At 48.2% G+C, this 132,436-nt stretch overlaps 4 protein-coding genes across 7 annotated transcripts in view; all 4 read right to left on the bottom strand.

Annotated features, from left to right (window-relative positions):
• ZDHHC16 (zinc finger DHHC-type palmitoyltransferase 16) overlaps positions 1 to 2,978 on the bottom strand; it is a 34,255-nt gene extending 31,277 nt beyond the window's left edge. For 2 of the 4 annotated variants that reach the window (XM_040361240.1, XM_040361239.1), the window contains exon 1: positions 2,793 to 2,977. The gene's annotated coding sequence lies outside the window, so the exon portion shown is untranslated. Of the gene's footprint in view, positions 1 to 2,792 lie in introns of all 4 variants that reach the window. The other 2 variants (XM_040361241.1, XM_040361238.1) reach the window with 2 other exon arrangements.
• A 7,943-nt stretch (positions 2,979 to 10,921) lies between these two features.
• Positions 10,922 to 28,722, bottom strand: EXOSC1 (exosome component 1). The gene is made up of 8 exons (XM_040361236.1): positions 28,619 to 28,722; positions 26,438 to 26,553; positions 26,254 to 26,325; positions 25,406 to 25,494; positions 24,739 to 24,772; positions 23,215 to 23,265; positions 19,598 to 19,682; positions 10,922 to 11,487 (listed from the first exon to the last, which is right to left on the bottom strand). The coding sequence occupies exons 1-8, from the start codon at positions 28,644 to 28,646 to the stop codon at positions 11,381 to 11,383; spliced, it is 582 nt and encodes a 193-aa protein (XP_040217170.1). The 5' UTR covers positions 28,647 to 28,722; the 3' UTR covers positions 10,922 to 11,380.
• Positions 28,723 to 34,121: 5,399 nt separating this feature from the next.
• On the bottom strand, positions 34,122 to 61,834 carry PGAM1 (phosphoglycerate mutase 1). The gene is made up of 4 exons (XM_040361235.1): positions 61,622 to 61,834; positions 44,588 to 44,862; positions 39,812 to 39,992; positions 34,122 to 36,568 (listed from the first exon to the last, which is right to left on the bottom strand). Exons 1-4 carry the CDS (start codon positions 61,758 to 61,760, stop codon positions 36,402 to 36,404), a joined length of 762 nt encoding a protein of 253 aa, XP_040217169.1. The 5' UTR covers positions 61,761 to 61,834; the 3' UTR covers positions 34,122 to 36,401.
• A 9,430-nt stretch (positions 61,835 to 71,264) lies between these two features.
• On the bottom strand, positions 71,265 to 115,560 carry LOC120946641 (M-phase inducer phosphatase 1-like). Its single transcript, XM_040361234.1, has 12 exons — positions 115,392 to 115,560; positions 110,073 to 110,176; positions 108,380 to 108,422; positions 103,836 to 103,869; positions 101,598 to 101,672; positions 92,864 to 93,001; positions 91,188 to 91,259; positions 84,398 to 84,460; positions 84,206 to 84,304; positions 77,638 to 77,762; positions 75,340 to 75,451; positions 71,265 to 71,804 (listed from the first exon to the last, which is right to left on the bottom strand). Exons 1-12 carry the CDS (start codon positions 115,538 to 115,540, stop codon positions 71,622 to 71,624), a joined length of 1,197 nt encoding a protein of 398 aa, XP_040217168.1. The 5' UTR covers positions 115,541 to 115,560; the 3' UTR covers positions 71,265 to 71,621.
• Positions 115,561 to 132,436: the final 16,876 nt, after the last annotated feature.

The following is a 132,436-nucleotide window of genomic DNA, read 5'->3' as shown; positions in this document are numbered from 1 at the left end:
TCAGTGTCCCCCCAGAATCACCATAGACATCAGTGTCCTCCCCGGAGTCACCATAGACATCAGTGTCCTCCCCGGGGTCACCATAGACATCAGTGTCCTCCCGGGGTCACCATAGACATCAGTGTCCTCCCGGGGTCACCATAGACATCAGTGTCCTCCCGGGGTCACCATAGACATCAGTGTCCTCCCGGGGTCACCATAGACATCAGTGTCCTCCCCGGGGTCACCATAGACATCAGTGTCCCCCCAGAGTCACCATAGACATCAGTGTCCTCCCCAGAGTCACCATAGACATCAGTGTCCTCCCGGGGTCACCATAGACATCAGTGTCCTCCCCAGAGTCACCATAGACATCAGTGTCCTCCCCAGAGTCACCATAGACATCAGTGTCCCCCCCAGAGTCACCAGTGTCCCCCCCAGAGTCACCATAGACATCAGTGTCCTCCCGGGGTCACCATAGACATCAGTGTCCCCCCAGAGTCACCATAGACATCAGTGTCCCCCCCAGAGTCACCATAGACATCAGTGTCCTCCCCATAGTCACCATAGACATCAGTGTCCCCCCCGGAGTCACCAGTGTCCCCCCAGAGTCACCATAGACATCAGTGTCCTCCCCGGGGTCACCATAGACATCAGTGTCCTCCCCGGGGTCACCATAGACATCAGTGTCCTCCCAGAGTCACCATAGACATCAGTGTCCCCCCAGAGTCACCAATAAGATGTATACAAGGTGGGTCCAGGTTGTAACAATGTATAATATATTCCTGGAATCCAGTCATTAGAGTCCAGAAGATAAGATCTTCCTCCGGAGAGTTTCTTTTCTCTGGTGATCCATTATTAATGATCCGGTGTCCTCTCAGTGCTCTGCGGAAAGTAATCTCCCCCTCCCCCCACCCCCGGGGCTCATTCACATTTTAGTAGTGACTGGGAATTTCAAGGGCAACTCCAAAATAAATAAAAATATAATCCAACAATCACTACACAAGTCATATTGTTTTTATTGGTATTGGCGGCGATCTGCAATTTTTAGCAGGACTGCGACATTGCGGAGGACAAAGTGACACATTTTAGGGACCAACGACAACAAAATGCACTGTCACTGTATAAATGACACTGGCAGAGAAGGGGGTTAACACTAGGGGGGCGATCAAGGGGCTAACTGTGCTCCCTGGGTGTGTTCTAACTGTGTGTGGGGGGGATTGCCTCACTGGGACAACACAGAGATGTGTACTTGGAACAGCAGATCTCCATGTTGTCCCCTGTCAAGGATCCGCCTTCACCTCTATGGACCGGCGGACATTAGCGGTAGAGGCCGACCGGTATATCGGACGATTTTTATCCAAATTAGGCCGATATTTTACATGGCCGCTAGCGGTGCCACGGCTCTGGAGCTAGGCCGAAGCCGCGGCCTTTCCTGATGCTGTGACCGCGGCGGCAATCCGCGGATTGCCGCCGATGTCACAGCATCAGGAAAGACCACGGCTTTCGGCCTAGCTCCAGAGCCGCGGCCATCTTGGTACACCCAGCGCGGCCCTCCTCTCTGTTTACGCCCACAGAGGAGGAGGGGCCCGCGCTCGTGGGACACACACCGCTCTCTGGTGTCTGTAGCAGGGGGGGGGTGTCTATACTGGAGGGAGATCACTGAGAGGACACCGGATCATTAATAATGGGGGGGAGGGGGGAGATCACTGAGAGGACACCGGATCATTAATAATGGGGGGGAGGGGGGAGATCACTGAGAGGACACCGGATCATTAATAATGGATCACCAGAGAAAGGAAACTCTCCGGAGGAAGATCTTCTGTATTCCAGGAATATATTATACATTGTTACAGCCTGAGCCACCGTGTATATCTGTGAAATGGTGACCCGGGGGGGGGGGGGGGGGGGGAACACACTGATCTCTATGGGGACTCCGGGGGGGGGGGGGGGGGGTACACTGATCTCCATGGGGACTCCAGGGGGGGGGCACTGATCTCTATGGGGACTCCAGGGGGGAGGACACTGATCTTTATGGGGACTCCAGGGGGGAGGACACTGATCTCTATGGGGACTCCAGGGGGGGAGGACACTGATCTCTATGGGCACTCCAGGGGGGGAGGACACTGATCTCTATGGGCACTCCGGGGGGGGGGGGGACTGATCTCTATGGGGACTCCGGGGGGGGGGGTGCATTGATCTCTACGGGGACTCCGGGGGGGACACTGATCTCTACGGGGACTCCGGGGGGGGGGGGGGGACAACACTGATCTCTATGGGCACTCCGGGGGGGAGTGCATTGATCTCTACGGGGACTCCGGGGGGGGGGGGTGCACTGATCTCTACGGGGACTCCGGGGGGGGGGGGGGAACACTGATCTCTATGGGGACTCCAGGGGGGGGGTGCACTGATCTCTACGGGGACTCCGGGGGGGGAACACTGATCTCTATGGGGACTCCAGGGGGGGGAGGACACTGATCTCTACGGGGACTCCAGGGGGGGAGGACACTGATCTCTATGGGGACTCCAGGGGGGGGGGACACTGATCTCTACGGGGACTCCGGGGGGACACTGATCTCTATGGGGACTCCGGGGGGGGGGTGCACTGATCTCTATGGGGACTCCGGGGGGGAACACTGATCTCTACGGGGACTCCAGGGGGGGGGACACTGATCTTTATGGGCACTCCGGGGGGGGGGGTGCATTGATCTCTATGGGGACTCCAGGGGGGGGAGGACACTGATCTCTATGGGGACTCCGGGGGGGGGATACACTGATCTCCATGGTGACCCCTCTCCCCTACGTGGTCTCACCTGCCGGTCGGCGTCTCTTAGTGGGCGGTGTTTCGGTCTTCTTTCTCAGGCTCCTCCCCCTTCGTTCTCTCCATCCCGGGAACGCTGATCGCCGAGCTCACCGGATGTCATTCCGCTCAGCCCACATCTGCCAGAGCCATCCCGGCACACCGCGCATGCGATGTACGCGCCACACTTGCTGGGAAAAAATCACTGCGCATGCGCCAACTTCACCTAGCGGCAGAGCCCGATCTCCATCATTGCGCAGGTGCGGAAGGAGGGACCTGTTGTCTTTACGGAGGCTGTGAACGCCAATGAATGGAGCAGCGCAGCGCTTTGTGGGATAGCAAAGGAGGGAAAACAAAAGCTCTATGGTGACCCCAGGAAACACTTGGCTTTATGGTGACCCCAGGGAACTCTTGGCTCTATGGTGACCCCATGAAACACTTGGCTTTATGGTGACCCCATGAAACACCCCAGGAAACACTTGGCTCTATGGTGACCCCAGGAAACACTTGGCTCTATGGTGACCCCAGGAAACACCCCAGGAAACACTTGGCTCTATGGTGACCCCAGGGAACACTTGGCTCTATGGTGACCCCAGGAAACACCCCAGGAAACACTTGGCTCTATGGTGACCCCAGGAAACACTTGGCTGTATGGTGACACCAGGAAACACTTGGCTCTATGGTGACCCCAAGAAACACTTGGCTGTATGGTGACACCAGGAAACACTTGGCTCTATGGTGACCCCAGGAAACACTTGGCTGTATGGTGACACCAGGAAACACTTGGCTCTATGGTGACCCCAGGGAACACTTGGCTCTATGGTGACCCCAGGGAACTCTTGGCTCTATGGTGACCCCATGAAACACTTGGCTTTATGGTGACCCCATGAAACACCCCAGGAAACACTTGGCTCTATGGTGACCCCAGGAAACACTTGGCTGTATGGTGACACCAGGAAACACTTGGCTCTATGGTGACCCCAAGAAACACTTGGCTGTATGGTGACACCAGGAAACACTTGGCTCTATGGTGACACCAGGGAACTCTTGGCTCTATGGTGACCCCATGAAACACCTGGCTCTATGGTGACCCCATGAAACACCCCAGAAAACGCTTGGCTCTATGGTGACCCCAGGGAACACTTGGCTCTATGGTGACCCCAGGAAACACTTGGCTGTATGGTGACACCAGGAAACACTTGGCTCTATGGTGACCCCATGAAACACTTGGCTCTATGGTGACCCCATGAAACACCTGGCTCTATGGTGACCCCATGAAACACCCCAGGAAACACTTGGCTCGTTGGTGACCCCATGAAACACTTGGCTTTATGGTGACCCCAGGAAACACTTAGCTCTATGATGACCCCAGGAAAAACATGGCTCTATGGGGACACCAGGGAACACTTGGCTCTATGGGGACACCAGGGAACACTTGGCTCTATGGTGACCCCAGGGATCACTTGGTTCTATGGGGACCCATGAAACACTTGGCTCTACGGTGACCCCAGGGAACACTTGGCTCCACGGTGACCCCAGGGAACACTTGGCTCTATGGTGAACCCAGGGGACACTTGGCTCTATGGTGACACCAGGAAACACTTGGCTCTATGGCAGTGGTTCTCAACCTTCTAGGGCCGTAACCCCTTGATAAAATTTCACAAGTTGTGGGGACCCCTAACAGTAAAATTATTTTCGTAGCGCGGGTTGTCAGCACCCAAGGCAAGACAAGTAATTTACGCCCCCAACCCACAGACATTTAGCGCTCCCTGAGTCCTTGTAATGGCAACTATAATCGCAGGTAGTGTCACTCAATTTCTCCGGCTTCACTGTGTCTCCAGCTCTGTGGTGTCTCGTAGCAGTGACACCTCTGCCGAAATCAGGAGACAGGGTCTCCTCCAGCCCCTCCCACTTCACATTCCTCACCAGTCAGCTGACCTCTAGACCCCCAGCCATGCCGTAAACTGAATGGGCGCCTGCGAAGAGGCTGAGTGGGCAGCTGCGGGCTCCAGGAACAGCCCAGATGGATGGCCACATGCTCCAGGGATAGCCCTGCTGGGTAGCTCCAAAAATGCTGGGAGAGTGATATGGGCTTCAGGAACAGCCCAGGATTTGGTGACCCCCTGGTAAATCATCATTTGACCCCCGAGGGGGTCCCGACCCCCAGGTTGAGAACCACTGCTCTATGGTGACACCAGGAAACACTTGGCTCAATGGTGACCCCAGGGAACACTTGGCTTTATGGTGACCCCAGGGAACACTTGGCTTTATGGTGAGCCCAGGAAACACTTGGCTGTATGGTGACCCCAGGGAACACTTGGCTTTATGGTGACCCCAGGGAACACTTGGCTTTATGGTGAGCCCAGGAAACACTTGGCTCTATGGTGACCCCAGGGAACACTTGGCTTTATGGTGACCCCAGGGAACACTTGGCTCTATGGTGACCCCAGGGATCACTTGGCTCTATGGTGACCCCAGGGAACACTTGGCTCTATGGTGACCCCAGGGAACACTTGGCTCTAGGGTGACCCCGGGAAACACTTGGCTCTAGGGTGACCCCGGGAAACACTTGGCTCTATGGGGACCCCAGGGAACACTTGGCTCTATGGTGACCCCAGGGATCACTTGGCTCTATGGTGACCCCAGGGAAGACTTGGCTCTATGGTGACCCCAGGAAACACTTGGCTCTATGGTGACACCAGGGAACCCTTGGCTCTATGGTGACCCCAGGGGACACTTGGCTCTATGGTGACACCAGGAAACACTTGGCTCTATGGTGACACCAGGAAATACTTGGCTCTATGGTGACACCAGGAAACACTTGGCTCTATGGTGACACCAGGAAATACTTGGCTCTATGGTGACACCAGGAAACACTTGGCTCTATGGTGACCCCAGGGAACCCTTGGCTCTATGGTGACCCCAGCAAACCCTAGACTAGATGGTGCTTTCAGGGGACCTTGTGATAATTGTTGAGTGAGTCCAAGGAACACTTAGCTTCATGGTGCCTTCAGTGGATAATGGGTTGTGTGGCGACTCTAGGGCACATTGTGCTCTCTGGGGACCCTGGGCCGCATACCGAGTCCAAGGAACACTTGGTATTTATGGTGACCCCAGGGAAATGCTAGACTAGAGGGGCCTCCAGTGGACAATGGGCTGTATGGTACTTCTAGGGGACACTGTGCTCTCTGGTGACTTCAGGGACCCTGGGCTGCATGGTGAATTTAAGGAACACTTGGCTTTATGGTGACCTCAGGAAACACTTGGTTAGATGGAGCCTTCAATAGACAATGGGCTGTATGGTAACTCCAGGGAACACTGTGCTCTATGGGGACCCTGGGCTGCGTGGTATGTTTAGGGAACACCTGGCTCTATGGTGACCCCTGCAAACCCTAGACTAGATGGTGCTTCCAGGGGACCTTGGAATGAATGTTGGAACACTTAGCTTTATGGTGACCCCAGGGATAAACTAGGCTAGATGGTGCCTTCAGTGGACAATGGGTTCTATGGTAACTCTAGGGGACACTGTGTTCTATGGAGACCCCAGGGGACCCTGGGCTGTATGGCGAGTCCAGGAAACACTTGGCTCTATGGTGACCCCAGAAAACCTTAGAATTGATTGTGCTTCAGTGGACGATGGACTGTATGGTAACGCTAGGGCACACAGTGCTTTATGGGGACCCTGGGCCGCATGGTGAGTCCAAGGAACATTTGGCATTTACGGTGACCCCAGAAAACACTAGAATCGAGGGGCCTCCAGTGGACAATGAGCTTTATGGTAACTCTAGGGGACTCTGTGATGACTCCAGGGGACACCTGGCTCTATTGTTACCCCGCAAACCCCAGACTAGAGGGTGCTTTAGTGGAAGATGGGCTGTATGGTAACTCTAGGGCACATTTTGCTCTATGGGGACCCTGGTCTGTATGGTGAGTCCAATGAAGACTTGGCATTTACGGCAACCCCAGGAAACACTTGGTTAGATGGAGCTTTCAGTAGACAATGGCCTGTATGGTAACGTTAGGGCACACTGTGCTCGATAGGGAAACCGCCATGTATGGTTAGTCCAAGGAACACTTAACATTTATGGTGACCCAAGAAAACACTAGACTAGAGGGGCCTCCAGTGGACAATGAGCTTTATGGTAACTCTAGGGGACACTGTGCTCTGTGATGACTACAGGGGACACCTGGCTCTATGGTGACCCAGCAAACCCTAGACTAGATGGTGCTTCCAGGGGACCTGGGCTGCATGGTGAGTCCAGGGAAACACTTGGCTCTATGGGGACCCAGCAAACCCTAGACTAGATGGTGCTTCCAGGGAACCCTGGGCTGCATGGTGAGTTTAAGGAACACTTGGCTCTATGGTGACCCCCAGGAAACATTAAGGTAGATGGGGCCTCCAGTGGACAATTGGCCCTAGGGGACACTGCTCTCTGGTGACTCCAGGGGACCCTGGGCTGCACAGTGAAACACTTATCTTTATGGTGGCCCCCAGGATTTAAACCCTCCCTTCTATTTCTGTATGTGGATGATGACTTTTTTCCTAATGGATATGCAGCAGTCACATGACCCGGCTCTCTCCCAGCCTGTCTGCAGGGAAACATAAGCAGGAGGAGCTTCAAGTCCCGTGTCACATGTTTAAAAAACAAAACAAAAAAAAAACAGCCTTTGGAATACAGAGTAAAAATAAATAAACTGGTTTAAATGGTCATACAAATATATATTTGATATCAAATCTTTATCATTTATTGATAACATGGTGTGGAGTGGATTTCTTATAGTCACAGGCTGCGTCACGCCCCCTTCAACCTGTGTCTTAGCATAAGAGGGAGGTGAAGCCTCCATCAATCTACATGTAATATCCCTCCCCATTATGTTTAGCTGGTCAGTGGGAGGAGGGAGTGGCCTGTCATCGTGTATACGCCCACATGTGTGACTCTATAGTCACATGGGCTTCTCAGATGTGATAGGGAGGAGAAACTCACTGAAAACTGAGCATGTGCAGAGCTGACACCACCGCTCTGCAAAATCCCCAACTGCAGTGGGGACATGGACAGGAGGGGGAGATAGAGAGCAGCGGGATCAACCAGGTTTTTTGCAGAATACAGAAAAGGAATCTCAGTGAGTGAGTATGACCAGCATGGAATACACCACTTATTGATAGCTTTTTATGATGTGGGTTCAGTGACACTTTAACCTCTTCAGCTCTGAAAGTTTTACCACCCCTTCATGACCAGGCCTTTATTTTGTGATACGGCACTGCGTTACTTTAACTGACAATTGTGCGGTCATGCGACACTGTACACAAATAAAATGTTTTTCCATTTTTTTCCCCACAAATAGAGATTTATTTTGGTGGTATTTGATCACCTCTGCGTTTTTTTTGCGCTATAACCACTTCAGCCCCGAACCATTTGGCTGGCCAATGACCGGACCACTTTTTGCGATTCGGCGCTGCGTCGCTTTAACTGACAATTGCGCGGTCGTGCGACGTGGCTCTCAAACAAAATTGGCGTCCTTTTTTTCCCACAAATAGAGATTTCGTTTGGTGGTATTCGGGCTATAGGTCGAAACTTCTGGCACTAGAGCAGCATGATTCTGGCTAAAATGAGAATCACACATTTTTTATTGTTTTTTTTTTTGCTAAGAATAAAGATCACGATTCTCGCGGCGTAATATCTTTCACAATATGAAAAAAAAAAAAAATTAGGCTAACTTTACTGTTTTTTTTTTTATTGTTAATTAAAGTGTATTTTTTTCCAAAAAAAAAATGTTTTAAAGACCGCCGGGCAAATACAGCGTGACAGAAAATATTGCAACAATCGCCATTTTATTCTTTATGGTCTCTGCTAGCTAAAAAAAAAAAAAATATTACATAAACACACACACAAAGGCTCCATTCACACCTAGGCGTTTTAACGCCTGAAGCGCGACGCTACAATACGCCGGAGGGTCGAAATTACATTAGTCTCTATGAAGACTGTTCACATCTCAACGCCGAACGCTGAAACGACGATCGCCTGAAGCTCAAACAAGTCCCGGACCCTTTTTTTCGCGCGTATCGGGTGTATTTGAGCGTTTCCATTTCCCATAGAAAGTAATGGAAACGCTCGATTCAAGCGACTTGCGCGACAACAGGCGTTTCGTCGCTTTAATCAATAGAACTTGTCGCCCATGCAGAAGATTAAAAAAATCTACCAACATAGCAACAAGTGATGAAAAGATGATAATTTTTCCTATTGGCTAAAATAAAAAACGTCGAAGTAAAAAACGTCGCACGACGCTGTATGCAACCGCGCAAATAATCATGAATACGCGCGACAAAACGCTGTAAAAAAACGACCGACGCTCAGGTGTGAATGCAGCCAAACACATGTCTATAAACATTGTAACATTTTGTTCTTAGATCAAAGAAACTTCAGTCTGTAAATGAGGGAAGTTTAACCACTTAAAGACCCTTTTTCTGGCACTTGTTTCTTCCAAAGTTAAAATCTTTTTTTTTTGCGAGAAAATTACTTGGAACCCCCCACACACACACACACACACAATATATATATATTGTGTGTGTGTGTTTGGGGGGTTCCAAGTAATTTTCTCGCAAAAAAACAGATTTTAACTTTGGAAGAAACAAGTGCCAGAAAAAGGTTTAGTCTTTAACCACTTGCCGCCCGCCAATGACATATTGACGTCGGCAAAGTGGTTTCAATATCCTGACTGGACGTCATATGACGTCCTCAGGATATCGGGGCGTGCATCAAGGCGATTGTTGTTGCGGGGTGTCAGTCTGACCCCCCGCAACACCGATCTAGGTAAAGAGTCTCCGACGCAGACTCTTTATCAAGTGATCAGCCGTGTCCAATCACGATGTAAACAGGAAAATCCGGTAAATCGGCTTTTCCTCACTCGCGTCTGTCAGACGTGAGTAGAGGAGAGCCGATCTGCTGCTCCTCTGACAGGGGGGGGGGGGGGGGGTTGTGCTGATCGATTATCAGCACAGCACAGCCCCGCCCCCCCCCCGGAGGATGCCCACACTAGACCACCAGGGATGCAAAACACACACTAGACCACTAGGGATGACAGAAATAATGGATGCCAATCAGTGCCCGCAATGGGCATCACTGATTGGCATCCATTAGTACAACACATACGTTAGGGCCACCTATCAGTGCCCATCTATGCCCATCCGTGCCACCTATCAGTGCCCATCCATGCCGCCTATCAGTGCCACCTCATCGGTGCAGTACCATCAGTGCCCATCAGTGAAGGAGAAAACATACTTATTTACAATGTTTTATACCAGAAACAAAAGAAAATAAGTATTTTTTTCTAAATTTTCGGTATTTTAATTTACAAAAAAAATAAAAAAAAATATCCCAGAGGTGATTAAATACCACTGAAAGAAATCTATATTTGTGGGTACAAAATGATAAAAATGTAGTTTGGGTACAATGTAGCACGACCGCGCAATTGTCATTCAAAGTGGACTTCAGTTCATTCCTTTGATCCAATAATGAAAAGTTACAATGTTTCTAGTTATCCACCAGCTGGCACAATGTTGTAAACATTTTTGTCAGGTGGCCTGTTTTTTTTTTTTTTTTCCTCCCCCCTTCTTGTGACAGCCGAGTGAGCAGAGAACTCTCTACACTTGTTACATGAATGAATCAGGAAACGATTAATCGTGCAGCTCTACCTGGTACCTGGGGAAGAAAGAAGAAAAGGAAAAAAAAAAAGGGAGAAGAGCAGCTCACCACCAATTCTTTCCCCTTGCTGTAAATAACAGACCATCAGACAGACATATGAATGAAATTCTCATTTATTACAGATTTTTATTTGTTTAAAAAAAAAAAAAAAAAAAGGTAAAAACGAGAAAGCAATCTGGGATAGTTATTTTTTCCCAATTTTAAAAATACAGAAAACAAGATTTATAAAACATAAAAAACAAACACTAGAGGCCTAATTGATTAACGATCTGTCTTGTGTCATCCCACAACAACCAATCAGTGCCGACTGTGTATTTAAAAAAAAAAAAAAAACCCCGACAGGTTGTTATGGGGGCCACACAGACCCTTTGATAATTACGGTGCATTTATTTGTCTCTGTGTTGCCCCCATAACAACCTGACTTTTTTTTTTTTTTTATTTATTTTTTGGATGTAAAAACAACTCAACCTAAAAAAAAACTATTTTCGAAGGAGTCACCTGCCAGCCTTTTCAATTCCCCCGCCCCTCAGATGGCAGGACTGACAAATAGCAAGTTTGCTTTCAGTCCCGTATTTCACCCAGATCCAAAAATGTCATATATTGCAGAATACCAATCAGATGTGTGGCGGCTGCATTCGTTTTCTTTCACCCCAGGATCTGGTCTAACACCCCCCCCTGTACTAGGGCGCCCCCACTCCGGATGAAGGAGCACAGCAGCATTGTCCGTCTAAGGGGGGGGGGAGGGAGTGTTAGCAGATTTAAATACACTAACGATTTAAAAGGGATTGAAATAGGGCATGGGGTTAATTTTTTTTTCTTTCTCCCCCTCCCCCCCACATGTACAAACCACACAGTGGTAACGGGTAGGATTGGGTGTGAAGTGGTGACCACACTTTCATTATTAGGTCTGCAGAAACTCGCGCTGCACTCGCGCCACCTTCCGGGGTTCCTTGATGTGCGTTTTGGGGCACTGCATCTCACACCAGCTGATCGGCACCATGGTCGCCCCTGCGGAAGCAAAAAAATAGATTTTTAATACAGCTTACCTGTAAAATCTTTTTCTTGGAGTACATCACGGGACACAGAGCGGCATTCATTACTATATGGGTTATATGGAGTACCTTCAGGTGTAGACACTGGCAATCTCAAACAGGAAATGCCCCTCCCTATATAACCCCCTCCCATAGGAGGAGTACCTCAGTTTTGTAGCAAGCAGTATGCCTCCCAAAATGGTCCTCAAAAAGAGGGGTGGGAGCTCTGTGTCCCGTGATGTACTCCAAGAAAAAGATTTTACAGGTAAGCTGTATTAAAAATCTCTTTTTCTTTATCGTTACATCACGGGACACAGAGCGGCATTCATTACTATATGGGATGTCCCAAAGCAATGCTTACAATGAGGGGAGGGAGAACATCTCCAAGACAAAAGGATTTAATTTAGAGATATACTCAAATCATAATAAATCCAACTTATTTGAGAAAAATAATCTTAAATTTTAAATTTAACTCGAACAAGAGGAGCCCCCGGAATCCGAGGGTCTCAAACTGCAGCCTGCAGCACTGCCTGCCCGAAGGCAGTATCAGTATTCCTTCTTACGTCCAACTTGTAGAATTTTGTAAACGTGTGGACAGAAGACCAGGTTGCCGCCTTGCAAACTTGAGCCATAGAGATCTGGTGGTGTGCTGCCCAGGAGGCGCCCATGGCTCTAGTAGAATGAGCCTTTAATGATACTGGAGGAGGCAACCCTTTCAAGCCGTAGGCCTGAGTGATTAATTGCTTGATCCACCTAGAAATGGTGGACTTTGCAGCTGCCTGCCCCTTCTTGGGCCCATCCGGTAGAATAAACAGCACATCTGTTTTCCGGATCTTCTTTGTAGCTTTAAGATAGGCCTTCATGGCCCTGACGATATCCAAGGTATGCAGCAACCCTTCCTTTCTGGAAGTAGGTTTAGGGAAGAAGGATGGTAATACCAAATCCTGGTTCAAATGAAAACTGGATATGACCTTCGGTAGGAAGGAAGGATGAGGGCGGAGAACGACCCTGTCCTTATGAAAAACAAGATATGGTTCCTTACAGGATAAGGCTGCCAGTTCCGAAACTCTTCTTGCGGAAACTATGGCAACCAAAAATACCAACTTCCTTGTCAGTAGAACCAAAGGAACTTCAGCCAACGGCTCAAACGGTTGTTTCTGTAAACTTGACAGGACAAGATTTAAATCCCACGGACAAAGCGGGGATTTAACTGGAGGTTTAATACGTAAGACCCCTTGAAGGAAGGTCTTAACCAGCGAGTGGGTGGCCAGCGGCCGCTGAAACCACACTGACAGGGCAGAAATCTGTCCTTTGATTGTGCTTAATGCCAATCCTTTATCCACTCCTAGCTGGAGAAAACTTAAAACTCTATCTATGGTGAACCTGCGAGGAAGCCATAGCTTGGACTCGCACCAGCCTATATAGGCCTTCCAGACCCTGTGATAAATCACCCTAGAGACCGGTTTCCTGGCTCTGATTAGGGTAGAGATTACCTTCTGAGACAGACCTCTACCCCTGAGAATCAAGGATTCAGCTTCCAGGCCGTCAAATTTAGATGCCGTAAGGCAGGGTGGAGGATCGGACCTTGCGATAGCAGGTCTGGCCTTAGAGGCAGAGTCCAAGGGTTTCCCACTACCATCCTTAGGATTAGTGAGTACCATGCCCTTCTGGGCCATGCTGGAGCTACCAGGATGACTGGTATGCGCTCCACCCTGATCCTGCGCAGCAGGCGGGGGTAGTAACTGGAGCGGGGGAAACGCATAAAGAAGTTTGAACTGATGCCAAGGGCAAACCAGAGCATCGGTTCCGCAGGCCATCGGATCCCTTGAGCGGGACATGAACCTGTCTAGCTTCTTGTTGAGTCTCGATGCCATGATATCCACGTCCGGCACTCCCCATCTTTGGCAGAGTGCTTGAAAGACTTGTGGATGCAGAGACCATTCCCCCGGCCATAGAGTCTGGCGGCTTAAGAAGTCCGCCTGAAAGTTGTCCACTCCGGGAATGAATATTGCCGATATGCAGGGCACATGAGCCTCTGCCCATAGGAGAATCAAGCTCACTTCTCTCTGAGCGGCCTGACTCCTGGTTCCCCCTTGGTGATTTATGTATGCCACTGCCGTGGCATTGTCTGATTGAATTCTCACCGGGAACCCCTGCAATTTCGACGTCCAAGCCCTGAGGGCTAGTCGAACAGCTCTGAGCTCCAAGATGTTGATGGGTAACAGCTTCTCTGGCTTTGCCCAAATACCTTGGCGAGTGGAACCATCCACAATTGCTCCCCAGCCCGTCAGGCTGGCGTCTGTGGTCACTATCTTCCAAGCTACTGGGCTGAAAGACTTTCCCTTCAGTAGATTCTGAGGGTCTAACCACCAACACAGACTTTGCCGGACTCTTGATGAGAGTGGCAACGGGATATCCAAGGCCTGTGGCCTTCTGCTCCATGCTGACAGGATGGCTGCCTGCAGGATGCGAGTGTGGCTCTGGGCGTATGGTACCGCCTCGAATGTAGCCACCATCTTGCCTAGTAGTCTCATACCTAGGCGAATAGTCGGTTCTTTCTTGCTTAGAACCAGTAGGATTAATTCCTTGATGGCTTTGACCTTCCTCAGAGGTAGGAACACCCTTTGTTGTTCTGTGTCTAATCTCATGCCGAGATATTCCAACTGCCTTGTGGGCTGGAATGCTGACTTTTCTCGATTTAGGACCCAGCCGAACCTCTCGAGGTATTGGACCGTGAGGGCCACTGCTCGCTCCAAGCCGGGAGACGAGTGGTCTATGACTAGGAGGTCGTCCAGGTATGCTAGGATCGTGACCCCTTGGATCCTTAGCTTGGCTAGGATTGGAGCTAGAACCTTCGTGAACACCCGGGGGGCCGTAGCCAACCCGAAGGGAAGCGCCACGAATTGGAAATGACGTGAAGCCACCATAAAGCGTAGATATCTTTGATGTGGCTGATAAATTGGAACATGAAGGTAGGCATCCTTTATGTCTATGGACGCCATGAAGTCGTCCTTTTGGAGTGTGGCAGCTGCTGACCGCACGGATTCCATCCGAAATGAGCGGACCCTTAAGTATGCATTTACCATCTTTAGGTCCAAAATTGGCCTGACATCTCCATTGGGCTTTGGGATGATGAATAGGTTGGAGTAGAAACCCAGTCCCTGTTCCAGGACTGGTACCTCTACTATTACTTCCTGGGAAAGTAGATGATCTAGAGCCGATCTTAATGCGGCTCCTTTCTCCAGATCGTTTGGAATCCTCGACTCCTGGAAATGAGGAGGAGGAAACCTTAGGAACTCTAGCTTGTAGCCTGTGGCCACGGAAGACCGTACCCACTCGTCGGGAATGCTGGCTTCCCAAATCTCCGAAAAGAGTCGCAGCCTTCCCCCCACCTTCGTGGGTGGGGGCGCCCCTTCATAAGGTAGACTTGGGGGCTGGTTTTGCTGGTTTGCGAAACCACTGCCTCTTGCCTCTAACAGCCTGTCCTTGTGATCTGCTGTTGAAGCCGAAGTTTGTTCTTGCAGGAGGCCGTCGATACTGCTTGGCATTAGAGGGCCCCTGTCCAGGGGAGGACTGTCGTTTAAACGCAGGCCCCTGAACCTTCTTCTTAGTTGGCAAGAGAGTACTCTTGCCGCTTGAAATGGTCTGAATGTATTTATCTAGGTCCTCTCCGAAGAGCCGTCCTCCATGGAAGGGGAACCCTACCAGGAGCTTCTTGCATGGGGGCTCAGCCTCCCAGCTTTTTAACCCTAAGAGCCTTCTCATATGGATAAGGGATAACGATAAACGTGACGCTTGCTGGATAGAATCCTTGATTGCGTCTACCGTAAAACATATGGCCTTAGGGACATCCGAAAATTCTTCTGCCTGCTCGGCAGGAATAAGTTCAATCATTTGCTTAAATTGATCCGATAAAGCTTGAGCGACTCCAATCGCAGCCACGGCTGGCTGTACTACTGCCCCTGCAGAAGTGAAGGAGTTCTTAAGTAGTGCTTCCAAGCGCTTATCAACTGGATCTTTGAAAACCTGTATGTTTTCTACAGGGCATGTTAACGATTTGTTAACACATGAGATGGCTGCGTCTACTGCAGGAGAAGCCCATCTCTTGTAAAACTTTTCTTCCATAGGATACAAGACAGAAAATTTCTTAGGTGGTAAGAAAACCTTGTCTGGTTTGTTCCAATCTTGGAACAAGACTCCCTCCAATAGAGGATGGATCGGAAACACAGCACTGCTTTGAGGCGCCCTCAGTGAGCCCAAAGCTGAAACCGTTGATACCTGGAGATCTGGTACAGGCAGGTTGAATGCCTTATGGACCAAGTCCGTCAAGCCTTGAATCCACCAGCTCTCCCACAGGGAGACTGCCCCAGATTCCTCAGTATCCGGATCCTCGATCCCTGAACCTACTTGGTCCTTGTCCAAGAGGTTGTCCAATTCCCCAGAGGAAAGGACCTCCTCTTCCGAGGGTCCGCGCACGGGTGACGGAGATCTATTCCGCTTACTACCCCGCATAGCTGCGGCTATCATTTCTCCCATGCTTCTCCGCATTTCATTTAAAGAGGTGAGTAACACCTCCTCCGTGACCATCTTAGGGTTGGGTTGACTCGCGTCAGCTCCAGTCCCAGATCCCGATGGCCCAAAGGCTCCCAGTGGGGAAAGCAGCGGCATAGCTCTATCCGAGACCTCAGAATCTGTGGGGGAATCCCCACCTTTTGTACCCTCTGACTTGTTCCTTGATGCCATGGTACAATACCGAGGTACACCTGCTACTTATTGGTACCTGGGACTTATAAATAGTTAAATGCCCAGACACCTGTTTGGGGAATAAAAAATGTTTCCTCTACCCCAGATGACACTTTTTTTTTTTTTTTTTTTCAAAGAAAAACTTTTCCTTTTTTTTTTTTTTTTTTTTTTCAATCTAGGCAAGAAAAAACATTCTATCCCCCTGAGTAGTATTGCCAAAGAAAAGACTATGAGATGGAAAAGAAAAAACAGCCTATTCCTAGGCTAAACCACAATCTTCTGAAGACTGTAGTATTCTTTCTAACCACTGTGTGTCCTCAGCGCCCCGTGCTTCACTCCAGTCCTTCCTCCCTCAAGCCAAGTATTTGAATGAGCTGTGGCATCTAAGGAAGGGCCGCCCCTTCCTTAAACCACTGACCCGCCCTTCCCCCCCAGCTAAAACGGCGCCAAATGCGTCTATAACACGTGCACGCGCATCGCGCGCGCGCCCGCCGACGGGGGGGGGTTGGGAGGAAGGGCCTCTCTGTTCCTGCAGCCGCAGGCCTGGAACCCACGAGGAGGTCAGCGTTTTGCCTGCTTTGCAGGCATGAGGAAGAGGACTGGATAGAGCATCGCCTGGAGGCTTGCAGGTAAGCATAGCTCTCTGACACACACATACATTTGTACACAAAAGGCCCCACTCACAGCTTTTCCAACACTACCAGGGAGGTCACTTTTTAAGGGGAATAATAACATATAGAGCCATCCTATCTTCATGATATGTGACTGGTTTGCCAGATGCAATGCATAACTTTTAGGCATGTCCCCTGTGACCTCCCAGAAAAAACTTGCTAAGAGCCAAGTTCCGCAAGTTTTCCCCTTACTTACCTGCTCCATGCCGCAGGACTTTGCAAAGCAAGAGGCCCAATCTTCCCCCATCTCCGTGGGGATGTCTAGACCTTCAGGCCCTGGGAACCTTCTTCTTCCATGAAGGATCCACTGTCCTGGGCCCATACAGCACCCTGGCAAACAGAAAACATTAGGCGCCCAAAGGTTTTCTAAGTTCTGGGCCCAGGGTCCAGCTCTCTTGAAAAGAAAGCATTATGGGCTATACCCCAAGGGTTTGGGGTCCGGTTACTGACCACTTTAGCGCTCAGGCTTTTTTGGACAGAACCGGTAGCTCACCTAATCCCAAGGATGCGGAGGCAAGCTAAACCATGACTAACACCTAAGACACTGGCGTAAAAACTGAGGTACTCCTCCTATGGGAGGGGGTTATATAGGGAGGGGCATTTCCTGTTTGAAGATTGCCAGTGTCTACACCTGAAGGTACTCCATATAACCCATATAGTAATGAATGCCGCTCTGTGTCCCGTGATGTAACGATAAAGAAAAAACACCATTAACCAAATCATCACCGCAGAACAGCCACAGTTCACTACGGAAACCAGTATTGGATCTCTGGGGGGGATCGTGCCAAGCGCTGCTATCCAAGCTCCGGTGATCCGCGGCTCGTGATGCCGCCGGGGGCGGGGAAACTCACCCGGAAGTCACATATATGGGCAACGCAGAGACGCAGCACACCCACTAGACTGATCTCAGAAGGGAGCGAAGAAACGCCCTCAGCCTTGGCTCCTCCCGGGCAACCCCCACCCCCTCCCCCCGACATATTTACAGGTTACGGAGGTCTAGCGCTAGAATTATTACTCTCGCTCCAACGTTCACAGGTGTGGTGCCAATACCGCTTATATATGCGTGTGCACAACCTACGCATGCGTTTGAGTTCTGCGTGTGAGCATGGAGGTGCTTTCAATTTATTTTACCTTTTTTATTTTTACACTGTCCCTTTAATTTTTATTCCCCCCCCCCCTTATTTTACTTTTACACTGTCCCTTTAAAAAAAAAAAATTTCCCCCTTATTTTACTTTTTAAAGTTACACTGTCCCTTTAAAATATTATTTTTTTCCCTGTCCCTTTAATTTTTATTTTCCCCCCCTTATTTTACTTTATTTTTACACTGTCCCTTTAAAAAGTAAAATAAGAGGGAACATTTTTTTTTTTTAAAGGGACAGTGTAAAAATAAAGTAAAATAAGGGGGGGGGGGGGAACAAAAATTAAAGGGACAGTGTAACTTTAAAAAGTAAAATAAGGGGGAACATTTTTTTTTTTTAAAGGGACAGTGTAAAAATAAAGTAAAATAAGGGGGGGGGGGGGAACAAAAATTAAAGGGACAGTGTAACTTTAAAAAGTAAAATAAGGGGGAACATTTTTTTTTTAAAGTTACACTGTCCCTTTAAAATATAATTGTTGTTCCTTTTACTTTTTACACTGTCCCTTTAATTTTTATCCCCCCCCCTTATTTTACTTTATATTTAGTCCCTTTAAAAAAAAAGTTCCCCTTATTTTACTTTATTTTTACACTGTCCCTTTAAAAAAAAAAAAAAAAACCCTTATTTTACTTTTTAAAGTTACACTGTCCCTTTAAAATATTTTTGTTCCCTTTTTTACTCTGTCACTTTAAACAATTTTATTTTTTCCCCTTATTTTACTTTTTAAAGTTACACTGTGCCTTTAAAAAATTTTATTTTTTTCCCCCCTTATTTTACTTTTTATTTTTACACTGTCCCTTTAAATTTTTTATCCCCCTTATTTTACTTTTTATTTTTACACTGTCCCTTTCATTTTTTTTTTTTTTTCTTTCCTTATTTATTTTACTTTTATGGAGAGATCTGGGGGGGGGGGGGGGTCAAAAAGACCCAAAATCTCTTCTTTACCTTTAAAAGATATATATATTTTTTTTTATATAAAATTGACCTTCAAGCTGGATGAGAAGTGATGTCACGGCATCACTCCGGTCCTCCAAGGCCATAGAGGCCACCAAAGAGGATCTGCTCTTTGATCGCCTATGGCAGGGATATGCAATTAGCGGACCTCCAGCTCTTGCAGAACTACAATTCCCATGAGGCACAGCAAGACTCTGACAGCCACAAGCATGACACCCAGAGGCATGATGGGACTTGTAGTTTTGCAACAGCTGGAGGTCCGCTAATTGCATATCCCTGGCCTATGGGAAGCAGCCGGTGTCCTGTCAGAAATGTGCGGGGTATACCAAGATGGCCGCGACAGAACGTCGCCGAGGTTGCATTTTCTGATGGGCAGCGGCTTTCTGATAGAACACCTCCCGCACTGTTGGATCGTTTCTTGGATGAACCGGTAGAAAACGGTAAGCCGAAAGTCTTATACACACACACCATCGGATTTCCATCGGACAAAGGCGTGGAATTTTGTCTGAAGGGCGTTGGCCGTGAACTTGTATTGCCTGGCAGAGGACGTCGGTGAGACGCATCACACAACACAACACATACCTGCTTCACTGTGTGCGACTACAACTCCCAGCTGGTTTTCTGCTGTGCTGAGAAGGTAATTGGACTGAGAATCTCCCAGAGATATCTAGAGAGAGGAAGTCAGGGAGAATCTTTCCTTCAAACAATGAATGAGCAAATCATCGCAATCTCCATTCAATCCAATAGAAAGGCTCCCATATACTGCACTACGGGTCCTTGGCTCCCATATACTGCCCTACGGGTCCTTGGCTCCCGTATACTGCCCTACGGGTCCTTGGCTCCCATATACTGCCCTACGGGTCCTTGGCTCCCATATACTGCACTACGGGTCCTTGGCTCCCATATACTGCACTACGGGTCCTTGGCTCCCATATACTGCACTACGGGTCCTTGGCTCCCATATACTGCACTACGGGTCCTTGGCTCCCATATACTGCACTACGGGTCCTTGGCTCCCATATACTGCACTACGGGTCCTTGGCTCCCATATACTGCACTACGGGTCCTTGGCTCCCATATACTGCACTACGGGTCCTTGGCTCCCATATACTGCACTACGGGTCCTTGGCTCCCATATACTGCACTACGGGTCCTTGGCTCCCATATACTGCACTACGGGTCCTTGGCTCCCGTATACTGCACTACGGGTCCTTGGCTCCCGTATACTGCACTACGGGTCCTGGGCTCCCGTACACTGCACTACGGGTCCTGGGCTCCCGTACACTGCACTACGGGTCCTGGGCTCCCGTACACTGCACTACGGGTCCTGGGCTCCCGTACACTGCACTACGGGTCCTGGGCTCCCGTACACTGCACTACGGGTCCTGGGCTCCCGTACACTGCACTACGGGTCCTTGGCTCCCATATACTGCACTACGGGTCCTTGGCTCCCATATACTGCACTACGGGTCCTTGGCTCCCATATACTGCACTACGGGTCCTTGGCTCCCATATACTGCACTACGGGTCCTCGGCTCCCATATACTGCACTACGGGTCCTGGGCTCCCGTACACTGCACTACGGGTCCTGGGCTCCCGTACACTGCACTACGGGTCCTTGGCTCCCATATACTGCACTACGGGTCCTTGGCTCCCATATACTGCACTACGGGTCCTTGGCTCCCATATACTGCACTACGGGTCCTTGGCTCCCATATACTGCACTACGGGTCCTTGGCTCCCATATACTGCACTACGGGTCCTTGGCTCCCATATACTGCACTACGGGTCCTTGGCTCCCATATACTGCACTACGGGTCCTTGGCTCCCATATACTGCACTACGGGTCCTTGGCTCCCGTATACTGCACTACGGGTCCTTGGCTCCCGTATACTGCACTACGGGTCCTTGGCTCCCGTATACTGCACTACGGGTCCTTGGCTCCCGTATACTGCACTACGGGTCCTTGGCTCCCGTATACTGCACTACGGGTCCTTGGCTCCCGTATACTGCACTACGGGTCCTTGGCTCCCGTATACTGCACTACGGGTCCTTGGCTCCCGTATACTGCACTACGGGTCCTCGGCTCCCGTATACTGCACTACGGGTCCTTGGCTCCCATATATTCCACTACGGGTCCTTGGCTCCCATATACGGCACTACGAGTCCTTGGCTCCCATATACTGCACTACGGGTCCTTGGCTCCCATATACTGCACTACGGGTCCTTGGCTCCCATATACTGCACCACGGGTCCTCGGCTCCCATATACTGCACCACGGGTCCTCGGCTCCCATATACTGCACTACGGGTCCTTGGCTCCCATATACGGCACTACGAGTCCTTGGCTCCCATATACTGCACTACGGGTCCTTGGCTCCCATATACTGCACTACGGGTCCTTGGCTCCCATATACTGCACCACGGGTCCTCGGCTCCCATATACTGCACCACGGGTCCTCGGCTCCCATATACTGCACCACGGGTCCTCGGCTCCCATATACTGCACCACGGGTCCTCGGCTCCCATATACTGCACCACGGGTCCTCGGCTCCCATATACTGCACCACGGGTCCTCGGCTCCCATATACTGCACCACGGGTCCTCGGCTCCCATATAAAAACTGTACTCGTCCCTTCTGCAGTATCCTTGCATTGCACCAGCGATCAGCAGTTTCCAGTGTATATATAAAAATAAAAAATATTAAATTTGAAATGCCTTTTGGGCTTCAGAATTCCCCCTAGCCCCCCCCCCCCTTATTCTTACCCTAGCCCGATCCAATCCAGTGATGTGAGCAAGAGCAGCAGCTCTCTCAGCCGTCTCACTCCTCATTGGGCAGATTGATAGCAGCAGGAGCCATTTGTTCCCGTTGCCATCACTCAAATGCCGTGCTAAGCAAACGCGGCTCAGGAGCGAGTCCGCACGGGTGCCCCCACAATGGAAAGCGGCTTTACATAAGGACACATGCCGAAGAGGAGGAGAGTCGGTGGGGGAGGAGGAGAGTCGGTGGGGGACCCCAAAACGGGGATTGGGGGCTGCTCTGTGCAAAACCCATTAGACAGAGCAGGCAAGTAGTAGTTTGTTATTTTCCCCACAAATAGAGCTTTCTTTTGGTGGTATTTGATCACCTCTGGTTAAAGCATATATATATATATATAACGCTTTAACCACTTAAGGACCCATTCACGCCGATATACGTCGGCAGAATGGCGCGGCTGGGCACATCCACGTACGTGGCTCTTTAAGCCCAGCCGTGGGGTCGCAGGCACGTGCACGCGACCCGGTCCAAAGCACCGCGATCGGTCCCCGGAGCTGAAGAACGGGGAGAGGTGTAGGTAAACACGGCTTCCCCGTTCTTCACTGTGGCGCCGTCATCGATCGTGTGATGCCTTTTATAGGGAAACACGATCAGAGACATCACACCTACAGCCACACCCCCCTACAGTTAGACACACAGATGAGGAGGTCACACTTGACCCCTTCAGCGCCCCCTTGTGGTTAACTCCCAAACTGCAATTGTCATTTTCACAGTAATCAGTGCGTTTTTAATGAATTTTTTGCTGTGAAAATGACAATGGTCCCAAAAATGTGTCAAAAGTGTCCGCCATAATGTCGCAGTCACGAAAAAAAGTAAAAATGCAATAAAGCTATCCCCTTTTTTGTAAACGCTATAGATTTTGCGCAAACCAATCGATAAACGGTTATTGCGATTTTTTTTACCAAAAATATGTAGAAGAATACGTATCGGCCTAAACTGAGGGAAAAAAAAAAAAAAAAAATGTATATATTTTTTGGGGGATATTTATTACAGCAAAAAGTAAAAAATATTGCATTTTTTTCAAAATTGTCGCTCTATTTTTGTTTATAGCGCAAAAACTAAAAACCGCAGAGGTGATCAAATACCACCAAAAGAAAGCTCTATTTGTGGGGGAAAAAAGGACGTCAATTTTGTTTGGGAGCCACGTCGCACGACCGCGCAATTGTCTGTTAAAGCAATGCAGTGCCGAATCGCAAAAACTGGCCGGGTCCTTTAGCTGCCTAAAGGTCCGGGTCTTAAGTGGATAAATGTCACTTTAAAGGGGATTTTGGCCCCTATAAAATGATATCAAAGCGTACTGCGCGGTTTGGCGATTGCAGTCGTATCGCTCGCTGGAAACGGGTTTCTCCATTTATATGACTTCCATCAATAAAAAAGGATACAACTTTTCCCATGACGATATCTCCTGGCCGAAAACATTTGTAAACTTCAACCTGAGGAAACAATGGAAAAAAAAAAAAAAAAGGGTCAATAATCGAACAGTGCGCAAAAAAAAAAAAAAAGAATTTGGATTCAAAGTCGAGTGCCCCGTATTATGTGGGGAGTTCAGAGGTCACGACTAAGTGACAGAGGTAAAAGTCCCATTGTGAGTAACCAACTACACCACTGTGCTGCCCTACATACACCATCTGCATGGAGTTTGCATATTCTCGCTGTGTTTGCAAGGGTTTCCTCCGGGTCCTCTGGTTTCCTCACATGCTCCAAAAAGGACTGCTAATAGGTTAAATAACTTTTCTTAATCAGGGGTGTCAAACGTAATTTAATCGCGGGGGACATCGGCATTATGGCTGCCCTCAAAAGGTCCGGTTATATCTGTAAGATTATGTATCTACTCAGATACATAGGAGTACTCAGAGGTCTGCGGCATGAAGAGTTCAGGTGTATGCAGCATAGAGAGTAAAGGGTTAAGGTGTGCTATGTACAGCGTTCAGGGGTGCGCTGCGTCCAGAGTAAGGATGAGCTCTGGCGTGTTCGCATAGTACACGTGCAGAGCCCGCCAGGAAGTGTGCACGGCGCTGCGCTAATCACAGTCAAGGAGACATTGTCCCGATGCTCGGCTGCAGGGATCGTGAAATGTCTCCCTGGCTGTGATTAGCGCAGCACCGTGCACACTTCCTGGCGGGCTCTGCACGTGTACTATGCGAACACGCCAGAGCTCATCTTTAGTCCAGAGTGCAGTGTTGAGGGGTGCGACATGTACAGCGTGCAGGAGTACTCAGCATAGAGAGTAAAGGGTTAAGTAGTGCGTTACGTGCAGCGTTCCGAGGTGTGCCGGGCGCAGCGCCCAGAGGTGTGCCGCACACAGGGCGCAGCGTCCAGAGGTGTGCCGCGCACAGCGTCCAGAGGTGTGCTGCGCACAGAGCGCAGTAAAGGGTTCAGCCATCTTTCACAGGCTGTCCACATTTCACTTCCCCCCCTCCTTAGCTTTGAACCCTGCCCCCCCAACTCTGAAAACATCTCCCTTCACAACCCTGATCTCTACTCTACAGGTGCCTCTCTCTCTCACTTGCAGGGAGATGATTGGTTAGTATCTGTCTCTGCTATGAGTACATGCCGGGTAGACCTGTGAGAGCCAAGAGGTCCTTTTAAACACGGACAGACAATGGTGAGCGGGGAGCAGAGGGCGAGGGGCGGATGTGGTGGAATGGATGGTTTTCCACCATGTTCCGGCTGGAAAAAAAAAAAAAAAAAAAAAAGAAGAACCCTTGTGTACGAGGGCCACATGGAATGGCCCGGCGTCCACATTCAGTCTGCGAGCCTCGTGTGCCACACACCATAGATTGGAAGCAGCTTGAGGGCAAGGTCGGATATGAATGTACATTATATGTAAAGTGCTGTGTACATTGTTGGCGCCATACAATACCTGTAATAAATACAATGCTTTGAGAAGCACAAACAGCGGTTACCTTGTCTTTTTCTGTTGCTCGGATGTCTTCTTTTCTACAAAATATAAAAAAAACAATTTTTTTTTTTTTTTTTTTTTTATTTATGTCAGGGGGTTGAAAAGGGAAAAAAAAAAAAAAAAAAAAAAAAAAAGAAAAAAAAAGGAGGAAAAAAAAAAAAGAGAAAGTGAAAAAAAATAAAAGGGAAGAAGGAAGAAAGGAAAAAAATAAATAAGGGAAGAAAGAGGGGGGGGGGGGGGGGAAATAAAAAAAAAAAAAAAAAAAAAAAGAAGAAGAAAGAGGGGAACAAAAGGGGAAGAAAGAGGGGAACAAAAGAAGAAGAAAGAGGGGAACAAAAGGGGAAGAAAGAGGGGAACAAAAGGGGAAGAAAGAGGGGAACAAAAGGGGAAGAAAGAGGGGAACAAAAGAAGAAGAAAGAGGGGAACAAAAGAAGAAGAAAGAGGGGAACAAAAGGGGAAGAAAGAGGGGAACAAAAGGGGAAGAAAGAGGGGAAAAAAAGGGGAAGAAAGAGGGGAAAAAAAGGGGAAGAAAGAGGGGAAAAAAAGGGGAAGAAAGAGGGGAAAAAAAGGGAAGAAAGAGGGAAAAAAAGGAAAGAAAGGGGGAAAAAAAAGGGAAAGAAAGAAAGAAAGAAAGAAAGAAAAAAAAGTAAAAGAAAAGAAATGCATCTTACCTGATTGTACCCCTGAATGTGTTCTTCAGAGCTCTGTTGCCAATAAACATGATCTGAACTTTGGCAAATCTTTGGTGTATGCTCACCACCTAGGTGCAAGAGAAACACACTTTAGAGGAATCATAAAACCAAACTGGGGGGGGGGGGGATTCACTGAGTGCCACAGACCCCCCCCCCCCCTTTATAACCCCCTCCACCCCAAGCACAGTAAATGTCAGTACAGGTGTAAAATTCATTTAGCTGCTGTCAGGAACAGGTAGATCGAGGGGCGCTCGATCCGCGGCCCTCCAGCTGTTGTGGAACTACAAGTCTCATCATGCTTGTAACCGTCAGCCCTGCAATGGCTCATGGGACTTGTAGTTCTGCAATGGCTGGAGGACCAAAAGGTTGAGCACCCCATGAGGTAAGATGAATGTGTGGCATGAAGAGGGCAGCACTGAGGCACATCTTGTCCCTAGACCAGTGATGGAGATCCTCGGCACCCCAGGTGTTTTGGAACTACATTTCCCATGATGCTCCTGTACTCTGCAGTGTAGTTGAGCATCATAGGAAATGTAGTTCCAAAACATCCGGGGTGCCGAGGATCTCCATCACTGGTCTAGAACATGTTTACTTCTTACTGCTAATTGGGAAACTGTTGGCTCATTGGTGACCCATTATGGTAAAGCCTGCGTGACCCGTCATATTAAAGGGGTCCGGGTTCTCTGGTAAGAGTCCAACCTATTGTGGGGGCCGATTCTACCGCTTGTAAACCGATTCATGAACTCACATGGACAGCCCACTGCTCAGCGCCCCTCTATAGATATCTGCACTGTATTGTTGGTGTCGCTCTATAGATATCTCCTTACCTTACAGGTCACAATGACGCCCACTTCTGGTAGAAGAAGGGAATCCGTGTCCCTCACCACAGATAACACAGACTGCAGAGGAAGAAGAGAGAGCATGTAAGGGCTAAACCCGGGCGATTGTGTGCAAATCCCAGTAAGAGAAGGAGATTTCCCATTTCCCCCAGTTGATTGGTCGCATACTTACCGTATCCTTGTCACATGACTTCACCACGTAACCAGCGAGCGAGGCGAAGACGTAGCCGTGTTTGCAGTAGGTCCCGTGTCCCGGAGTACAATCCTCCAGACTACACAACCGCTCCCCTACAGAGAGAAGACACACACTGTATGAAGGAGGCTCCGCCCACACAGCCCCTCCCCTACAGAGAGAAGACACACACACTGTATGAAGGAGGCTCCGCCCACACAGCCCCTCCCCTACAGAGAGAAGACACACACTGTATGAAGGAGGCTCCGCCCACACAGCCCCTCCCCACAGAGAGAAGACACACACTGTATGAAGGAGGCTCCGCCCACACAGCCCCTCCCCACAGAGAGAAGACACACACTGTATGAAGGAGGCTCCGCCCACACAGCCCCTCCCCTACAGAGAGAAGAGATACACTGTATGAAGGAGGCTCCGCCCACACAGCCCCTCCCCTACAGAGCGAAGACACACACACTGTATGAAGGAGGCTCCGCCCACACAGCCCCTCCCCTACAGAGAGAAGACACACACTGTATGAAGGAGGCTCCGCCCACACAGCCCCTCCCCACAGAGAGAAGACACACACTGTATGAAGGAGGCTCCGCCCACACAGCCCCTCCCCTACAGAGCGAAGACACACACACTGTATGAAGGAGGCTCCGCCCACACAGCCCCTCCCCTACAGAGAGAAGACACACACTGTATGAAGGAGGCTCCGCCCACACAGCCCCTCCCCTACAGAGAGAAGACACACACTGTATGAAGGAGGCTCCGCCCACACAGCCCCTCCCCTACAGAGAGAAGACACAGGGTATGAAGGAGGCTCCGCCCACACAGCCCCTCCCCTACAGAGAGAAGACACGCACTGTATAAGGGGACTCTGCCCACTTAGTTACCCTGTATGGACCCCCGACCCTGCCCTGGACTCCCCATGGGACCCTTCCCTAGACTCCCCATGGGACCCTTCCCTAGACTCCCCATGGGACCCTTCCCTAGACTCCCCATGGGACCCTTCCCTAGACTCCCCATGGGACCCTTCCCTAGACTCCCCATGGGACCCTTCCCTAGACTCCCCATGGGACCCTTCCCTAGACTCCCCATGGGACCCTCACCCTTCCCTGGACTCCCTACAGGACCCCAAACCCTTTCTATGAGAACCTGACCCTGCCCTGGACTCCCAACAGGACCCCCGACTCCCCCCAGGACCCCGACCCCTGGACTCCCCACGGGCCCCCCGACCCTTCCCTGCCCTCCCTACAGGACCCCGGCCCTGCCCTGGACTCCCCATGGGACCCCAAACTCCCTATGAGACCCCCGACCCTGCCCTAAACTCCCTACGGGACCCCCAACTCCCCACGGGACTCTGGCCCTGCCCTAAACTCCCCCACAGGACCCCAACCCTTCCTACGGGACCCTGACCTCCCCACAGGACCCTGCCCTAAACTCCCTATGGGACCCTTCCCTAGACTCCCCATGGGACCCCCGACGCTTCCCTGGACTCCCCACGGGACTCTGCCCCTGCCTTAAGCTCCCTATGGGACCCCCAACTCCCCACAGGGCCCCGACCCTTCCCTGGACTCCCACGGGACCCCAACCCTTCCTACAAGAACCCGACCCTGGACTCCCCCCAGGACCTCAACCCCTGGACTCCCCACGGGCCCCCAGAACCTTCCTTCCCTACGGTACCCCTGCCCTGGACTCCCCACGGAACCCCCAACTCCCTATGAGACCCCCGACCCTGCCCTAAACTCCCCACGGGACCCTGACCCTTCCCCGCTATCCCTACGGGACCCTGACCTCCCCACAGGACCCTGCCCTAGACTCCCCACGGGACCCCGACCCTTCCCTGGACTCCCCACGGGACCCCGACCCTTCCCTGGACTCCCCACGGGACCCCGACCCTTCCCTGGACTCCCCACGGGATCCCGAACCCCTCCAGGACCCCGACCCCTGGACTCCCTACGGGAACCCGACCCTGCCAACTGCTTCCCTCCGGTTTCTTGTATGGGTGTCAAACTGACAGGAAGTGAGGCAAATTCTCCTCAGCAGGGTCATAAACAGAAATAAAAAACCTGACAAATTTCACATCTTCAACAGTCAGAGTGAGCACCATTTTTCTGGGCTTTCCAGTTCCCCCGGTGCCTCCGTGAGCTCCCCTCCCCCGCCATCTCCACCACTCACCGGGCACACACCACTTCACCGGAGCCATTACTACCACGTGACCGGTAGCACGCTGCTCTCTGTGCTGTGAATGGGCAGCGCGGCGTCACGTGATCCAACCAGCGTCGCTCATCATTGGTTGCTAAGGAAGCGCATGAGCGCGGGGTGTACCAAAATGGCCGTGACGGAACGTCATTTCCGTTACGGAATCTGGCAGGTCGCCTAATCTGATGGTGTTCCATCAGAATTGATAACGGAAGTGACGTTACGTCGCCACCATCTTGCTACACCCCAAACTTCTCCACAGTAACGATACACCGAGAAGCAAAGGGGTGTTGTGTCGGCCATCTTTCATATGGGAAACCTTTCCCTCTTTAGCGCAGTTCTTGTATTATGTAGGTTAGATGGTGATTATGGGCGCATGTGCGGGGACTTCCCGTGTTTAGTAACCAAATTGGTGATCTGATGAGTGTGGAAGGTTTTAAATATTTCACAATTAACTCTTTCAATACCAGGAACTCCCACCCCCTTCCTGCCCAGTTTTCAGCTTTCATCGCTGTCGCACTTTGAATGACAATTACATGGTCATGTAACACTGTACCCAAATGACATTTTTATCATTTTATTCACACAAATAGAGCTCTCTTTTGGTGTGTTTTTTTTTTAACCACTTCAGGCTCGGACCATTTGGCTGACCAAAGACCAGAGCCCTTTTTTTGCGATTCGGCACTGCATCGCTTTAACTGACAATTGCGCGGTCGTGCGACGTGGCTCCCAAACAAAATTGGCGTCCTTTTTTTCCAACAAATAGGACTTTCTTTTGGTGGTATTTGATCACCTCTGCAGTTTTTTTTTTTTTGCGCAATAAACAAAAACAGAGCGACAATATTCCCCCAAACATATACAAAATAATAAAAAAAAAAATCTTCAGTTTAGTCCGATACGTGTTCTTCTACATATTTTTGGTAAAAAAAAAAAAAAAAAAAAATCGCAATAAGCGTTTATTGATTGGTATGCGCAAAAGTTATAGCGTCTACAAAATAGGGGATAGTTTTATGGCATTTTTATTAATATTTTTTTTTTTTTACTAGTAATGGCGGCGATCAGCGATTTTCCTCATGACTGCGACATAATGGTGGACACTTTTGACGCTATTTTGGGACCATTGTCATTTTTTTACAGCGATGGGTGTTATAAAAATGCACCGATTACTGTGAAAATGACACTGGCAGTGAAGGGGGTTAACCACTAGGTGGCGCTAAAGGGGTTAAGTGTGTCCTAGGGAGTGATTCGAACTGTTAGGGGGGCGTGGCTTTCCGTGACACATCACTGATCACTGTTCATCAGCGACAAGTCACTAGGAAGAACGGGGAGCTAGTGGGCCAGATCCACGTACATCGGCGCATATATAGGCCGGCGTAGCGCATCTCATTTACGCTACATCGCCGCAACTTAGAGAGGCAAGTGCTGTATTCACAAAGCACTTGCGTCCTAAGTTACGGCGGCGTAGCGTAAATGTGCCGGCGTAAGCGCGCCTAATTCAAATTGTGAAGAGGTGGGCGTGTTTTATGCTAATGAACCGTGACCCGACTTCATTGACGCTTTTTACGAAAACAGCGCATGCGCCGTCCGTGGATGTATCCCAGTGCGCATGCGTGAAATAACGTCGCAAATAGTCAATGCTATTCGCAAACGATTTACGCAAACAACGGAAAATTCAACGCTGTCCCGACGTCCATACTTACTTACCATTGCGTACGCCTCATATAGCAGGGGTAACTTTACGCCGGAAAAAGCCTTACGCAAACGACGTAAAAAAAAAAATGCGTCGGGCAGACGTGCGTTTGAGAATCGGCGTATCTAGCTAATTTGCATACTCAACGCGGAAATCATCGGAAGCGCCACCTAGCGGCCAGCGTAAATATGCACCTTAGATCCGAAGACGTACGTCAGTCGGATCTAGCCCCCATTCAGGCGTATCTTGTTTTGTGGATACAAAACAAAGATACGACGGCGCATCGTAGAACTTACGCGGCGTATCAATAGATACGCCGCCGTAAGTTCTTTGTGGATCTGGCCCGTTGCGTTTACACCGACATCCAGCTCCATGACCCGATCGCGGGACACCGAGTCTGAGGGGTCCCACGGGCATGGTGACGGAGCTCCCGACAGGGCCGCGAGCGCGCCGGCGGCAAATTAAAAGGGGATGTACCTGTACGCCCATTTGCCTGTCGACGTAAATCTGCATGCGCTGGTCCTTAACTACTTGCCGACCGCCCACCGTCGTTATACGTCATCACTTTGAAGATGAATATCTCGGTAACGGAAGCAGCTGCTGCCACAATCCAGATATTCATCTCTTCAGTGGGCGGTCCGGTACACGATAACGGCGGTCTCCGCGGCAGATTCACCGCGAGATCGCAGTTATCGGTGGCAGGAGAGGGCCCCTCCCGCCGCTCTCCCACGCCCTCCGCCGCTTACCGTAGCCGTCTGTAGCGGCAGAGGAGATCGGGACCGCTCGGCAGCTGTGCGCGGTTGCGAGTGAAGGAAAGCGTCTTAAAGAAACATTTTTTTAAAGCGCCCCGTCCCAACGAGCTTGCGCGTAGAAGCGAACGTATACGCGAGTAGCGCCCGCATATGAAAACGGTGTTCAAACCACACAAGTGAGGTATCGCCGCGATCGTTAGAGCGAGAGCAATAATTCTAGCCCTAGACCTCCTCTGTAGCTCAAAAGATGCAATCTCTAGAATTTTTTAAACATCGCCTATCGAGATTTTTTAAGGGTAAAAGTTTGACGCCATGCCACGAGCGGGCGCAATTTTTAAGCGTGACATGTTGGGTATCATTTTACTCGGCGCAACATTATCTTTCACAATATATAAAAAAATTGGGCCAAATTTATTGTGGTCTTATTTTTTAATTTAAAAAAGTGAATTTTTTTCCAAAAAAAGTGCGCTTGTAAGACCGCTGCGCAAATACGGTGTGACAAAAAGTATTGCAATGACCGCCATTTTATTCTCTAGGGTGTTAGAAAAAAATATATATATAATGTTTGGGGGTTTGAAGTAATTTTCTAGCAAAAAAAAAAAAAATGTTTTAGTCTCGTAAACACCGAATCTGAAAAACAGGCCCGGGGCTAAAGTGGTTAATCACCACTGGGGTTTTATTTTTTGCAAATAAAAAAAAAAAAAAAAAAAAAGGCGGGACAGAAATCGTATTTCGCAATTTATGGGTTTTGCAATTTGTTACGTTACACGGTATTTGCGCAGCGGTTTTTTTCAAACGTAATTTTTTGGTGGGGAAATTTTTTTTTTTTTTTTTATAAATTATAAAAGTTACACCGAGTAAACGGATACCCAACGCCTCACGTCACTTTAAAAATTGCACGCGCCTGCGCAACGGTGACAAAAGATGTAGGTTTTTACTATCCATAGGTGAGGCTTTAAAAAGGTTACGGCTGTAGATTTACACGGCTTGTAATAGCGACCCGGTGGCTGGTCAGCCGCTCCGATTCCTGTTAAAAGAGAGCCGACCGCTGGCTCCAAAAAAACGTGCGACGCTACAAATCATCATCCCGCTACAACCACCGAAAGTCCAGAACGTACCAGCTGGATGGGAAGGGGTTAAAGGCCAATTCCACTTGACTCCATCTGACATTGTGTAAAAGGTTCAACCCGGGGCCCTCCTCAGCCCCCCCCCCCCCCTTACCTCAATCTTGGGGTTCTTCTCCCCCCCCCCCCATAGTACGCTGTATATCACTGCGCGCCGCATCTGCATTAGGGTTGCCCTCAAAGGGCCGGATGTATTTGTAAGTCTGGATGTCAAGACCCCCCCCCCCCACACTCTGTGCTGCTGCCAAGAAGCGGGGGGGGTGGGAAGAGCTGAGAAAGCAGAAAGTGCAAGGTCTGGAGGAGGAACAGAGGAGGGAGTCAGCTGGGGAGGTGGAGACGAGGGGGGGGGGGTTGCTGTGACTTCACAGAGAAAACGCAGGATTTGGTGCGCAAGTTCTGTCCTCCTCTCGGCTGAGACAAGGGAGGGGCAGAAATGAAGGAGATGCTGCAGGAGAGGTGAGAGGGCCACATGAAATGGCCTGGAGGGCCCCGATTTGGCCCACGGGCCTTGCGTTTGACACGCGCTGTACGGGTTCGAATTGCAGAGCCACGCACAGCGGCGCCATCTATTCACACAGATCTGTGAATAGAATCGCCGCAATCCGAATCCACGCGTGTCAAACGTGAGATGTGAACGGCCTGTGAGAAAAAAAAAAAAGCACTATGCATAGCACACCCCTTTACCCTGCTCATCCCTGGACTCTGCACATTTCACACCCCTAAACCCTGCACTCTGTACATAGAACACACCACTCCGTACACAGCACACCCGGGAACTCTGTACATAGCACACTCCTCAACCCTGCACACCGCACACCCCTAAACCCTGCACACGACGCATCCCTGAAGTCTGTTCATAGCACACCCCTGTACCCTGCACTCTGTACACTGCGTATCCCTGGACTCTGCACATGTCACACCCCTAAACCATGCACATAGAACACTCCACTCCGTACACAGCACACCCCGGAACTCTGTAAATAGCACACTCCTCAACGCTGCACTCTACACCGCGCTTCCCTGGACTCTGCACATTGCACACCCCTAAACCCTGCACACGACGCATCCCTGAAGTCTGTTCATAGCACACCCCTAAACACTGTACATAGCACACTCAAGACTGCACTCTGTACACAGCGCATCCCTGGACTTAGTACATTGCACACCCCTGAACCCCGCACTCTGTACACAGAACACTCCTCAACACTGCACTCCGTACACAGTGCATCCCTGCACTCTGTACACTCCTGAACTCTGCACTCTATACATAGCACACTCAACACTGCACTCTGTACACAGCGCATCCTTGGACTCGGTACATTACACACCCCTAAACCCTGCACGTGGTACATCCCTGAACTCTGTTCATAGCACACCCCTAAACCTTGCAGACAGCGCATCCCTGAACTCTGTTCATAGCACACTTCTGAACTCTGCACTTTATACATAGCACACTCAACACTGCATTCTGTACACGGTGCCCCCCCTCCTAAACCCTGCGCATAACACACCCCTAAACCTTGCACTCTGTACACAGCGCATCCCTGGACAGTGCCAATTGGCCCTGTGCTGATCACATGCACTCTTCCCAAGAAAAAAAAAAAACTCTAGCAATACACACCAAACTGAGCATGTGCAGAGTGCCCCCAAGGCTCTGTACTATCAGGAGATGGATTGGGGACAGAGGAAGAAGGGGAGGATTTTTTTTTTTTTTTACACAATGCAGAGCATTCACCCCTTAAGATCCACAGTGAGTATAACAAGCATGCTTTATTGTATACACAGAGCGATTTTACGGGTTTAGTAACACTTTGAACTTCTCTTTTTTTGTAATTTAATATCAAATAAATGTCAAAGTTGCATAAATAAAAGTCCATTCTAGAGGCTGAATAAAAAGAGACACAGAGATCGAAATCATTGCACATCACTCCTTTATTGAAATGATCTTAAATAAAATGGACAAACAAACCGTCATATAACAAGTGCCGGAATAGGGGTTCACTTTACAGGCGGAGCTCCTAATCCTCTATCTAGCAGCAGAGATGGAACAACGCACGTTACACGCGATCAATGCACGTTACACGCGATCAATGCACGTTACACGCGATCAATGCACGTTACACGCGATCAATGCACGTTACGCGCGATCGGTACCGTCGTGTCCTGCAGGAGGGAACTGTGGGAAATTCAGGCCGGGTGGAAATGGCTACAGTGTGACATCGTGTGGCCCCCCCCCCCCCCCCCCCAGGGGCCCCCGATCTCTCTGGAATGTCTCAGTGTCAGAACAGGAAGCTGGTCCTTGGCTCACCTACATTGATAAACTGACCTGCCGGCATTGGCTTATGTACTAACCGTCATACTAGAGCAACGCCCCGCCCACGCGGAGCCGAACTGGAATAGAAGGACTCCGCCAAGGCATCCCTGTGGCCCTCCAGCTTCTGAACGTCTACCGGTGTTGGGGTGCTCAGCGGGGGGACAACACGAGGAGCCAGAGGGCCGAGGCCAGAAGAATTACAGAGATCAGAAACAGGAAAAACCGGAGAACCGGAAGAAAAACTGGAGCTTGGAGGCGATCCGCACAACACTCTGCCTCAGGCACAAGACGTGCGGGGGGGGGGGGGGGGGGGGGGGGCGATTTCAGTGCATGGTGAAGAATGTGATTGGTCCGTGCAAATAAACAACAGCTAACAAAAAATCTACAGCATGTGATTGGGGGAAAGAAAGAAGAAGTGTTAACAAAAAAACAGTGAAATGTATAAAAGGTTTGGTCACACACATGGGGCTCCTAGAGACACATGGGGCCAGTTTACAGACGGCCCCCTAGAGACACCATGGGCCCCCCTAGAGACACATGGGGCCCGTTTACAGACGGCCCCCTAGAGACACCATGGGCCCCCGTTTACAGGAGGAGACACCATGGCCCCCCTAGAGACACCATGGGCCCCCGTTTACAGGAGGAGACACCATGGCCCCCCTAGAGACACCATGGGCCCCCGTTTACAGGAGGAGACACCATGGGCCCCCGTTTACAGGAGGAGACACCATGGGCCCCCGTTTACAGGAGGAGACACCATGGGCCCCCTAGAGACACCATGGGCCCCCGTTTACAGGAGGACACACCATGGGCCCCCTAGAGACACCATGGGTCCCCATATACAGGAGGAGACACCATGGGCCCCCTAGAGACACCATGGGTCCCCGTTTACAGAAGGACACACCATGGGCCCCCTAGAGACACCATGGGTCCCCGTTTACAGGAGGACACACCATGGGCCCCCTAGAGACACCATGGGTCCCCGTTTACAGGAGGACACACCATGGGCCCCCTAGAGACACCATGGGTCCCCTAGAGACACCATGGGCCTCCATATACAGGAGGACACACCATGGGCCCCCTAGAGACACCATGGGCCCCCATATACAGGAGGAGACACCATGGGCCCCCGTTTACAGGAGGAGACACCATGGGCCCCTTAGAGACACCATGGGTCCCCATTTACAGGAGGACACACCATGGGCCCCCTAGAGACACCATGGGCCCCCATTTACAGGAGGAGACACCATGGGCCCCTGTTTACAGGAGGAGACACCATGGGCCCCTGTTTACAGGAGGAGACACCATGGGCCCCCTAGAGACACCATGGGCTCCCATTTACAGGAGACACCATGGGCCCCCTAGAGACACCATGGGCTCCCATTTACAGGAGACACCATGGGCCCCCTAGAGACACCATGGGCCCCCATTTACAGGAGGAGACACATGGGCCCCCGTTTACAGAGACTGCACAAAGGGCAACGAGCACAGTGCAACAACCCCCCCCAATAAAATTCCTGGTAGGTTGCTATGAGTGACTGCACTCTGCACTTCATTACTGCCCTTTAAGCAACCTGAACCTGAACACACTTCTAACCGATTGATCATGATTTGCTGCCATGTGTCAATAACTGACGCGTTTCACGAACATCCTTAAATTACGACACATACTCTAGCTAGTCCTATTAAAAAAACAAAAACAAACGGGGTGAACGGAACGCAGTGGAGAGATGCATTATGGGTAACGAGAACAAGTGAATGGGCGGCTGCCTAGATGCAAGGTTTCCGGTACAGCTGCATTTCGGAATCCCGAGATAAAAAGTAAAAACTAAGGGATGGAAGGCGAGGGTTCTCGGGGGAGGGGGGGGAAGAAACCCCCCTACTTGGCTTTTCCTTGGGCCGCTACGGCCTCCATGGCTTTGCGCACCGTCTCCTCGTCTCCCAGGAACTGCATTGGCTTGATGGGCTTCAGGTTCTTGTCCAACTCGTATACGATGGGGATACCGGTGGGAAGGTTCAGCTCCATGATCTGCTCCTCGGACATATCTGTGGGGGAGGGACACAGGAGGAGGCTTATTGATTATCAATATAAAAACATATTATATATAATCAGCCCTCAAAATTTCACTATTTTGCTCGCATTTTGCGAGTGATATTTAGTCCAGGGCGAGTGAGGAGCGGGGGTGAACCAGGCTGACAGTTTCCAGGCTGAAGCGATCAGCCAGGAAACTGTCAGCCGAAGGACACAGAGAGCGCCAGGGCTGGACTGCCCTGGCACCGCTTTGAGCCGAGGCTGTAGCTCTCTCCTTCTCCCCCTCTTGTATCACACACAGCGGGCATCTTCCGCTGTGTGTCATGGAGCGGGGTTTGCAGCGGCGTTGCTATAGGGATGCGGACCGCACTAGGTGACACCCGCCAGAGGGGTGACACCAGGGGCAAGAGCGGGGCTTCAGTCTCGGGTGTGATAGCCAGTGGGCTACTACAGTGCGTGTCGGCATTTGCCGACATCTCCTGCAGGGTGTCCCGGGTCCCCAGCGCAGCGATCGCGACGGCCGACACTTTAGCAGGTCCCAGCTGTCTGCCTGCATGTTAGCAGTGTCAGAGCGCCGGGAGATCTCCTTCAAGTGTCTGTCGGCATTTGCCGATATCTCCTGCGGGGTGTCCCCGGGTCTCCAGCGCAGTGATGCCTGACACTTTAGCAGCTCCTATCTGTCCCAGCCAGCCACATGTCAGCCGTGTCAGTGCGCCGAGAGATCTCCTTCCCAGGTTCCTCCTCTGCTTTGGCGTGTCTTCTGATGGGACGGGAGGAGGAACCTGGGAAGGAGATCTCCTGGCGCCCTGACACGGCTGACATGTGGCTGGCTGGGACAGATAGGAGCTGCTAAAGTGTCAGGCATCACTGCGCTGGAGACCCGGGGACACCCCGCAGGAGATGTCAGCAAATGCCGACACACACTCAAAGGAGATCTCCCGGCGCTCTGACACTGCTAACATGCAGGCAGCCGGCTGGGACAGATGGGAGCTGGTAAAGTGTCGGCCATCAATCGCTGAGGACCCGGTAACTGATAACCGGTAAGTCTTCTGCTGAGGGTGTCTTGGTTGGGGGAATAAGAGAATTTGGGCAAGAAGAGGGGTTTAATACTGAAAGAGGGGAGATGTGGGGATCATTTGTGCTGAGAGGGGGGGCCTGTGCAGGGAGGGGGAGATGGGGGATGATTTATGCTGAGGGGAAATCTGTGCAGGGAGATGGGGGGGATGATTTGTGCTGAGAGGGGGGATTTGGGGGGTAAAATTTGTAAAACGGAGGGGTTTGGGGGGAATTTATACTGGGACGAGGGATATGGGGGGCATTTTGTACTGAGAAGGGAGATTTGTGCTGAAAGGGGGTATATGAGGGTGATGACTTGTGCTGTTAGGGGGAAATGGAGGGGAAGTAATGTGCTGAGAGGGGGCATTTGTACTGGAAGGGGGCATATGGGGGTGAAGATTTTTTAAGAGGGGGAATATTGGGGGGGATTTTTTGCTGAGAGGGGGGATGAGGGAAGGAGAAAGAGGAATTGTGCTAGGAGGGGGTATATGGGGGTGAGGGGCACTCTGCACATAGTTCTTTAGACGATAGGGGGAGGGGTGGGGCGATACCATGTTTTACCGCACCAGGTGACACCAACCCTAGTGACGCCACTGGGGGTCTGTGTTTGGCGGCGCGATGTGACAAGGTCTCGCCCCCCAGCTAATGTGATAGTAGATTGAATTAGTGTTCTGCCTATCACATTAGCCGGTATAGGGGGGCGGGACCTTATCACACAGTGCTGCCAAACATAAACCCCGCTCCATGACACACAGCGTAAGATGCACGCTGTGTGTGAGATACAAGAGGAGGAGGAGAGCGCTGCAGCCTCGGCTCAAAGCAGCGCTAGTGTTTGTGTGAGGTGAGTCTGAAGTGATGATGGGGCACAGTAATGCGGCAATTGATGGGGCAAAGTAATGCGACAATTGATGGGGCACAGTAATGTGGCAAGTGATGGGGCACTGCAAGGCTGCAAGTGATGGGGCACTGTAAGGCTGCGTTCACGGGCACACTGAGGCTGCACAGATGGGTACTGATATGCTTTATTTTACTATTGTTAAAGTTGTTAATATTTATTTTTGGAAATAATTCTGCTTAAAATATTTAACAGTGTAATTTCATGAGATAATTTACAAGGGCGTGTTTAGGGGCGGACTTAGGGGTGGGGCAGGGGAGGTGTTGGGTGGGGCAACTGGTGGCGAGTAACTCTCAAAGCCTGGCTAGTGGCTTAGGACTTGAAATTTTGAGCCCTGATATAATGATGGGATACCACTGATACCAATGATGGGACACCATTCCTCCCACTGACACCAATGATGGGACACTATTCCTCCCACTGACACCAATGATGGGACACTATTCCTCCCACTGACACCAATGATGGGACACTATTCCCCCACTGACACCAATGATGAGACACTATTCCCCCCACTGACACCAATGATGGGACACTCTTCCTCCCACTGACACCAATGATGGGACACTCTTCCTCCCACTGACACCAATGATGGGACACTCTTCCTCCCACTGACACCAATGATGGGACACTCTTCCTCCCACTGACACCAATGATGGGACACTATTCCTCCCACTGACACCAATGATGGGACACTATTCCTCCCACTGACACCAATGATGGGACACTATTCCTCCCACTGACACCAATGATGGGACACTATTCCTCCCACTGACACCAATGATGGGACACTATTCCTCCCACTGACACCAATGATGGGACACTATTCCTCCCACTGACACCAATGGTGGGACACTATTCCTCCCACTGACACCAATGATGGGACACTATTCCTCCCACTGATACCAATGATGGGACACTATGGGCTAGATGAAGGGGGACAATTTTACAATCATGTCAGTAGTGACAGATTTCAGAACCCAGCAGCTTATCCCTCCATATGTGAAACACACTCTATGGTTTATATAGGTGCAGAGAGGCGAACAAACGTTACACAAACATCCCCTCCGGAGATCTTAGTCAGCCAAATTTCTGACTTTCGGAAATCCCTGAGCGAAGCAATTCTGCGGATTTGTTTAAAACAACCGAAAGCTCATCTCCCCCCTTTGATCTTCGCTAAAAGACGCTTCGCAGACAGGCGTCCCCCCTCCCTCTTCGATCCGCCGAATAAAACCCGACTTTTCACACGGCGCCTCATATTACAAAACCCCGGGCCGAGTTTTGTTTTAATTTGTTCGGTACGTACTTTCCAGGTGCTTGACGATCCCTCTAAGGCTGTTGCCATGGGCGACGATGAGGACCCTCTTCCCTTCTTTGATCTTTGGAACGATCTCATCATTCCAGAACGGCAGGGCGCGGGCGATGGTGTCCTTCAGACTTTCACAGCTGGGGAGCTGGTCTTCCGTCAAGTCGCTGTAACGGCGATCCTGGACAGAAAAGAAAGAAAAAAAACAACACCATAGTGAACACCGCAGAAGTATAAACGTGAGCACTGGAATTATTAAAATGCACGATTTTGGCAAAGATTCTCGCGGTGCAACATCGTCTTTCACATTATACAAAAAAAAATAAAAAATTGGGCTAACTTTACAAAAAAAAAAAAATGTTTTTTTATTAATTAACCTCTTGACGACCACGGCTTTGTGCGGAGATATCTGAATGATGGCGGCAGCGACAGGCATCATTCAGATATCACCGTCTTCAGTCGGCGATTCTGTGCACCATAAGAACGATCAAAGCAGCAGTTCCGCCGCTTGATCGTTCTTATAGACAGCGGGAGGGGACGTCCCCCCCCTCCCGTCGCCATCCGGGCTTTCCCGTGCCATCGGGGGCCCGGAGAGCGAATCGGCCGGCGCTCACTGGGGAAGCATAGAGATGACTGGTGACCAGATGGTCACCAGTCATCTCTATGACCGCCGGAGGTCCGGGCGCGACGTTATGACGTCACGCCCGGTACCTGTAAGTAAACAAAGCCGCATTCGCGGCAGTTGGCATTAGATCGGTGAATTTTTTTCACCGATCTAATGCTTGTAAGCCTGGAGGAGAGATGTGGGGGGGAGGGGAAGGTCTTATTGACCCCCCCGCATCTCTCCATAAAGAGGACCTGTCACACACTATTCCTATTACAAGGGATATTTAGATTCCTTGTAATAGGAATAAAAGTGATCAAAAAAAAATAAATAAAAAATATATAAAACTAAAATAATGAAGTAAAATAAAAATAAAATTAAACATTTTTTTTTTTTTTTTTTAAACGCCCCTGTCCCTGGTAGCCATTCAAACCCCACATGTGAGGTATCGTCGCGTGCGTTAGAGCGTGTGCAACAATTCTAGCACCAGACCTCCTCTGTAACTCGAAAATAGTAACCTGTAAAAAAAATTTAAAGCGTCACCTATGGAGATTTAACAAAGTTTGGCGCCATTCCATGAGTGTTTTAAAAGTGTGACAGTTTGGTATCTATTTACTCGGCGTAACATAATCTTTCACATTATACAAAAAAATTGGGCTAACTTTATCGTTTTGTTATTTTTTAATCCATGAAACCCTTTTTTTTCTCCAAAAAAAGGCGTTTGAAAAATTATTGCGCAAATTCTGTGTGAGAAAAAAAGTTGCAATGACCGTCATTTTATTCCCTAGGGTGTCTGCTACAAAAAAAAAAATAGATAATGTTTGGGGGTTCCGATTAATTTTTTTAGCAAAAAATTTTGATTTTTACATGGAGAAAAGAGCCAAAATAGGCGCGGTTGTCAAGTGGTTTAAGTGTATTAACCACTTCCTGACGTCCGTACGACTATATACGGCCGCAGGGTGGTTCTAAATCTCTGGATCGCCGTCTTTTTACGGCCTCCGCTCCTCCTGGCCACTGGGGGGCATAGGGACACAGATCGGTCACCTTCCCCAGTCAGTCCCCTCCCCCCACAGTTAGAAACACTATGCAGGGCACACATTTAACCCCTTCCTCACCCCCCCCCCCTAGTGTTAACCCCTTCAATGCCAGTCACATTTATACAGTATTCAGTGCATATTTATAGCACTGATCGCAGTATAAATGTGAATGGTGCCAAAAATGTGTCAAAAGTGTCCGATGTGTCCGCCATAATGTCGCAGTTCCAATAAAAATCGCAGATCGCGGCCATTACTAGTAATAAAATAAAAATAAAATAATTCTGTCCCCTATTTTGTAGGCGCTATGACTTTTGCGCAAACCAGTTGCTTATTGCGATTTTTTTTTTACCAAAAATATGTAGAATACGTATCGGCCTAGACTGAGAAAAAAAAATTGGGGTATTATAGCAACAAGTAAAAAATATATTATTTTTTTTTCAAAATTGTCGCTCTTTTTTTGTTTATAGCGCAAAAAATAAAAACCGCAGAGGTGATCAAATACCACCAAAAGAAAGCTCTATTTGTGGGGAAAAAAAGGCCTGCCAATTTTGTTTGGGAGCCACGTCGCACGACCGCGCAAATTGTCGAAAAAAAGCGACGCAGTGCCGAATCGCAAAAGGTGCTCTGGTCTTTGACCAGCAATATGGTCCGGGGGTTAAGTGGTTAAGCAAAACTTAAGACACAGGGGCCCCACCATGCCCATAATGGGTAAAAAAAAATTCAAGCAGAGGCAAATTGGCCCCTGTGAATGCGAGGCCTTGAGCGACCGCCTAATCTGCCTAAATTAAAGAGCCGCCTCTGTGCATTGTTTATAGCGCAAAAAATAAAAATACCACCATAAATCAAGCTCTATTTGTGGGAATACATAAAAAAAAGAAAAAGTACAAAATCTTCCGGAGGTCAAGTGGTTAACCAAGTGGTTTCCCCCCCCCCCCCTTCCTGGCCAGAGCACTTTTTACAATTTGGCGCTGCGTCGCTTTAACTGACAATTGTGCGGTCGTGCGACGTGACTCCCAAACACAATTTGCATCTTTTTTTTCCCCCCTCACAAATATAACTTTTTTTTTGGTGGTATTTGATCACCGCTGTGGTTTATTTTTTGCGCTATAAACAAAACAGCGACAATTTTGAAAAAAAAAAAAAAAAAAACTTTTTGCTATAATAAATATCCCATAAAAAAAAAAAAAAAAAAAAAAGGCAATAAGCCTATATTGGTTTGCGCAAAGGTTATAGCTTCTACAAAAAAGGGGATAGATTTATGGCATTTTTATTATTATTTTTTTTTTTACTAGTAATGGCGGCGATCTGCGATTTCTATCGTGACTGCAACATTACGGCGGAACACATCGGACACATTTTTGGGACCATTGTCATTTATACAGCGATCAGTGCTATAAAAATGCACTGATTACTGTGTAAATGTCACCGGCACACTAGGGGGCGATCAAGGGGTTAATCGTGTTCCCTCTCTGTGTTCTAACTGAAGGGGGGGTAAATGAACACACGATCGGTCATTTCTCCCCCTGAAAGAACCGGGATCTGTACTTTTACAGATCTCGCTGCGGCACGAGCGATCGTGGTTGCCCGGGGCGGTCATCGCGCCCTCTGGGCACTCGCATTGGCTCCGGGGGGCGGCGGCTGGTCGGCAAGTGGTTAATACACTTTAACCACTTAAGACCCGGACCAAAATGCAGGTAAAGGACCCGGACAGTTTTTGCGATTCGGCACTGCGTCGCTTTAACTGACAATTGCGCGGTCTTGCGACGTGGCTCCCAAACAAAATTGGCGTCCTTTTTTCCCCACAAATAGAACTTTCTTTTGGTGGTATTTGATCACCTCTGCGGTTTTTATTTTTTGCGCTATAAATAAAAATAGAGCGACAATTTTGAAAAAAAATCAATACTTTTTACTTTTTGCTATAATAAATATCCCCCAAAAATATATAAAAAAAATGTTTTCCCTCAGTTTAGGCCGATACGTATTCTTCTACCTATTTAGGGGAACAAATAGGGGATAGTTTTATTGCATTTGTATTAATAATTTTTATTTTTACTACTAATGGCGGAGATCAGCGATTTTTTTCGTGACTGCGACATTATGGCGGACACTTCGGACAATTTTGACACATTTTTGGGACCATTGTCATTTTCACAGCGAAAAATGCTATAAAAATGCACGGATTACTGTGAAAATGACAATTGCAGTTTGGGATTGGGGGCTAGGGCTTATGTGTGACCTCATATGTGTTTCTAACTGTAGGGGGGCGGGGCTGGACTGTGACATCATTGATCGTGTTTCCCTATATCAGGGAACAGACGATCAATGACTGCGCCACAGTGAAGAACGAGGAAGGTGTGTTTACACACAGCTCTCCTCGTTCTTCAGCTCCGGGGACCGATCGCGGGACTCCGGCGGCGATCGGGTCCGCGGGTCACGGAGCTTCGGACCGGGGCACTTAAAGAGGACGTACAGGTACGTGCTTGTGCCCAGCCGCGCCATTCTGCCGACGTATATCTGCAGGAGGCGGTTCTTAAGTGGTTAAAGTGATTGTAAACCTTGCCGTTTTTTTTTTTTTTTTAAATAACAAAGCATGTCATATTTACCTCCACTGTGCAGCTCGTTTTGCACAAAGTGGCCCCAATCCTCCTCTTCTAGTGGCCCTCGGTGGCTCCTCCCCACATCAAATAACCCACTAGAAGAAGCGTTCTCCCGGGGGGGGGGGGGTTTACCTTGCAGGCGTGCTCCGGAGTCCAGCAATTGCGTCCATAGATACAAATGGCAGACTCGGCCCCGCCCCCGCGGTGCCCGTGTCATTGGATTTGATTGACAGCAGCGGGAGCCAATGGCTGCGCTTCTATCAATCTATGCAATGAGAGCGAGGGACCCGTGCAGAGAGAGGGCGCATACTTCACCGCTGAGGTAAATAAGGGGGCTCAGGTAAGTAAAACGTGGGGGGGGGGTCCATTCCCGTGCAGCGTGCAGACACATAGGAGTGGGCGGGACATTAGGCATTGCAATAACGGACGCGCCTATTGGCTTGTAACCACCGAAGCTCCTCAGTATAGAAGCCAATGGCCATAAATAAACAGCCGCATTGATTGGCATTTCTTTGCCCACCTCCTGTGAAGGACTTACCTTGGTGATGATGGTGTAATAATCGTGATCGGGGTCCATGGTCGGGGGAGGGGTGTCAAAGGACCGCCTCCAGATCTTCACCTGCGCCTCCCCGTGTTTAGCGGCCGTCTCGGCTTTGTTCAGGCCGGTCAGCCCGCCGTAGTGCCTCTCGTTCAGCCTCCAGGTCCTGATGACCGGCGTCCACATCTGGTCGGTGGCGTCCATGGCCAGCCATAAGGTGCGGATCGCCCTCTTCAGGACAGACGTGTAGCAAATGTCAAACTTGTAGTCGGCATCTGCAGGGAAGAAAAATAAAAAATGAAAACCCGTGAGCTGGACGTAATAAAAAACAAAAAAAAGTGAAAATATCAATCTACACTGGGGGTGCGCATGCTCGGGAACTCCAGCAGCGGTGAAACTACAAATCCCAGCATGGCCCTGTCACTTGGCGCAATGCCTGTGGAAGTCTTTCTGTGCCCCATGGGACTTGTATTTCCACAACAGCTGGTGTGCCGAGGTTGCTCAGCCCCGATCCAAGACACACACCACCGCTGGATGGAGATCAGACCTTCAATTTATTCATTGATACAGTGCTGGCAGAACTCACAGCACACGGGGGCCATTTACTTCCATCCTCAATGGGGGGGGGTCCCATGGGCGCCAATAAGGCCGGATCGATGGACTAGACCGATGGGCGCCCATGAGGCCGGACTAGACCCATGGGCGCCCATGAGGCCGGACTAGACCCATGGGCGCCCATGAGGCCGGACTAGACCCATGGGCGCCAATGAGGCCGGACTAGACCCATGGGCGCCAATGAGGCCGGACTAGACCCATGGGCGCCAATGAGGCCGGACTAGACCCATGGGCGCCAATGAGGCCGGACTAGACCCATGGGCGCCAATGAGGCCGGACTAGACCCATGGGCGCCAATGAGGCCGGACTAGACCCATGGGCGCCAATGAGGCCGCACTAGACCCATGGGCGCCAATGAGGCCGCACTAGACCCATGGGCGCCAATGAGGCCGGACTAGACCCATGGGCGCCAATGAGGCCGGACTAGACCCATGGGCGCCAATGAGGCCGGACTAGACCCATGGGCGCCAATGAGGCCCAGACTAGACCCATGGGCGCCAATGAGGCCCAGACTAGACCCATGGGCGCCAATGAGGCCCAGACTAGACCCATGGGCGCCAATGAGGCCCAGACTAGACCCATGGGCGCCAATGAGGCCGGACTAGACCCATGGGCGCCAATGAGGCCGGACTAGACCCATGGGCGCCAATGAGGCCGGACTAGACCCATGGGCGCCAATGAGGCCGGACTAGACCCATGGGCGCCAATGAGGCCGGACTAGACCCATGGGCGCCAATGAGGCCGGACTAGACCCATGGGCGCCAATGAGGCCGGACTAGACCCATGGGCGCCAATGAGGCCGGACTAGACCCATGGGCGCCAATGAGGCCGGACTAGACCCATGGGCGCCAATGAGGCCGGACTAGACCCATGGGCGCCAATGAGGCCGGACTAGACCCATGGGCGCCAATGAGGCCTGGACCAATTAGGCCTGGACCCATGGGCCGGACTGATAGGTGCCCTGATTATCAGTGTAAACAATGTACCGACAGGCTTGCTGGTTATCAGGCTTTCCTATCCTCACACAGAGGAAGCGCCTGAGGAAAGTCCATACAGGGACGGACAAATGTTCCATGCATCCCCATTCATGTCAATTGAGATGCAGTGGCTGCATGGACACAGCGGCTGCTCCCAATCGGACATGCATGCGGGTGCATGGCCCCGGGCACACACTGTTTGCATTCAGGGCCTTGCACCTCTGCCTGCACATCTGTCAAATTGGGAGCAGGTGTTACATCCTACTTGGCATGAATGGGACTCCCTGCATGGGGGGTGGCACCCCATTTTTGGCACCCAGCCAACCACGTTTTGACGCAACAAAAAGTGTGACTGTGCCCTGGGTTTGGGGGGGGGGGGCATCATTAGCAAGTAATGACACTGCAAGCACAAATCACGTTTTGCCGTATTTTCAGCGAGTTTCCGGAAATGCGCGTTTCTAAAATGCTTAGATGGGAATGCAGCCTAAGAATTTATTTGTGCAGAATGAATACAAAGACACAATTACAGGTTTTGTAATGGAATTGCGACACCCATCACTTCCTTCTATTACACAAGAGAAGAAGAAGCTGGACAACGAACAAAACCTCAGCAATAGTGCTCAGCTTCATCCCCAGGGGCCACCAGCGGGGCGTGTTCTTCTATGCAGGGGCCACAGCTGTATTAAAGCAAAAGAAGCGGTTCCTATTAATTCTCCCTCCCCCAAAAGCACAGTCGAGTTTCCTTCCCCCCCCCACCGCTGCACCGTACGGCCGCCAGAAGTAATGAAAAACAGCCCCATGTGTCACTCCAGTCGGAGCTTACACAGGGTCCCCATGTGACTGTGCGGGGGCCAATTACCAGTTCCATCATACAAGAGGAGGGGATGTGTGCGCCCTTTCATATCTGGGTGTTTTCTTTGCAGCTGAACCGAGGTGGTACAGTTAGGGAGGGGGCTTATTGGGAAGGAAGGAGGCCATCAGGAAGGGTGGTTTGGAAGGGGGCCCCTCACCCCATCAAATAGGTCCAAGATTTGAGCCATGAATGAATGAATGAATGAAAAACTTATAAAGCGCGGCGCATGCGAACTGAATCGCTTCTGGGCGCTAGTTGTTCGTGTCTCATGACATCAAAAGAGCAGAGTTTTGATTCGTCTTCTGAAAGTCAGGTGGTTTTCCTCCAACCGAATGCTGGTTGGTAAAGCGTTCCATAGTCTAGGACCCTGAAAAGCAAACCTTCTTTCTCCTTTGGACTTGTATTTGGTTTTTGGTACCCTGACCAGATTTTGGTCGGTGGATCGCAGAACGCGATTCGAATTGTGAGGTTCTATCTTGTCGCAAAGATATTGCGGAGCCTTCCCATGGATGCACTTATGTGTCAGCCAGAGTGCTTTAAATGCAATTCTGTCTTTTACTGGCAGCCAGTGAAGGGTTCTCAACGAAGGTGAGATTGATTCCCATTTTTTTTTCCCAGTCACCAGTCTGGCGGCCGTATTCTGAACGACTTGCAGACGGGAGATTTGGTACTTTGGGAGCCCGAGGTACAGAGCGTTAGCATAGTCCAGTCTGGAATTCACGATTGTTCCCACCACGACTGCTACGTCTTCTTTGGGGATAAATGGAATAAGTCTGCGTAGTAGGCGCAACAGATGGTGCGCTCCGCTGACTACTGACCCTATTTGTGCGTCCATTGTCATGAAGGTGTCGAAGATGACCCCGAGACTTTTGACTTTGGAGCTAGGGGTGATGATTTGGCCCAGAATGGGCGGGGGTGTCCAGGTTGTTGCCAGTTGACTCTTTCGGCTGGCGTGAAACATAAGGAGTTCTGTTTTTGAACTGTTGAGTTTAAGATAACTCTTAGTCATCCAGTTTTCTATCAAAGAGAGACATTTCTCTAAACTGAGATGATGATCCTTTTTGTTGCAGATACGAAAATACAGTTGCGTATCGTCTGCATAAGAGTGATAGAGTAGTTCTTGGCTACTGATAATATCAAAGAGAGGGCGAAGATAGATGTTGAAAAGCACCGGTGACAGGGGGGATCCTTGGGGGACTCCACATGACACCGTGCGCTTTTCCGACGTGAAACAACCCAATTTAACTGTTTGTGATCGGTTTTCAAGAAAGGAAGAAAACCATGGTAAATCACCTTCTGCGACTTCTGCTACCTTGGCTAGTCGCATCAGTAACAGTTTGTGGTCTACCGTGTCAAAGGCTGCGCTTAGGTCCAGCAGAACCAGGAGACAAGATTCTCCTTCGTCTGCGGCCTCGAGGGCATCGTCCCATATTTTGAGTAAGGCCGTTTTCTGTCCCGTGTCCGGGACGGAAGCCTGATTGTAATGGATCCAGTAGATTGTGGGTATCTAGATGCTGTTGCAGCTGTTGTACCACTACTTTCTCCATTATCTTGGAGAGAACATTTAGGCCTGTTATGGGACGGCGGTGAGTTGGGTCCTTGGGATCCAGGTTAGGTTTTTTCAAGATGGGCTGGATTGTGCCCTCTTTCAACAGGGATGGCACTGTGCCTTCCTTAAATGACTGGTTTATAAGCTGTGTGATGGGTGGTGCCAGGATGTCGGCACATTCCTTCAGCAGTTTGGTGGGGATGATATCATTGGGCGATGTGCTGTTCCGCAAAGCACCAATGATATTTCTTGTGGTATCGATGGAGATCGGTTTCAGAGTGAACTTTGTTGATTGTAGAGCGTTTCTGTGGGTGTTTTGTGGTTGATTGACGGTGGGGTTGAGGGGGGTATTGTTTTGCATGATGCTTTCCCGGATTCTTTCAATTTTGTTGATGAAGAAATCCGATAGTTCATTGCAGAACTCTTGGGTGTCTGAGTTGGGGACTTCAAGACATCCTGGATTCATGGTCTGGGTGACCATCTTGAAGAGTTCGCGGGGGCGGTTTAGGGCGCTGTTAATCGCCATAGAAAAATGATGTTTCTTGGCTTTGAAGATTTCTTTATGATATCGTGTTATTGCCTTGTAGATGATGAGGTTATCCTCTGCAGGACTTCTTTTCCAGGCGGCTTCTGCCCTTCTGCGCTCTTGCTTCAGAAGCGACAGCTGGTTGTTGAACCAGCCGGACTTTCTTTTTCGGATGCAGGCTTTGCGTTTCGGTGCTACTAAATCGGCTGACTGTAGCAGGGCTGCGTTTATGGCATCCAGTGTATCTGCGGCTGTTTGATGTGGATGGATTGTTTTGATTCTGTTTCCCAAGGTAGATTTGAAGAGTTCCGAATGGAGCTTCTTCTGAGATCTAGCCCAGTGTATTGTCACCGGCTTGGGTGCTTTTATCACTGGGGGAATTTTGGAGATTATGAAATTAATTGCATGGTGGTCTGTCCATGGCAATGGTTCATTTTCTAAAATGCTTATTTTCAGATTTTGTCTGAAAATTAGGTCGAGTGTGTGACCTGAAGCATGTGTTGGCCCGCATATAAGTTGCTGTAGCCCTAATCCCTCCAGGTGATCAATGCAGGCGTCCGCCATATATGTTCATCTGAAAAATACAAGCCATAATGAGCTAGTATGCACCGCATATTAGCTCATTATGAAATACTTACCTCAAAACGAGGTGTAGGGAACTTACCTGGTCCACGCCGAGCGAGATGTCATCTTGACTCGGCGTGTCTTCCGGGTATCGCCGCTCCAGCGCTGTGATTGGCTGGAGCGGCGATAACGTCACTCCCGCGCATGTGCGCGGGAGACTTCCATTCGGCAAGGTCCGGCGGCTGCCGGTCCTTTAGCCGAGGATCCCCGCTGTGCATGCGACGCTGCAATCAGCGGCGCATTGCAGGGGGGAATATCTCCTAAACCGTACAGGGTTAGGAAATATTCTTTATACCTACAGGTAAGCCTGTATAAGGTATAGACTCACCTGTAGGTAAAAGTTATAAAAACAAGTTTATAACCACTTTAAGTTGATTGATAGATCAACTTGGGTATAATCAGCCTCCCGGATTTTACATGTGAATCCTGCAAGCAGCTGTTATAGCCGTTAGCAATAATCACTGTCTTCTGCCGGCGGGAACGACAAAATGGCTCGGCAGGAGGTATTCCCCCATCAACACCGACTGTGCTGATTGGGTAATCAAGAAATTCACTCTGTCTATTGCTGAGAGGAGGAAGAGGAAGGAGGAAGGAGGAAGAGGAAGAGGAAGGAGGAAGAAGAGGAGGAGGAAGAAGAGGAGGAGGAAGAAGAGGAGGGAGAGGTCAGTGTCCATCAGGAGGAGGACGAGGTCGGGGGGGCACCAGGAGGAGGACGAGGTCGGGGGGGGGCCCCCAACAGGATGAGGTCGGGGGGGGGGAATAGGGGCCACCAGGAGGACGACGAGGTCGGGGGGGGGTGGAGCCACCAGGAGGAGGACGAGGTCGGGGGGGGGGGGGGGGAAGGGCCAGCCATGAGAGAAGGGTCACTGCAGGGGCCCACCAGGAGAGAAGGGTCACTGCAGGGGCCCCATCAGGAGAGAAGGGTCACTGCAGGGGCCCCATCAGGAGAGAAGGGTCACCAGGAGAGAAGGGGCCACCAGGAGAGAAGGGTCACGGAAGGGGCCCCATCAGGAGAGAAGGGTCACGGAAGGGGCCCCATCAGGAGAGAAGGGTCACGGAAGGGGCCCCATCAGGAGAGAAGGGTCACCAGGAGAGAAGGGGCCACCAGGAGAGAAGGGTCACGGAAGGGGCCCCATCAGGAGAGAAGGGTCACGGAAGGGGCCCCATCAGGAGAGAAGGGTCACTGCTGAACATTTACTGCCATTCCGCACATATTTTTGGTTACATTTGCTGCAAATTATATCCAGAAACGATGTATCTGGTGAATGTGACAGCCGGTGAATGTCCTTAGTACAGGAAGCTGCCACAACTCTGGCCGGAAAATTTACACTTCCAAAACCAAGAGGGCGCCACCATCCAAGTGTAAACCCCATTGCAGATGCACAATTCTAATGCTGGCCATACATGGGTCGAATTTTCGAAAAGATCTTTCTTTCGAAAAATCAGAAAATTTGTACGTTTTGGGATCCCATGACGCCACCATTGATTTCGAAATTCGACCGACCAAACCTTCAATTTCACCCCCATGTTCCCACAGAAAATAATTTTTAGTGTCCGGGAATCTTCTTTCTTTCCGGGAATTCTCTTTTCAAAAAAGAAATGCGCATGTGCAAGAAAACATTTCTCGCACGATTCTCCCATCATTGATTAGAAAATCGTTTATTTTTTCAAAAAAATATCCAACATGTTGGATTATAAAAATTAGATGGCGGCCCGAAAATCAGTTGTTGCTGCAGCCCCACTAATGGTGCGAAATACAAACAAAAATTCTTAGATAAGATCTTTCGAAATTCGAGCCGTGTATGGCCAGCATTAGAAAGGTGTTCCGATTGTTCCATATTCTAAAACTAAAAAAAAAAAAAAATTTAAGAAAAAATAAATGAATAAAAAAAAAAAAAATAATAATAAAAAAAAAAAAAAAGGACGCATAGAAACTGTTCAGAAGTCAGCGATTGGCTGTAAGTGGCGCAAGGGCCAAAATCCCGTTCTGCCACCGGCAAAGTCACACAATTACGGGACGCTCCGTCCTACATTTCTGGTTTCCCGGCATTCATCCCTGGAAGGTGTTCTGACTATTTGTAGGGCAAAGGCTCAAAAAAACAAGACAAAGGTCACCATCCCCCGCTACAAGTGGAGATTGCACTGCACTTTCCATTCTCATTATAGATCAGGAATCTACAAAGCACTCAGCTGTGTTATGTTAGGAGCTTCTACTGGAAGACGGTTCTCATCAGTCATGACGAATAGAACACTGTGAGAGAATCACAGAATGCCGACCGTCCCATCCAGGCCGCCAACGTCCACCAGGAGGCATTTCCAGGGTCTAGATATGCCAATTGGTATTTCTAAAGGTTTAGGTACAGCATTTCAGTCCTTGAATTATGGCAGTCTGCATTTCTGGAGTCTAGGTATGGGAGTTGGTATTTTTGAGCGCTAGGTATGGCACTTCCAGGGTCTGGCTACGGCAGTTTCCATTTCCCAGAACCTAGCTACGGCAGTGGCCATTTCCCAGAACCTAGCTACGGCAGTGGCCATTTCCCAGAACCTAGCTACGGCAGTTTCCATTTCCCAGAACCTAGCTACGGCAGTGGCCATTTCCCAGAACCTAGCTACGGCAGTGGCCATTTCCCAGAACCTAGCTACGGCAGTGGCCATTTCCCAGAACCTAGCTACGGCAGTGGCCATTTCCCAGAACCTAGCTACGGCAGTGGCCATTTCCCAGAACCTAGCTACGGCAGTGGCCATTTCCCAGAACCTAGCTACGGCAGTGGCCATTTCCCAGAACCTAGCTACGGCAGTGGCCATTTCCCAGAACCTAGCTACGGCAGTGGCCATTTCCCAGAACCTAGCTACGGCAGTGGCCATTTCCCAGAACCTAGCTACGGCAGTGGCCATTTCCCAGAACCTAGCTACGGCAGTGGCCATTTCCCAGAACCTAGCTACGGCAGTGGCCATTTCCCAGAACCTAGCTACGGCAGTTTCCATTTCCCAGAACCTAGCTACGGCAGTGGCCATTTCCCAGAACCTAGCTACGGCAGTTTCCATTTCCCAGAACCTAGCTACGGCAGTGGCCATTTCCCAGAACCTAGCTACGGCAGTTTCCATTTCCCAGAACCTAGCTACGGCAGTGGCCATTTCCCAGAACCTAGCTACGGCAGTTTCCATTTCCCAGAACTTAGCTACGGCAGTGGCCATTTCCCAGAACCTAGCTACGGCAGTTTCCATTTCCCAGAACCTAGCTACGGCAGTTTCCATTTCCCAGAACCTAGCTACGGCAGTGGCCATTTCCCAGAACCTAGCTACGGCAGTGGCCATTTCCCAGAACCTAGCTACGGCAGTGGCCATTTCCCAGAACCTAGCTACGGCAGTGGCCATTTCCCAGAACCTAGCTACGGCAGTGGCCATTTCCCAGAACCTAGCTACGGCAGTGGCCATTTCCCAGAACCTAGCTACGGCAGTGGCCATTTCCCAGAACCTAGCTACGGCAGTGGCCATTTCCCAGAACCTAGCTACGGCAGTGGCCATTTCCCAGAACCTAGCTACGGCAGTGGCCATTTCCCAGAACCTAGCTACGGCAGTGGCCATTTCCCAGAACCTAGCTACGGCAGTGGCCATTTCCCAGAACCTAGCTACGGCAGTGGCCATTTCCCAGAACCTAGCTACGGCAGTTACCATTTTCCAGAACCTAGCTACGGCAGTTACCATTTTCCAGAACCTAGCTACGGCAGTGGCCATTTCCCAGAACCTAGCTACGGCAGTGGCCATTTTCCAGAACCTAGCTACGGCAGTGGCCATTTCCCAGAACCTAGCTACGGCAGTGGCCATTTCCCAGAACTTAGCTACGGCAGTGGCCATTTCCCAGAACCTAGCTACGGCAGTGGCCATTTCCCAGAACCTAGCTACGGCAGTGGCCATTTCCCAGAACCTAGCTACGGCAGTTTCCATTTCCCAGAACCTAGCTACGGCAGTGGCCATTTCCCAGAACCTAGCTACGGCAGTGGCCATTTTCAGAATCTAGCTACGGCAGTTGCAATTTCTCAACGCTAGCTACAGCAGTTGCCATTTCCCAGAACCTAGCTACGGCAGTGGCCATTTCCCAGAACCTAGCTACGGCAGTGGCCATTTCCCAGAACCTAGCTACGGCAGTGGCCATTTCCCAGAACCTAGCTACGGCAGTGGCCATTTCCCAGAACCTAGCTACGGCAGTGGCCATTTCCCAGAACCTAGCTACGGCAGTGGCCATTTCCCAGAACCTAGCTACGGCAGTGGCCATTTCCCAGAACCTAGCTACGGCAGTGGCCATTTCCCAGAACCTAGCTACGGCAGTGGCCATTTCCCAGAACCTAGCTACGGCAATGGCCATTTCCCAGAACCTAGCTACGGCAGTGGCCATTTCCCAGAACCTAGCTACGGCAGTGGCCATTTCCCAGAACCTAGCTACGGCAGTGGCCATTTCCCAGAACCTAGCTACGGCAGTGGCCATTTCCCAGAACCTAGCTACGGCAGTTGCCATTTCCCAGAACCTAGCTACGGCAGTGGCCATTTCCCAGAACCTAGCTACGGCAGTGGCCATTTCCCAGAACCTAGCTACGGCAGTGGCCATTTCCCAGAACCTAGCTACGGCAGTTACCATTTTCCAGAACCTAGCTACGGCAGTTACCATTTTCCAGAACCTAGCTACGGCAGTGGCCATTTCCCAGAACCTAGCTACGGCAGTGGCCATTTCCCAGAACCTAGCTACGACAGTTATTTTCCAGAACCTAGCTACGGCAGTGGCCATTTCCCAGAACCTAGCTACGGCAGTGGCCATTTCCCAGAACCTAGCTACAGCAGTGGCCATTTCCCAGAACTTAGCTACGGCAGTGGCCATTTCCCAGAACCTAGCTACGGCAGTTTCCATTTCCCAGAACCTAGCTACGGCAGTGGCCATTTCCCAGAACCTAGCTACGGCAGTTTCCATTTCCCAGAACCTAGCTACGGCAGTGGCCATTTCCCAGAACCTAGCTACGGCAGTGGCCATTTCCCAGAACCTAGCTACGGCAGTTTCCATTTCCCAGAACTTAGCTACGGCAGTGGCCATTTCCCAGAACCTAGCTACGGCAGTGGCCATTTCCCAGAACCTAGCTACGGCAGTGGCCATTTCCCAGAACCTAGCTACGGCAGTGGCCATTTCCCAGAACCTAGCTACGGCAGTGGCCATTTCCCAGAACCTAGCTACGGCAGTGGCCATTTCCCAGAACCTAGCTACGGCAGTGGCCATTTCCCAGAACCTAGCTACGGCAGTGGCCATTTCCCAGAACCTAGCTACGGCAGTGGCCATTTCCCAGAACCTAGCTACGGCAGTGGCCATTTCCCAGAACCTAGCTACGGCAGTGGCCATTTCCCAGAACCTAGCTACGGCAGTGGCCATTTCCCAGAACCTAGCTACGGCAGTGGCCATTTCCCAGAACCTAGCTACGGCAGTGGCCATTTCCCAGAACCTAGCTACGGCAGTGGCCATTTCCCAGAACCTAGCTACGGCAGTGGCCATTTCCCAGAACCTAGCTACGGCAGTGGCCATTTCCCAGAACCTAGCTACGGCAGTGGCCATTTCCCAGAACCTAGCTACGGCAGTGGCCATTTCCCAGAACCTAGCTACGGAAGTGGCCATTTCCCAGAACCTAGCTACGGCAGTGGCCATTTCCCAGAACCTAGCTACGGCAGTTACCATTTTCCAGAACCTAGCTACGGCAGTGGCCATTTCCCAGAACCTAGCTACGGCAGTGGCCATTTCCCAGAACCTAGCTACGGCAGTTACCATTTTCCAGAACCTAGCTACGGCAGTGGCCATTTCCCAGAACCTAGCTACGGCAGTGGCCATTTCCCAGAACCTAGCTACGGCAGTGGCCATTTCCCAGAACCTAGCTACAGCAGTGGCCATTTCCCAGAACTTAGCTACGGCAGTGGCCATTTCCCAGAACCTAGCTACGGCAGTTTCCATTTCCCAGAACCTAGCTACGGCAGTGGCCATTTCCCAGAACCTAGCTACGGCAGTTTCCATTTCCCAGAACCTAGCTACGGCAGTGGCCATTTCCCAGAACCTAGCTACGGCACTGGCCATTTCCCAGAACCTAGCTACGGCAGTGGCCATTTCCCAGAACCTAGCTACGGCAGTGGCCATTTCCCAGAACCTAACTACGGCAGTGGCCATTTCCCAGAACCTAGCTACGGCAGTGGCCATTTCCCAGAACCTAGCTACGGCAGTGGCCATTTCCCAGAACCTAGCTACGGCAGTGGCCATTTCCCAGAACCTAGCTACGGCAGTGGCCATTTCCCAGAACCTAGCTACGGCAGTGGCCATTTCCAGAACCTAGCTACGGCAGTGGCCATTTCCCAGAACCTAGCTACGGCAGTGGCCATTTCCCAGAACCTAGCTACGGCAGTGGCCATTTCCCAGAACCTAGCTACGGCAGTGGCCATTTCCCAGAACCTAGCTACGGCAGTGGCCATTTCCCAGAACCTAGCTACGGCAGTGGCCATTTCCCAGAACCTAGCTACGGCAGTGGCCATTTCCCAGAACCTAGCTACGGCAGTGGCCATTTCCCAGAACCTAGCTACGGCAGTGGCCATTTCCCAGAACCTAGCTACGGAAGTGGCCATTTCCCAGAACCTAGCTACGGCAGTGGCCATTTCCCAGAACCTAGCTACGGCAGTTACCATTTTCCAGAACCTAGCTACGGCAGTGGCCATTTCCCAGAACCTAGCTACGGCAGTGGCCATTTCCCAGAACCTAGCTACGGCAGTTACCATTTTCCAGAACCTAGCTACGGCAGTGGCCATTTCCCAGAACCTAGCTACGGCAGTGGCCATTTCCCAGAACCTAGCTACGGCAGTGGCCATTTCCCAGAACCTAGCTACAGCAGTGGCCATTTCCCAGAACTAGCTACGGCAGTGGCCATTTCCCAGAACCTAGCTACGGCAGTTGCCATTTCCCAGAACCTAGCTACGGCAGTGGCCATTTCCCAGAACCTAGCTACGGCAGTTGCCATTTCCCAGAACCTAGCTACGGCAGTGGCCATTTCCCAGAACCTAGCTACGGCAGTTGCCATTTCCCAGAACCTAGCTACGGCAGTGGCCATTTCCCAGAACCTAGCTACGGCAGTGGCCATTTCCCAGAACCTAGCTACGGCAGTGGCCATTTCCCAGAACCTAGCTACGGCAGTGGCCATTTCCCAGAACCTAGCTACGGCAGTGGCCATTTCCCAGAACCTAGCTACGGCAGTGGCCATTTCCCAGAACCTAGCTACGGCAGTGGCCATTTCCCAGAACCTAGCTACGGCAGTGGCCATTTCCCAGAACCTAGCTACGGCAGTGGCCATTTCCCAGAACCTAGCTACGGCAGTGGCCATTTCCCAGAACCTAGCTACGGCAGTGGCCATTTCCCAGAACCTAGCTACGGCAGCTGCCATTTCTAGAATCTAGTTACGGCAGCTGCCATTTCCAGAATCTAGGTATTGCAGTTGGCATTTCCAGAATCTAGGTATAGCAGTCGGCATTTTTCAGTCCTAAAATACATCAACTGGTTATTTTTGGGACCTAGGTATGGCCATCAGTATTTCAGGGGGGGCACCCCCTCAAGATGGGCCAGTTGGTATTTCCTGGGTCTAGGTAAACCAGCTTGTATTTCTGGGGCCTAGTTATGGCAGTCGATATTTATAGGGCCTATATACGGCATTTCTACGATCTAGGTATGAGAGAATTTTCAGTAACCCAGATGGGCTCCGGAAATATCAGGTGGCCAGGGTATGACCACCATTATTTCTAGGGGGGGAGCCCAGTTGTGACCATCATTATTTCTAGGGGGGGGGGGGGGAACCCAGGCGTGACCACTGTTATTTCTAGGGGGGGAAACCCAGGCGTGACCATCGTTATTTCTAGGGGGGGCAGGTATGATCATCATTATTTCTAGGGGAAGCCCAGGTTTGACCATCATATCTGGGTGGGGGGTTTGACCATCGTTATTTCTGAGGTCTAGGTTGGCATTTCCAGGGTCTAGGTATACCAGTTGGCATTTAATGCCCCCCCCCAGGTCCCGTATTTCCAGGCTCTAGGCACGGCAGTCTGATCACACGTTAGAAGAACACGTTGCAGACGATCGGTGATTCATTCTGCATCTAGAAGGTCGTTGGAAATTCTGCAGTGAGAAGACCTGGAAATGACTCATTCCTTTCCGGGGACGACTACCAGACAACGGGGAGGGGAAGACATAAGAGAACGTCTCACCATTTTCAGAAGGAGGGGGGTGGGCTGTGACTCAAAATGACAAAACGACCTTCAACTGAGCCAAGGAAAGCCAATTACCCCCCCTGCCCCCCCCCCCCGCAACATTATTTCCTGGAACTGAATATCGATTTCAGCATCTCAGGAGATTCAGAAACACAATGTGGATGATGTGAAGAGAACCAGCGATGTCCCCAACCAAGGTCCCCGGACCGACCACAACTGATGTCCCCAACCAAGGTCCCCGGACCGACCACAGCTGATGTCCCCAACCAAGGTCCCCGGACCGACCACAGCTGATGTCCCCAACCAAGGTCCCCGGACCGACCACAGCTGATGTCCCCAACCAAGGTCCCCGGACCGACCACAGCTGATGTCCCCAACCAAGGTCCCCGGACCGACCACAGCTGATGTCCCCAACCAAGGTCCCCGGACCGACCACAACTGATGTCCCCAACCAAGGTCCCCGGACCGACCACAGCTGATGTCCCCAACCAAGGTCCCCGGACCGACCACAGCTGATGTCCCCAACCAAGGTCCCCGGACCGACCACAACTGATGTCCCAAACCAAGGTCCCCGGACCGACCACAACTGATGTCCCCAACCAAGGTCCCCGGACCGACCACAACTGATGTCCCCAACCAAGGTCCCCGGACCGACCACAGCTGATGTCCCCAACCAAGGTCCCCGGACCGACCACAACTGATGTCCCAAACCAAGGTCCCCGGACCGACCACAACTGATGTCCCCAACCAAGGTCCCCGGACCGACCACAACCAGATATCACTCCCAGGGACAAAATACTCCTCAACTGCTCCCCCTTTCAGCTGCAGCTGGGGAGGGGGTGGGGGGGGTGTACAACACAAATGCCGGTGGTCACAATGCTGCAGGAACTACACCGCCTCTCGCATTCGGCTGAAGGCAAGCGACTGGGGCCGTGCCGCAATCACCCGACGACCACGACCAGCGCACCCCCCACAGACCAGCATTTAGGGGGGGGTTAAACAGGCAGTGAGGAGGCCTGTCAAATGCTCTCCGAAGAGTGATCCGAACGCAGATCGCTCTTCATTTCTGATGCCATCAGTAACTGGCCCGTCTCCTCTCAGATTCAGGCAGCCCCATGATGAAGAATCACCAGTACCCTCCTCCCCCCCATGGAAGCCTCCCAGGGATATGTAATATGAGCCAATCCCAGGAGACCTCACCAGAGGAGAGCGTCACCCCTCACCTAGGGATGAATGGAGGCGGGGGTGGGGGAAAGCATAACAAATTAAAAAGGTGGTTAAAAAAAAAAAAAAAGAAGAAGACTTTTGCATTTTATGGATACTTGACGTGATTGTAGCCGTATTAGTGCAATTGTGATAGAGAAAATTGAGTACTGTCCGTGATACTTTTTTTATTTGCACTAACATACAATTTTTCAGGACAAGCTTTCGGGGTGTTACCCCTTCTTCAAGCAGTCCTCCAAGCATTTTATGGAGGAAGGGGGGAGGGGGGAGAGGAAATAAGGTGTTTTATATGGAGGAAGGTCCCCTTTAAGGGTTTGCTGGCTTTAGGATTGCAGGACGTTGGAGAGCACTGCTGCCATGACTACATCACCACACACCCCGCCCCCACCCATCATACATGCACCGTGTACTGGAAGAGAGGAAATACATACATAAAAAAAAGAAAAGTATTATATATATTTTATGTTTCTCTATATTTTTTCTGTATTTATGTTATATGTACACACTATATTTTTTTGAGAAATATAATATATCATTTTTTTTATTCATACACACACACTATATTCTTCGCTATTTATTTTTATATTATTGTTTTATGCATTTGTAAAATATATACTTATTATAATTTGACATATACTATATACTATATTTTTTTATATTCTGCTCTATACTTTTTATGTGTATATATACACACACACACACACACACACACTATATTTTTCATATTCTTCTTTTTTTTTATATATATATATATATATATATATATATATATATATATATATATATATATATATATATATATATATATATATATATATATATATATATATATATATATACACATATACACTTCTCTTTTATAAAATATATATTTTTTTTTATATTCTCTCTACTTTTTAAAAAAATTATTATATATATATATATATATATATATATATATATATATATATATATTATTCTCTATTATTTATATATATATTCTTCTCTATTTTTTTATAATATATATATATATATATATATAAATAAAATTGTATTATTAAAGAATAGAGAATAATATAAATATAACACATATATATATATATATATATATATATATATATATATATATATATATATATATATATATATATATATATATTATATTTATATTATTCTCTAATAATACAATTTTATATATATATATATATATATATATATATATATATATATATATATATATATATATATATATATATATATATAATAAAATATAGAATATAATATATATTTTTTATAATATTATACTTTTTATATGAGATATATATATTGTTGGTTCTCCTCAATGCACACAATGTACAGTTCTGATGAATATATATATAATTTGTGTGGCCCCCTCACACACAAGGATGATGATGATGTGTGGCCCCTCACACACAATGATGATGATGTGTGGCCCCTCACACACAATGATGATGTGTGGCCCCCTCACACACAATGATGATGTGTGGCCCCTCACACACAATGATGATGATGTGTGGCCCCTCACACACAATGATGATGATGTGTGGCCCCTCACACACAATGATGATGATGTGTGGCCCCTCACACACAATGATGATGATGTGTGGCCCCCTCACACACAATGATGATGATGTGTGGCCCCCTCACACACAATGATGATGATGTGTGGCCCCCTCACACACAATGATGATGATGTGTGGCCCCCTCACACACAATGATGATGATGTGTGGCCCCCTCACACACAATGATGATGATGTGTGGCCCCCTCACACACAATGATGATGATGTGTGGCCCCCTCACACACAATGATGATGTGTGGCCCCTCACACACAATGATGATGTGTGGCCCCTCACACACAATGATGATGATGTGTGGCCCCTCACACACAATGATGATGATGTGTGGCCCCCTCACACACAATGATGATGATGTGTGGCCCCCTCACACACAATGATGATGATGTGTGGCCCCCTCACACACAATGATGATGATGTGTGGCCCCCTCACACACAATGATGATGATGTGTGGCCCCCTCACACACAATGATGATGATGTGTGGCCCCCTCACACACAATGATGATGATGTGTGGCCCCCTCACACACAATGATGATGATGTGTGGCCCCCTCACACACAATGATGATGATGTGTGGCCCCCTCACACACAATGATGATGATGTGTGGCCCCTCACACACAATGATGATGATGTGTGGCCCCCTCACACACAATGATGATGATGTGTGGCCCCTCACACACAATGATGATGATGTGTGGCCCCTCACACACAATGATGATGCTGTGTGGCCCCTCACACACAATGATGATGATGTGTGGCCCCCTCACACACAATGATGATGTGTGGCCCCTCACACACAATGATGATGTGTGGCCCCTCACCTCTCAGGGCCTGGCCCCCCCTCTTGGCCTCCTGCACCCCGGTCTCGCTGAGGTCGGCATCGAACCAGCCACAGAAGCGGTTCTCCTGGTTCCAGGTGCTCTCCCCATGGCGGATCAGGACGATCTTATAAGCTGCCATCTCTTCTTCTTCTTCTTCTCTTCCTGGCCGGGATGTCAGACTGCAGAAGACTGGAGGATCCGCGCATGCGCCGGCAGGACCCAGAGGAGTGGGCGTGAACCTCATGACGCGTAAGGCCCTCCCGAGCAGCGTGTGGTGGGTGGATACGGGAGAGGAGAGGGCGTGGAAAAGACACGACGTCATGTCACGGAGCCCTCCCACAGCCCCTCATGTTTTAGAGCTCTATTACGCATGCGCACATCGCTTCGACGTCCCTAGCTGTCCTAGGCTTTACGATAATCTAGCAATGAGTTCAATCCATTGAATCGCTGTATTTTTGCGTGCTACAAAAAAAAGAAACTCCAGCGTTATAAAGTGAATTGGAAAGGGTGGCCTTTTCAAATATGGCCGCCCGAGCTTCGCTCACTGCGTCCCTGGCCTGTTGGCCCCGCCCCCAAGTGTTCTGTCATAGGCCGCTGGTGCACGTAGCGCACGTATTGGGACGAGGGCGACGTGACCTTCACAGGGTGCGGGGCGCGGGCGCCTGCTATTGGCGGGAAGTGTACAGTACAGCTCTGTGAGGGAACCTGAGTGGCTCCCCTCATCCAATGTGAAATCATTACAGCTTGTTATAATAAAATGTATCAATGGATGCCAGATCATATACTGTTTAACCACTTCAGCCCCGGACCATTTGGCTGGCCAAAGACCAGGCCACTTTTTGCGATTCGGCACTGCGTCGCTTTAACTGATAATTGCGCGCTCGTGCGACGTGGTTCCCAAACAAAATTAACGTCCTTTTCCCCCCCCCCCCACAAATAGAGCTTTCTTTTGGTGGTATTTGATCACCTCTGCGGTTTTTATTTTTTTGCGCTAAAAATGAAACAAAAAAAAAGAACAGCGACAATTTTGAAAAAAAGCAATATTGTTTACTTTTTACTATAAATACCCCCCCCCCCCCAAAAAAAAAAAAAAAATATATATATATATATATATATATATATATATATATATATATATATATATATATATATATATATATAATTAAAAAAAAATTCCTCAGTTTAGGCCCGCGGCCCGCACCCTGTGAAGGTCACGTCGCCCTTGTCCCAATACGTGCGCATTCTTCTACATATTATTGGTAAAACAAAAGGAAAATAAGCATTTATTGATTGGTTTGCGTAAAAGTTATAGAGTCTGCAAAATAGGGGCTATATTAATGGCATTTTTATTAATATTTTTTTATTTTACTAGTAATGGCGGCGATCTGCAATTTTTATCATGACTGGAACATTATGGCGGACACATCGGACACTTTTGATGCTATTTTGGGACCATTTTTTGCACAGCAGGCGATCCTCTTTCAGATATAAGTTGTCCCAGCGGCGGGTTCGCCATGGGATCACCTTTAAGGGTGGCAGGAGAGGTGCCTCTTCCCAGAACCATCGGTAGTGGCGAAAACAATCCGACTTTCTTGACTGTGGGGCAGGAAGTTGAGAGAGGGCAAGATGCAAGTCGGCGAGCAAGTGACTGCAGCGAGGTGGCTGAGCAGATGGGAAGCTGCCAGCTGGGAGGTTCGGTGGGTGGACTGGCCAATCAGTGGGTGGCGGAGCAAAGAGATGACATCATCTCTCACCGCCCGGCGCCCGCCACGCATCCCGGCAGTTCCGCCCTCACTCACTGTGCAGGCAGCAGAGAGATTACATCATCTCTCTGCCGCCTCACTCAGACCTCGGACACAGGAAGTGACAATCCCCATCCCCCACCTTAGCAGGAAAGTGACAATCTGCAACTTGTGGCAGGTGATGTGGCAAGTGGGCAATCCGCAACTTGTGGCATATGGACAATCCGCAACTTGTGGCAGGTGACGTGGCAAGTGACAATCTGCAGCTTGTGGCAAGTGACAATCCGCAACTTGTGGCAAGTAGACAATTTGCAATGTGTGGAAGGTGATGTGGCAAGTGACAATCCACAACTTGTGGCAAGTGGACAATCCGCAACTTGTGGCAAGTGGACAATTTGCAACGTGTGGCAGGTGACGTAGAAAGTGACAATCCACAACTTGTGGCAAGTGGACAATTTGGAACGTGTGGCAGGTGACATGGCAAGTGACAATCCACAACTTGTGGCAGGTGACGTAGCAAGTGACAATCCGCAACTTGTGGCAGGTGACGTGGCAAGTGACAATCCGCAACTTGTGGCAGGTGATGTGGCAAGTGACAATCCGCAACTTGTGGCAGGTGACGTGGCAAGTGACAATCCGCAACTTGTGGCAGGTGACGTGGCAAGTGACACACTCGGGGCTCCCACTGATTCTGCATTATGGTGAGTTGAACTATTTCATTTTATATAACAATGTAATTGTCAGGTCACCCGTGGCCAGGTGACAAGTGCACCCCGTTGGGGTCAGGGATGCACCACAGGGTAGTGAACCCTATAGCCGACTGCTGTGATCAGAGAGGAAGCGTGAACCCAAGATTCCCCAGGGCGCGGAGTCTAAGACCCAGTGTTCACCAGAGCCTCTAGTGGTGAGGATGGCCCTCGCCGCAGCTGGATCAAGGTCGCGACCCCTGGGATCCCCTAGGTCACGCTCCGTGGGGAGAGAGGGGAAGCAGCAAGCAGACAAGCGGTAGTGATGGGTAAGCCGAGGTCAGGGCAACAGGCAGACAAGGGTAACCGAGGGACAGGCAAAAGGTCAGGGTCACAGGCAAACACGAGAAGTCAGGGACGAGCCCAAAAAACGGCACACAGGAAGGTAATCGTAGCACACTGCAGACAGGAACTTAAGCTAACAACACGGTTGAACAGCACTGCAGACCTGCAGTGCAACAGTTAATATAGACTTCCTGGGATGGCCTGGGGTGGGGCCATACAGGAAGGAAGGTGATAAAAAGGCAACCAGAACAGAGTCAGGCCTCTAATGAACAGATGGAGACAGGTAAGCTGCCAGACTCTATTGCATATCCATGACAGTAATAAAAATAATGCGCTTCAATCATCCTGACACTATAACAACCATGGTGCCGCGATGATTGAAGCGCTAACATCAGCCATTTGCCTAATAAATTGCTCGTAAAAAATCGTATTTTCTGTCAGTGCCCCTCCCGAGACCAGACTCTGGATCCGCCCCTGCGGTGAGGATGAGGAATGTAAGTTTATTGTTAAGCCTCCCGGGCCCCACGAGTGCGGCCGTGTCCCAAAACACGCAGCTGAATACAGCAGGAGGCAGAGAGCAGAGTGGGTGGGGCAGAACGCTCGAGCGCGCCTGTGAAGGGACATGGTTTTGGGCACATGAGGAGGCTCCGGAGTCTGGGCAGGAGGTAGGAAGGGAGTGGGAGACTCATCTGTTTTGCTATTTTTGTGAAGAAATTAATATAAGCTGTTGCCGGGGTACTGTGCCACATGGGTGTGGTAATCTGTTGTTCAATGGCATTAGTTCCTTTGGGGGGGGGGCATACAACATTTTGCTATGGGGCCCTGTGATTTCTAGTTACACCCTTGCTCCTCCTAACCCTAATATTAACCTCTAACCCTAACCCTAAAATTAAACCCTAACCCTAATACTGACCCCTTAACCCTATAATTGACCCCTAACCCGAATACTACCCCTAATTTTAACTCCTTACCCTGATATTGAAACTAACCCTTATATTAACTCATAATCCTAATATTAACCCCTAATCATAACCCTATACCCTAACATTAACCCTAATACTGATGCCTAATTTTAACCCCTAATATTAACTCCTAACCCTAATTTATTACCCCTAATCCAAACCCTATACCCTAACATTAACCCTTAACCCTAATACTGACCCCTAACCCTAATATTGACCCCTAACCCTAATACTGACCCCTAACCCTAATATTAACTCCTAATCTTAACCCCTAACCCTATATTAAGCCTAACCCTAACATTAACCCCTAACCCTAATATTGACCCCTAATCCTAACCCTAACATTAACCCCTAACCCTAATATCGACCCCTAACCCTAATATTAAACCCTAATACTGACCCCTAACCTTAATTCCAACCTTTAACCCTAATATTGACCCCTAACCCTAACATTAACCCCTAATAATAACCCCTATTATTAACCCCTAATTCTAATACTAACCTTAATATTAACTCCCAATCCTAACCCCTAATATTAATCTATAATCCTAACCCTAACATTAACCCTAACCCTAATATTGACCCCTAATATTAAACCCTAACATTAACCCCCTAACCCTAATATTGACCCCAATCCTAACCCTAAACCCTATCATTAACCCCTGACCCTAATATTGACCCCTAACCCTAATATTAACCATTTATCTTAACCCTAAACCCTAACATTAACCCCTAACCCTAATACTGACCCCTAACCCTAAACCCTAACATTAACCCCTAAACCTAATATTGACCCCTAACCCTAATATTAACCCCTAACCCTAATATTAAAACCTAATATTGACCCCTAACCCTAATACTGACCCCATACACTAATATTGACCCCTAACCCTAATATGACCCCTAATTCTAATATTGACCCCTAACCCTCATATTAACCCTAATCCTAACCCTAAACCCTAACATTAACCCCTAACCCTAATACTGACCCCTAACCCTAATATTGACCCCCAACCCAAATATTAACCCTAATCCTAACCCTAAACCCTAACATTAACCCCTAACCCTAATATTGACCCCTAACCCTAATATTAAAACCTAATACTGACCCCTAACCCTAATCTGGACCCCTAATTCTAATATTGACCCCTAACCCTTATATTAACCCTAATCTTAACCCTAAACCCTAACATTAACCCCTAACCCAAATATTGACCTTAATATTAAAACCTAATACTGACCCCTAACCCTAATACTGACCCCTAACCCTAATACTGACCCCTAATCCTAAAATTGACACCTAACCCTAATATTAACCCTAATCCTAACCCTAAACCCTAACATTAACCCCTAACCCTAATACTGACCCCTAACATTAAAACCTAATATTGACCCCTAACCCTAATACTGACCCCTAACCCTAATAATAACCCCTAATTTTAAAATTGACCCCCTAACCCTTATATTAATCCCTAAACCTAAACCTAACCCCAATATCAACCCCTAATTCTAATACTGACCCCTAACCTTAATACTAACTCCTAACCCTAATATTAACCCCTAACTAGACATGTGCACAGAATTTTTTTTCGTTTTTTTTTGTTCTGTTTCGTATCGTTCCGTAGGTTCGTTTCCGTTCGTTTTTCGTAAGACGCCCGTTTTCCTGTTCGTTCCCGTTCGTTTTTCGTACGACGAGATTTTTTCGTATTTTGATCGTTTCGTATTTTCGTTACCGTTTTATTTTCGTACATGTGGGATGGTTCGTTATTCTGTTTAATTCATGTTCGTTACTTGTTAGACAATAATTTTCGTGAATTTTCGTCAATGATTTGCATTCTGTGTTTTGGATTCCTTTTTCTGTTCGTGTTTTCGGTCGTGTGACATCTATGACAATTTGTTGTGGATGTCATGTGGGCATGCGACTGAAGATACGAACAGAAAATGGATTTTCGTCATTTTGTACTTTCGTAAATATATCGCGGGGATTCGCGGCACTTTCAACACGCGGCTCATCCATATTAACGATTGTTAAGCCCCATACACTTGGTCAGACTTTTTTAACAACAAACATAAAAACGATCGTTTTCCGTTCGTTCTCAGAAAATTTGTTCGTTTTTAAACTCCATCAGAAAACCATTTTTGGGTTCAAAAGTCTGGCCAACTGATCTCCCTTCAGATGAAAATCCACAGAAAAGTTTATTTGGCTTTACTGTCCTACTCAGCACAAAAGAGAAGCTGCTTTACTAACTACACTCACTGCCCATTCAAAAAAACGAAAATTACATCTGTAATAAAAGATTTCTATTCTGTATTTTGGGTCCTTTTTCTTTTGGTGTTTTCGGTCGTGTGTTCGTGTGACATCTGTGGCAAAAGATTTGCATTCTGTTGAATCCAAAATACAAACAGAAAAAAGGAATTCAAAATACAGGGTGCGGGTCTTTTGTTGTGGATGTCGTGTGAACATACGACTGAGGGTGCGAACAGAGAAGGGATTCAAACAGGATACAGAATGCAAATCTTTTGTTGTGGCTGTCGTGTGAACATACGGCTGAGGATACGAACAGAGAGGGGATTCAAACAGGATACAGAATGCAAATCTTTTGTTAAAGATGTAATTTTTGTTCTTTTGCCGTTTTCTTTTTGTCGTATTTTTGTCAGATCGTTCGTTCGTATTTGCGGTTGTTCGTTATGCAGCTCATTCGTAATCCTGTCGTTTTCGTATTTTGGTGCTTTCTTTTTTTCGTATGTACACATTATTCTGCGGGTACGAAAATGAACATTCGTAGGAACGGGAATGCACATATCTACCCCTAACCCTAATATTAGCCCCTAATCATTACATTTTAATCTCATCTGACTGTAACACCTTTTCCAAGTGGCCTCAGAATATTCAAGGAGGAGGAGGGGTGGAGAGGAAGAGAGAGGCGGCCGGTCATGTGAGCGCTCTGAAAAAAGGTATAGAACGCCATTTTTTTTTATAAAGCACAAACACAGGGGCACCTATCATTATGAAACACAGAGGATTATATGAAAAATGTAAAAGTAATTTTAGTAGCACGAGGGGAGGGGTGGAAACTAACACAGTTCACAGGCAGGGAGGGAGGGGGAGAGGAGGAGAGCTGTGGCTGACGGAGGCACGTGAACTGACCACGGTGTCAGGGCTCAGCAGCCATGATATACCGCTGTCAGTTTACCCGATTATAGAAAGACAACTTTTTTGGACATGGAACTAAACCACTTCCCCTGAGCCCAGGCTGTGATAGACACCCTCTGAAACTGCGTTATCATGCAGGCTGCCCTTCATCTTCTCAGTTTGCTCAGCATTGCAAATATATGTCATCTTGATTGAAAAATTCCAGACCATCTCCGACTGTCACCAACTTTTTTTTCTCCCACATCCGTTCCTTGCCCCAGCTTCTGTCATTGCCACGTGTGGTTCTACAGACCACGTGAGTGGCATGTTTGCATTACACATGAAGCCAGGGAGTGGAGTCATAGTCAACCAGCCAGTAATGGGCACATTTATTTATTTTATTGCAGGCATTTATATAGTGACACAGATCTTTACATATTGCATGGTCACATCAGTCCCTGCCCCCAAGGAGCTCACAATCGCAGGTTCCCCACCCACATAGATACGCCTACTGGGCCCAGTTATAGACAGGAGCCAATTAACCTACCAGCACACCTCCCAACTTTTTGAGACGGGAACCAGGGAAGCCTATTAGCAAAAGTTTGTAGACATAGGACACACCCCCTGCCACGCCCCCTTAAAGGAGAATTATATAAAAAATATGATTAGTCAAACCCATAAGGGCTTTTTTTCACCACTACTATTCCTTTATATTGCCTTTTAAAATGTTCAAATGCAGCAACTTAGAGATTGAAATCAAATGTTTAGCACCGGGAAAAACTTTTTGAAACATAAAAAGTACATTTTATATACAACTTTATAGATCAGACCAAAATGAGGGACAAATGAGGAGGAAAACGTGTCAGCCTTGCAATGCCTCATGGGACTTGTAGTTTTGCAACAGCTGGAGGGCTGTCAGTTTGAGACCCCTGCACTAAAGAATTTGTTTGGGTAGAGTGAAATATACCTGATTGATCCTGCCTTTGGCTGTCCTTTCCTTCTTCTCTGTGTCCCCACTGCAAGCTGAGATTGTGTAAACAAGCTGATGTCCTCTACTAAGCATGCTCCAGTTTCAGTTCCCTGCTAAGCTCTTTATTTCCTCCTTATTCTTATCTGTGCAGCCCACATGACTATAGAGTCACACATGTGGGCGTATACACAGTGGTAAATGACACTCCCCCTCCCTCCTCCATATTCTCCTAATGCTAAATACTAGGGGGGTGGGATATAGCATGATGACTGATTACATTCACTAAGAAAGTCACAAAAACACTTCATATAAATCAGTAATAACCACTTCCCGCCCGGCCTATAGCAGAATGACGGCCGGGCGGTGGTTCAGTTATCCTGACTGGGCGTCATATGAGGATCTTGGTAAAGAGCCTCTGACGGAGGCTCTTTACCACGTGATCAGCCTTCTTCTTCCTCCAATGGTGGACACTTCTTCCTCCAATAGTGGACACTTCTTCCTCCAATGATGGACACTTATTCCTCCTATGGTGAAAACTTCTTTCTCAAGTGGTGGAGATTTCTTCCACCTGTGGTGGACACTTCCTCCAGTGTTGGGTACTTCTTTCTCCAGTGGTGGACACTTCTTCCTCCAATGATGGGGATGTCTTCCTCCAATGGTGGACACTTCTTCCACCTGTGGGGGACACTTCTTCCTTCTGGGGTAGACACTTCTTCCTCCAATGGTGGAGACCTCGTCCTCCAATGGTGGACACTTCTTCCTCCAATGGTGGACACCTCTTCCTTCAGTGGTGGACACTTCTTCCTCCTATGGTGAAAACTTCTTTCTCAAGTGGTGGAGATTTCGTCCACCTGTGGTGGATACTTCCTCCAGTGTTGGGTACTTCTTTCTCCAGTGGTGGACACTTCTTCCTCCAATGTTAAAGACCTTGTCTTCCAATGTTCGACACTTCTTACTCTAATGGTGGAGATGTCTTCCTCCAATGGTGGACACTTCTTCCTCATGTGGTGGACACTTCTTCCTCCAATGGTATAGACCTTGTCCTCCAATGGTGGAAAATTCTTCCTCCAATGGTGGACACCTCTTCCTTCAGTGGTAGACACTTCATCCTCTTGTGGTGGACACTTCCTCCAGTGTTGGGTACTTCTTTCTCCAGTGGTGGACACTTCTTCCTCCAATAGTGGAGATGTCTTCCTCCTGTGGTGGACACTTCTTCCTCCTGTGGTGGAGATATCTTCCTCCAATGGTGGAGATCTCATCCTCCAATGGTGGAGACCTCGTCCTCGAATGGTGGACACTTCTTCCTTCAGTGGTGGACACTTCTTCCTCCAATGGCGGAGACCTCGTCCTCCAATGGTGGACACTTCTTCCTTTAGTGGTGGACACTTCTTCCTCCAATGGCGGAGACCTTGTCCTCCAATGGTGGACACTTCTTCCTTTAGTGGTGGACACTTCTTCCTCCAATGGTGGAGACCTCGTCCTCCAATGGTGGACACTTCTTCCTTTAGTGGTGGACACTTCTTCCTCCAATGGTGGAGATGTCATCCTCCAATGGTGGACACTTCTTCCTTTAGTGGTGGACAATTCTTCCTCCAATGGTGGAGATCTCATCCTCCAATGGTGGAGACCTTGTCCTCCAATGGTGGACACTTCTTCCTTTAGTGGTGGACACTTCTCCCTCCAATGGTGGACACTTCTTCCTCTAATGGTGGAGACCTCGTCCTCGAATGGTGGACACTTCTTCCTCCAATGGTGGAGACCTCGTCCTCGAATGGTGAACACTTCTTCCTCCAATGGTGGAGACCTCGTCCTCTAATGGTGGACACTTCTTCCTCCAATGGTGGAGACCTCGTCCTCCAATGGTGGACACTTCTTCCTTTAATGGTGGACACTTCTTCCTCCAATGGTGGAGACCTCGTCCTCCAATGGTGGACACTTCTTCCTTTAGTGGTGGACACTTCTTCCTCCAATGGTGGAGACTACTCATCTCTTCTTATCTTGGTAGCCAGAGCCCAAAAAAAAAGTTTTTGAATTTTCACTGTACAACTTGGGTTCCCAGGTTGGGTTTTTTAATTTTTTTAATTTTTTTGGAGTGAGGTTTTAATAAAGTTCCTCAAATATTTTTTTGCTTGGTGTTGTTTTACGGACAAACGTTTATTGATTCAGAGTTTTAATAAACTTTGCGTGGTCACAGGACTGAAGCCTCCGTTGGAGTTGGGTGGTTTGAAGAGCTCCTTGCGCACCCTTTTTCCTGAGGGGGGCTTCTTCTTTTTATGGTATTTCTTCAGTTGATCTGTGAAGTCGCTGTGAAGCATGTTCACATAACCTTGGGGCTCACAAAGATCCTGAAAAAATCAAGTGAATATTTGAAAGTGAGAAAAGAAGATGATTAAAGTAAACTTATCAGGAACTTCAAGAAATTCAAGATGAGCATACACTGATTAGCCATAACATTATGAGCACCCGCTATAACCCATCGAGGCATTGACTCCACTAGACCTCGGAAGGTACGCTATGGTATCTGGCACCAAGCCATCAGTAGCATATCCTTTAGGTCCTGTAAGTTGTGAGGTGGGGCCTCCAGGTATCGGACTTGTTTTTCCAGCACATCCCACAAATGCTCAATTGGATTGAGATCTGGAGAACTTGGAGGCCAAGTCAACACATCAAACCATTGCTCCATGGTCCAGTTCTGATGCGCCTGATGCTCCCGGTTCAGCATGAGCACCCTGACGAGCCTGTGGCTACACAGCCCCATACACAACAATCTGCGATGTCCTGTGTTCTGACACCTTTCTATCAGAATCAGCATCCACTTTTTCAGTAATTTGAGCTCCAATAGCTCTTCTTTTGGATCAGACTACACTGGCCAACCTTACCTCCCCTCCTCCATCAATGAGCCTTCCCTCCCCACCTCCATCAAAGAGCCTTCCCTCTCTACCTCCATCAAGGAGTCTTCCTTCCCCACCTCCATCAATGAGCCTTCCTTCCCCACCTCCATAACTGAGCCTTCCTTCCCCACCTCCATCAACGAGCCTTCCTTTCCCACCTCCATAACTGAGCCTTCCCTCCCCACCTCCATCAAAGAGCCTTCCCTCTCTACCTCCATCAAAGAGCCTTCCCTCTCTACCTCCATCAATGAGCCTTCCTTCCCCACCTCCATCAATGAGCCTTCCTTCCCCACCTCCATGAACGAGCCCTTCTTTCCCACCTCCATAACTGAGCCTTCCCTCCCCACCTCCATCAATGAGCCTTCCCACTCCACCTCCATCAATCAGCCTTCCCACCCCACCTCCATCAATGAGCCTTCCTTCCCCACCTCCATCAATCAGCCTTCCCGCCCCACCTCCATTAATGAGCCCCCCACCTCCACCAATGAGCCTTCCCTCCCACCTCCATCAATGAGACTTCACTCCCCACCTCTGTCAGTGAGCCTTCCCTCCCCACCTCCATCTATGAGCCTTCCCCTCCTCACCTCCATCAGTGACCCTTCCCTCCAAACCTCCATCAATGATCCTTCTCTCCCCCACCTCCACCAATGAGCCTTCCCTCCCCCACCTCCATCAATGTGACTTCCCCCCCACTTCCATCAATGAGCCTTCCCCTCCCCACCTCCATCAATGAGCCTTCCCCTCCTCACCTCTATCAATGAGCCCCCCACCTCCATCAATGAGCCTTCCCTCCCCTCCATCAATGAGCTTTCCCTCCCCAACTCCATCAATGAGCCTTCCCCTCCTCACCTCTATCAATGAGCCTTCCCTCTCCACCTCCATCATTGAGCCTTCCCCTCCCCACCTCCATCAATGAGCCTTCCCCTCCTCACCTCTATCAATGAGCCCCCCACCTCCATCAATGAGCCTTCCCTCCCCTCCATCAATGAGCTTTCCCTCCCCAACTCCATCAATGAGCCTTCCCCTCCCCACCTCCATCAATGAGCCTTCCCCTCCTCACCTCTATCAATGAGCCCCCCACCTCCATCAATGAGCCTTCCCTCCCCTCCATCAATGAGCTTTCCCTCCTCACCTCCATCAATGAGCCTTCCCTCCCCTCCATCAATGAACCTTCCCTCCACTCCATCAATGAGCTTCCCCTTCTCACCTCCATCAATGAGCCTTCCCTCCCCACCCCACCTCCATCAATTGAGTCTTTCCGCTTCTCGCCTCCATCAATGAGCCTTCCTTCCCCACCTTCATCAATCAGATTTCCCGCCCTACCTCCATTAATGAGCCCCCCCCCCCAGAACTGGTGAAAGCTTAGCCAGAGCCACTGAGGACTGTATGCAAACTCAGTTCTTGACCTCCATCAAGAGCCTTGCAGATTTTGTGAGCCGTCTTAGGCCCCGTACACACGACAGAGGAACTCGACGTGCTTGGCACGTCGAGTTCCTCGTCGAGTTTTGGGATGAAGCCGCCGAGGAGCTCGGCGGGCCGGCTTCTCCCATAGAAGAACGAGGACAACGAGAAAATAGAGAACATGTTCTCTATTTTCTCGTCGAGTTCCTCGGCGGCTCCATCGAGCCAAAACTGTACAGACGACAGAGATTCTCGGCAGAATCCGGGTTTTGACCGAGTTTCTCTGTGAATTCTGCCGAGAATCTCTGTCGTGTGTACGAGGCCTGAGTCTACAACAGAGGCTGAGCCATAAAATGTTGCTGTGTCCTGGGACCAGAGCTAGAAGACCTGTTGCAATACAGTATGTGTCTAAGCCAGTATGGACCAAATCGTGAGTACCTGACTGTGAGGACTGAGCCTCCTGGGATTATCGACCCCCCTAAGCATATGGGACCGGATCAGTTGCATACCTGGAGTGGTGAAAAGGGACAACCTAGCCTCACTGCCTAAAGTTATTACCAACAGAGACTGCCCTTACATCAGTCATCCCTTGTGTACAGTTTTAAGGGGACAACTACTTGTGCACCACCTACAGAAGGGCCCCAATGAAAGCCGGCCAACACTAACAATTTGGCACCAAGTGCTACAATAGGCATATTAGGTGGATTATCTGCAATATATAACCACCCCCAATGGTCCTTGCCTTACACTGAAATACCATACAACTGAAAATACTCTATTTACTCTCAGCACTCCCATTCTTGGGCCAGATTCACAAAGAGATACAACGGTGTATTATCTACAGATACACCATCGTATCTCTGACTTACACTGGTCCTATCTATGCGCCTGATTCATAGAATCAGATACGCATAGATAGGACTAAGATCTGACAGTGTTACACTGTGTTACACTGTCGGATCTTTTTTTCAATTTAAAAATGGCGCCGGGGGCGTTCCCGCTGATTTACATATTATTTATCGTAAATCAGCGAGATACGCAAATTCACGAACGTACGCGGACCCGTCGCAGTGTTCTTACGTCGTTTCCGTAGCGGTTTTCCCGTCGTATACTTACCCCTGTTTTTAGCAGGCGCAGCCAATGTTAAGTATAGCTGGCGTTCCCGCGTCGAATTTGAATTTTCCAACGTCGTTTGCGTACGCCGATTCACGAACACGCGCGTCGCAAGTCCCGCTCACGTCGAAACCACTGACGTCCTAGTGACGTCAGTGGGAGCAATGCACGCCGGGAAATTCCCCGGACGGCGCATGCGCATTTAAATCGGCGCGGGAACGCGCCTGATTTAAATAGTACACTCCCCTAGCCGCGGAATTAGAATTCCGCCGGGGGATTTAGGATCCGCCGTCGCAAGTTTGGAGGTAAGTGGTTTGTGAATTAGCCACTTGCCTCCTAAACTTGCGGGAGCGGATCTTAATTCACGTAGATCGAGCGGATCTATAGATCCGCTGAGCTACGTGAATCTGGCCCCTTATGTTGATTTATCAACGAATAATTTTTCAGACATTCCACCTGTCACAGGAATACATACCGTAAAGTTTTCATAAAACTCCTTATAACCTCCCATCAGCAAGTAGACCTCAGGGTAATATAAATGGGGATATATGTTCTCCTTCCGGTCCAGATTTCTTAATGTACGGCACCTTAAATGAGGACAGAAGAAATTCATTTTTTGGGGGGGGGGGGGGGGGGGGGGTAAAAAAAGCCATAGTAATAAATGCATTAAACTGCCCAGAGATGGACTGAAATTTGTCTCATTCAGCAGCCGAATTTCGATCCATCTATGTCCATCTTACAGTAAGTCGGCCATAGATGGTTCGAATCTCCTAAACCGTCCGAGATTCGAACCATGTATGAGCAAGCTGATTGTATTTCAAGTCGATCCATCGATTGACTTGGGGTACAACCAGCATGTTGGATTCTTATAGCTAGATTCAGGTAGAGTTAGGTAGGCGTATCAGTAAATACGCCGACCTAACTCAGAATCTGCGCCGACCTATGTTTAAGTGTATTCTCAAACAGAGATACGCTTAAACATATCTAAGATACGACGGCTTGCGTCGTCCTATCTTAGATTGCAATATTTAGGCTGGCCGCTAGGTGGCGCTTCCATTGCGGTCGGCGTAGAATATGTAAATCACTAGATACGCCTATTCACGAACGTACGCCCGGCAGACGCAGTACAGATACGCCGTTTACGTAACGCTTTATCAGGCCTAAAGTTATTCCATCTTATAGATGGAATAGTAATGTTAAAGTATGGCCGCCGTTCCCGCTTCGAAATGCGAAAATTTTACGTCGTTTGCGTAAGTCGTCCGTGAATAGGGATTTACTTCGTTTACGTCCACGTCGAAATCAATAGGCCCGTGCGGCGGACTTAGCCGCAATGCACACTGGGAAATGTAGGCGCACGGCGCATGCGCAGTTGCAAAAAAACGTCAATCACATCGGGTCAAGCCTAATTATCATAAAACACGCCCCCTCAGCCAAATTTGAATTAGGCGCCCTTACGCCCGCCCGCTTTAGGCTACGCCGCCGTAACTTAGCAGGCAAGTACATTGTGAATCACGTACTTGCCTCGCTAACTTACGGCGGCGTAGCCTAAATGCCTTAAGCTACACCGCCGCAAGTATGCGCTCGCCATCCTGAATCTAGCTATTAGTGTCTCTAAGCCTGACCGTAGCCGGCATATTTATTAACAATAATAAATAGGCGTTCTGGGGGGGTGAGCACAAAAGGGTGAGGTTTGCGATGGGCACAGTGAGGCATGCGATGGGCACAGTGAGGCTGCAAATAGGCACAGTGAGGCTTGCGATGGGCACAGTGAGGCATGCGATGGGCACAGTGAGGCATGCGATGGGCACAGTGAGGCTGAAAATTGGCACAGCGAGGCTGAAAATGGGCACAGTGAGGCATGCGATGGGCACAGTGAGGCTGCAAATGGGCACAGTGAGGCTTGCAATGGGCACAGTGAGGCATGCGATGGGCACAGTGAGGCTGCTAATGGGCACAGTGAGGCTTGCAATGGGCACAGTGAGGCATGCGATGGGCACAGTGAGGCATGCGATGGGCACAGTGAGGCTGCAAATGGGCACAGTGAGGCTGCAACTGGGCATTGTTGACCCTCTTTTCCACTTACAGAAGCTGCTGCGTTTCCTACCCTAGGCTTATACTCGAGTCAATACGTTTTTCCCAGTTTTTGTTGGTGGTAAAATTAGGTGCCTCGTCTTATATTCGGGTCGGCTTATACTCGAGTATATACGGTAGTTATTATTTCAGATTTTCAATTTTTATTTCCAGATTTTCGAATTTCCGAATTTACCTGAATTTCCGAATATTCTGAAAAGTTCAATAAATGGGTTTTCGTTAATTTGGAAACTTCCAAATTAACGAATTTGTCGAAATTCGGTTAAAAAAAAAAACGAATTCGTAACAAAAACCGAATTGCACATGTCTAAGAGGAACCAATCCCCTCCGTTTTCCTCCTGCAGGTCGTCCAATGCCTGCGGGAGGGAAGAGGAGGAGAGGCCGCATTTTAACAGCTGCAGGAGGAGAATGGAGGGCATCGGTTCCTCTATATGCCCCAGCCCCTCCTATCCAGGTGTACAGGGGAGCCACACAGCCTGCCCAGCCACTCACCAGCGCCCCCCTTCCTATGGCGCCCATGGCACTTGCCATGGCTGCCATACCCTAGATACGCCACTGCACACAGGCCCCTTGGAGCACGAGACCGGGGCGCCGTTAGGTACCCCCTGTAGGTACGCCCCTGTTGTATATGTAGAAAGCATGTGCCGTCTCTGAAGTTGAAGGTAGATTCGGATGTACGTACAGTTTTGGCGCTCTCTCCGAGGAGAATTCGCAGTGAAATATCAGCACTGCTCGACTCCCGGGAGGAGACGGTCTCTTCAGAAAATATTCTGCTAGAAGTTCTTCTTTATATAAATTCCAGGCTCCCTGCGTGAGAAAACAACACGTTACAGGTAACAATAGTTAGTTAATATACACTATATTGTCAAAAGTATTGGGACGCCGGCCTTTACACGCACATGAACATTAATGGCGTCCCAGTCTTAGTCCGGAGGGTTCAATATTGAGTTGGCCCCGCCCTTTGCGGCTATAACAGCTTCACCTCTTCTGGGAAGGCCGTCCACAAGGTTTAGGAGGGTGTCTATGGGAATGTTTGACCGTTCTTCCAGAAGAGCGTTTGTGAGGTCAGGCACTGATGTTGGATGAGAAGGCCTGGCTCGCAGTCTCCGCTCTAAGTCATCCCAAAGGTGTTCTCAAAGGTCAGGACTCTGTGCAGACCAGTCAGGTTCCTCCACCCCAAACTCGCTCATCCACGTCTTTATGGACTTTGGCTTTGTGCTCTGGTCCAACTCATTTGGTGGAGGGGGGGAATATGGTGTGGGGTCGTCTTTCAGGGGTTGGGTTTGGCCCTTTAGTTTCAGTGAAGGTTAAAAGTGCCCCGCTAGCAGCCAAAAAGAGCCGCTAAAACAGCGGTAAAGTGCCGCTAAATCTAGCAGCGCTTAGCTGCTAACGGACCCGGTAAAGAAAGTACCCTTAATCCATGTACACACAATCGGTCCATCCGATAAAAAAACAGTCTGATGGACCGTTTTCATCGGTTAACCACTTAACCACTTAAGCCCCGGACCATATTGCTGCCTAAAGACCCAAGGGGTTTTTACAGTTCGGGACTGTGTCGCTTTAACAGACAATTGCGCGGTCGTGCGACGTGGCTCCCAAACAAAATTGGCGTCCTTTTTTCCCCACAAATAGAGCTTTCTTTTGGTGGTATTTGATCACCTCTGCGGTTTTTATTTTTTGCGCTAAGAACAAAAATAGAGCGACAATTTTGAAAAAAATGCAATATTTTTTACTTTTTGCTGTAATAAATATCCCCCAAAAACATATATAAAAACATTTTTTTTCCTCAGTTTAGGCCGATACGTATTCTTCTACCTATTTTTATAAAAAAAAAATCGCAATAAGCGTTTATCGATTGGTTTGCGCAAAATTTATAGCGTTTACAAAATAGGGGATAGTTTTATTGCATTTTTATAAATTTTTTTTTTTTTACTACTAATGGCGGCGATCAGCGATTTTTTTCGTGACTGCGACATTATGGCGGACACTTCGGACAATTTTGACACATTTTTGGGACCATTGTCATTTTCACAGCAAAAAATGCATTTAAATTGCATTCTTTATTGTGAAAATGACAGTTGCAGTTTGGGAGTTAACCACAGGGGGCGCTGTAGGAGTTAGGGTGCACCTAGTATGTGTTTACAACTGTTGGGGGGTGTGGCTGTAGGAATGACGTCATCGATCGTGTCTTCCCTATAAAGGGATCACTCGATCGATGCAGCCGCCACAGTGAAGCACGGGGAAGCCGTGTTTACATACGGCTCTCCCCGTTCTTCAGCTCCGGGGAGCGATCGCGACGGAGCGGCTATAAACAAATAGCCGCGCCGTAGTCCCGGATCGCTCCCCGAGCGGACCCGACCTCCGCATGTAGCGGGGGGGGTCCCGATCGGACCCCCCACCCGCTAATAGGCGAGGACGTACCTGTACACCAATGTGCCTGTACGTGCCATATTGTGGACGTATATGTACATGCGGGGGTCGGGAACTGGTTAAGGACCCCTTCACGCCGATATACGTCGGCAGAATGGCACGGCTGGGCACAGGCACGTACCTGTACGTGGCACTTTAAGCCCAGCCGTGGGGTCCCGCGATCGGTCCCCGGAGCTGAAGAACGGGGAGAGCTGTGTGTAAACACACCTTCCCTGTTCTTCATTGTGGCGCCGTCATCGATTGTGTGTTCCCTGATATAGGGAAACACGATCAATGACGTCACAATTCCAGCCCCGCCCCCTACAGTTAGAAACACATATGAGGTCACACTTAACCCCTTCAGTGCCCCCTAGTGGCTGACTCCCAAACTGCAATTGTCATTTTCACAGTAAACAGTGCATTTTTATAGTGAAAATGACAATGGTCCCAAAAATGTGTCAAAATTGTCCGATGTGTCCGCCATAATGTCGCGGTCACGAAAAAAATTGCTGATCGCCGCCATTAGTAGTAAAAAAAAATATATATTAATAAAAATGCCATAAAACTATTCCCTATTTTGTAAACGCTCTAAATTTTGCGCAAACCAATCGATAAACGCTTATTGCGATTTTTTTTTACCAAAAATAGGTAGAAGAATACGTATCGGCCTAAACTGAGGAAAATTTTTTTTTTTTTATATATATTTTTGGGGGATATTTATTACAGCAAAAGGTAAAAAATATTGTTTTTATTTTCAAAATTGTCGCTCTATTTTTGTTTATAGCGCAAAAAATAAAAAAATCGCAGAGGTGATCAAATACCACCAAAAGAAAGCTCTATTTGTGGGGAAAATAAGGACGCCAATTTTGTTTGGGAGCCACGTCGCACGACCGCGCAATTGTCAGTTAAAGCGACGCAGTGCCGAATCGCAAAAACTGTCCGGGTCCTTTAGCTGCCTAAAGGTCCGGGCCTTAAGTGGTTAAAAACGATCGTGTGTGGGCTTCAGAGCATTTTTCGGGTTCTGAAAAACGGGCAAAAAAAAAAAATCGAACGTGCTCTATTTTTTCACGACATTTTTTAACGTTGTCGTTTTTCGGATTGTAAAAAATGGTCGTGTGCGGGCTTTAACGACGTGAAAAACCTGCGTATGCTCAGAAGCAAGTTATGAGACGGGAGCGCTCGTTCTGGTAAAACTAGCATTCGTAACGGAGTAAGCACATTCATCACGCTGTGACAGACAGAAAAGCGCGAATCGTCTTTTACAAACAAGGAATCAGCTAAAGCAGCACAAAAGGGTGGCGCCATCCGCATGGAACTTCCCCTTTATAGTGCCGTCGTACGTGTTGTACGCCACCGCGCTTTTTTTTTTGTGTGTAGGCAAAGACGTTTTAATGATCAAGTTGGAAAAAACATCGTTTTTTTTTCTAGAGCCTGAAAAACTTTGTTTTTTTACAACCCGAAAAATGATCGCGTGTGCGCGGCATTATTGCTGGGTGTGTGGTTGGGATCACAACAAGTGCTGTTGAATTATGCCGCATTAACGCAACAACGAATTATGCCGAAGGCATTCGCTATTTGCGATGTAATTTATTGCGGATTCGGTTTTATTCGTAATTGCTTCGTTCGGAAACTCGAATGCTTCCGAACCTCCGAAACGTGATAAATTTGTCCGAATTTCGATTTTTCGATTCATTACGGGACGCATTGCACAAGCCTACTATCGTCTTCCTGATTCTCCCCCCCCGGCAATACCGGCTCAGGAAGCGGTTCCTGAGACCCGATTGGCCCCCGAGAGCAGAAGCAATCCTATTGGCATTTGAGGAGGAGGAGAAAGGAGACATAGGGGAAGCCACGGGGGCGCGAAGTCGAGGAAGTAGGAGACCCAGTGTGAAGCCCTAGATGGGATAAGTGTGGGAACCGACCGGGGGGGGGGGGGGGTTGCGGGAAACCCAATTGACTGACCACCCAAAAGTATACCACCAGCCACCCAGGGCCGATCCTGCACCTAGGCGCCACAGAGATGGGGCGCCGAAGCTCCAAAGTGCTCCCCTCCCTCCTCCTTGTCTGTGTCCAGAGGTGGAGCGCATGTAGCGGGTGCTGCGGTTCCCCATCCCGCTTGCTCTCTCCGCTGGCAACTGACAAGAGCGCATACCTCCCGCTGTCCCCGGAATCCGGGCTGGGTACCAGAGCCTAGTACCACGATAACACGTTCCGGTACTAGGCTCCACTAATTAATTATGTCCGGTGTGCGTGGAGCCGTCTCCTGTCTGCCCCGCCCCCTCTGCGTGTGTCGGCTCTTCTCCCATAGGCGGTGTGATGAGAGGCTCTTGGGTTGGCCGGAGCTGCTGCCAATCATCCTGTGCACTCCCAGAAATGTTCTCCGAGTGCCAGGTCCGATTGAAGGAATTTGGGGGCCCCAAGCAAAATGGGGGCCCCCAATCACCCCCACCCCGCACGCAAAGCCTACGTTAGCGCTACACTAATTTTTACACCCATATTCTTACTCCTCCCCCCCCCTCCCTAGTCCCTATGTTTTTCTATTTTCCCTCCCCTTCTTCCCTTTAGGCTGCCGCTGTAGCGTGGCCGAGCTCCTCTTCCTCCTGTCAGTCAGGTGTTCTATCATTATAGGTCCCCAGTTCCCAATCAGATAGTGCCCAGGCTGGGCCAGGTACCGTGCGGTACAGGAGATTCAGTTTCCTGTGTTCCTGGCTGGACTGAAAGGAAGTGAGCACTCAGTGTGGACTTCCTGTCAGTCCGGCCGGGAACAGAAAAATGAATCTCCTGTACCACACACGGTACCCGGCCGGACTGACAGGACTCCAGGAGGAAGGAAGAGGAGCTCGGCCACGCTACAGCCTGGGAAGGAGAAGTTGGGGGCCCCAGGCCAGCTCGGGGGGCCCCAAGCAATTGTTTGTTTTGCCTGTCCTGTAGCAACGGGCCTGCCGAGTGCCACCCTCCTAGTAACCAAAGATACCACCATGGGCGTCCGCTGAACTTTTTTCAGGGGGGGGGGGCATCATTTTAAGGTCATCCATGCTCGGTCCCTTTTTGACAATGTCATGAAGGGAGGGGCTTAGTCATTATCACAAAAAAGCGCAGGCATGCAAAGGTTTGAAAAACCTGATGCAACTATCAAGCAACTAGCAACTTTGAATAACAATATCATAAAAAATGGAGCCCCCCCCAAGGAAATAAAAACCCCCTCCCCCTCTCTGTCAGCTGGAGCTAGAAGAGAGAGCGAGCGGCTCTAATTGGTTTCGTCGTGCCGCCGCCTTGCTTCCTGCCTGCTGTTTTTCTCACCGAGGATCATGGCACTGATTTCTAGGGGGGGGCAAGCGCCCTCCCTTGTCCTATGGAGCGGACGCCCATGGATACCACGTATGCCCCGCCCCCTGTAATGTGCTTCTGCTCCCAGCGCGCCCGAGCTACAGGGATCTATTGGACAAGTACTGATCTATGGGGGACACCTGATGTGGGGGGCTCTGCGGGACACCTGCTGTGGGGGGGGGACTTTGATGGGGGGGCCTCTGATGGGGGACACCTGCTGCGACGCTCTAATGGGGGACACATGCTGGGGGAGAGGCTCTGATGGGGGACACCTGCTGTGGGGGGATCTGATGGGGGACACCTGCTGTGGGGGGCTCTGATGGGGGACACCTGCTGGGGGGGGACTTTGATGGGGGACACCTGCTGGGACGCTCTGATGGGGGACACCTGCTGGGACGCTCTGATGGGGGACACATGCTGTGGGGAGGCTCTGATGGGGGACACCTGCTGGGACCCTCTGATGGAGGACACATGCTGTGGGCAGGCCCGGATTTACTCCCTTTGCCACCCCAAGGCCGGGTCCTTCAATGCCACCCCCGCAATACAGGGGGGACATTATCCGCCGGGGAACTTTTTGGCAGGACACTGAGAAGCGGGGGGGGGGTGCTGCTGCTGAAAATTGCATTGAGAAGTGGGGGGGTGCTCATCTCCTCTTCCCTCAGTTTTCTCTCCTCTCACCATCCGTGACATGACAGGGGGGAGCTCCCGAAATGAGAGTGAAAGTGGTGAAAGTGTCCTCTCCTCTCAGCCACAGTGCCGCCCCTGCACCCACTGCCGCCCCGAGGCCTGGCCTTGTTGGCCTTGTCTGGAATCCGGCCCTGGCTGTGGGGAGGCTCTGATGGGGGACACCTGCTGGGAGGGGGCTCTGATGGGGGACACCTGCTGGGACGCTCTGATGGGGGACACATGCTCTGGGGAGGCTCTGATGGGGGACACATGCTGTGGGGGGCTCGGCTCTGATGGGGGACACATGCTGTGGGGGGCTCTGATGTGGGACACCTGCTGTGGGGGGCTCTGATGTGGGACACCTGCTGTGGGGGGCTCTGATGGGGGACACATGCTGTGGGGAGGCTCTGATGGGGGACACATGCTGTGGGGGACTCTGATGGGGGACACATGCTGTGGGGGGCTCTGATGTGGGACACCTGCTGTGGGGGGCTCTGATGGGGGACACATGCTCTGGGGAGGCTCTGATGGGGGACACATGCTGTGGGGGGCTCGGCTCTGATGGGGGACACATGCTGTGGGGGGCTCTGATGTGGGACACCTGCTGTGGGGGGCTCTGATGGGGGACACATGCTGTGGGGGGCTCTGATGTGGGACACCTGCTGGGGGGGGCTCTGATGGGGGACACTAATGAAGACTTCTTAGGGGAGCATCTCTGTGTTTGAAACACGTGTAAAGGGGAGGAGTTAGTAAGACGACCACACCCATGTGGTGGCGCCAGAAATATTTCTGCACCCAGGCGCCTGTGACCCTAGGATCTGCCCTGCAGCCACCACTGGATAACATACCTTGACATGCCCCCCGGCATACTCATACGGATAGCGACAATCCACCACATGGTACTTCCCCACAGTGTCCTCGTATCTTCCTTCCAGTAGATCCGCCAGCTGCAGAAAGAAAATGAGGGAATTTGGATTGAAGGTTGTTGGGGGGGGGGGGGGGAATAGCATTTGCTCACAATTTACTCAAGAACGACTTACCGTATGACTTGTAATATATCTGAGGTCCTGGTGTTTGCCTCTTTCCACGGGTAAGCAATACCGCTGTAGACAATAGAAGCAAAACGATTACATAAAGGGGGAGCGCAAGCCCCGCCCGCAAGGAGCCGCCAGTAATTTGGGCCTAGTCACAGCACACGCAGCCAGGCGCACAGCGTTTTCGGGCATTCTTCCTCTGGCTTTTTCGGTGTGCGCAGCCTATATACAGCAGAATGGACTTTTCAGGCATATTTTTTTCTTTTTAACCACTTCAGTACCAGGGGGGGGGGGGGCACTTATACACCTTCCTGCCCAAGCCAATTTTCAGCTTTCAGCGCTGTCGCACTTTGAATGACAATTGCGCGGTCATGCTACACTGTACCCAAACAAATTTTTAATCATTTTGTTCCCACAAATTGAGAATTCTTTTGGTGGTATTTGATCACCTTTGGGGTTTTTATTTTTTGCAAAAAAAAAGACATAATAATAGTAAAAAAAAAGGTTTTCTTTGTTTATGTTATTTTTTTTGTAAATAAGTACATTTTCTACTTCAATGACGGGCACTGATATGGCGGGTGCACTGTAGGGCACTGATAAGGTGGCACCGATGAGGTGGCACTGATGATGGAAACTAATGGGCACTGAAAGGCGGCACTGATAGGTGGCAACGGTATGTTGCACTGATGGGCACTCATAGGCGGCACTGATGGGTACTTATGGTGGCACTGATTGGTACTTATGGTAGGGTTGCCACCTCATCCCTTTAAACCCGAACACATGTTAATTACACAGGTTCAGTGGCCGATTAAGAAGGTAATTCGCCTCAGTAATTCATATGTGTTCGGGTTTAAAGGGATGAGGTGGCAACCCTAACTTATGGTGGCACTAATAGGTGGCATGGATGGGCACTGATAGGTGGGCACTGATGGTCACTGATAGGTGGGCACGGATGGGCACTGATAGGTGGCACTGATGGACACTGGATGACACTTATGGGTGGCATTGCTGGGCATCATTGATTTGCGGTCTTTCACAATGGTGCCAATCAGTGTCCATTTGTGGGCACTGATTGGCACATATTTGGCATCAATTCGCATATGTGGATGGCCATGTGGGATGTACCTGGCCACCCACATGCTTGGGACCTCCCCGGTGGTCCTGGCGGCTTCCCCGGTGGTCCAGTGTGGGCATCCGATAAACAATCAGCGCAAACCCCCCCTGTCAGGAGAGCCGCCGATCGCCTCCTCTCTTCTCGCGTCTATCAGACGCGAGTGAGGAAGAGCCGATCAACGGCTCTTCCTGTTTACATCGTGATTGGGCGCGGCTGATCACGTGGTAAAGAGTCTCCGCCGGAGGCTCTTTACCGAGATTGGAGATGCAGGGTGTCAGACTGACACCCCGCATCAACGCTCGCTGCGCTGTACGTCCCCGCGGGCGCGCGCCGGCATGTTATCCTGCTGGACGTCAATAGGCGTCCAGTCAGGATAACAGAACCACTTCCCGGACGTCAATTGTCTATTGACCGGGCGGGAAGTGATAAAAAAATAACAACATTTATTTATTACAAATCATATGAAAAATTGTAACATGTTCATGCTGTCACCACAAGGTGGCACTGTGGACAGCACAATTAATAAGTGACCAACCATGCAGTCCGGAGTTCGAATTGAACCTGGGTTGGTCGGCTACAAAGGTTCCCTCGGCTTGACAATAACCCCCAATAGGTAATAAATATATATTCATACGGTGCCTTGAAAAAGTATTCATACCCCTTAAAAATTCCCCCACATTTTCTCAGGTTACATCCAAAAACGTAAATGTATTTTATTGGGATTTTATGTGAGAGACACAAAGTGTCACATGATTGTGAAGTGGAAGGGAAATGATACAAATAAATATGTGAAAAGTGTGGGGGGAGGGGCATTTGTATGGCGCCCCCCGGAGTCAATACTTTGTAGAACCCCCTTTCTCTACAAGTCTTTTTGGGGGTGTCTCTACCAGCTTTGCACATCTAGAGAGGGACATTTCTGCCCATTCTTCTTCTTTGTAAAATATCTCAAGCTCTGTCAGATTGGATGGAGAGCGTCTGTGATCAGCAATTTTCAAGTCTTGCCACAGATTCTCAATGGGATTTAGGTCTGGACTGTGACTGGGCCATTCTAACACATGAATAGGCTTTGATCTAATCCATTCCATTGTAGCTCTGGCTGTACTTTAGGGTCGTTGTCCTGCTGGAAGGTGAACCCCCCCCCCTCGGTCTCAAGTCTTTTCTTCTAAGATTGTCCTGTATTTGTCTCCATCCATCTTCCCATCAACTCTGACCAGCTTCCCTGTCCCTGCTGAAGAAAAGCATCCCCACCACATGATGCTGCCACCACCATGTTTCACGGTGGGGATGGTGTGTTCAGGGTGATGTGCGGTGTTAGTTTTCCCCCCACACATAGCGGCCAAAAAGTAGAATTTTGGTGTCATGTGACCAGAGCACCTTCTTCTACATGTTTGCTGTGTCCCCTCCCCCACATGGCTTCTCACAAACTGCAAACAGGACTTCTTATGTCTTTCTTTCTCCAATGTCTTTCTTTTTGTCACTCTTCCATAAAGGGCAGATTTGTGGAGAGACCACTAATAGTTGTCCTGTGGACATATTCTCCCCCCTGAGCTGTGGATCTCTGCAGCTCCTCCATGGGACCTCTTGGCTGCTTCTCTGGTGAATGCTCTCCTTGCCCGGCCCGGTCAGTTTAGGTGGACGGCTATGTCTTGGTAGGTTTGCAGTTGTGACATACTCTTTCCATTTTCCGATGATGGATTGAACAGAAGCTCCGTGAGATCTTCAAAGCTTGGGAGATTTTTTTTTAACCTAACCCTGCTTTATACTTCTCCACAACTTTATCCCCGACCTGTCTGGTGTGTTCCTCGGCCTTCATGATGCTGTTTGTTCACTAAGGTTCTCTAACAAACCTCTGAGGGCTTCACAGAACAGCTGTATTTATACTGAGATTAAATGACACACAGGTGGACTCTATTTACTAATTAGGTGACTTCTGAAGGCGATTGGTTCCACTAGATTCTAGTTATCAGAGTAAAGGGGGCTGAATACAAATGTCCCCCCCCCCCCCCCGACACTTTTCACATATTTATTTGTATCATTTATAATTTTCCGAAAAAATAGCTTGAGAAGTCCATTCTTTCCAATTCTTGTATCTGCATGACAATTTAGGACGTGGCATAGTGTATTATTAATTGTGCTGTCCACAGTGCCACCTTGTGGTGACAGCATGAACATGTTACATTTTTCATATATACAGCAGAAGACCCCACCGGGTGCCACTCCTGTCAGCTAAGAACAGGAAGCTCGGGCTACAATTGGCACAGGATCACCAACATTGGTCAATAGGAGATTTGGAGAAACGTTGCCGGGTCTGATGAGTCTGGATTTCAGCTGCGACATTCAGATGGTGGGGTCAGAATTTGGCGCATGGATCCATCCTGCCTTGTATCACCGGTTCAGGCTGGTGGTGGTGGTGTAATGGTGTGGGGGGGATATTTTCTTGGCTCCCCATTGGCTCCCGCTGCTGTCAATCAAATCCAGTGACACGGAAGCTGAGGGGCCGAGTCCTGCTGTCTGTGTCAATAGAGCAGCAGAACTTGGGAGTGCCCCCTTGGAAAGCGTCTCTCCGAGGGGGGGGCACTCGAGAAGAGGAGGAGCCAGGAGCGTCACTAAGGGACCCCAGAAGAGGAGGATCAGGGCAGCTCTGTGTAAAACCCTTGAATAGAGGTAAGTATGACATGTTTGTTATTAAAAACAAAAAAGAAAGGGATCATTTTGACATAGTTGGCCCGAGAGGGATCACTTGGACACAGTTGCAGTGGCGTCACTAGGGTTGGTGTCACCTGGTGCGGTAAAATATGGTGTCACCCCCCCCCCACCCCCCCAATAACATTTTTCAAATATTTTTTACCCTACTGTTTGCTCTCTGTTCTCCTTTTTTCCCCTTTTCTCTCTCTCCCTATCCATCTTTCTTGTTAGTTCTATCCCTTCTTCTTTCTCTCCATTTTTCTTTGTCCCCTCCCCCACCTCTCTTTCTCCAGAACCGGAATTCACATCTCAGGAGCCTATAGGCCAGGGGCGTACCTAGAGCATTTGGCACCCGGGGCGGATCCAATATCTGGCACCCCCCACACGTTAAAATGTAAAAACACCCCACTGTGCCCCCTGCATACCTCTGCATCCTTCAATATCTTTTTGTTACTACTGTGTACCCCCTCTCCACAACTGCACCTCTAGACCCCTTTACATTGCACAGCACCCTGCATCACTGGACCCCTTTACATTACACAGCCCCCCTGCATCACTGGACCCCTTTACATTACACAGCCCCCTTCACCTCTGGACCCGTTTACATTACACAGCACCCTGCACCTCTGGACCTCTTTACATTACACAGCCCCCTGCATCACTGAACCCCTTTAAAATTACACAGTACCCTGCATCACTGGACCCCTTTAAAATTACACAGCACCCTGTATCACTGGACCCCTTTACATTACACAGCACCCTGCACCTCTGGACCCCTTTACATTACACAGCACCCTGCATCACTGGACCCCTTTACATTACACAGCCCCCTGCATCACTGCACCCCTTTAAAATTACACAGTACCCTGCATCACTGCACCCCTTTACATTACACAGCACCCTGCATCACTGGACCCCTTTACATCTCATAGCCCCCTGCACCTCTGGACCCTTTTACATTACACAGCCCCCTGCACCACTGGACCCCTTTACATCACATAGCCCCCTGCACCTCTGGACCCCTTTACATTACACAGCACCCTGCATCACTGGACCCCTTTACATTACACAGCACCCTGCACCTCTGGACCCCTTTACATTACACAGCACCCTGCATCACTGTACCCCTTTACATTACACAGCACCCTGCACCTCTGGACCCTTTTACATTACACAGCACCCTGCATCACTGGACCCCTTTACATTACACAGCACCCTGCACCTCTACATTGCACAGCCCCCTGCATCACTGGACCCCTTTACATTACACAGCACCCTGCACCTCTGGACCTCTTTACATTACACAGCCCCTGCATCTCTGGACCCCTTTAAAATTACACAGTACCCTGCATCACTGGACCCCTTTAAAATTACACAGCACCCTGCATCACTGGACCCCTTTACATCTCACAGCCCCCTTCACCTCTGGACCCTTTTACATTACACAGCACCCTGCACCTCTGGGCCCCTTTACATTACACAGCACCCTGCACCTCTTTACATTACACAGCCCCTGCACCACTGGACTCCTTTACATCACATAGCCCCCTGCACCTCTGGACCCCTTTACATTACACAGCACCCTGCACCTCTGGACTCCTTTACATTACACAGCACCCTGCATCACTGGACCCCTTTACATTACACAGCACCCTGCATCACTGGACCCCTTTACATCTCATAGCACCCTGCATCTCTGGACCCTTTTACATTGCACAGCACCCTGCATCACTGCACCCCTTTTACATTACACAGCCGCCTGCGCCTCTGCACCCCTTTACATCACATAGCCCCGTGCACCTCTGGACCCTTTTACACTACACAGCCCTCTGCACCCCTTTTACATTACACAGCCACCTGCACCTCTGGATCCCTGCATGTTACACAGACCCCCCTTCAGTGCAGACACCCCCTCAGTGCAGACACCCCCCCTCAGTGCAAATCCCCCCTCAGTGCAACCCCCCCCTCAGTGCAAACCCCCTCGGTGCAACCCCCCAGTGCAAACACCCCCCCCCTTAGTACAAACCCCCCCCTCAGTGCAAACCCCCCCTTAGTGAAAACCCCCTCAGTGCAAACACCCCCTTAGTACATCCCCCCCCCACCCCTTCAGTGAAATCCCCCCAGGTGCAAACACCCCCCCTCCCCATTCAGTACCTCAGATCATCGCATGCAGCGCCACGGCACATGGACAGAAGGTTCCCTTGGCCCCTCCCCCTCTGTACACACAAACAGAGAGGAGTGGGCTGTGCCTGTGTGCCGACTGCCGACCACCGCTAACAGCCCGTGGCTGTGAGAGGAGGGGATGGATGGTGCTGCGGTGTCACCCCGCAACCCCCCCTCCTTTTGTACCACGGCGCTCGGCGTTCCAATTCCGCGGCGCTCATCGCTGCAGTCGCGGGGGGGAGCCGCCCCCCCCCCACATGTCAGCTGAAGAAAAAATTTTTTTTTTAATCGGGATGGTGTCACCCCTCTAGTGGGTGTCACCCGGGGCGGACCGCACCCCCCGCACCCCCCTAGCAACGCCTCTGCCCAGCTCGCCAGAGAGAGATCACTTGGACACAGTTGGCCAGAGAGGGATCACTTTGACACAGTTGGCCAGAGAGGGATCACTTTGACCCAGTTGGCCAGAGGGGGTTTACTTTGATGCAGTTGGCCAGAGAGGGATCACTTTGATGCAGTTGGCCAGAGAGGGATCACTTTGATGCAGTTGGCCAGAGAGGGATCACTTTGACCCAGTTGGCCATAGGGGGGGTCACTTTGATGCAGTTGGCCTATTGTTGCTGAGTGGGGTCTATTCTTGTTGGGAGGGGCCTATTCTCTGAGATAAAGAGCCCCACCTACAGGTTCCCTCCAGTAAGTGGCGGGTCTCCACGCCAATGGGTTTTAGTGAGATAATTATAGAAATATTAAATTCTGTAAAAAAAAGAAAAATGAAGAAAAAAAAGCAGGTTTGTGAAATTCGTTATCCCGGAATAGTCCCACCAATCACCTACATACCTTCGAAAAATCACCAATCAGGTCGTCTTCTTCATTACCGGCAGCGTTAAAGGTTGGACTGATGTCACCCATCTACAAGCAGAAGATATGGGATGTGATACATTGGGCGCCATTAAAAAAGAATGGATACATTGTACAAAAGAGTTTGTGCCAATTAGAAAGTAGTAGTAATAATTTGATTGGTTGCTATGGGCAACACATAAGGACCTTTCTGATTCTGATTAAAAGTACTAAAAGTACTTTATGCGGCTGCCTCTCCCACAACTTTAAACTCGCTATAATAAACCTAAAACAACATTACAATTACATTGGTGATCAGTGAGAAGAATGTCCCTTACATTGGTGATCAGTGGGAAGAATGTCCCTTACATTGGTGATCAGTGGGAAGAATGTCCCTTACATTGGTGATCAGTGGGAAGAATGTTCCTTACATTGGTGATCAGTGGGAAGAATGCTCCTTACATTGGTGATCAGTGGGAAGAATGTCCCTTACATTGGTGATCAGTGGGAAGAATGTCCCTTACATTGGTGATCAGTGAGAAGAATGTTCCTTACATTGGTGATCAGTGGGAAGAATGTTCCTTACATTGGTGATCAGTGAGAAGAATGTCCCTTACATTGGTGATCAGTGAGAAGAATGTCCCTTACATTGGTGATCAGTGAGAAGAATGTTCCTTACATTGGTGATCAGTGAGAAGAATGTCCCTTACATTGGTGATCAGTGGGAAGAATGTCCCTTACATTGGTGATCAGTGAGAAGAATGTTCCTTACATTGGTGATCAGTGGGAAGAATGTTCCTTACATTGGTGATCAGTGGGAAGAATGCTCCTTACATTGGTGATCAGTGGGAAGAATGTCCCTTACATTGGTGATCAGTGGGAAGAATGTCCCTTACATTGGTGATCAGTGAGAAGAATGTCCCTTACATTGGTGATCAGTGAGAAGAATGTCCCTTACATTGGTGATCAGTGAGAAGAATGTCCCTTACATTGGTGATCAGTGAGAAGAATGTTCCTTACATTGGTGATCAGTGGGAAGAATGTCCCTTACATTGGTGATCAGTGAGAAGAATGTCCCTTACATTGGTGATCAGTGAGAAGAATGTTCCTTACATTGGTGATCAGTGGGAAGAATGTCCCTTACATTGGTGATCAGTGGGAAGAATGTCTCTTACATTGGTGATCAGTGAGAAGAATGTCCCTTACATTGGTGATCAGTGAGAAGAATGTTCCTTACATTGGTGATCAGTGAGAAGAATGTTCCTTACATTGGTGATCAGTGAGAAGAATGTTGGTGGGCGTGGCCTCCTCTTCACAGCCTTTGAAGCTGGTTTCCTTTGTGTGATTGTCCGCTCCATCTAGTGGCCATAATTCGGTATTTTCTTGAAATACCACAATTTGGAAAATACATTATTATGGCCACTGGATGGCGCTCACAATCAAAGGAAATTGTTATACATACCAATATTATTTAAGACCGCTGTGCAAATGCTGAGACATCATTTTTTCATACAAAGACCCCTTGGCTAGATCACGTAACGCCGTAATCACAGCAGATGTGCCATTCAAAATCGGTAAACTAAAGCCAGTGACACTCATTGCAACTGGAGGAACCCCCCCCCCCCCCCCCCGCGCATGCACAGATGTGCTCCAGGTCTCCGCAGAGTCCCACAAACCTGCGGAAAGCCTTTTGTTGCGTCGCTCCTCTGGACGATGGATCTTTCTTTGGTGTCCTCCTCCGCTCTGTGACTTTGTTGTCTCACTGACAGCTCCGGGCTGGTGAACAATTCCGAAAGCTTCATTCTGGATTTTTTCTTTAGAAGAAAAGAAAGTAATGATATATTATATTACCTGCCATGACCTGACTACTCTCTTATTTACTGCCTGCCTCCACCCCTGCCTGGACCTGACTATTCTCTTATTTACTGCCTGCCTAGACCTCTGCCTGGACCTGACTTCTCTCTTATTTACTGCCTGCCTCGACCCCTGCCTGGACCTGACTACTCTCTTATTTACTGCCTGCCTCCACCCCTGCCTGGACCTGACTTCTCTCTTATTTACTGCCTGCCTCCACCCCTGCCTGGACCTGACTTCTCTCTTATTTACTGCCTGCCTCCACCCCTGCATGGACCTGACTACTCTCTTATTTACTGCCTGCCTGGACCTGACTTCTCTCTTATCTACTGCCTGCCTCCACCCCGCCTGGACCTGACTATTCTCTTATTTACTGCCTGCCTAGACCTCTGCCTGGACCTGACTTCTCTCTTATTTACTGCCTGCCTCCACCCTTGCCTGGACCTGACTTCTCTCTTATTTACTGCCTGCCTCCACCCCTGCATGGACCTGACTACTCTCTTATTTACTGCCTGCCTGGACCTGACTTCTCTCTTATTTACTGCCTGCCTCCACCCCGCCTGGACCTGACTATTCTCTTATTTACTGCCTGCCTAGACCTCTGCCTGGACCTGACTTCTCTCTTATTTACTGCCTGCCTCCACCCCGCCTGGACCTGACTTCTCTCTTATTTACTGCCTGCCTCGACCCCTGCCTGGACCTGACTTCTCTCTTATTTACTGCCTGCCTCCACCCCTTCATGGATCTGACCACTCTCTTATTTACTGCCTGCCTCCACCCCTGCCTGGACCTGACTTCTCTCTTATTTACTGCCTGCCTCCACCCCTTCATGGATCTGACCACTCTCTTATTTACTGCCTGCCTCCACCCCTGCATGGACCTGACTTCTCTCTTATTTACTGCCTGTCTCCACCCCTGCCTGCACCTGACTTCTCTCTTATTTACTGCCTGCCTCCACCCCTGCATGGACCTGACTACTCTCTTATTTACTGCCTGCCTCCACCCCTGCATGGACCTGACTACTCTCTTATTTACTGCCTGTCTCCACCCCTGCCTGCACCTGACTACTCTCTTATTTACTGCCTGCCTCCACCCCTGCCTGGACCTGACTACTCTTTTATTTACTGCCTGCCTCGACCCCTGCCTGGACCTGACTACTCTCTTATTTACTGCCGGCCTAGACCACTGCCTGGACCTGACTACTCTCTTATTTACTGCCTGCCTCCACCCCTGCCTGGACCTGACTACTCTTTTATTTACTGCCTGCCTCCCCCCCTGCCTGGACCTGACTACTCTCTTATTTACTGCCTGCCTCCACCCCTGCCTGGACCTGACTACTCTCTTATTTACTGCCTGCCTCCACCCCTGCCTGGACCTGACTACTCTCTTATTTACTGCCTGTCTCCACCCCTTCATAGACCTGACTACTCTCTTATTTACTGCCTGCCTCCACCCCTTCATGGACCTGACTACTTTCTTGTTTGTAGAATTATTAACAGTCTCTACACCGTATCCTGTTCCTTCCAGCCCACCCTCTTTGGTTGGGTGGTCCCGAGGGCTGTGACCTGGGGTCAGTTTGCAGAGTAAATTTGGATCAATTAAGTTTCCCAACCATCTCCACCATCAGAAGCTCCGATGAAGGCCAACTGGCGCTTAGATTCCACGCCTTGAGTGAACCTGCGTCACCGTCGGCCACCCTAACAACGAGGACTGTCCTGTGGGCCGTCTTACCTCATCTATTAGAGGAACGTAGAACGGGTTGGTGGCAGGGCCAGATTAAGAACATCATGGGCCTGGTGCTGAGGATTTTGGTGGGGCCTTTTAGGCTGCATTACGCGGCATACGCGGCGTATTTTGCCGCAAATAGTGTAACTTTTTTTTACAAATCCTTCCTATTGCTTTGTATGGCCGAACGCCAATGCCGCCTGAAAAAAAGGGTCCGGGACTTTTTTTCATGCCGCAGGTGTACGGCGTCTATGAGATGTGAACCATCTCATAGACAGCAATGGGAATTCTCCCCTCCAGCGGCACGAGCGGCCGGCATCGGGCGTTTTGTCGCGGAGGTGTGAATGGGGTGTAATAAATAATAAATAAATGCGTGGGAATGACATGAACGCAGCCCAGCCAAGGCAAGTGACCAAAGGCACAGAACCCAGAAGGAAGACCGGGTGAAGATGTAAGCGCCCGGGCCCCGCCTGATTCATCGCAGCGCAGCACTGGAGGGCTCAGTCTGAAAATTGAAGTGTACACTAATGTGCTAATATGCTGTGCATACTTGTACGTTGTGGCATAACCTACCCCAGGGCCTCTAAAAAGTAGTAATGTCAGGAAAGTTTACTTCCGCTTTATTATCACAGGATCCCAGGAGCCTCTTGTGATACATTTGCCTATATGTCTCAGTGTACTGCTCCCTGCTAGCCATGGGTAGAGGTAGAAAGGAATTTCATGTGTGATTCATTCCTCTGACAGGTTATTGACGTGCTAATGTCCCCTCACTGTTCTAAACGTTAATTGATCTATTGTGTTGTGTAAAGAAGATCTGTGTTTACCCTTAAAAGATGTGTATTGTATCATCAGGCTAAATGATTAGAGAAGTGGTATGTTAATTATTCTGATTGCTTCAGTGTATTAATTAACTCCCCTGATGTCTTTATCTAAAGAAACGTGTCTGCATGGTCGGCTCCGACTTGTCTCCTATAATCTGTATGGGAAACCCCACTGTGTGAGGGGGGCGTTCCTAACAGGCTGTAACCACATATAAGCTGAGTTTTTGTGTCAATAAAGTGTCTTGGTTCCAGCATCCAGTCTTGACTCATGTGTGGGGAATCCTGTGATGTTCTTGTATGGAGAGGAGGGAATGCTTGACGGGGATATCATACCGATACCGTCACACCTCTCATGGGGCCCCTACTGACCCGGTGGACGGTGGCCCTTGGGCAGTGCCTAAGTGCACAGTTGCCAACATTTAAAAAATATTTTCAGGGACACTTTTTTATATAAGTGCTATATTTAGAGTAGCTGAGATTCCTGATGTTCCTCTATACATCACAGTAGTAATCACAAAATTAAATGAGTACTAATAATGGGGCTGAACAAATATGAGAACTGAGATTTCCTTTAGTTGAACTAACAAAAGTGTGTCCATTCTAGAGCTGGTAACATTGAGGATATTCAGTATAATTTTAAAGAACTGTTTTTGTGGGTAAGCGACATAGGGGAGGAGTATGGACGGTATATAAGTGGGAAGTATGTGCAGGTGAGGGAGAGGAATGTGGAGGGTCTAACAGTGGGCACTATGTACAGGAGAGGAGTACAAAGGGTACGGAAAAAAAGCACTATGTACAGGAGAGGAGTGTGAAGAGTATGACAATGGGCAGTATGTACAGGAAGAGTGAGGGGGTATGACAGAGAGTAGTACGTACCAGAGAGAAGTGTGGAGGGTATGATGGGGCAGTATGTACAGGAGAGGAGTGTGGAGGGTATGACAGTGGGCAGTATGTACAGGAGAGGAATGTAGACGGTATGATAGTGGGCTCTATGTATAGGAGAGGAGTGTGGAGGGTATGACAGTGAACACTAAGTACAGGAGAGAAGTGTATGACAGCAGGCACTATGTACAGGAGAGGAGTGTGAAGGGTATGACAGTGGGCGCTATGTATAGGAGAGGAGTGTGGAGGGTATGACAGTGGGCACTATGTACAGGAGAGGAGTGTGTAGGGTATGACAGTGGGTACTATGTACAGGAGAGATACACACAGGTTACATACGCCACGATCGTTAGAGCGAGAACAATAATTCTAGTACTAGACCTCCTCTGTAACTCTAAACATGTAACCTAAAAAAATGTAAAGCATCGCTTAGGATACCAAAAAAAATTGTGCTTACTTAACTAACTAACTGTTTTTTTAATGAATGAAACATTTTTTTCCAAAAAAACATGTTTGAAAAATTGCTGCGCAAATACCGTGCTAGAGCTGCACAATTAATCGTTAAAAAAATCGTGATCTCGATTCAACCCCCCTGACGATCTTCAATGCAGAGTTTGCTGATTCTTTCATATAACAAGTGGAGAGACTTTCAGCTGTCAAAAGAAAATATCTGGGCAGTCTGCCAATTTTTTAACAGGAAACATTGTAACTAACACTTCCTTCTTAGATCAAAGGGATACACTTCTGTGTGTAAAGAACAAATCTGGGCAGTCTGCGAAGTTTGTAAACAAAATGAAACATTGTAACTAACTAACATTGTAACTAAATGTAACCACTTAAAGTCCAACACTTGTTTCTTAAGTTAGAAAGCAATATTATTTGCTAGAAAATTACTTGGAACCGCCAAACATTATATATATTTTAGCAGAGACTCTAGGGAATAAAATGGCTATTGCTGCAATATTTTATGTCACACTGCATTTTCCCACTTCAATGAATAATAAAAACCATAAAAACAAAACAGTGAAGTTAGCCCATTTTTTTTTTTTTGTTTTAATGTGAAAGATGATGTTACGCCGCAACAATCGTGAGAGAATCGTGATCTATCTTCTAAGCAAAAAAATTGCAATTCTCATTTTAGCCAGAATCGTGCAGCTCTATACCGTGCAACATAAAAAGTGCAAAGACCACCATAGAGTCATTTTCTAGCAAAAAAACAAATGATGATTTTTACATGTAGTAGAGCAACGTTTCTCAACCAGTGTGCCGCGGCACACTGGTGTGCCGTGAAGAGTCCCCAGGTGTGCCGCGGCAAAATGACCCCCAATATAGGCAGCTATGGCAGCCATCTGATGTTTTAACTACTGCTGGCCACTTGTTTAATATTTGTTATTACAGCGGTGCTGGTCCGTTGTGTAAAGCTCACTTCCTGCTGCCACAGGCACTCAGGAAGCTGTGCTGGCTGTGCGGGGCCTTCCGACTGTGTCTTGCCAACCGATTACGTCATCGGTTGCTATGGGAGGGTCGGGCGCACGCACCGCTATCTGTGACGTGTGAGCCGCGGGTCTCAGAGTAGATGCTGGCTGGCGCGCGTTTCCCTGAGGGGAGGAGAAGAACAACATGAGTAGAGGTGAAAAAACAGTGAGGAAACAAAAACAGTGAGGAGACACAGGTACAGTACTTGTACCTGTCATTTTCAATGTATGATCGTTTTATTGCAGACATGGTGTTTCTAAAAATAGAAAAACGACATAACACCTGTTGGCACTTGCATTGCCTCACTTTTCATTGCAGGCATGGGGATTTTTGTTTTAAATGTAATATAATATACATGGGCTATGTGGGTTATTATTGATAATGATAACTGTATACTTCAATACTGCAGTTTGGCCGCAGCGCAGGTGTAGCGCAGGGTACCTGCGGTTTTCATGTGGTTTCTCATTGACTTCTATTATGTCCCTCATTTTTGGTGCGCTTTCAGAAAATGTACCAAAAATGTACAACATTATAGAAGTTTATGAGAAACCACATGAAAAACGCAGGTACCCTGCGCTACACCTGCACTGCGGCCAAACTGCAGTATTAAAGTATACAGTTATCATTATCAATAATAACCCACATAGCCCATGTATATTATATAAAAAAAATAAAAAATCACCATGTCTGCAATGGAATGAGTCAATGTGAAAGTGCCCTAATTGTAACAAGTGTTATGTAGGTTTTTATTTTTTTCCCCCACAAGACTACAATTCGTTACAGATTTGGCTGAAGATATCAGCCATAACCTTGGTATTTTGTTTTAATTCATTGAAGTGAATTTTTTACAAAAATAAATGTGTTTGCAAAACCACTGTGCAAATAGCATGTGGCATACATTTTTTCCCCCGCATTTTTGGTTTAGTGTGCCTCGAGATTCTGACAGATTTTAAAGGGTGCCTTGGTTGAAAAAAGGTTGAAAAACACTGTAGTAGAGAAGTGTCAGAATTGGCCTGGGTGGCAAGGGGTTAATTACCATGAGTAATATACAAATAATTATTATAAGCCCTGTGATCCTATCAGTCTGCTGTAGTGTGTCAGCTTGTATTTATATTGGCCGCTCTGAATGTAGCTTCTGACAGGCTGTGCAAGCAGGCCCGTATCTCCGCAACCATAAATGATAGCCGTCCCATATTTTAACCAGTTGTGGGGTAGCTCTTCCCATGCCTACCCCCAAATGTGTGGTTTCTGTGACCTCTGGTCATCGAGCTACAACCCCCCAAATTCGATCTTAGAAAAAAAAAAATCTTAAAAAAAAAAAAAAAAAAAATTTTTTTTTTTTTTTTTTTTTTTTTTTGGGCAAATGGGCCTATCTTGAGAAAGGGGCCTGGAGCTGCAGCTCCATCAGCCCCATTGTTAATCCGGCCCTGGTTGGTGGTGCTTTCTTCTTCCGTCTGCCCTCCCTGCAGGAAGGAACTGAATACACAGCCTGCGGTGAAGGAGATTTCTCGGTATCTGTGTTCCCATCTGACAGCGGCCTGGAGAGCACCTACCAGATGGCTTTACCAAGAAGAGCCCCCCCCCCTCTTTACTCATCCAGAAGACTTTTTGGGTTAAGGGACTTCCTGGTAGGCAGCAGGGCTCCGGCTACAAGGCTAGAAGTTGCCATTTGCCAATTCAGAAACCACAGTATCTCTTGGTGAACGCTTCAACCTCTTGCCGACCGCCGCCTGTAGATTTACGTTGGCAGAATGGCAAAGGGACGTTTGAATTTGAATTTGCATGCACCCCTGCCACGATCGTGCCCGTGGGACCCGCTGACTCGATGTCCGCCAGTGTCCCGCGATCGTGTCACGGAGCTGCAGAACGGAGAGATGTCTATGTAAACAAGGCATCTCCCCGTTCTGCCTAGTGACAGGACACTGATCTTCTGTTCCCTGTCACCGGGAGCCGTGATCAGTGTCGTGTTGTAGCTAGGGTGGCCACGTGTCCCGGACTGCCCGGGAATTAAACTGACACAGGCACCCCCCTGGGCCAATCTGATGCCCCCAAAAAAGGCCGCCACACCACTGCTTTACTCAGCGACAGTACTTGTCCTGGCCTCGAATGCCTAAAGGAGCGCAGTCCCCGCCCCCTGCTTGTGATTGGAGAAATCATAAATCCCGCCTCTTGTGTCCAATCACTGTGCTGTGATTCGTTACAGCAGCACAAGCTGATTTTTGGGAAGGCAGGGTGTCCCTGAATGGTAGTTTGGAAATGCGGCCCCCCTAGTTGTAGCCCATCCCATCCCACAGTTAGAATCACTCCCTAGGACACACGTAAACCCCTTCCTCGCCCCCTACTGGTTAACCCCCTTCCCTGCCAGTGTCATTTACACAAGAATCGGCGCATTTTTATAGCACTGATCGCTGTATAAATGACAATGGTCCCAAAGCGTCAAAAGTGTCCGATGCGTCCGCCGTAATGTCGCAGTCACGATAAAAATCTCAGATCGCCGCCATTACTAAAAATAATAAAAAATAATACTAAAAATGACATAAAACGATCCCCTATTTTGTAGACGCTATGGGCTAGATCCACAGAGCAAGTACGCCGGCGTTTCTACTGATACGCCGGCGTACTTTCAAATTTCCTGCGTCGTATCTTTATTTTGAATCCTCAAAACAAGATACGACGGCATCTGGGTTAGATCCGACAGGTGTACGCCTTCGGATCTAAGATGCAATACTTCGGCGTCCGCTGGGTGGCGTTTTCCGTGTCGGGTATGCAAATTTGCAATTTACGACGATCCACGAACGTATGCGCGGCCGTCGCATTTTCTAACGTCGTCTGTAGTCGGCATTTTCCGGCGTATAGTTAAAGCTGGTATTTTGCGGCGTATAGGTAGACTTGCCATGTTAAGTATGGCCGTCGTTCCCGCGTCGAAATTTGAATTTTCTTTATTTTTTGTGTAAGTCGTCCGTGAATAGGGATGGACGTAACTCACGTCTAAGTTAAAAAAATGACGTCCTAGCGACGTCATTTAGCGCAATGTACGTGGGGAAATTTCGGGACGACGCATGCGCAGTTCATTCGGCGCAGGGGACGCGCTTCATTTAAATGAAACCCGCCCCCAACCCGCCCAATTTTAAATCCCCTGCCAGAAATACACTACACCGCCGTAACTTAAGGCGCAAACTCGCTGAGGATTCGAATATACGCTAGGTAAGGTACGGCGGCATAGTGTATCTCTGATATGCTGCGCCGTTCTACATGTATGTGGATCTGGCTCTATAACTTTTGCGCAAAACAATCAATATACGCTTATTGCGATTTTTTTTTTTTTACCAAAAATAGGTAGAATACGTATATATAAACTGAGGAAAGAAAAATGTTTTTATATATTTTTTATTGTGGATATTTATTATAGCAAAAAGTAAAAAACATATATATTTTTTTCAAAATTGTCGCTCTTTTTTTGTTTTGTTTATAGCGCAAAAAAAAAAACCCGCAGAGGTGGTCAAATACCACCAAAAGAAAGCTCTATTTGTGGGAAAAAAAGTGGCGAATCGAAAAAAAAAAGTGCTGTGGTCAGGAAGAGAGGAGGGGGGGGTAAATTCTTCCGGGGGCTGATGTGGTTAACCAACCCTCTTATGGCCATCCTATCACCTACCTTCCTGGTGTCTGCGTGGGGTCTGTTCTCCTCGCCCCTCCTCACGTTCGCTCTTCTTGTCGCCTTCTTCTTTATCTTAAAACGATAAAAAAAATATAAAAAAACATAAAAAACACCATTTCCAGGCTGATCTATAGAACATGTTCAGTTACACAATCGTTTTTATGTAAATAACGCATGCTTCCCTGTGCCGCTCGGGGACAGAGTAAGACTGGGCAAGAACACGGCATTCCAGAATATATCTCTAAACCACATTCACACAGGCGTCATGAATGAGCCCCATATTTTGTCTTATATGTGTATTTCCTAGTATTGTCAGCTCCATCTAGTGGCGATAGTGTGGTATTTCCCTGAATTGCTGCAATCAGGAAAATACTACAATATGGCCACTAGATGGAGTCCATATTTAATACACATATTAGAAAAAATATGGGGATTATACAAAAGTATTTTAGAAGATGGTTATATACTTTCTATTTTATTCAAATTTTTGTTCTATTCCATTATATTCTGTTTTTTGCTATTCCTTTATTAGTATTAGTACCGGTATAAAAGTATTCGAAAGCGATTTGAATTCGAATTTTGTCCGAATTTTTTTTTTATTTTTATTTTTTTTACGTCATTTCGGATTCGTTTTTTAAATTTGGTACTATTCTAATTCGGAGTTTCGGATACATCCCAATTTCCGAATGATGAAAATCTTTTTCCGAATTTTAATTCGGGAATGAAACGAACTGCACATGTCTAATATGCACCCCAGAGCTCAAACACGTATGCATGTGTGTGTGCATGTGTATATATATATATAAAAATTATTTAATAAAATAGTAAATAAAAATAATAAACTAATGGTAAAAAAAAATAATAATAATAATAATAAAAATAAAAACTACTGACACCATCCACTGCTCTATTGACACCGCCAGCGTACGCTGGCGGTGTCAATAGAGCAGTGGATGGTGTCAGTAGTTTTTATTTTTATTATTTTTTATTATTTTTTTATATATACGCTGGCAGGGGCAATAGAGCAGTGGATGGTGTCAGTAGTTTTTATTTTTATTATTTTTTATTATTTTTTTATATATACGCTGGCAGGGGCAATAGAGCAGTGGATGGTGTCAGTAGTTTTTATTTTTATTATTTTTTATTATTTTTTTACCATTTTATTAAATAATTTCTTTGTTTATGTTTAGAAGGCCAGTTAGGGGGCTTTAGTAACATATCAGGGGTTAAAAATTAAAATGATAAAAATTTGAATAAAAACAACAAATTAAAAAAGGTCCTTAAAGCGGAGGTTCACCCATAGAGAACACATTTTCCCCTTCGCTTCCTGCTCGTTGTGTCTAGGGGAATCGGCTATTTGTTTTAAAATATGATCCGTACTTACCGTTTTAGAGAGCGATCTTCTCCGCCGCTTCCGGGTATGGGCTGCGGGAATGGGCGTTCCTATTTTGATTGACAGTCTTCCGAGAGGCTTCCGACGGTCGCATCCATCGCGTCACGATTTTCCGAAAGAAGCCGAACGTCGGTGAGCAGGCGCAGTATAGAGCCGCACCGACGTTCGGCTTCTTTCGGCTACGAGTGACGCGATGGATGCGACCGTCGGAAGCCTCTCGGAAGACTGTCAATCAAGAAGGAACGCCCGCTCCCGAAGACCCATACCCGGAAGCGACGGAAGAAGATGCATCTCGAAAACGGGTAAGTACGGATCATATTTTAAAACAAATAGCCGATTCCCTTAGAGAAAACGAGCAGGAATCTAAGGGGAAAAGAGGAAAAAAAAACGAATTGGGTGAACTCCCGCTTTAAGGCTGCATTCACATCTAGACGGACGAAATCGCGGCGTTTTGTCGCCGCAAATCGCGGTAAAAATAGCGGCGTTTTGTACCGCGATTTGCGGCGACAAAACGCGGGTATTGTCCGCCTAGATGTGTCCCAAGATGACCCCCTCTATGGAGATGATTGCCATCTCCTAGCCGAACGCTCGAAGACGCCTGAAAAAAAGGTCCGGGACCTTTTTTCACGCCGCAGGCGACAGGCGTCCGGCGTTCGGCGTGGAGATGTGAACCATCTCCATAGAGGGACATGTATTTCCAGCCCTCTGGCGGCAGAGGCGTAGCGCTACAGGCGTAAAAACGCCTAGATGTGAATGGGGTCTAAGTGGTTAAAATGTATCTAAAAAAAAAAAAAAAACTTTTTTTTTTGGGGTGGGGGCGGGGAAGATTAGGGCTCACTTACCGGTTTGCGGAGGGTGGAGTCACGGGAAGAATCGCTGCGGAATGAATGAAATAAAGGCGGAGTTATATTCAGAATATTTGCACTACAATCCAGCCGGATACAATTCAGATTTTGCTTTTCATTTATTTAGCGATCGATACAATTTGTATCGATATTTCAGTTTTCATGCCACTCATTCCATGCTGAACCCTCCCCCACACCGGCAAGGTCCATACCTCCCAACTGTCCCAGATTTTCGAGGGACTGTCCCAGATCTCAAGGGACTGTCCTGGATTTCAAGATACTTTCCCGGATTTTAAGGGACTGTCCCGGATTTCAAGGGACTGTCCCGGATCTCGAGGGACTGTCCCGGATTTTGAGGGACTCTCCCGGATTTCGAGGGACTGTCCCGGATCTCAAGGGACTCTCCCGGATTTCGAGGGACTGTCTTGGATTTCGAGGGACTCTCCCGGATTTCGAGGGACTCTCCCGGATTTCGAGGGACTCTCCAGGATCTCGAGGGACTCTCCCGGATTTCGAGGGACTGTCCCGGATTTTGAGGGACTCTCCCAGATTTCGAGGGACTGTCCCGGATTTCAAGGGACTGTCCTGGATTTCAAGATACTTTCCCGGATTTTAAGGGACTGTCCCGGATTTCAAGGGACTGTCCCGGATCTCGAGGGACTGTCCCGGATTTTGAGGGACTCTCCCGGATTTCGAGGGACTGTCCCGGATCTCAAGGGACTCTCCCGGATTTCGAGGGACTGTCTTGGATTTCGAGGGACTCTCCCGGATTTCGAGGGACTCTCCCGGATTTCGAGGGACTCTCCAGGATCTCGAGGGACTCTCCCGGATTTCGAGGGACTGTCCCGGATTTTGAGGGACTCTCCCAGATTTCGAGGGACTGTCCCGGATTTCAAGGGACTGTCCCGGATCTCGAGGGACTCTCCCAGATCTCGAGGGACTCTCCCGGATTTCGAGGCACTCTCCCGGATTTCGAGGGACTGTCCCGGATCTCGAGGGACTGTCCCGGATCTTGAGGGACTCTCCCGGATTTCAAGGGACTGTCCTGGATTTCAAGGGACTGTCCTGGATTTCGGGGGACTGTGCCAGATTTCAAGGGACTGTCCTGGATTTCGAGGGACTGTGCCAGATTTCAAGGGACTGTCCCGGATTTCGAGGGACTGTGCCAGATTTCAAGGGACTGTCCTGGATTTCAAGATACTGTCCCGGATGTCAAGGGACTGTCCCGGATCTCGAGGGACTCTCCGGATTTCGAGGGACTGTCCCAGATCTCGAGGGACTCTCCTGGATTTCGAGGGACTCTCCTGGATTTCGAGGGACTCTCCCGGATTTCGAGGGACTCTCCTGGATTTCGAGGGACTCTCCTGGATTTCGAGGGACTCTCCCAGATTTCGAGGGACTGTTCCTCTGTCCCTCTTTCCTTCTCATTTCCCCCTTATTTTGGTCTGATCTCTATAGTTGTATATAAAATGTACTTTTTATCTATCAAAAAGTGTTTCCCGGCGCTAAACCTTTTCATCCCATTTCTAAATGGCTTCATTCGTACATTTCAAAAGACAATATAAAGGAATAATAGTGGTAAAAAAAAAAAAAGCCCTTGTGGGTATAACCAATCATTTTGTTTGTGTATTCTCCTTTAAGGGGGGCGTGGCAAGGGGCGTGTCCTACGCCTACATACTTTTGCAAATAGGTGTCCCTCGTTCCCATGTCAAAAAGTTGGGAGGTGTGAAGGGTCACCGCTCCACCTACCTGATTAAGAAGTATTATTCAGCATTGATTTACACCGGCGTATCCATAAATACGCTGCGCAAAAAATTCAAATCTGCGCCGGCGTATCTACTTTCTGTATTCAAAAAGCTAGATACGCCGACATTAGCCTAAGATACGACTGGCGTAAGTCTCTTACGCCATCGTATCTTAGGGTGCATTCTCACGCTGGCCGCTAGGTGGCGCTCCCGTCGTTTTCGGCGTAGAGTATGCAAATGACCTAGTTACGCCGATTCACAAACGTACGTGCGCCCGGCGGTAGTTTTTTACGTCGTTTGCGTAAGGGTTTTTTTTCGGCGTAACGTTGCTCCTGCTTCTATGAGGCGCACGCAATGTTAAGTATGGACGTCGTTCCCGCTTCGATTTTTGAATTTTTTTACGTCGTTTGCGCAAGTCGTTCGCGAATAGGGCTGGACGTCATTTACGTTCACGTCGAAACCAATACGTCGTTGCGGCGTACTTGGGAGCAATGCACACTGGGATATGTACACGGACGGCGCATGCGCCGTTCGTAAAAAAAACGTCAATCACGTCAGGTCATCACACATTTACATAAAACACACCCGCCCCTTCCACATTTGAATTAGGCGCGCTTACGCCGGCCCCATTTACGCTACGCCGCCGTAACTTAGAAGGCAAGTGCTTTGTGAATACAGCACTTGCCTCTCAAACTTACGGCGGCGTAGCGTAAATACGATATGCTGCGCCGCCGTAACTATGCGCGCCCCTACCTGAATCTAGCCCATTGTTTTGTTTCGATTCGTCATTTCCATAAATTAGTTAAATTAGTTTCATTCTTTTTTGGAATTCATTTTCTTTATTCGTTTTCGAATCGATTTGAAAAGTTTTTGAATCAATTTCGAATAGTTTTTTAAATTTCCAAAAAAAAAAAAAAAATAGAAAATAAAGAAATAAAATAGAAAAAATATAAAAAAAAAATTTTCTAGTCTATTCCTTTATTTTCTATTTTTATTTTACTCTCTTGAATTCGAAAACGATTTGAATTAGAATTTTGGCCAAATTTTTTTTAATTTTTTTTTACGTCATTTCGGATTCGTTTTTTAAATTTGGTACTATTCTAATTCGAATTTTCGAATGATGAAAATCTTTTTCCGATTTTTAATTCGGAAATGAAACGAACTGCACATGTCTAATATGCACCCCAGAGCTCAAACACGTATGCATGTGTGTGTGCATGCGTATATATATATAAAAATGATTTAATAAAATAGTAAAAATAATAATAAACTAATAGTAAAAAAATAATAAAAAATAATAAAAATAAAAACTACTGACACCATCCACTGCTCTATTGACACCGGCGGTGTCAATAGAGCAGTGGATGGTGTCAGTAGTTTTTATTTTTATTATTTATTCTTATTTTTTTATATATATATGCTGGTGGTGTCAATAGGGCAGTGGATGGTGTCTGTAGTTTTTATTTTTATTATTTTTTATTATTTTTTTACATATACGCTGGTGGTGTCAATAGGGCAGTGGATGGTTTCAGTAGTTTTTATTTGTATTATTTTTTATTATTTTTTACCATTAGTTTATTATTACTTTTTACTATTTTATTAAATCATTTATTTTTTTTATTTTTAGAAGGCCAGTTAGGGGGCTTTGGTAACATATCAGGGGTTAAAATGAAGGGGGGGGGGGGGGTCAATGATAAAAATTTGAATACATTTGAGAGACCTGTTTTTCAACAGTCCCTCTAAATGCGGGAGAGTCCCTCGAGATCCGGGAGAGTCCCTTGAGATCCGGGAGAGTCCCTCGAAATCCGGGACAGTCCCTCGAAATCCGGGAGAGTCCCTCGAGATCCGGGACAGTCCCTTGAAATCCGGGACAGTATCTTGAAATCCAGGACAGTCCCTCGAAATCCGGGAGAGTCCCTCGAGATCCGGGACAGTCCTTCGAAATGCGGGAGAGTCCCCCGAGGTCCGGGACAGTCCCTTGAAATCCGGGAGAGTCCCTCGAAATCCGGGACAGTCCCTTGAAATCCGGGAGAGTCCCTCGAGAACCGGGACAGTCCCTTGAAATCCGGGAGAGTCCCTTGAAATCCAGGACAGTGCCTTGAAATCCGGGAGAGTCCCTCGAGATCCGGGAGAGTCCCTCGAGATCCGGGAGAGTCCCTCGAAATCCGGGAGAGTCCCTCGAAATCCGGGAGAGTCCCTCGAGACCTGGGACAGTCCCTCGAAATCTAGGAGAGTCCCTCGAGATCCGGGACAGTCCCTCGAGATCCGGGAGAGTCCCTCGAGATCCGGGACAGTCCCTCGAAATCTGGGAGAGTCCCTCGAGATCCGGGAGAGTCCCTCGAGGTCCGGGACAGTCCCTTGAAATCCGGGAGAGTCCCTTGAAATCCGGGAGAGTCCCTTGAAATCCGGGAGAGTCCCTCGAAATGCGGGAGAGTCCCTCGAGATCCGGGACAGTCCCTTAAAAAATGTGAAAAAAAAAAAAGGAATATATATATAAATATAAAAAAAAAAAAAAAGGGGGGGGTCTGCACCACACAGGGTGATTAGGGTGTGCCCAGGAACACCTGGCACACCCTGTGCGCACGCCTATGCCTGCAAGCACATGCATACTCCATGCAGATGACATCCTGGGCTGGGATTTGAACCGAGGACCCCCCAGTGCTACAAGGCAGGAGAAGAACTGTCCTCTCTTACATGCCATGCTGCCCCCAACAGGTCTACCAAAGGGCACAACATTCTGTAGTTCTTATAGCACTGTGGAAAGTACATGAAGGTGTCCACTAGATGGCGCCTCACCTTGTGCTGCAGGTCTGTGGAGGAGTGGATTCAATGGGAAAATCTAAACATAAAAAAAACAATACAGTAATGAAAAGGAATGATAGTAGAGAAAGAAGGAGAGGTGACAATACATGAAATGTGTATATATAAATACATATAAAATTAATATTACTTAATGTCACAATCACCTAGGATAATCCATTAGATTGAGGAAACATGATATATCAATAAATAATAATAATAATATAATGTAATCATAAAAGATTTACATACCAAATATAATAATAATAATAATAATAATAATAATAATAATAAAGTATTTAATACAAACAATCAATGGACATGATCGGTACATGAAATTAGAAATAGATAATGTACACCAGGGCTCAACATTTCAAGTCCAGAGCTTCTTAGCCAGGCCTCAAGAGTTACTCGCCACCAGTTGCCCCGCCCAACCCCTACCCTGCCCCGCCCCTAATCCCGCCCCTTAAACACGCCCTCATATATTATCTCATGAAATTACACTTAAATGTTCTATGCAGAATTAAGTTATAAAAATATCAACAACAACTTTATCCATACCCAAAAATGCAGCCTGCCTGTGTCCGCCAGTGCAGCCTGTTTCCGCCAATGCAGCCTGTGTACGCCAGTGCAGCCTGTGTCCGCCAATGCAGCCCGTGCCCGCCAGTGCAGCCCGTGTCCGCCAATGCAGCCTGTTTACGCCAATGCAGCCTGTGTCCGCCAGTGCAGCCCGTGTCCGCCAATGCAGCCCGTGTCCGCCAATGCAGCCCGTTTCCGCCAATGCAGCCTGTTTCCGCCAATGCAGCCTGTGTCCGCCAGTGCAACCCGTGTCCGCCAGTGCAGCCCGTGTCCGCCAGTGCAGCCCGTGTCCGCCAGTGCAGCCTGTGTCCGCCATTTCAGCCTGTGTCCGCCAGTGCAGCCTGTGTCCGCCAATGCAGCCCGTGTCCGCCAGTGCAGCCCGTGTATGCCTATGCCAATTTCAGATTTTTTTTTCAATTTCTGAATTTTTAGATTTTCGGATTTCCGAAATTTAGAATTTCCAAATCTTTGAATTCCAAATTTTTGTCTCTCCGAAATTTCAAAGATTCGGAATCTCGGAAATGTGGAAATTTCAGAAATTCAAAATTTCGAAAATCGGAAATTGGACGTTTCGGTATTCAGGATTTTCGGATTTCAGTATTTCAAATTTGCTTTTTTTTTCCTGAATTTTCGAATTTCCAAATTCCGAATTTTCAAAAATTCTAAATTTCGGAAATTCAAAAATTTAGAAAATTCTAAAATTTAGAAAATTCTAAAATTTAGAAAATTCTATAATTTAGAAAATTCTATAATTTAGAAAATAAAAAAATTTAGAAAATTAAAAAATTTAGAAAATTAAAAAATTTAGAAAATTCTAAAAATAAAAACATTTGAAAACTTGGAAATTCGTAAGTTGGAAGTTTCGGTATTCCGAATTTTCGGATTTCAATATTTCAAATGTTCTAATTTCCTTTCTTTTTTTCCCTCAAAACTGGGGTAATGCATTGGGTAAGTTAGGCAGCCGCGAGGCCCCTGTAAAGTGCGAGGCCTGAGGCGACCGCCTAATTTGCCTAATCAAAGAGCCACCTCTGCCTGTGTTAATGAGACCCAACTTGGGACCATGTGGTCCTATGGAGATAAGGCGTTGTGTGTGGGAGGGATACTGACTAACCTGAGAAGGAAGCGGTTCCCATGGTTGCGTGTAGCGGCGTCTCATCGCTGGGGCTGGGATTCTGCGAATCCGGGGAAAGTTTCAGCCTCCTCCTTGGACTGATACTGCAGAGGGAAAAAACAAAGACAATTAGAAAGGGATTGTTGCGGGTTACCAAAGTCATTAGCAACCAATAAGATGGCAGTTCATGGATACAAAAAAAAATATATAAAAATAGACTCTCCTAGTGCTCACTGTTATGGTCCGCACACGCGGTCAGAAGATGATCTACGAAAAATACCGCTTTTGAAGCGATCGTACGATTTTCTTTTACCACTTACAGACCGGAAGATTTTTCCCCCTTGATGACCAGGCCATTTTTTGCGATTCGCTCAACGCTTAGTGCTCCCCCATAGGAATGCCTCAACGCTTACTGCCCCCCCATAGGAATGCCTCAACGCTTAGTGCTCCCCATAGGAATGCCTCAACGCTTAGTGCTCCCCATAGGAATGCCTCAACGCTTAGTGCTCCCCCATAGGAATGCCTCAACGCTTAGTGCTCCCCCATAGGAATGCCTCAACGCTTAGTGCCCCCCCATAGGAATGCCTCAACGCTTAGTGCTCCCCTATAGGAATGCCTCAACGCTTACTGCCCCCCCCATAGGAATGCCTCAACGCTTAGTGCTCCCCATAGGAATGCCTCAACGCTTAGTGCTCCCCCATAGGAATGCCTCAACGCTTAGTGCTCCCCCATAGGAATGCCTCAACGCTTACTGCCCCCCCCATAGGAATGCCTCAACGCTTAGTGCTCCCCCATAGGAATGCCTCAACGCTTAGTGCTCCCCCATAGGAATGCCTCAACACTTAGTGCTCCCCATAGGAATGCCTCAACGCTTAGTGCTCCCCATAGGAATGCCTCAATGCTTAGTGCTCCCCCATAGGAATGCCTCAATGCTTAGTGCTCCCCCATAGGAATGCCTCAGCGCTTAGTGCTCCCCCCATAGGAATGTCTCAACGCTTAGTGCTCCCCCATAGGAATGCCTCAACGCTTAGTGCTCCCCCATAGGAATGCCTCAACGCTTAGTGCTCCCCCATAGGAATGCCTCAACACTTAGTGCTCCCCATAGGAATGCCTCAACGCTTAGTGCTCCCCATAGGAATGCCTCAATGCTTAGTGCTCCCCCATAGGAATGCCTCAATGCTTAGTGCTCCCCCATAGGAATGCCTCAGCGCTTAGTGCTCCCCCCATAGGAATGTCTCAACGCTTAGTGCTCCCCCATAGGAATGCCTCAGCGCTTAGTGTTTCCCCATAGGAATTTCTCAACGCTTAGTGTTCCCTCATAGGAATTCCTCAACGCTTAGTGCCCCCCCATAGGAATTCCTCAACGCTTAGTGTTCCCCCATAGGAATGCCTCAACGCTTAGTGTTCCCCCATAGGAATGCCTCAACGCTTAGTGCCCCCCATAGGAATGCCTCAACGCTTAGTGCTCCCCCATAGGAATGCCTCAGCGCTTACTGCCCCCCCATAGGAATGCCTCAACGCTTAGTGCCCCCCATAGGAATGCCTCAACGCTTAGTGCTCCCCCATAGGAATTTCTCAACGCTTAGTGCCCCCCCATAGGAGTGCCTCAACGCTTAGTGCTCCCCCATAGGAATGCCTCAACGCTTAGTGTTCCCCCATAGGAATGCCTCAACGCTTAGTGCTCCCCCATAGGAATGCCTCAACGCTTAGTGCCCCCCATAGGAATGCCTCAACGCTTAGTGCTCCCCCATAGGAATGCCTCAACGCTTAGTGCTCCCCCATAGGAATGCCTCAGCGCTTACTGCCCCCCCATAGGAATGCCTCAGCGCTTAGTGCTCCCCCATAGGAAGGTCTCAGCGCTTAGTGCCTCCCCATAGGAATGCCTCAACGCTTAGTGCTCCCCCATAGGAATGCCTCAATGCTTAGTGCCCCCCCATAGGAATGCCTCAACACTTAGTGCTCCCCATAGGAATGCCTCAATGCTTAGTGCTCCCCAAATAAATGCCTCAATGCTCAGTGCCCCATCACTGATTGGTATGTCCATAAATTGGGCTTCTGCCTGGGGTGGAGCTACAGTCAGCAGATGTAGAGATGTTTGCTTTTATTGCATAGGGGGGCATCACTTGTCCACTAGGGTATTCAATAAAGATTTAAAAAAATTAAGTGATACCTTTTCTCTATTGTATAGCGGGGAGGGGGGGGGGGGCAGAGAAAGCTGACTCCCTACAATACAGACACCCTTCTAGGTCAGGAACAAAATAAATAAATGTTGGAATGGAGGCTGCACTGTAACCGCTGCTCGGTGGTGTGGGCTTTACAAGATTAAAAGTGTTGTTGAGAAAGTGACATATATCGCCCCCCAGGTGCTTGTCACCCGTGATTGCTCTTCAGAGGACAATGCAGGTAACGAGTCCTTGCTATGTGCGGAGATCAGCTCATTTGCATATCAGAGGATTCCCAGCTTCTGAAAACCGATACAATTGTTGTTGGAGATTGAATCAGCGTGATACCGATCAGCACGGCTTACTGAGAGAACGTTTACATCGTTAGTACTGACTTCAGTATAAAATCAATATCTGGCTGCTGACATCTATATAAATGTATTCCTCTATAAATCTTCCTTCCCACTTCCCACTCCGCGCTTCCCCTTCCCACTTCCCACTCCGCGCTTCCCCTCCCCACTTCCCACCCGCGCTTCCCCTTCCCACTTCCCACTCCGCGCTTCCCCTCCCCACTTCCCACCCGCGCTTCCCCTCTCCACTTCCCACCCGCGCTTCCCCTCTCCACTTCCCACCCGCGCTTCCCCTTCCCACTCCGCGCTTCCCCTTCCCACTACCCACACGCGCTTTCCCTTCCCACTTCCCATACACGCTTTCCCTCCCCACTTCTCACCCGCGATTCCCCTTCCCAATTCCCACCCGCGCTTCCCCTTCCCACTTCCCACTCCTTGCTTCCCACTCCGCGCTTCCCCTTCCCACTTCCCACTCCGCGCTTCCCCTTCCCACTCCGCGCTTCCCCTTCCCACTTACCACCCGCGCTTCCCCTTCCCACTCCACGCTTTCCCTTCCCACTTCCCACCCGCGCTTTCACTTCACACCCGCGCATCCACTTTCCACTCCGCGCTTCCCCTTCCCACTCCACGTTTCCCCTTCCCACTCTGCGCTTCCCACTTCCCACCCGCGCTTCCCCTTCCCACTTCCCACCCGCGCTTTCCCTTCCCACTTCCCATACACGCTTTCCCTCCCCACTTCTCACCCGCGATTCCCCTTCCCAATTCCCACCCGCGCTTCCCCTTCCCACTTCCCACTCCTTGCTTCCCACTCCGCGCTTCCCCTTCCCACTTCCCACTCCGCGCTTCCCCTTCCCACTCCGCGCTTCCCCTTCCCACTTACCACCCGCGCTTCCCCTTCCCACTCCACGCTTTCCCTTCCCACTTCCCACCCGCGCTTTCACTTCACACCCGCGCATCCACTTTCCACTCCGCGCTTCCCCTTCCCACTCCACGTTTCCCCTTCCCACTCTGCGCTTCCCACTTCCCACCCGCGCTTCCCCTTCCCACTTCCCACCCGCGCTTTCACTTCACACCCGCGCTTCCACTTTTCACTCCGCGCTTCCCCTTCCCACTCCACGTTTCCCCTTCCCACTCTGCGCTTCCCACTTCCCACTCCGCGCGTCCCCTTCCCACTTCCAACTCCGCGTTTCCCCTTGCCACTTCCCACTTCGCGCTTCCCCTTCCCACTCTGCGCTTCCCCTTCCCACTCCGCGCTTCCCCTTCCCACTTCCCACTCCGCGCTTCCCACCCGCGCTTCCCCTCCCCACTTCCCACCCACGCTTCCCCTTCCCACTTCCCACCTGCGCTTCCCCTCCCCACTTCCCACCCACGCTTTCCCTTCCCACTTCCACTCTGCACCTCCCCTTCCCACTTCCCACTCCACGCTTCCCCTTCCCACTCCGCGCTTCCCCTTCCCACTTCCCACCCGCGCTTCCCCTCCCCACTTACCACCCGTGCTTCCCTTTCCCACCCATGCTATGGCTGAAAGACGGCTACGGCATGGGCTTACTTTGCCGGGAGGGTGTCAATGGACGATGAGCTGACAGCTGATGTAAACAGAAGCAGGTTATTGGCTTTTCTTTCCTCATGCTGACAGCATGCTACCAATCAGTGTCGCCTATCAGTTGCCATCAGTGCCTCATCAGTGTCACCTATCAGTGCTGCCCATCAATGCCGCCTATTAGTGTCACCTATCAGTGCCCATCAGTGCCGCCTATCAGTGCATCATTAGTGTCACCTATCCGTGCCGCCTATTAGTGCCCATCTGTCCTGCCTATCAGTGCCTCATCAGTGTCACCTATCAGTGTCGCCTATCAGTGCCTCATCAGTGTCACCTATCTGTGCCGCCTATCAGTGCCCATCTGTGCTGCCTATCAGTGCCTCATCAGTGTCATCTATCAGTGCCCATCAGTGCCGCCTATCAGAGGGATCAATCTCTCTGTTTCTTATCCCCCTGCAGCGCTTTCAGCTTTCCTCTCCCGCCGGCTGCTGGGGGTACACAGCGCACAGTTCACTGACTTATGGACATGATTGGATACTCCAGGGTATCCTGGAGGGTGTGTGGAAACGAAATACATCATTGAATGAAGGAAACAAATTAAGGATGTCTTCATAAGTCCTCATTAGATATGAGCTTCAAAGGTTGCCCCATCCATGATGAATAGTGACACAAAGGTGATAATTCATTCAGTGATGACCATGGTTGAAATAAGTATCCCGGAGTATCCAACTATACCCATCATTTTATTTAATAGTTTCCACACACTGAATTATGGGTCTGGTTGGATATTCCGGGATACTCATTCCAACCATGACCATCGTGAAATAAATTCTTACCACCATTGTGTCACTGTTTATCTTGGATGGGGAAACCTTTGAAGCTCATATCTAATGAGGACTTATGAAGACATCCTTAATAATATCTTCATAAATCCTCACAAGATATGAGCTTCAAAGGATCCCTTCCCATGCAAGATAAATATTGACACAAGAATGATAGTTTATTCTACGATGGCCATGGTTGGAATGAGTATCCCGGAGAATCCAACCAGACCCAGGATTCAATTTGTGGAAACTGTTAAACAAATCATCAATTTAATGGTTTCCATTGATGGGTTTCGTTTTATCTAACGGTTTCCACACATTAAATTATGGGCATGACTGGATACTCCGGGATATTCTTTCCAACCATGACCATCGTGAAATGTATTTATATTTGTTCTCGGGTTTGCATTCATTCCGAACAGACCATCCCAGAATCACATTACCTGTCCAGGCAGTGGAGATGATCCATGTTTCCGGAAAGACAGGTGACAGGTGACAGTCCGAGGTCTGGAGAGAAGGTCAGCGCCTCCTCCAGGCTGGTGTCAGAACTGCCGTCCTCGCTTCTGGTGCTGATACTTTGTGACCCATCCATATCACCCGGACTTCTGGTGGTGATACTTTGTGACCCATACATATCATTTGGACTTCTGGTGCCGATACCTGGTGACCCGTCCATATCACCCGGACATCTGGTGGCGATAAGTGGTGACCCGTACATATCATCTGGACTTCTGGTGGTGATACTTTGTGACCCGTACATATCACCCGGACTTCTGGTGGTGATACTTTGTGACCAGTTTATTTCCTCCGGACTTCTGGTGGTGATACTTTGTGACCCGTCCATATCACCCGGACTTCTGGTGCCGATACCTGGTGACCCGTACATATCATCTGGACATCTGGTGGCGATAAGTGGTGACCCGTACATATCATCTGGACTTCTGGTGGTGATACTTTGTGACCCGTACATATCATCTGGACTTCTGGTGGTGATACTTTGTGACCCGTACATATCATCTGGACTTCTGGTGGCGATAAGTGGTGACCCGTACATATCATCTGGACTTCTGGTGGTGATACTTTGTGACCCGTACATATCATCTGGACTTCTGGTGGTGATACTTTGTGACCCATACATATCACCCGGACTTCTGGTGGTGATACTTTGTGACCAGTTTATTTCCTCCGGACTTCTGGTGGTGATACTTTGTGACCCGTCCATATCACCCGGACTTCTGGTGCCGATACCTGGTGACCCGTACATATCATCTGGACTTCTGGTGGTGATACTTTGTGACCAGTTTATTTCTTCAGGACTTCTGGTTCTGATACTTTGTATCCTGTCCACATCACCTGGACTTCTGGTGCTGATACTTTGTGACCAGTTTATGTCCTCCGGACTTCTTTGTATCCTGGCCATATCATTCAGACGTCTGGTGGTGATACTTTGTATGATGTCCATATCACCTGGACTTCTGGTGGTGATACGTGGTGACCCGTACATATCATCTGGACTTCTGGTGGTGATACTTTGTGACCCGTCCATATCACCAGGACTTCTGGTGCCGATACTTTGTAGCCCGTCCACATCATTCAGACTTCTGGTGCTGATACTTTGCAACCCGTCCACGTCACCCGGACTTCTGGTTCTGATACTTTGTGACCCATCCATATCACCGGGACCTCTTGTGCTGATACTTTGTATCCTGTCCATATCATTCAGACTTCTGGTGGTGATACTTTGTGACCCGTCCATACGACCTGCCACAGAAGACGCTTGCGGCCTCCGCTCACGTTGGATATCCCGTCCCCCGTCTGTAACATTCGAGGTTACTCCGGACTCGATGTGTATTTCTGATCGGATGCCTGGCTCAGCAATGATGCTTTGATGTGTCGCTTGTTTTGAAAAGTCCCTCTCTGACATCTCATAATGAATGGCCCCGGGGCGACGGTATCTACAACAAACTCCGAGCAGCTGACGATTCCCAGGGAGCTTCGCCAAGCCAAGTGTATAGGGGAGGGGGGGGGGGGGCTACACAGCTAGAGAAGCTAATACAGGTACCTAAGCAACATAGCATCCTATTGATGAAGACGTAACGTTACACGACTCGGGGAAGCTTCGGCTCTTTAATTGCCTTTGTTTTCAGTCTAGCAACGCAATACGTAGGCTGGGAGCGTAACTAACTAATCATGGGGCCCCATAGAGAGATTCTGCTGGGGCCCCACAGCTAACTGTCTGTAGTAGTTGGCGGGGTCAGACGCGTCATTAAGCGCAGAATAAAAAAATTCTAAATCAAGGAAAGATGTCAGCATAGTTCATGTATTGCGAGGGGATCCGCGCCATTAATTATAATATTTATTTATTTATTTAATAATAATTATAATCCTAAATAATAATGGAAAACAATATAATAATTAAATTAAAACAATAATAATTAACATCATAATAATCCTAATAATAATGACCATAATAATATTAATTTAAATATTTTAATCAACAATAATAATTATAATGATAATCCTAATAATGACAACTATAATGACAATGATAAAAATAAAAATAATAATATTAATAATGATAAAGATAAAGGAAATAATAGTTAAAACAATAATAATTATAATCCTAACAATATTAACAATAATAATAATAATAATAATAATAATAATAATAATAATAATAATTGAATCCATTGTACTTTAGGCATACTTTATCTGTTTTATAACAATAAAAATGTAAAAAAAATAATACTATATATATTGCCAATGACAACTATAACGATAATAACAATGGAAATAATATTTAAAATAATAATTATAATCCTAATAATAATAATAACAATAATAATAACAATAATAATAATAATAATAATAATTGACTTCAGGGACTTCATGTTGCACATTTGTGGTTGGGTGCATCTTCCTGCTTGATTGGCTACACTCCATTGTACTTTAGGCATACTTTATCTGTTTTATAACAATAAAAATGTAAAAAAAATAAAAATAATAATACTATATATATTGCCAATGACAACTATAACGATAATAATAATGGAAATAATATTTAAAATAATAATTATAATTCTAATATTAATAATAATAATAATAATAATAATAACAAAAATAATAATAATAATAATAATAATAATAATAATAATAATAATAATAATTGACTTCAGGGACTTCATGTTGCACACTTGTGGTTGGGTGCATTTTCCAGCTTGATTGGCTACACTCCATTGTACTTTAGGCATACTTTATCTGTTTTATAAATATAAAAATGTAAAAATATAAAAAATAATAATACTACATATATTGCCAATGACAACTATAACAATAATAATAATGGAAATAATATTTAAAACCATAATAATTATAATCCTAATAATAATAATAACAATAATAATAATAATAATAATAATAATAATAATAATAATAATAATAATAATAATTGACTTCAGGGACTTCATGTTGCACACTTGTGGTTGGGTGCATCTTCCAGCATGATTGGCTACACTCCATTGTACTTTAGGCATACTTTATCTGTTTTATAACAATAAAAATTTGAAAAAAAATTATAATAATAATACTATATATATTGCCAATGACAACTATAACGATAATAATCTGAAAATAATATTTAAAACTATAATAATTATAACCATAATAATAATAATAATAATAATAATTGACTTCAGGGATTTCATGTTGCACACTTGTGGTTGGGTGCATCTTCCAGCGTGATTGACTACACTCCATTGTACTTTAGGCATACTTTATCTGTTTTATAAATATAAGGATGGAATATAAAAATGTATTTAAAACAATAATAATTATCATAACAATTCTAATAATAATGGCCATAATAATAATGGAAATAAATATTTTAATTGACAATAATAATTATAATAATAATCCTAATAATAATGACAACTATAATGATGATGATAAAAATACAAATAATAATATTAATAATGATAATGATAAAGGAAATAATATTTAAAACAATACTATTGTAATCCTAATAAGAATAATTATAATCCTAATAATAATAATAAATGACTTCAGGGATTTCATGCTGGAAACCTTGATTGGCTACACTCCATTGTGCTTTAGGCATACTTTATATGTTTTAATGCAATGTTTTATGTTGTTGGAAACTTCTGCTTTATAAATAAAACAATTGGAGAAAAAATCATAATAATAATTTAAATTATATTTATATTGCCAATGACAACTATAACAATAATAATAATGGAAATAATATTTAAAACTATAATAATTATAATAATAATCATAGTAATAATGACAATAATAAAAATAATATTTATATTGATAATATTTATAATGATAATCTTAATAATAATGACACCTATAATGATAATAATATTAACACTGGAAATAATGTTTATATCATAATAATAATGACAATAATAATATAAATAATATTTATATTAATAATAATAATTATCATAATAAGCCTAATAATAATGACCATAATAATAATAATGGAAACAATATTTTAATCGAGAATAATAATTATAATGATAATCCTAATAATAATGACAACTATAATGATGATAAAAATTAAAATAACAATATTAATCAATTAATATTGATAACGGAAATAGTATTTAAAACAATAATAATTATAATTCTAATAATAATAATATTTGACTTCAGGGACTTCATGTTGCACACTTGTGGTTGGGTGCATCTTCCAGCGTGATTGACTACACTCCATTGTAACTTAGGCATACTTTTTCTGTTTTATAAATATAAGGATTGACTAAAAAATTATATATATATTGCCAATAACAACTATAATGATGATAATAATAGAAATAATATTATATAATAATAATCCTAATAATAATGACAACTATAATGATGATGATAAAAATACAAATAATACAATTAATAATGATAATGATAAAGGAAATAATATTTAAAACAATAATAATCTTCCCGCCGGGCGCAGCGTATCTAAGATACACTACGCCGCCATAACTTTTTTTTTTTTTCAAATCCACAAAGAATGCGCGCCATAAGTTACGGCGGCGTAGTGTATCTTTGGCGGCGTAAGGGCGCGCAATTCAAAACGATGTGATGGGGGCATGTTTTATGCAAATACGTCGTGACCCGACGTAAACAAAATTTTTTTGTGCACTGCACATGCGCCGTCCGTGGTGGTATCCCAGTGCGCATGCTCGAAATTAAACTAGAACAAGCCAATGCTTACGACGGTGACGTCATTCTGCGCAAATCCCTATTCGCGAACGACTTACGCAAACATTGTAAAAAATTCAAATTTCGGCGCGGGAACGGCGGCCATACTTAACATTGAGTACGCCTCAGAATAACAGATTTAACTATACGCCGGAACAAGCCGAACGCAAACGACGTAAAAAAATGCGCCGGCCGGACGTACGTTCGTGGATCGCCGAAACTAGCTATTTTGCATACTCAACGCGCAATTCCACTGGAAACGCCACCTAGCGGCCAGCAGAAAAAATGCACCTAAGATCAGACGGCGTACCAGATGCCGTCGTATCTTGTTTTGTAGATACAAAACAAAGATACGACGCGGGAACTTTAAAATTACGCCGGCGTATCACTAGATACGCCGGCGCAATTCTTTTGTGGATCTGCCCCATAATATTTAAAACGATCATAATTCTAACAATAATCATAATAATAATGCACCATTATCTGTAAACCACGAGAGATGGTTGTGTGTGAAAATCCCAGAAATACTCAGAGCAGCCGGTCTGCCACCAACAAACCACGCCACGTTCAAAGCCACTTCAGTTCCAATTCTTCCCCATTCTGATGCTCGGTTTGAACTTCAGCAAGTCGTCTTCACCAAGTCTAGATACCTAAATGCATTGAGTTGCTGCCGTGTGATTGGCTGATTAGCAATTTGGGTTACCGAGCAATTGAACAGGTGTGCCTAATAAAGTGTCCGGTGAGTGTATAAGTCATATATGACAGCTTCCTATCTGTCAACGGCTGCCAAGCAACCAGTGACATCACTGGACCCATTCCATTACTTCCAGGGAATCCCCGGCCATAGCTTGACATTACTGACCACATTTTATCACATGGCCAGATTGGTGGTCAGTGGTCTGTGATGGAGACCCCGCCCCCTTGTTTATTTGGCTGGGTTGGAGATGCCATCCGCCCCCCCCCCCTCTCCACTACAGCCAATCAGAGGAAGCAATACAAGGCTTGCTATGAATGGCTGAGGAGTCTCAACTCCATATTGTTCCAAGAATGAGACGGGAAGTCTCCATCCCACTGATGAACCACAGTGATGTACATAGCTGACGCTAAATACCAGGAAAGGAATAGTGCCCCATCATTGGTATTAGTGGGAGGAATAGTGCCCCATCATTGGTGTCAGCGGGAGGAATAGTGTCCCATCATTGGTGTCAGTGGGAGGAATAGTGTCCCATCATTAGTGTCAGTGGGAGGAATAGTGTCCCATCATTGGTGTCAGTGGGAGGAATAGTGTCCCATCATTGGTATCAGTGGGAGGAATAGTGTCCCATCATTGGTATCAGTGGGAGGAATAGTGTCCCATCATTGGTGTCAGTGAGAGGAATAGTGTCCCATCATTGGTGTCAGTGAGAGGAATAGTGTCCCATCATTGGTGTCAGTGGGAGGAATAGTGTCCCATCATTGGTGTCAGTGGGAGGAATAGTGTCCCATCATTGGTGTCAGTGGGAGGAATAGTGTCCCATCATTGGTATCAGTGGGAGGAATAGTGTCCCATCATTGGTATCAGTGGGAGGAATAGTGTCCCATCATTGGTGTCAGTGAGAGGAATAGTGTCCCATCATTGGTGTCAGTGAGAGGAATAGTGTCCCATCATTGGTGTCAGTGGGAGGAATAGCGTCCCATCATTGGTGTCAGTGGGAGGAATAGTGTCCCATCATTGGTATCAGTGGGAAGAATAGTGTCCCATCATTGGTGTCAGTGGGAGGAATAGTGTCCCATCATTGGTGTCAGTGGGAGGAATAGTGTCCCATCATTGGTATCAGTGGGAGGAATAGTGTCCCATCATTGGTATCAGTGGGAGAAATAGTGTCCCATCATTGGTGTCAGTGGGAGGAATAGTGTCCCATCATTGGTGTCAGTGGGAGGAATAGTGCCCCATCATTGGTGTCAGTGGGAGGAATAGTGCCCCATCATTGGTGTCAGTGGGAGGAATAGTGTCCCATCATTGGTATCAGTGGGAGGAATAGTGTCCCATCATTGGTATCAGTGGGAGGAATAGTGTCCCATCATTGGTGTCAGTGGGAGGAATAGTGTCCCATCATTGGTGTCAGTGGGAGGAATAGTGTCCCATCATTGGTGTCAGTGGGAGGAATAGTGTCCCATCATTGGTGTCAGTGGGATGAATAGTGTCCCATCATTGGTGTCAGTGGGAGGAATAGTGTCCCATCATTGGTGTCAGTGGGAGGAATAGTGTCCCATCATTGGTGTCAGTGGGAGGAATAGTGCCCCATCGTTGGTGTCAGTGGGAGGAATAGTGCTCCATCATTGGTGTCAGTGGGAGGAATAGTGTCCCATCATTGGTTTCAGTGGGAGGAATAGTGTCCCATCATTGGTGTCAGTGGGAAGAATAGTGTCTCATCATTGGTGTCAGTGGGAGGAATAGTGTCCCATCATTGGTGTCAGTGGGAGGAATAGTGTCCCATCATTGGTGTCAGTGGGAGGAATAGTGTCCCATCATTGGTGTCAGTGGGAGGAATAGTGTCCCATCATTGGTATCAGTGGGAGGAATAGTGTCCCATCATTGGTATTAGTGGGAGGAATAGTGTCCTATCATTGGTGTCAGTGGGAGGAATAGTGTCCCATCATTGGTGTCAGTGGGAGGAATAGTGTCCCATCATTGGTATCAGTGGGAGGAATAGTGTCCCATCATTGGTATCAGTGGGAGGAATAGTGTCCCATCATTGGTGTCAGTGGGAGGAATAGTGTCCCATCATTGGTGTCAGTGGGAGGAATAGTGTACCATCATTGGTGTCAGTGGGAGGAATAGTGTCCCATCATTGGTGTCAGTGGGAGGAATAGTGTCCCATCATTGGTGTCAGTGGGAGGAATAGTGTCCCATCATTGGTGTCAGTGGGAGGAATAGTGTCCCATCATTGGTGTCAGTGGGAGGAATAGTGTCCCATCATTGGTATTAGTGGGGGGAATAGTGTCCCATCATTGGTGTCAGTGGGGGGAATAGTGTCCCATCATTGGTGTTAGTGAGAGGAATAGTGTCCCATCATTGGTGTCAGTGAGAGGAATAGTGTCCCATCATTGGTGTCAGTGGGGGGAATAGTGTCCCATCATTGGTGTCAGTGGGAGGGATAGTGCCCCATCATTGGTGTCAGTGAGAGGAATAGTGTCCCATCATTGGTGTCAGTGGGAGGAATAGTGTCCCATCATTGGTGTCAGTGGGGGGAATAGTGTCCCATCATTGGTGTCAGTGGGAGGAATAGTGTCCCATCATTGGTGTTAGTGAGAGGAATAGTGTCCCATCATTGGTGTTAGTGAGAGGAATAGTGTCCCATCATTGGTGTCAGTGGAGGAATAGTGTCCCATTGGCCCACTGATTGATCGCTATGGAATTGATTAGGCCCAGTGATGAGCATTAGTTGATTGCTACACAAGAGGTAAAATTGTACGGTAAGTAGCGAGATTGATTAGTACTTGTGTATCTTACGCCGCGGGGAGCCGTCTGCTTATCAATCAGTTGCTACTTCTGCCAATCACAAGCCTAAGGAGATGCCAACACCAATCAACTGAATTCTGAGCATACTGAGAAAAGTTGACTCCTTGTCGGGTTGTAGGGTTCTATGTATTTTGTGTAATGCAGGCGTGTCCAAAGTGCGGCCCGCGTTCCGGTATAATGCGCCCCTCCCCCCTGGTAATTTGGATATATAATGTATTTAGAGAGGACATGGAGGGGGCGGGACGAGCGCCGTCATATTACACACAGGAGAATCTCCTCTTTACTCGGCGGCGTCTGTAATAGGAAGTCCCGTCTCCCGGGCTGCCATTGGATGACTGTTCTATCTATCATAGGAGGCGGGACTTTGTATTAAAAAGGCCGCCCCCCCCTCCCTGTCCCCTCCGAGGCTGCAGATGGGCATCAGTCAGGCTGCACTAATGGCAATGGTGGGGCTGCATTCATTGTAATGGTAAGGCTGCATTCATGGCAATAGTGAGGCTGCATTCATGGCAATGGTAAGGCTGCATTCATGGCACTTGTGAGGTTGCATTCATGGCAATGGTGAGGCTGCATTTAGGCAATGGTGAGGCTGCATTGATTGCAATGGTAAGGCTGCATTCATTGTAATGGTAAGGCTGCATTCATGGCAATGGTGAGGCTGCATTGATTGCAGTGGTAAGGCTGCATTCATGGCAATGGTGAGGCTGCATTTATGGCAATAGTGAGGCTGCATTCATGGCACTGGTGAGGCTGCATTTATGGCAATAGTGAGGCTGCATTTATGGCAATGGTGACGCTGCATTCATGGCACTTGTGAGGCTGCATTCAGGCAATGGTGAGGCTGCATTGATTGCAATGGTAAGGCTGCACTAATGGCAATGGTGGGGCTGCACTGATGGCAAAGATGAGGCTGCATTTATTGTAATGGTAAGGCTGCATTCGTGGCAATAGTGAGGCTGCATTCATGGCAATGGTAAGGCTGCATTCATGGCAATGGTAAGGCTGCATTCATGGCACTTGTGAGGTTGCATTCGAACAATAGTGAGGCTGCATTCAGGCAATGGTAAGGCTGCATTCATGGCAATGATGAGGCTGCATTTATGGCAATTGTGAGGCTGCACGCATGGCAATGGTGAGGCTGCATTTATGGCAATAGTGAGGCTGCATTCATGGCAATAGTGAAGCTGCATTCATGGCACTTGTGAGGCTGCATTCATGGCAATGGTGAGGCTGCATTCAGGCAATGGTGAGGCTGCATTGATTGCAATGGTTAGGCTGCATTCATGGCAATGATGAGGCTGCATTGATTGCAATGGTAAGGCTGCATTCATGGCAGTGGAGAGGCTACATTCATGGCAATGATGAGGCTGCATTCATGGCAATGTTGAGGCTGCATTCGTGGCAATGGTGAGGCTGCATTCGTGGCAATGGTGAGGCTGCATTCGTGGCAATGGTGAGGCTGCATTCGTGGCAATGGTTAGGCTGCATTCGGGGCAATGTTGAGGCTGCATTCATGGCACTTGTGAGGCTGCATTCATGGCAATGGTGAGGCTGCATTCAGGCATTGGCGAGGCAGCATTAATTGCAATGGTAAGGCTGCATTCATTGTAATGGTGAGGCTGCATTCATTGTAACGGTGAGGCTGCATTCGTTGCAATGGTGAGGCTGCATTCAGGCAATGGTGAGGCTGCATTGATTGCAATGGTAAGGCTGCATTCATGGCAATGGTGAGGCTGCATTCAGGCAATGGTGAGGCTGAATTGATTGCAATGGTAAGGCTGCATTCATTGTAATGGTGAGGCTGCATTCGTGGCAATGATGAGGCTGCATTCGTGGCAATGATGAGGCTGCATTCATGGCAATGGTGAGGCTGCATTCATGGCAATGGTGAGGCTGCATTCATGGCAATGGTGAGGCTGCATTAATTGCAATGGTGAGGCTGCATTCATTGCAATGGTGAGGCTGCATTCATTGTAACGGCGAGGCTGCATTCGTGGCAATGGTGAGGCTGCATTCATGGCAATGGTGAGGCTGCATTCATGGCAATGGTGAGGCTGCATTGATTGCAATGGTAAGGCTGCATTCATGGCAATGGTGAGGCTGCATTCAGGCAATGGTGAGGCTGCATTCATGGCAAAGGTGAGGCTGCATTGATTACAATGATGAGGCTGCATTCCATGCAATGGTGAGGCTGCAGATGGGCACTGATTGTGCTGCATTGATAGGCACTGACCCTTACTTTGCTTGGGTCATCGACTCCTTTGTATCTATTACATATTTGTGTATGCTATTTTTTGTTTTTTTCTATTTTGTTGCATTTCCAGTTTTAATGTTTTGGTATTCAGGTATCTGTAAGGTTTCTATGTTTTGTTCCACTTTCATGTCGCCCGGCTCTATTGCCCGGCTGGTAGGTTTGTCTGTAATTAATGGATACTTTCAGTACTTTGAGTTTGGGTCTTGTAATTTCTCTGATTGCAATTCTCCCATTGGTGTTTCATGAAAGGACGTCTGTGCATACAAGCGTTGTATGTTTTTTTTTTTACATGTTTCGGTATATTTTAGATATTTTTCATTATTAAACGTTACTCTGTAACCATATTTATATGTTTTCTGTCTAGAATTGAATCGAAATGGTTTAGCTGTTTCGGGCCAGATCCACAGTCAGCGGCGTAATTTTAGGCAGGCGAAGCGGATCGTAGTTACGCTTCACCGGCGCTACTTTGAGAGGCAAGTGCTATATTCACAAAGCACTTGCCTCTAAAGTTACGGCGGCGTAGCGTAAATCTCCCAGCGTAAGGGCACGGAATTCAAATGATGAACAGGGGGGCGTGTTTTATGGAAAATAAGCTTGACCCCACGTAAATGACGCTTTTTTCGTACGGCGCATGCTCAGTATCGCGTTGAATTTTCAAATTAAATTACGCCCGCTCAATGCCTAGACGACGTGAACGTAATTTACGCAAAGCCCTATTCGCGAATGTTTTACGCAAACAACGTACACAACGGAAAATTCTACACTGGCCCAACGTCTATACTTAACATTGCGTACGCCTCATATAACGGGGGTAACGTTACGCCGAAAAAAGCCTTACATAAACTACGAAAAAAAATGCGCCGGGCGGACGTACGTTTGTGGATTGCCGTATCTAGCTCATTTGCATACTCGACGCAAAAATCAATGGAAGCGCCACCTAGCGGCCACCTTAAATATGCACCTTAGATCCGACGGCGTACTAAGACGTACGTCAGTCGGATATAGCCCAGCTTCAGGCGTATCTTGTTTTGTGGATACAAAACAAAGATACGCCGGAGCATCCTAGAAATTACGCGGCGTATCAATAGATACGCCAACGTAACTTCTTTGTGGATCTGGGCCTTCATGTTTTCGTACGTTCTTCAAGGAATATACACGGAGCTAGTCTGTTATGGTATAACTTTTACATCAGTATATCTTTGCCAACAACATGCATGGTCGTTTAGCTATGACTAAGCGCCGATGATGGTCTGAAATGCGTCAGCCGTCTTGCCCTTGCTTCTACTGTTACAGGAACTTTGATGTTTTTTACAATAAAGGTGTTTTATTGGAGTGCGGCTGTCAAAATGTTTCCTTTTTCACCAGTGGTTGGTCATGTTGGAGGTGTTGGGGTTCTATGTGTACTAGAATGGGGACACGATTAGGTCCAGTGGTTGGTCATGTTGGAGATGTAGGGTTCTATGTGTACTAGAATGGGGTCATGATTAGGTCCAGTGGTTGGTCATGTTGGGGGTGTAGGGTTCTATGTGTACTAGAATGGAGTCACGATTAGGTCCAGTGGTTGGTCATGTTGGAGGTGTAGGGTTCTATGTGTACTAGAATGGGGTCACGATTAGGTCCAGTGGTTGGTCATGTTGGAGGTGTAGGGTTCTATGTGTACTAGAATGGGGCCATGATTAGGTCCAGTGGTTGGCCATGTTGGAGGGGTAGGGTTCTATGTATTATGTGTACTAGAATGGGGACACGATTAGGTCCAGTGGTTGGTTATGTTGGGGGTGTAGGGTTCTATGTGTACTAGAATGGGGACACGATTAGGTCCAGTGGTTGGTCATGTTGGAGGCGTAGGGTTCTACGTATTATGTGTAATAGAATGGGGTCACGATTAGGTCGAGTGGTTGGTCATGTTGGAGGTATAGGGTTCTATGTGTACTAGAATGAGGCCACGATTAGGTCCAGCGGTTGGTCATGTTGGAGGGGTAGGGTTCTACGTATTAGGTGTAATAGAATGGGGTCACGATTAGGTCCAGTGGTTGGTCATGTTGGAGATGTAGGGTTCTATGTGTACTAGAATGAGGCCACGATTAGGTCCAGCGGTTGGTCATGTTGGAGGGGTAGGGTTCTACGTATTAGGTGTAATAGAATGGGGACACGATTAGGTCCAGTGGTTGGTCATGTTGGAGATGTAGGGTTCTATGTGTACTAGAATGGGGACACGATTAGGTCCAGTGGTTGGTCATGTTGGAGATGTAGGGTTCTATGTGTACTAGAATGGGGACACGATTAGGTCCAGTGGTTGGTCATGTTGGGGGTGTAGGGTTCTATGTGTACTAGAATGGGGACACGATTAGGTCCAGTGGTTGGTCATGTTGGAGATGTAGGGTTCTATGTGTACTAGAATGGGGACACGATTAGGTCCAGTGGTTGGTCATGTTGGAGATGTAGGGTTCTATGTGTACTAGAATGGGGACACGATTAGGTCCAGTGGTTGGTCATGTTGGAGATGTAGGGTTCTATGTGTACTAGAATGGGGACACGATTAGGTCCAGTGGTTGGTCATGTTGGGGGTGTAGGGTTCTATGTGTACTAGAATGGGGACACGATTAGGTCCAGTGGTTGGTCATGTTGGAGATGTAGGGTTCTATGTGTACTAGAATGGGGACACGATTAGGTCCAGTGGTTGGTCATGTTGGAGATGTAGGGTTCTATGTGTACTAGAATGGGGCCATGATTAGGTCCAGTGGTTGGCCATGTTGGAGGGGTAGGGTTCTATGTATTATGTGTACTAGAATGGGGACACGATTAGGTCCAGTGGTTGGTTATGTTGGGGGTGTAGGGTTCTATGTGTACTAGAATGGGGACACGATTAGGTCCAGTGGTTGGTCATGTTGGAGGCGTAGGGTTCTACGTATTATGTGTAATAGAATGGGGTCACGATTAGGTCCAGTGGTTGGTTATGTTGGAGATGTAGGGTTCTATGTGTACTAGAATGAGGCCACGATTAGGTCCAGCGGTTGGTCATGTTGGAGGGGTAGGGTTCTATGTGTACTAGAATGAGGCCACGATTAGGTCCAGCGGTTGGTCATGTTGGAGGGGTAGGGTTCTACGTATTAGGTGTAATAGAATGGGGACACGATTAGGTCCAGTGGTTGGTCATGTTGGAGATGTAGGGTTCTATGTGTACTAGAATGGGGACACGATTAGGTCCAGTGGTTGGTCATGTTGGAGATGTAGGGTTCTATGTGTACTAGAATGGGGACACGATTAGGTCCAGTGGTTGGTCATGTTGGGGGTGTAGGGTTCTATGTGTACTAGAATGGGGACACGATTAGGTCGAGTGGTTGGTCATGTTGGAGATGTAGGGTTCTATGTGTACTAGAATGAGGCCACGATTAGGTCCAGCGGTTGGTCATGTTGGAGGGGTAGGGTTCTACGTATTAGGTGTAATAGAATGGGGTCACGATTAGGTCCAGTGGTTGGTCATGTTGGAGATGTAGGGTTCTATGTGTACTAGAATGAGGCCACGATTAGGTCCAGCGGTTGGTCATGTTGGAGGGGTAGGGTTCTACGTATTAGGTGTAATAGAATGGGGACACGATTAGGTCCAGTGGTTGGTCATGTTGGAGATGTAGGGTTCTATGTGTACTAGAATGGGGACACGATTAGGTCCAGTGGTTGGTCATGTTGGAGATGTAGGGTTCTATGTGTACTAGAATGGGGACACGATTAGGTCCAGTGGTTGGTCATGTTGGGGGTGTAGGGTTCTATGTGTACTAGAATGGGGACACGATTAGGTCCAGTGGTTGGTCATGTTGGAGATGTAGGGTTCTATGTGTACTAGAATGGGGACACGATTAGGTCCAGTGGTTGGTCATGTTGGAGGTGTAGGGTTCTATGTGTACTAGAATGGGGACACGATTAGGTCCAGTGGTTGGTCATGTTGGAGATGTAGGGTTCTATGTGTACTAGAATGGGGACACGATTAGGTCCAGTGGTTGGTCATGTTGGGGGTGTAGGGTTCTATGTGTACTAGAATGGGGACACGATTAGGTCCAGTGGTTGGTCATGTTGGAGATGTAGGGTTCTATGTGTACTAGAATGGGGACACGATTAGGTCCAGTGGTTGGTCATGTTGGGGGTGTAGGGTTCCATGTGTACTAGAATGGGGACACGATTAGGTCCAGTGGTTGGTCATGTTGGAGGCGTAGGGTTCTATGTGTACTAGAATGGGGACACGATTAGGTCCAGTGGTTGGTCATGTTGGAGGTGTAGGGTTCTATGTGTACTAGAATGGGGACACGATTAGGTCCAGTGGTTGGTCATGTTGGGGGTGTAGGGTTCTATGTGTACTAGAATGGGGACACGATTAGGTCCAGTGGTTGGTCATGTTGGAGGTGTAGGGTTCTATGTGTACTAGAATGGGGACACGATTAGGTCCAGTGGTTGGTCATGTTGGAGATGTAGGGTTCTATGTGTACTAGAATGGGGACACGATTAGGTCCAGTGGTTGGTCATGTTGGAGATGTAGGGTTCTATGTGTACTAGAATGGGGACACGATTAGGTCCAGTGGTTGGTCATGTTGGGGGTGTAGGGTTCTATGTGTACTAGAATGGGGACACGATTAGGTCCAGTGGTTGGTCATGTTGGAGATGTAGGGTTCTATGTGTACTAGAATGGGGACACGATTAGGTCCAGTGGTTGGTCATGTTGGGGGTGTAGGGTTCCATGTGTACTAGAATGGGGACACGATTAGGTCCAGTGGTTGGTCATGTTGGAGGCGTAGGGTTCTATGTGTACTAGAATGGGGACACGATTAGGTCCAGTGGTTGGTCATGTTGGAGGTGTAGGGTTCTATGTATTATCTGTACTAGAATGGAGTCACGATTAGGTCCAGTGGTTGGTTATGTTGAAGGTCTAGAGTACGATGTATAGTGTGTAATAGAATTGTGACATTAGGTTCAGTGGTTGGTCATGTTGGGGGTTTAGGTTGGGTTCACACCCAAGACAGCCGCGGATCGCACAGGAACACTGCGAGTCCCCGTTTTCCATTTCATATTTGCCTGAATTGGGCCCTAAAACGGAGCCAAAGACGCACAGACGCACCAGTGGCAGCTGATGCTCAAAATTTTGAGGGGGGGGGGGGGCAGCGCAAACAAATTCTGAGAAAAAAAAAAGCCGCTCGGTTGTTATCTCGGAGAAGCGGGAGGGGACACCCCGCCGCTCTGACCGGGCCTCCCGTCCCACCGGGGAGACCCGATCCACCATTTGGCACTTCCGTCGGCTAGAGACAGACTGGAACGAAGCTGTAAGGGGCTTTGTGCCAGTCTCCTGTATGTACACAAGGAAGCGACGTCACAACGTCACCTCCTGGTTACTCAGCTGCCAATGGCGCCGTATTTATAAAAAAATACACACAGTATTCAAGAATCGCTGTTTTCAGCGATCTGAATACTTTGAAGTGCAAAGGAGGGATTTGGGGTCTTTTAGACCCCTCCATAAAGAGGACCTGTCACCACCTATTACTGTCACAAGGGATGTTTACCTTCCTTGTAAAGGCAATAAAAGTGATCAATTTTTTATTTTATTTTTTATTTTTATTACTAGAATGGGGTCATGATTAGGTCCAGTGGTTGGTCATGTTGGGGGTGTAGGGTTCTATGTGTACTAGAATGGGGACACGATTGGGTCCAGTGGTTGGAGGTGTAGGGTTCTACGTATTATGTGTAATAGAATGGGGTCACGATTAGGTCCAGTGGTTGGTCATGTTGGAGGTGTAGGGTTCCATGTGTACTAGAATGGGGACACGATTAGGTCCAGTGGTTGGTCATGTTGGAGATGTAGGGTTCTATGTGTACTAGAATGGAGTCACGATTAGGTCCAGTGGTTGGTCATGTTGGAGATGTAGGGTTCTATGTGTACTAGAATGGAGTCACGATTAGGTCCAGTGGTTGGTCATGTTGGAGATGTAGGGTTCTATGTGTACTAGAATGGGGACACGATTAGGTCCAGTGGTTGGTCATGTTGGAGGGGTAGGGTTCTATGTGTACTAGAATGGGGACACGATTAGGTCCAGTGGTTGGTCATGTTGGGGGTGAAGGGTTCTATGTGTACTAGAATGGAGTCACGATTAGGTCCAGTGGTTGGTCATGTTGGAGATGTAGGGCTCTATGTGTACTAGAATGGGGACACGATTAAGTCCAGTGGTTGGTTATGTTGGGGGTGTAGGGTTCTATGTGTACTAGAATGGGGACACGATTAGGTCCAGCGGTTGGTGTCCCCTATTTTGTAAACGCTATAAATTTTGCGCAAACCAACCGATAAACGCTTATTGCGATTTTTTTTTAACAAAAATAGGTAGAAGAGTACGTATTGGCCTAAACTGAGGAAAAAAACGTTTTTTTATATATTTTTGGGGGATATTTATTACAGCAAAAAGGAAAAAAATATTACATTTTTTTCAAAATTGTCGCTCTATTTTTGTTTATAGCGCAAAAAATAAAAACCGCAG

The sequence above is a fragment of the Rana temporaria genome, chromosome 8 (assembly GCF_905171775.1).
Source record: "Rana temporaria chromosome 8, aRanTem1.1, whole genome shotgun sequence".
NCBI lineage: Eukaryota > Metazoa > Chordata > Amphibia > Anura > Ranidae > Rana > Rana temporaria.
Note: the sequence above shows the minus strand (reverse complement) of the source record. Positions and strands in the feature narration are given on the sequence as shown.

What these genes read in the sequence shown, in the direction of transcription:
- LOC120946641 (XM_040361234.1), bottom strand. Translation starts at nt 115,540, where the DNA reads ATGGATGGGTCACAAAGTATCAGCACCAGAAGCGAGGACGGCAGTTCT. An exon ending in ACTCCACCCTCCGCAAACCG is followed by an intron (nt 101,673 to 103,835) that starts GTAAGTGAGCCC and finishes TATCGTTTTAAG; the next exon opens with ATAAAGAAGAAGGCGACAAG. An exon ending in ATGCCGGGGGGCATGTCAAG is followed by an intron (nt 77,763 to 84,205) that starts GTATGTTATCCA and finishes TTTCTCACGCAG; the next exon opens with GGAGCCTGGAATTTATATAA.
- PGAM1 (XM_040361235.1), bottom strand. Translation starts at nt 61,760, where the DNA reads ATGGCAGCTTATAAGATCGTCCTGATCCGCCATGGGGAGAGCACCTGG. An exon ending in ATTACACCATCATCACCAAG is followed by an intron (nt 39,993 to 44,587) that starts GTAAGTCCTTCA and finishes TTTTCTGTCCAG; the next exon opens with GATCGCCGTTACAGCGACTT. An exon ending in GATCGTCAAGCACCTGGAAA is followed by an intron (nt 36,569 to 39,811) that starts GTACGTACCGAA and finishes CCTCCCCCACAG; the next exon opens with ATATGTCCGAGGAGCAGATC.
- EXOSC1 (XM_040361236.1), bottom strand. Translation starts at nt 28,646, where the DNA reads ATGGCTCCGGTGAAGTGGTGTGTGCCCG. An exon ending in GCGTCATTGTGACCTGTAAG is followed by an intron (nt 25,495 to 26,253) that starts GTAAGGAGATAT and finishes TCTTGCACCTAG; the next exon opens with GTGGTGAGCATACACCAAAG. An exon ending in ATATCGTCATGGGAAAAGTT is followed by an intron (nt 19,683 to 23,214) that starts GTATCCTTTTTT and finishes TCCTCTCTCTAG; the next exon opens with ATATCTCTGGGAGATTCTCA.